This window comes from Astyanax mexicanus, chromosome 4 (assembly GCF_023375975.1).
Source record: "Astyanax mexicanus isolate ESR-SI-001 chromosome 4, AstMex3_surface, whole genome shotgun sequence".
NCBI classification, from domain to species: domain Eukaryota; kingdom Metazoa; phylum Chordata; class Actinopteri; order Characiformes; family Acestrorhamphidae; genus Astyanax; species Astyanax mexicanus.
In genome coordinates, this window is record NC_064411.1 from 24,187,045 (window position 1) to 24,331,223 (window position 144,179).

At 39.4% G+C, this 144,179-nt stretch overlaps 2 protein-coding genes across 5 annotated transcripts; one reads left to right on the forward strand and one right to left on the reverse strand.

Moving 5' to 3' along the window:
- Positions 1-33,358: 33,358 nt before the first annotated feature.
- camsap2b (calmodulin regulated spectrin-associated protein family, member 2b) lies at positions 33,359-114,364 on the reverse strand. 4 transcript variants are annotated; one of them, XM_022664020.2, is made up of 20 exons: positions 113,725-114,364; positions 96,234-96,493; positions 79,578-79,739; positions 69,200-69,280; positions 61,343-61,378; positions 60,542-60,683; positions 55,995-56,134; positions 48,752-48,842; positions 47,759-47,843; positions 47,645-47,670; positions 46,676-46,745; positions 44,929-45,183; positions 42,910-44,764; positions 40,864-41,000; positions 39,245-39,465; positions 38,906-39,002; positions 38,060-38,125; positions 36,755-36,867; positions 36,439-36,557; positions 33,359-34,724 (listed from the first exon to the last, which is right to left on the reverse strand). In XM_022664020.2, exons 1-20 carry the CDS (start codon positions 113,861-113,863, stop codon positions 34,428-34,430), a joined length of 4,392 nt encoding a protein of 1,463 aa, XP_022519741.2. In that variant the 5' UTR covers positions 113,864-114,364; the 3' UTR covers positions 33,359-34,427. The 4 variants fall into 4 exon arrangements, with proteins under 4 accessions (XP_022519741.2, XP_022519742.2, XP_022519743.2 ...); XM_022664021.2 differs by lacking the exon at positions 61,343-61,378; XM_022664022.2 differs by lacking the exon at positions 38,060-38,125.
- LOC103039378 (sterile alpha motif domain-containing protein 9) lies at positions 72,366-78,191 on the forward strand. Its single transcript, XM_049476774.1, has one exon. It carries the CDS (start codon positions 72,413-72,415, stop codon positions 77,384-77,386), a length of 4,974 nt encoding a protein of 1,657 aa, XP_049332731.1. The 5' UTR covers positions 72,366-72,412; the 3' UTR covers positions 77,387-78,191.
- Positions 114,365-144,179: the final 29,815 nt, after the last annotated feature.

The following is a 144,179-nucleotide window of genomic DNA, read 5'->3' on the forward strand; positions in this document are numbered from 1 at the left end:
GCGGCCCTGCGACCATCCCTTCCGTCGTGTATGTCCCCATTCAAACGCCCATACGAGGAAATGTCGGGGCCGTCCCTCGGCGACCTTTGGACCTCCAGGGCCCAAATTTCGATATGTCGTTCTTACCACGGCCCTTTGCCGCATATGCGAGTTTGGCGCACCTCCGGCACATAAGTCTAAGAGCCTCCCGTTTTTGGAAATTGGCTATTTTGCCACTATTTTCAGAAGTGTGGTACCGCCTCAAAAGGTAGAGGGGTGCGTGCTCGACCCGTGCAGCTACTCATGTCGAAGCCCCGCCCCTCCAGGTAGAGTTCCGGACACCTAACGGAAGCGGGAGTTGGACGTGAGCGCGAGTCATGCCCCCCTGGCGAAGAATCTGGGCTGTAAATTTTTAGAGGTTAGGGCTTAATATTACCAATATTACCTAAGCGTCCTCAAGCTCACAACCACATGACTTGCACTCATCTGGTACAAAACCTAAAGAATACCCCTCCTGTCTCAGAGTAAAAAATAAAAGTCTTGACCATACGTCTGACTTAGGCAAACATATCAGACTTCGCCAAACGTTTAGAGAGCCTTCGCTGAGTGAGCCGGCAAAGAAGTAAGGGGTACCCCTTGCGTCTCTGGTCCGGAAATCGGAGTCGAAAGCGCTCGGACCCCCTCGCCGACTCTGGGAGTGATCCTGAGCAGTTTGATGCAAAGTTGGTCCGAGGCCCACGGGGACCCCTGGGGGGATGTGGCCCCGCCCCTCCGGCCCCACCCACCGACTCTGGTCGCGATCCGAAGTGGTTTGACACAAAGTTGTTCCGGGGCCCCTGAGACCTGTTGGGGGGATGTGGCCCCACCCCAGACCCAGCCCATCGATCAGGGACGTGGCCCTGAGTGATTTGGCACTTAGTCGTTTTGAGAACCCATTTGGGTGTAGTTAACGGTCATATGGCGTCACTCATGACATTTTGGTAATGTGGGTGGACCCCCTATGGTTAGGACTTATATGACCTATTAGTCACCATGACACCTTGGTAAGGTGGCCACACACCCCCAGGACCCACCCCAAACCTGGGGGCAGACCCAGAACCTCAATAAGAAATTTTGTTACCAAGTTGGCATATTGCCAAAGCGTCAAAGCATACCCCTAGCTTGCAGTTCCAGGACCTCTTCGCACGCCACCTCGCTCATGATTTTGAATAGAATAGTTAGGATAGCTTGGTGCGCAGGAGTCATATACCAACTTAGTGCTACAGTCTATGTAATTTCGGCCACTTTCGTTCTAAAGCCTAACCCTAACCCTAACCCTAGCTTCAGCTTTAAATTGAACCCTATTACAATTGTTGGCTTAACCCTGGCTGCTTCGGTGGTCATAACCATAAACCTAACCCTACCCCTAATCTTCAGCTGTAACCCTAACCCTATTCCAACTGTAAACTTAACCCTAGCTGCTTTGGTTATCATAACCCTAACCCTAACCCTAACCCTAGCTTCAGCTTTAAATTGGACCCTATTACAAGTGTTGGCTTAACCCTAGCTGCTTCGGTTATCATAACCCTAAAACTAACCCTACCCCTAATGTTCAGCTGTAACCCTAACCCTATTCCAACTGTAAACTTAACCCTAGCTGCTTTGGTTATCATAACCCTAACCCTAACCCTAACCCTAGCTTCAGCTTTAAATTGAACCCTATTACAATTGTTGGCTTAACCCTGGCTGCTTCAGTTATCATAACCATAAACGTAACCCTACCCCTAATCATCAGCTGTAACCCTAACCCTATTCCAACTGTAAACTTAACCCTAGCTGCTTTGGTTATCATAACCCTAACCCTAACCCTAACCCTAACCCTAGCTTCAGCTTTAATTGGACCCTATTACAATTGTTGGCTTAACCCTAGCTGCTTCAGTTATCATAACCATAAACGTAACCCTACCCCTAATCTTCAGCTGTAACCCTAACCCTATTCCAACTGTAAACTTAACCCTAGCTGCTTTGGTTATCATAATCCTAACCCTAACCCTAACCCTAGTTCAGCTTTAAATTGAACCCTATTACAAGTGTTGGCTTAACCCTGGCTGCTTCAGTTATCATAACCATAAACGTAACCCTACCCCTAATCTTCAGCTGTAACCCTAACCCTATTCCAACTGTAAACTTAACCCTAGCTGCTTTGGTTATCATAACCCTAACCCTAACCCTAGCTTCAGCTTTAAATTGAACCGTATTACAATTGTTGGCTTAACCCTGGCTGCTTCAGTTATCATAACCATAAACGTAACCCTACCCCTAATCTTCAGCTGTAACCCTAACCCTATTCCAACTGTAAACTTAACCCTAGCTGCTTTGGTTATCATAACCCTAACCCTAACCCTAACCCTAGTTCAGCTTTAAATTGAACCCTATTACAAGTGTTGGCTTAACCCTGGCTGCTTCAGTTATCATAACCATAACCATAAACCTAACCCTACCCCTAATCTTCAGCTGTAACCCTAACCCTATTCCAACTGTAAACTTAACCCTAGCTGCTTTGGTTATCATAACCCTAACCCTAACCCTAGCTTCAGCTTTAAATTGAACCCTATTACAATTGTTGGCTTAACCCTAGCTGCTTCGGTTATCATAACCCTAAACCTAACCCTACCCCTAATGTTCAGCTGTAACCATAACCCTATTCCAACTGTAAACTTAACCCTAGCTGCTTTGGTTATCATAATCCTAACCCTAACCCTAGCTTCAGCTTTAAATTGAACCCTATTACAATTGTTGGCTTAACCCTGGCTGCTTCAGTTATCATAACCATAACCATAAACGTAACCCTACCCCTAATCTTCAGCTGTAACCCTAACCCTATTCCAACTGTAAACTTAACCCTAGCTGCTTTGGTTATCATAACCCTAACCCTAACCCTAACCCTGGTTCAGCTTTAAATTGAACCCTATTACAAGTGTTGGCTTAACCCTGGCTGCTTCAGTTATCATAACCATAAACGTAACCCTACCCCTCATCTTCAGCTGTAACCCTAACCCTATTCCAACTGTAAACTTAACCCTAGCTGCTTTGGTTATCATAACCCTAACCCTAACCCTAACCATAGCTTCAGCTTTAAATTGAACCCTATTACAATTGTTGGCTTAACCCTGGCTGCTTCAGTTATCATAACCATAACCATAAACCTAACCCTACCCCTAATCTTCAGCTGTAACCCTAACCCTATTCCAACTGTAAACTTAACCCTAGCTGCTTTGGTTATCATAACCCTAACCCTAACCCTAGCTTCAGCTTTAAATTGGACCCTATTACAATTGTTGGCTTAACCCTAGCTGCTTCGGTTATCATAACCCTAAACCTAACCCTACCACTAATGTTCATCTGTAACCATAACCCTATTCCAACTGTAAACTTAACCCTAGCTGCTTTGGTTATCATAACCCTAACCCTAACCCTAACCCTAGCTTCAGCTTTAAATTGAACCCTATTACAATTGTTGGCTTAACCCTCGCTGCTTCGGTTATCATAACCCTAAACCTAACCCTACCTCTAATGTTCAAATGTAACCATAACCCTATTCCAACTGTAAACTTAACCCTAGCTGCTTTGGTTATCATAACCCTAACCCTAACCCTAACCCTGGTTCAGCTTTAAATTGAACCCTATTACAAGTGTTGGCTTAACCCTGGCTGCTTCAGTTATCATAACCATAAACGTAACCCTACCCCTAATCTTCAGCTGTAACCCTAACCCTATTCCAACTGTAAACTTAACCCTAGCTGCTTTGGTTATCATAACCCTAACCCTAACCCTAGCTTCAGCTTTAAATTGGACCCTATTACAATTGTTGGCTTAACCCTAGCTGCTTCGGTTATCATAACCCTAAACCTAACCCTACCACTAATGTTCAGCTGTAACCATAATCCTATTCCAACTGTAAACTTAACCCTAGCTGCTTTGGTTATCATAACCCTAACCCTAACCCTAACCCTAGCTTCAGCTTTAAATTGAACCCTATTACAATTGTTGGCTTAACCCTGGCTGCTTCAGTTATCATAACCATAACCATAAACGTAACCCTACCCCTAATCTTCAGCTGTAACCCTAACCCTATTCCAACTGTAAACTTAACCCTAGCTGCTTTGGTTATCATAACCCTAACCCTAACCCTAACCCTGGTTCAGCTTTAAATTGAACCCTATTACAAGTGTTGGCTTAACCCTGGCTGCTTCAGTTATCATAACCATAAACGTAACCCTACCCCTAATCTTCAGCTGTAACCCTAACCCTATTCCAACTGTAAACTTAACCCTAGCTGCTTTGGTTATCATAACCCTAACCCTAACCCTAACCATAGCTTCAGCTTTAAATTGAACCCTATTACAATTGTTGGCTTAACCCTGGCTGCTTCAGTTATCATAACCATAACCATAAACCTAACCCTACCCCTAATCTTCAGCTGTAACCCTAACCCTATTCCAACTGTAAACTTAACCCTAGCTGCTTTGGTTATCATAACCCTAACCCTAACCCTAGCTTCAGCTTTAAATTGGACCCTATTACAATTGTTGGCTTAACCCTAGCTGCTTCGGTTATCATAACCCTAAACCTAACCCTACCACTAATGTTCATCTGTAACCATAACCCTATTCCAACTGTAAACTTAACCCTAGCTGCTTTGGTTATCATAACCCTAACCCTAACCCTAACCCTAGCTTCAGCTTTAAATTGAACCCTATTACAATTGTTGGCTTAACCCTAGCTGCTTCGGTTATCATAACCCTAAACCTAACCCTACCACTAATGTTCATCTGTAACCATAACCCTATTCCAACTGTAAACTTAACCCTAGCTGCTTTGGTTATCATAACCCTAACCCTAACCCTAACCCTAGCTTCAGCTTTAAATTGGACCCTATTACAAGTGTTGGCTTAACCCTAGCTGCTTCGGTTATCATAACCCTAAAACTAACCCTACCCCTAATGTTCAGCTGTAACCCTAACCCTATTCCAACTGTAAACTTAACCCTAGCTGCTTTGGTTATCATAACCCTAACCCTAACCCTAACCCTGGTTCACCTTTAAATTGAACCCTATTACAAGTGTTGGCTTAACCCTGGCTGCTTCAGTTATCATAACCATAAACGTAACCCTACCCCTAATCTTCAGCTGTAACCCTAACCCTATTCCAACTGTAAACTTAACCCTAGCTGCTTTGGTTATCATAACCCTAACCCTAACCCTAACCATAGCTTCAGCTTTAAATTGAACCCTATTACAATTGTTGGCTTAACCCTGGCTGCTTCAGTTATCATAACCATAACCATAAACCTAACCCTACCCCTAATCTTCAGCTGTAACCCTAACCCTATTCCAACTGTAAACTTAACCCTAGCTGCTTTGGTTATCATAACCCTAACCCTAACCCTAGCTTCAGCTTTAAATTGGACCCTATTACAATTGTTGGCTTAACCCTAGCTGCTTCGGTTATCATAACCCTAAACCTAACCCTACCACTAATGTTCATCTGTAACCATAACCCTATTCCAACTGTAAACTTAACCCTAGCTGCTTTGGTTATCATAACCCTAACCCTAACCCTAACCCTAGCTTCAGCTTTAAATTGAACCCTATTACAATTGTTGGCTTAACCCTGGCTGCTTCAGTTATCATAACCATAAACGTAACCCTACCCCTAATCTTCAGCTGTAACCCTAACCCTATTCCAACTGTAAACTTAACCCTAGCTGCTTTGGTTATCATAACCCTAACCCTAACCCTAACCCTTGTTCAGCTTTAAATTGAACCCTATTACAAGTGTTGGCTTAACCCTGGCTGCTTCAGTTATCATAACCATAAACGTAACCCTACCCCTAATCTTCAGCTGTAACCCTAACCCTATTCCAACTGTAAACTTAACCCTAGCTGCTTTGGTTATCATAACCCTAACCCTAACCCTAGCTTCAGCTTTAAATTGGACCCTATTACAATTGTTGGCTTAACCCTAGCTGCTTCGGTTATCATAACCCTAAACCTAACCCTACCACTAATGTTCATCTGTAACCATAACCCTATTCCAACTGTAAACTTAACCCTAGCTGCTTTGGTTATCATAACCCTAACCCTAACCCTAACCCTAGCTTCAGCTTTAAATTGAACCCTATTACAATTGTTGGCTTAACCCTCGCTGCTTCGGTTATCATAACCCTAAACCTAACCCTACCCCTAATGTTCAGCTGTAACCCTAACCCTATTCCAACTGTAAACTTAACCCTAGCTGCTTTGGTTATCATAACCCTAACCCTAACCCTAACCCTTGCTTCAGCTTTAAATTGAACCCTATTACAATTGTTGGCTTAACCCTGGCTGCTTCAGTTATCATAACCATAACCATAAACGTAACCCTACCCCTAATCTTCAGCTGTAACCCTAACCCTATTCCAACTATAAACTTAACCCTAGCTGCTTTGGTTATCATAACCCTAACCCTAACCCTAACCCTGGTTCAGCTTTAAATTGAACCCTATTACAAGTGTTGGCTTAACCCTGGCTGCTTCAGTTATCATAACCATAAACGTAACCCTACCCCTAATCTTCAGCTGTAACCCTAACCCTATTCCAACTGTAAACTTAACCCTAGCTGCTTTGGTTATCATAACCCTAACCCTAACCCTAACCCTAGCTTCAGCTTTAAATTGAACCCTATTACAAGTGTTGGCTTAACCCTGGCTGCTTCAGTTATCATAACCATAAACGTAACCCTACCCCTAATCTTCAGCTGTAACCCTAACCCTATTCCAACTGTAAACTTAACCCTAGCTGCTTTGGTTATCATAACCCTAACCCTAACCCTAGCTTCAGCTTTAAATTGGACCCTATTACAATTGTTGGCTTAACCCTAGCTGCTTCGGTTATCATAACCCTAAACCTAACCCTACCCCTAATGTTCAGCTGTAACCCTAACCCTATTCCAACTGTAAACTTAACCCTAGCTGCTTTGGTTATCATAACCCTAACCCTAACCCTAACCCTTGCTTCAGCTTTAAATTGAACCCTATTACAATTGTTGGCTTAACCCTGGCTGCTTCAGTTATCATAACCATAACCATAAACGTAACCCTACCCCTAATCTTCAGCTGTAACCCTAACCCTATTCCAACTATAAACTTAACCCTAGCTGCTTTGGTTATCATAACCCTAACCCTAACCCTAACCCTGGTTCAGCTTTAAATTGAACCCTATTACAAGTGTTGGCTTAACCCTGGCTGCTTCAGTTATCATAACCATAAACGTAACCCTACCCCTAATCTTCAGCTGTAACCCTAACCCTATTCCAACTGTAAACTTAACCCTAGCTGCTTTGGTTATCATAACCCTAACCCTAACCCTAACCCTAGCTTCAGCTTTAAATTGAACCCTATTACAAGTGTTGGCTTAACCCTGGCTGCTTCAGTTATCATAACCATAAACGTAACCCTACCCCTAATCTTCAGCTGTAACCCTAACCCTATTCCAACTGTAAACTTAACCCTAGCTGCTTTGGTTATCATAACCCTAACCCTAACCCTAACCCTTGTTCAGCTTTAAATTGAACCCTATTACAAGTGTTGGCTTAACCCTGGCTGCTTCAGTTATCATAACCATAAACGTAACCCTACCCCTAATCTTCAGCTGTAACCCTAACCCTATTCCAACTGTAAACTTAACCCTAGCTGCTTTGGTTATCATAACCCTAACCCTAACCCTAGCTTCAGCTTTAAATTGGACCCTATTACAATTGTTGGCTTAACCCTAGCTGCTTCGGTTATCATAACCCTAAACCTAACCCTACCACTAATGTTCATCTGTAACCATAACCCTATTCCAACTGTAAACTTAACCCTAGCTGCTTTGGTTATCATAACCCTAACCCTAACCCTAACCCTAGCTTCAGCTTTAAATTGAACCCTATTACAATTGTTGGCTTAACCCTCGCTGCTTCGGTTATCATAACCCTAAACCTAACCCTACCCCTAATGTTCAGCTGTAACCCTAACCCTATTCCAACTGTAAACTTAACCCTAGCTGCTTTGGTTATCATAACCCTAACCCTAACCCTAACCCTAGCTTCAGCTTTAAATTGAACCCTATTACAATTGTTGGCTTAACCCTGGCTGCTTCAGTTATCATAACCATAACCATAAACGTAACCCTACCCCTAATCTTCAGCTGTAACCCTAACCCTATTCCAACTATAAACTTAACCCTAGCTGCTTTGGTTATCATAACCCTAACCCTAACCCTAACCCTGGTTCAGCTTTAAATTGAACCCTATTACAAGTGTTGGCTTAACCCTGGCTGCTTCAGTTATCATAACCATAAACGTAACCCTACCCCTAATCTTCAGCTGTAACCCTAACCCTATTCCAACTGTAAACTTAACCCTAGCTGCTTTGGTTATCATAACCCTAACCCTAACCCTAACCCTAGCTTCAGCTTTAAATTGAACCCTATTACAATTGTTGGCTTAACCCTGGCTGCTTCAGTTATCATAACCATAAACGTAACCCTACCCCTAATCTTCAGCTGTAACCCTAACCCTATTCCAACTGTAAACTTAACCCTAGCTGCTTTGGTTATCATAACCCTAACCCTAACCCTAACCCTTGTTCAGCTTTAAATTGAACCCTATTACAAGTGTTGGCTTAACCCTGGCTGCTTCAGTTATCATAACCATAAACGTAACCCTACCCCTAATCTTCAGCTGTAACCCTAACCCTATTCCAACTGTAAACTTAACCCTAGCTGCTTTGATTATCATAACCCTAACCCTAACCCTAACCCTAGCTTCAGCTTTAAATTGAACCCTATTACAATTGTTGGCTTAACCCTGGCTGCTTCAGTTATCATAACCATAACCATAAACGTAACCCTACCCCTAATCTTCAGCTGTAACCCTAACCCTATTCCAACTATAAACTTAACCCTAGCTGCTTTGGTTATCATAACCCTAACCCTAACCCTAACCCTGGTTCAGCTTTAAATTGAACCCTATTACAAGTGTTGGCTTAACCCTGGCTGCTTCAGTTATCATAACCATAAACGTAACCCTACCCCTAATCTTCAGCTGTAACCCTAACCCTATTCCAACTGTAAACTTAACCCTAGCTGCTTTGGTTATCATAACCCTAACCCTAACCCTAACCCTAGCTTCAGCTTTAAATTGAACCCTATTACAATTGTTGGCTTAACCCTGGCTGCTTCAGTTATCATAACCATAAACGTAACCCTACCCCTAATCTTCAGCTGTAACCCTAACCCTATTCCAACTGTAAACTTAACCCTAGCTGCTTTGGTTATCATAACCCTAACCCTAACCCTAACCCTTGTTCAGCTTTAAATTGAACCCTATTACAAGTGTTGGCTTAACCCTGGCTGCTTCAGTTATCATAACCATAAACGTAACCCTACCCCTAATCTTCAGCTGTAACCCTAACCCTATTCCAACTGTAAACTTAACCCTAGCTGCTTTGGTTATCATAACCCTAACCCTAACCCTAGCTTCAGCTTTAAATTGGACCCTATTACAATTGTTGGCTTAACCCTAGCTGCTTCGGTTATCATAACCCTAAACCTAACCCTACCACTAATGTTCATCTGTAACCATAACCCTATTCCAACTGTAAACTTAACCCTAGCTGCTTTGGTTATCATAACCCTAACCCTAACCCTAACCCTAGCTTCAGCTTTAAATTGAACCCTATTACAATTGTTGGCTTAACCCTCGCTGCTTCGGTTATCATAACCCTAAACCTAACCCTACCCCTAATGTTCAGCTGTAACCCTAACCCTATTCCAACTGTAAACTTAACCCTAGCTGCTTTGGTTATCATAACCCTAACCCTAACCCTAACCCTTGCTTCAGCTTTAAATTGAACCCTATTACAATTGTTGGCTTAACCCTGGCTGCTTCAGTTATCATAACCATAACCATAAACGTAACCCTACCCCTAATCTTCAGCTGTAACCCTAACCCTATTCCAACTATAAACTTAACCCTAGCTGCTTTGGTTATCATAACCCTAACCCTAACCCTAACCCTGGTTCAGCTTTAAATTGAACCCTATTACAAGTGTTGGCTTAACCCTGGCTGCTTCAGTTATCATAACCATAAACGTAACCCTACCCCTAATCTTCAGCTGTAACCCTAACCCTATTCCAACTGTAAACTTAACCCTAGCTGCTTTGGTTATCATAACCCTAACCCTAACCCTAACCCTAGCTTCAGCTTTAAATTGAACCCTATTACAAGTGTTGGCTTAACCCTGGCTGCTTCAGTTATCATAACCATAAACGTAACCCTACCCCTAATCTTCAGCTGTAACCCTAACCCTATTCCAACTGTAAACTTAACCCTAGCTGCTTTGGTTATCATAACCCTAACCCTAACCCTAGCTTCAGCTTTAAATTGGACCCTATTACAATTGTTGGCTTAACCCTAGCTGCTTCGGTTATCATAACCCTAAACCTAACCCTACCCCTAATGTTCAGCTGTAACCCTAACCCTATTCCAACTGTAAACTTAACCCTAGCTGCTTTGGTTATCATAACCCTAACCCTAACCCTAACCCTTGCTTCAGCTTTAAATTGAACCCTATTACAATTGTTGGCTTAACCCTGGCTGCTTCAGTTATCATAACCATAACCATAAACGTAACCCTACCCCTAATCTTCAGCTGTAACCCTAACCCTATTCCAACTATAAACTTAACCCTAGCTGCTTTGGTTATCATAACCCTAACCCTAACCCTAACCCTGGTTCAGCTTTAAATTGAACCCTATTACAAGTGTTGGCTTAACCCTGGCTGCTTCAGTTATCATAACCATAAACGTAACCCTACCCCTAATCTTCAGCTGTAACCCTAACCCTATTCCAACTGTAAACTTAACCCTAGCTGCTTTGGTTATCATAACCCTAACCCTAACCCTAACCCTAGCTTCAGCTTTAAATTGAACCCTATTACAAGTGTTGGCTTAACCCTGGCTGCTTCAGTTATCATAACCATAAACGTAACCCTACCCCTAATCTTCAGCTGTAACCCTAACCCTATTCCAACTGTAAACTTAACCCTAGCTGCTTTGGTTATCATAACCCTAACCCTAACCCTAACCCTTGTTCAGCTTTAAATTGAACCCTATTACAAGTGTTGGCTTAACCCTGGCTGCTTCAGTTATCATAACCATAAACGTAACCCTACCCCTAATCTTCAGCTGTAACCCTAACCCTATTCCAACTGTAAACTTAACCCTAGCTGCTTTGGTTATCATAACCCTAACCCTAACCCTAGCTTCAGCTTTAAATTGGACCCTATTACAATTGTTGGCTTAACCCTAGCTGCTTCGGTTATCATAACCCTAAACCTAACCCTACCACTAATGTTCATCTGTAACCATAACCCTATTCCAACTGTAAACTTAACCCTAGCTGCTTTGGTTATCATAACCCTAACCCTAACCCTAACCCTAGCTTCAGCTTTAAATTGAACCCTATTACAATTGTTGGCTTAACCCTCGCTGCTTCGGTTATCATAACCCTAAACCTAACCCTACCCCTAATGTTCAGCTGTAACCCTAACCCTATTCCAACTGTAAACTTAACCCTAGCTGCTTTGGTTATCATAACCCTAACCCTAACCCTAACCCTAGCTTCAGCTTTAAATTGAACCCTATTACAATTGTTGGCTTAACCCTGGCTGCTTCAGTTATCATAACCATAACCATAAACGTAACCCTACCCCTAATCTTCAGCTGTAACCCTAACCCTATTCCAACTATAAACTTAACCCTAGCTGCTTTGGTTATCATAACCCTAACCCTAACCCTAACCCTGGTTCAGCTTTAAATTGAACCCTATTACAAGTGTTGGCTTAACCCTGGCTGCTTCAGTTATCATAACCATAAACGTAACCCTACCCCTAATCTTCAGCTGTAACCCTAACCCTATTCCAACTGTAAACTTAACCCTAGCTGCTTTGGTTATCATAACCCTAACCCTAACCCTAACCCTAGCTTCAGCTTTAAATTGAACCCTATTACAATTGTTGGCTTAACCCTGGCTGCTTCAGTTATCATAACCATAAACGTAACCCTACCCCTAATCTTCAGCTGTAACCCTAACCCTATTCCAACTGTAAACTTAACCCTAGCTGCTTTGATTATCATAACCCTAACCCTAACCCTAACCCTAGCTTCAGCTTTAAATTGAACCCTATTACAATTGTTGGCTTAACCCTGGCTGCTTCAGTTATCATAACCATAACCATAAACGTAACCCTACCCCTAATCTTCAGCTGTAACCCTAACCCTATTCCAACTATAAACTTAACCCTAGCTGCTTTGGTTATCATAACCCTAACCCTAACCCTAACCCTGGTTCAGCTTTAAATTGAACCCTATTACAAGTGTTGGCTTAACCCTGGCTGCTTCAGTTATCATAACCATAAACGTAACCCTACCCCTAATCTTCAGCTGTAACCCTAACCCTATTCCAACTGTAAACTTAACCCTAGCTGCTTTGGTTATCATAACCCTAACCCTAACCCTAACCCTAGCTTCAGCTTTAAATTGAACCCTATTACAATTGTTGGCTTAACCCTGGCTGCTTCAGTTATCATAACCATAAACGTAACCCTACCCCTAATCTTCAGCTGTAACCCTAACCCTATTCCAACTGTAAACTTAACCCTAGCTGCTTTGGTTATCATAACCCTAACCCTAACCCTAACCCTTGTTCAGCTTTAAATTGAACCCTATTACAAGTGTTGGCTTAACCCTGGCTGCTTCAGTTATCATAACCATAAACGTAACCCTACCCCTAATCTTCAGCTGTAACCCTAACCCTATTCCAACTGTAAACTTAACCCTAGCTGCTTTGGTTATCATAACCCTAACCCTAACCCTAGCTTCAGCTTTAAATTGGACCCTATTACAATTGTTGGCTTAACCCTAGCTGCTTCGGTTATCATAACCCTAAACCTAACCCTACCACTAATGTTCATCTGTAACCATAACCCTATTCCAACTGTAAACTTAACCCTAGCTGCTTTGGTTATCATAACCCTAACCCTAACCCTAACCCTAGCTTCAGCTTTAAATTGAACCCTATTACAATTGTTGGCTTAACCCTCGCTGCTTCGGTTATCATAACCCTAAACCTAACCCTACCCCTAATGTTCAGCTGTAACCCTAACCCTATTCCAACTGTAAACTTAACCCTAGCTGCTTTGGTTATCATAACCCTAACCCTAACCCTAACCCTTGCTTCAGCTTTAAATTGAACCCTATTACAATTGTTGGCTTAACCCTGGCTGCTTCAGTTATCATAACCATAACCATAAACGTAACCCTACCCCTAATCTTCAGCTGTAACCCTAACCCTATTCCAACTATAAACTTAACCCTAGCTGCTTTGGTTATCATAACCCTAACCCTAACCCTAACCCTGGTTCAGCTTTAAATTGAACCCTATTACAAGTGTTGGCTTAACCCTGGCTGCTTCAGTTATCATAACCATAAACGTAACCCTACCCCTAATCTTCAGCTGTAACCCTAACCCTATTCCAACTGTAAACTTAACCCTAGCTGCTTTGGTTATCATAACCCTAACCCTAACCCTAACCCTAGCTTCAGCTTTAAATTGAACCCTATTACAAGTGTTGGCTTAACCCTGGCTGCTTCAGTTATCATAACCATAAACGTAACCCTACCCCTAATCTTCAGCTGTAACCCTAACCCTATTCCAACTGTAAACTTAACCCTAGCTGCTTTGGTTATCATAACCCTAACCCTAACCCTAGCTTCAGCTTTAAATTGGACCCTATTACAATTGTTGGCTTAACCCTAGCTGCTTCGGTTATCATAACCCTAAACCTAACCCTACCCCTAATGTTCAGCTGTAACCCTAACCCTATTCCAACTGTAAACTTAACCCTAGCTGCTTTGGTTATCATAACCCTAACCCTAACCCTAACCCTTGCTTCAGCTTTAAATTGAACCCTATTACAATTGTTGGCTTAACCCTGGCTGCTTCAGTTATCATAACCATAACCATAAACGTAACCCTACCCCTAATCTTCAGCTGTAACCCTAACCCTATTCCAACTATAAACTTAACCCTAGCTGCTTTGGTTATCATAACCCTAACCCTAACCCTAACCCTGGTTCAGCTTTAAATTGAACCCTATTACAAGTGTTGGCTTAACCCTGGCTGCTTCAGTTATCATAACCATAAACGTAACCCTACCCCTAATCTTCAGCTGTAACCCTAACCCTATTCCAACTGTAAACTTAACCCTAGCTGCTTTGGTTATCATAACCCTAACCCTAACCCTAACCCTAGCTTCAGCTTTAAATTGAACCCTATTACAAGTGTTGGCTTAACCCTGGCTGCTTCAGTTATCATAACCATAAACGTAACCCTACCCCTAATCTTCAGCTGTAACCCTAACCCTATTCCAACTGTAAACTTAACCCTAGCTGCTTTGGTTATCATAACCCTAACCCTAACCCTAACCCTTGTTCAGCTTTAAATTGAACCCTATTACAAGTGTTGGCTTAACCCTGGCTGCTTCAGTTATCATAACCATAAACGTAACCCTACCCCTAATCTTCAGCTGTAACCCTAACCCTATTCCAACTGTAAACTTAACCCTAGCTGCTTTGGTTATCATAACCCTAACCCTAACCCTAGCTTCAGCTTTAAATTGGACCCTATTACAATTGTTGGCTTAACCCTAGCTGCTTCGGTTATCATAACCCTAAACCTAACCCTACCACTAATGTTCATCTGTAACCATAACCCTATTCCAACTGTAAACTTAACCCTAGCTGCTTTGGTTATCATAACCCTAACCCTAACCCTAACCCTAGCTTCAGCTTTAAATTGAACCCTATTACAATTGTTGGCTTAACCCTCGCTGCTTCGGTTATCATAACCCTAAACCTAACCCTACCCCTAATGTTCAGCTGTAACCCTAACCCTATTCCAACTGTAAACTTAACCCTAGCTGCTTTGGTTATCATAACCCTAACCCTAACCCTAACCCTAGCTTCAGCTTTAAATTGAACCCTATTACAATTGTTGGCTTAACCCTGGCTGCTTCAGTTATCATAACCATAACCATAAACGTAACCCTACCCCTAATCTTCAGCTGTAACCCTAACCCTATTCCAACTATAAACTTAACCCTAGCTGCTTTGGTTATCATAACCCTAACCCTAACCCTAACCCTGGTTCAGCTTTAAATTGAACCCTATTACAAGTGTTGGCTTAACCCTGGCTGCTTCAGTTATCATAACCATAAACGTAACCCTACCCCTAATCTTCAGCTGTAACCCTAACCCTATTCCAACTGTAAACTTAACCCTAGCTGCTTTGGTTATCATAACCCTAACCCTAACCCTAACCCTAGCTTCAGCTTTAAATTGAACCCTATTACAATTGTTGGCTTAACCCTGGCTGCTTCAGTTATCATAACCATAAACGTAACCCTACCCCTAATCTTCAGCTGTAACCCTAACCCTATTCCAACTGTAAACTTAACCCTAGCTGCTTTGATTATCATAACCCTAACCCTAACCCTAACCCTAGCTTCAGCTTTAAATTGAACCCTATTACAATTGTTGGCTTAACCCTGGCTGCTTCAGTTATCATAACCATAACCATAAACGTAACCCTACCCCTAATCTTCAGCTGTAACCCTAACCCTATTCCAACTATAAACTTAACCCTAGCTGCTTTGGTTATCATAACCCTAACCCTAACCCTAACCCTGGTTCAGCTTTAAATTGAACCCTATTACAAGTGTTGGCTTAACCCTGGCTGCTTCAGTTATCATAACCATAAACGTAACCCTACCCCTAATCTTCAGCTGTAACCCTAACCCTATTCCAACTGTAAACTTAACCCTAGCTGCTTTGGTTATCATAACCCTAACCCTAACCCTAACCCTAGCTTCAGCTTTAAATTGAACCCTATTACAATTGTTGGCTTAACCCTGGCTGCTTCAGTTATCATAACCATAACCATAAACGTAACCCTACCCCTAATCTTCAGCTGTAACCCTAACCCTATTCCAACTATAAACTTAACCCTAGCTGCTTTGGTTATCATAACCCTAACCCTAACCCTAACCCTGGTTCAGCTTTAAATTGAACCCTATTACAAGTGTTGGCTTAACCCTGGCTGCTTCAGTTATCATAACCATAAACGTAACCCTACCCCTAATCTTCAGCTGTAACCCTAACCCTATTCCAACTGTAAACTTAACCCTAGCTGCTTTGGTTATCATAACCCTAACCCTAACCCTAACCCTAGCTTCAGCTTTAAATTGAACCCTATTACAATTGTTGGCTTAACCCTGGCTGCTTCAGTTATCATAACCATAAACGTAACCCTACCCCTAATCTTCAGCTGTAACCCTAACCCTATTCCAACTGTAAACTTAACCCTAGCTGCTTTGGTTATCATAACCCTAACCCTAACCCTAACCCTTGTTCAGCTTTAAATTGAACCCTATTACAAGTGTTGGCTTAACCCTGGCTGCTTCAGTTATCATAACCATAAACGTAACCCTACCCCTAATCTTCAGCTGTAACCCTAACCCTATTCCAACTGTAAACTTAACCCTAGCTGCTTTGGTTATCATAACCCTAACCCTAACCCTAGCTTCAGCTTTAAATTGGACCCTATTACAATTGTTGGCTTAACCCTAGCTGCTTCGGTTATCATAACCCTAAACCTAACCCTACCACTAATGTTCATCTGTAACCATAACCCTATTCCAACTGTAAACTTAACCCTAGCTGCTTTGGTTATCATAACCCTAACCCTAACCCTAACCCTAGCTTCAGCTTTAAATTGAACCCTATTACAATTGTTGGCTTAACCCTCGCTGCTTCGGTTATCATAACCCTAAACGTAACCCTACCCCTAATGTTCAGCTGTAACCCTAACCCTATTCCAACTGTAAACTTAACCCTAGCTGCTTTGGTTATCATAACCCTAACCCTAACCCTAACCCTAGCTTCAGCTTTAAATTGAACCCTATTACAATTGTTGGCTTAACCCTGGCTGCTTCAGTTATCATAACCATAACCATAAACGTAACCCTACCCCTAATCTTCAGCTGTAACCCTAACCCTATTCCAACTATAAACTTAACCCTAGCTGCTTTGGTTATCATAACCCTAACCCTAACCCTAACCCTGGTTCAGCTTTAAATTGAACCCTATTACAAGTGTTGGCTTATCCCTGGCTGCTTCAGTTATCATAACCATAAACGTAACCCTACCCCTAATCTTCAGCTGTAACCCTAACCCTATTCCAACTGTAAACTTAACCCTAGCTGCTTTGGTTATCATAACCCTAACCCTAACCCTAACCCTAGCTTCAGCTTTAAATTGAACCCTATTACAATTGTTGGCTTAACCCTGGCTGCTTCAGTTATCATAACCATAAACGTAACCCTACCCCTAATCTTCAGCTGTAACCCTAACCCTATTCCAACTGTAAACTTAACCCTAGCTGCTTTGGTTATCATAACCCTAACCCTAACCCTAACCCTTGTTCAGCTTTAAATTGAACCCTATTACAAGTGTTGGCTTAACCCTGGCTGCTTCAGTTATCATAACCATAAACGTAACCCTACCCCTAATCTTCAGCTGTAACCCTAACCCTATTCCAACTGTAAACTTAACCCTAGCTGCTTTGGTTATCATAACCCTAACCCTAACCCTAGCTTCAGCTTTAAATTGGACCCTATTACAATTGTTGGCTTAACCCTAGCTGCTTCGGTTATCATAACCCTAAACCTAACCCTACCACTAATGTTCAGCTGTAACCATAATCCTATTCCAACTGTAAACTTAACCCTAGCTGCTTTGGTTATCATAACCCTAACCCTAACCCTAACCCTAGCTTCAGCTTTAAATTGAACCCTATTACAATTGTTGGCTTAACCCTGGCTGCTTCAGTTATCATAACCATAACCATAAACGTAACCCTACCCCTAATCTTCAGCTGTAACCCTAACCCTATTCCAACTATAAACTTAACCCTAGCTGCTTTGGTTATCATAACCCTAACCCTAACCCTAACCCTGGTTCAGCTTTAAATTGAACCCTATTACAAGTGTTGGCTTAACCCTGGCTGCTTCAGTTATCATAACCATAAACGTAACCCTACCCCTAATCTTCAGCTGTAACCCTAACCCTATTCCAACTGTAAACTTAACCCTAGCTGCTTTGGTTATCATAACCCTAACCCTAACCCTAACCCTAGCTTCAGCTTTAAATTGAACCCTATTACAAGTGTTGGCTTAACCCTGGCTGCTTCAGTTATCATAACCATAAACGTAACCCTACCCCTAATCTTCAGCTGTAACCCTAACCCTATTCCAACTGTAAACTTAACCCTAGCTGCTTTGGTTATCATAACCCTAACCCTAACCCTAACCCTTGTTCAGCTTTAAATTGAACCCTATTACAAGTGTTGGCTTAACCCTGGCTGCTTCAGTTATCATAACCATAAACGTAACCCTACCCCTAATCTTCAGCTGTAACCCTAACCCTATTCCAACTGTAAACTTAACCCTAGCTGCTTTGGTTATCATAACCCTAACCCTAACCCTAGCTTCAGCTTTAAATTGGACCCTATTACAATTGTTGGCTTAACCCTAGCTGCTTCGGTTATCATAACCCTAAACCTAACCCTACCACTAATGTTCATCTGTAACCATAACCCTATTCCAACTGTAAACTTAACCCTAGCTGCTTTGGTTATCATAACCCTAACCCTAACCCTAACCCTAGCTTCAGCTTTAAATTGAACCCTATTACAATTGTTGGCTTAACCCTCGCTGCTTCGGTTATCATAACCCTAAACCTAACCCTACCCCTAATGTTCAGCTGTAACCCTAACCCTATTCCAACTGTAAACTTAACCCTAGCTGCTTTGGTTATCATAACCCTAACCCTAACCCTAACCCTAGCTTCAGCTTTAAATTGAACCCTATTACAATTGTTGGCTTAACCCTGGCTGCTTCAGTTATCATAACCATAACCATAAACGTAACCCTACCCCTAATCTTCAGCTGTAACCCTAACCCTATTCCAACTATAAACTTAACCCTAGCTGCTTTGGTTATCATAACCCTAACCCTAACCCTAACCCTGGTTCACCTTTAAATTGAACCCTATTACAAGTGTTGGCTTAACCCTGGCTGCTTCAGTTATCATAACCATAAACGTAACCCTACCCCTAATCTTCAGCTGTAACCCTAACCCTATTCCAACTGTAAACTTAACCCTAGCTGCTTTGGTTATCATAACCCTAACCCTAACCCTAACCCTAGCTTCAGCTTTAAATTGAACCCTATTACAATTGTTGGCTTAACCCTGGCTGCTTCAGTTATCATAACCATAAACGTAACCCTACCCCTAATCTTCAGCTGTAACCCTAACCCTATTCCAACTGTAAACTTAACCCTAGCTGCTTTGGTTATCATAACCCTAACCCTAACCCTAACCCTTGTTCAGCTTTAAATTGAACCCTATTACAAGTGTTGGCTTAACCCTGGCTGCTTCAGTTATCATAACCATAAACGTAACCCTACCCCTAATCTTCAGCTGTAACCCTAACCCTATTCCAACTGTAAACTTAACCCTAGCTGCTTTGATTATCATAACCCTAACCCTAACCCTAACCCTAGCTTCAGCTTTAAATTGAACCCTATTACAATTGTTGGCTTAACCCTGGCTGCTTCAGTTATCATAACCATAACCATAAACGTAACCCTACCCCTAATCTTCAGCTGTAACCCTAACCCTATTCCAACTATAAACTTAACCCTAGCTGCTTTGGTTATCATAACCCTAACCCTAACCCTAACCCTGGTTCAGCTTTAAATTGAACCCTATTACAAGTGTTGGCTTAACCCTGGCTGCTTCAGTTATCATAACCATAAACGTAACCCTACCCCTAATCTTCAGCTGTAACCCTAACCCTATTCCAACTGTAAACTTAACCCTAGCTGCTTTGGTTATCATAACCCTAACCCTAACCCTAACCCTAGCTTCAGCTTTAAATTGAACCCTATTACAATTGTTGGCTTAACCCTGGCTGCTTCAGTTATCATAACCATAACCATAAACGTAACCCTACCCCTAATCTTCAGCTGTAACCCTAACCCTATTCCAACTATAAACTTAACCCTAGCTGCTTTGGTTATCATAACCCTAACCCTAACCCTAACCCTGGTTCAGCTTTAAATTGAACCCTATTACAAGTGTTGGCTTAACCCTGGCTGCTTCAGTTATCATAACCATAAACGTAACCCTACCCCTAATCTTCAGCTGTAACCCTAACCCTATTCCAACTGTAAACTTAACCCTAGCTGCTTTGGTTATCATAACCCTAACCCTAACCCTAACCCTAGCTTCAGCTTTAAATTGAACCCTATTACAATTGTTGGCTTAACCCTGGCTGCTTCAGTTATCATAACCATAAACGTAACCCTACCCCTAATCTTCAGCTGTAACCCTAACCCTATTCCAACTGTAAACTTAACCCTAGCTGCTTTGGTTATCATAACCCTAACCCTAACCCTAACCCTTGTTCAGCTTTAAATTGAACCCTATTACAAGTGTTGGCTTAACCCTGGCTGCTTCAGTTATCATAACCATAAACGTAACCCTACCCCTAATCTTCAGCTGTAACCCTAACCCTATTCCAACTGTAAACTTAACCCTATCTGCTTTGGTTATCATAACCCTAACCCTAACCCTAGCTTCAGCTTTAAATTGGACCCTATTACAATTGTTGGCTTAACCCTAGCTGCTTCGGTTATCATAACCCTAAACCTAACCCTACCACTAATGTTCATCTGTAACCATAACCCTATTCCAACTGTAAACTTAACCCTAGCTGCTTTGGTTATCATAACCCTAACCCTAACCCTAACCCTAGCTTCAGCTTTAAATTGAACCCTATTACAATTGTTGGCTTAACCCTCGCTGCTTCGGTTATCATAACCCTAAACCTAACCCTACCCCTAATGTTCAGCTGTAACCCTAACCCTATTCCAACTGTAAACTTAACCCTAGCTGCTTTGGTTATCATAACCCTAACCCTAACCCTAACCCTAGCTTCAGCTTTAAATTGAACCCTATTACAATTGTTGGCTTAACCCTGGCTGCTTCAGTTATCATAACCATAACCATAAACGTAACCCTACCCCTAATCTTCAGCTGTAACCCTAACCCTATTCCAACTATAAACTTAACCCTAGCTGCTTTGGTTATCATAACCCTAACCCTAACCCTAACCCTGGTTCAGCTTTAAATTGAACCCTATTACAAGTGTTGGCTTAACCCTGGCTGCTTCAGTTATCATAACCATAAACGTAACCCTACCCCTAATCTTCAGCTGTAACCCTAACCCTATTCCAACTGTAAACTTAACCCTAGCTGCTTTGGTTATCATAACCCTAACCCTAACCCTAACCCTAGCTTCAGCTTTAAATTGAACCCTATTACAAGTGTTGGCTTAACCCTGGCTGCTTCAGTTATCATAACCATAAACGTAACCCTACCCCTAATCTTCAGCTGTAACCCTAACCCTATTCCAACTGTAAACTTAACCCTAGCTGCTTTGGTTATCATAACCCTAACCCTAACCCTAACCCTTGTTCAGCTTTAAATTGAACCCTATTACAAGTGTTGGCTTAACCCTGGCTGCTTCAGTTATCATAACCATAAACGTAACCCTACCCCTAATCTTCAGCTGTAACCCTAACCCTATTCCAACTGTAAACTTAACCCTAGCTGCTTTGGTTATCATAACCCTAACCCTAACCCTAGCTTCAGCTTTAAATTGGACCCTATTACAATTGTTGGCTTAACCCTAGCTGCTTCGGTTATCATAACCCTAAACCTAACCCTACCACTAATGTTCATCTGTAACCATAACCCTATTCCAACTGTAAACTTAACCCTAGCTGCTTTGGTTATCATAACCCTAACCCTAACCCTAACCCTAGCTTCAGCTTTAAATTGAACCCTATTACAATTGTTGGCTTAACCCTCGCTGCTTCGGTTATCATAACCCTAAACCTAACCCTACCCCTAATGTTCAGCTGTAACCCTAACCCTATTCCAACTGTAAACTTAACCCTAGCTGCTTTGGTTATCATAACCCTAACCCTAACCCTAACCCTAGCTTCAGCTTTAAATTGAACCCTATTACAATTGTTGGCTTAACCCTGGCTGCTTCAGTTATCATAACCATAACCATAAACGTAACCCTACCCCTAATCTTCAGCTGTAACCCTAACCCTATTCCAACTATAAACTTAACCCTAGCTGCTTTGGTTATCATAACCCTAACCCTAACCCTAACCCTGGTTCACCTTTAAATTGAACCCTATTACAAGTGTTGGCTTAACCCTGGCTGCTTCAGTTATCATAACCATAAACGTAACCCTACCCCTAATCTTCAGCTGTAACCCTAACCCTATTCCAACTGTAAACTTAACCCTAGCTGCTTTGGTTATCATAACCCTAACCCTAACCCTAACCCTAGCTTCAGCTTTAAATTGAACCCTATTACAATTGTTGGCTTAACCCTGGCTGCTTCAGTTATCATAACCATAAACGTAACCCTACCCCTAATCTTCAGCTGTAACCCTAACCCTATTCCAACTGTAAACTTAACCCTAGCTGCTTTGGTTATCATAACCCTAACCCTAACCCTAACCCTTGTTCAGCTTTAAATTGAACCCTATTACAAGTGTTGGCTTAACCCTGGCTGCTTCAGTTATCATAACCATAAACGTAACCCTACCCCTAATCTTCAGCTGTAACCCTAACCCTATTCCAACTGTAAACTTAACCCTAGCTGCTTTGATTATCATAACCCTAACCCTAACCCTAACCCTAGCTTCAGCTTTAAATTGAACCCTATTACAATTGTTGGCTTAACCCTGGCTGCTTCAGTTATCATAACCATAACCATAAACGTAACCCTACCCCTAATCTTCAGCTGTAACCCTAACCCTATTCCAACTATAAACTTAACCCTAGCTGCTTTGGTTATCATAACCCTAACCCTAACCCTAACCCTGGTTCAGCTTTAAATTGAACCCTATTACAAGTGTTGGCTTAACCCTGGCTGCTTCAGTTATCATAACCATAAACGTAACCCTACCCCTAATCTTCAGCTGTAACCCTAACCCTATTCCAACTGTAAACTTAACCCTAGCTGCTTTGGTTATCATAACCCTAACCCTAACCCTAACCCTAGCTTCAGCTTTAAATTGAACCCTATTACAATTGTTGGCTTAACCCTGGCTGCTTCAGTTATCATAACCATAACCATAAACGTAACCCTACCCCTAATCTTCAGCTGTAACCCTAACCCTATTCCAACTATAAACTTAACCCTAGCTGCTTTGGTTATCATAACCCTAACCCTAACCCTAACCCTGGTTCAGCTTTAAATTGAACCCTATTACAAGTGTTGGCTTAACCCTGGCTGCTTCAGTTATCATAACCATAAACGTAACCCTACCCCTAATCTTCAGCTGTAACCCTAACCCTATTCCAACTGTAAACTTAACCCTAGCTGCTTTGGTTATCATAACCCTAACCCTAACCCTAACCCTAGCTTCAGCTTTAAATTGAACCCTATTACAATTGTTGGCTTAACCCTGGCTGCTTCAGTTATCATAACCATAAACGTAACCCTACCCCTAATCTTCAGCTGTAACCCTAACCCTATTCCAACTGTAAACTTAACCCTAGCTGCTTTGGTTATCATAACCCTAACCCTAACCCTAACCCTTGTTCAGCTTTAAATTGAACCCTATTACAAGTGTTGGCTTAACCCTGGCTGCTTCAGTTATCATAACCATAAACGTAACCCTACCCCTAATCTTCAGCTGTAACCCTAACCCTATTCCAACTGTAAACTTAACCCTAGCTGCTTTGGTTATCATAACCCTAACCCTAACCCTAGCTTCAGCTTTAAATTGGACCCTATTACAATTGTTGGCTTAACCCTAGCTGCTTCGGTTATCATAACCCTAAACCTAACCCTACCACTAATGTTCATCTGTAACCATAACCCTATTCCAACTGTAAACTTAACCCTAGCTGCTTTGGTTATCATAACCCTAACCCTAACCCTAACCCTAGCTTCAGCTTTAAATTGAACCCTATTACAATTGTTGGCTTAACCCTCGCTGCTTCGGTTATCATAACCCTAAACCTAACCCTACCCCTAATGTTCAGCTGTAACCCTAACCCTATTCCAACTGTAAACTTAACCCTAGCTGCTTTGGTTATCATAACCCTAACCCTAACCCTAACCCTAGCTTCAGCTTTAAATTGAACCCTATTACAATTGTTGGCTTAACCCTGGCTGCTTCAGTTATCATAACCATAACCATAAACGTAACCCTACCCCTAATCTTCAGCTGTAACCCTAACCCTATTCCAACTATAAACTTAACCCTAGCTGCTTTGGTTATCATAACCCTAACCCTAACCCTAACCCTGGTTCAGCTTTAAATTGAACCCTATTACAAGTGTTGGCTTAACCCTGGCTGCTTCAGTTATCATAACCATAAACGTAACCCTACCCCTAATCTTCAGCTGTAACCCTAACCCTATTCCAACTGTAAACTTAACCCTAGCTGCTTTGGTTATCATAACCCTAACCCTAACCCTAACCCTAGCTTCAGCTTTAAATTGAACCCTATTACAATTGTTGGCTTAACCCTGGCTGCTTCAGTTATCATAACCATAAACGTAACCCTACCCCTAATCTTCAGCTGTAACCCTAACCCTATTCCAACTGTAAACTTAACCCTAGCTGCTTTGGTTATCATAACCCTAACCCTAACCCTAACCCTTGTTCAGCTTTAAATTGAACCCTATTACAAGTGTTGGCTTAACCCTGGCTGCTTCAGTTATCATAACCATAAACGTAACCCTACCCCTAATCTTCAGCTGTAACCCTAACCCTATTCCAACTGTAAACTTAACCCTAGCTGCTTTGGTTATCATAACCCTAACCCTAACCCTAACCCTAGCTTCAGCTTTAAATTGAACCCTATTACAATTGTTGGCTTAACCCTGGCTGCTTCAGTTATCATAACCATAAACGTAACCCTACCCCTAATCTTCAGCTGTAACCCTAACCCTATTCCAACTGTAAACTTAACCCTAGCTGCTTTGGTTATCATAACCCTAACCCTAACCCTAACCCTGGTTCAGCTTTAAATTGAACCCTATTACAAGTGTTGGCTTAACCCTGGCTGCTTCAGTTATCATAACCATAAACGTAACCCTACCCCTAATCTTCAGCTGTAACCCTAACCCTATTCCAACTGTAAACTTAACCCTAGCTGCTTTGGTTATCATAACCCTAACCCTAACCCTAACCCTAGCTTCAGCTTTAAATTGGACCCTATTACAATTGTTGGCTTAACCCTAGCTGCTTCGGTTATCATAACCCTAAACCTAACCCTACCCCTAATGTTCAGCTGTAACCATAACCCTATTCCAACTGTAAACTTAACCCTAGCTGCTTTGGTTATCATAACCCTAACCCTAACCCTAACCCTAGCTTCAGCTTTAAATTGAACCCTATTACAATTGTTGGCTTAACCCTGGCTGCTTCAGTTATCATAACCATAACCATAAACCTAACCCTACCCCTAATCTTCAGCTGTAACCCTAACCCTATTCCAACTGTAAACTTAACCCTAGCTGCTTTGGTTATCATAACCCTAACCCTAACCCTAACCCTAGCTTCAGCTTTAAATTGAACCCTATTACAATTGTTGGCTTAACCCTAGCTGCTTCGGTTATCATAACCCTAAACCTAACCCTACCCCTAATGTTCAGCTGTAACCATAACCCTATTCCAACTGTAAACTTAACCCTAGCTGCTTTGGTTATCATAACCCTAACCCTAACCCTAACCCTAGCTTCAGCTTTAAATTGAACCCTATTACAATTGTTGGCTTAACCCTAGCTGCTTCGGTTATCATAACCCTAAACCTAACCCTACCCCTAATGTTCAGCTGTAACCATAACCCTATTCCAACTGTAAACTTAACCCTAGCTGCTTTGGTTATCATAACCCTAACCCTAACCCTAACCCTGGTTCAGCTTTAAATTGAACCCTATTACAAGTGTTGGCTTAACCCTGGCTGCTTCAGTTATCATAACCATAAACGTAACCCTACCCCTAATCTTCAGCTGTAACCCTAACCCTATTCCAACTGTAAACTTAACCCTAGCTGCTTTGGTTATCATAACCCTAACCCTAACCCTAGCTTCAGCTTTAAATTGAACCCTATTACAATTGTTGGCTTAACCCTGGCTGCTTCAGTTATCATAACCATAAACGTAACCCTACCCCTAATCTTCAGCTGTAACCCTAACCCTATTCCAACTGTAAACTTAACCCTAGCTGCTTTGGTTATCATAACCCTAACCCTAACCCTAACCCTGGTTCAGCTTTAAATTGAACCCTATTACAAGTGTTGGCTTAACCCTGGCTGCTTCAGTTATCATAACCATAAACGTAACCCTACCCCTAATCTTCAGCTGTAACCCTAACCCTATTCCAACTGTAAACTTAACCCTAGCTGCTTTGGTTATCATAACCCTAACCCTAACCCTAGCTTCAGCTTTAAATTGAACCCTATTACAATTGTTGGCTTAACCCTGGCTGCTTCAGTTATCATAACCATAAACGTAACCCTACCCCTAATCTTCAGCTGTAACCCTAACCCTATTCCAACTGTAAACTTAACCCTAGCTGCTTTGGTTATCATAACCCTAACCCTAACCCTAACCCTAGCTTCAGCTTTAAATTGGACCCTATTACAATTGTTGGCTTAACCCTAGCTGCTTCGGTTATCATAACCCTAAACCTAACCCTACCCCTAATGTTCAGCTGTAACCATAACCCTATTCCAACTGTAAACTTAACCCTAGCTGCTTTGGTTATCATAACCCTAACCCTAACCCTAGCTTCAGCTTTAAATTGAACCCTATTACAATTGTTGGCTTAACCCTAGCTGCTTCGGTTATCATAACCCTAAACCTAACCCTACCCCTAATGTTCAGCTGTAACCCTAACCCTATTCCAACTGTAAACTTAACCCTAGCTGCTTTGGTTGTCATAACCCTAACCCTAACCTTAACCCTAGCTTCAGCTTTAAATTGAACCGTATTACAATTGTTGGCTTAACCCTGGCTGCTTCAGTTATCATAACCATAACCATAAACGTAACCCTACCCCTAATCTTCAGCTGTAACCCTAACCCTATTCCAACTGTAAACTTAACCCTAGCTGCTTTGGTTATCATAACCCTAACCCTAACCCTAACCCTAGCTTCAGCTTTAAATTGAACCCTATTACAATTGTTGGCTTAACCCTAGCTGCTTCGGTTATCATAACCCTAAACCTAACCCTACCCCTAATGTTCAGCTGTAACCATAACCCTATTCCAACTGTAAACTTAACCCTAGCTGCTTTGGTTATCATAACCCTAACCCTAACCCTAATTATAGCTGTAACCCAAACCCTCTTTCAACTGTAGGTTTAACCCTAGCTGCTTCGGTGTCATAACCCTAACCCTAATTACAGCTGTAATCCTTACCCTATTCCAACTGTAGGCTCAACCCTATCTGCTTCGGTTATCATTTGAAACCCAACAATGATGATTGCGCATAAATAGTCTTTATGAGACTGATGCAATTGCTTACGGTTACACTACCCTGAGAACGCCCAATCTCGTCTGATCTCGCAAGTAAAGCAGGGTTTGGCCTGGTCAGTATTTGGATGGGAGATCACCTGGGAATGGCTGATGACCCCCCCAAGTCCCTATTGCTCATGGGAGTAGGTAAATCCATCTAGAAATCTGATGGTTTTTCCATGATAAATTTGGCTGTACACAAGCAAAATTTCCATGGTAAATCTAAGTAGAGACGAGAACAATCTCCGCACAGATGCTATAGTACAGTTAGGTTTTTTCAGTTTTAAAATTAGGTGTCACATCATTGTTATGTGTTACTTTTCGTAAAGTTTAACTTTTAAGGTTTCATGCAGATATGTTATACTAGGCTTTCTCAATCAAAAATTGCCTGCATTATTATATCTATAGTCCTATGTTATTAGGCACATGTAAATAGCATTGTAATGTACTATACCTTACAATGCAACGGTGCAGTATTATATGTTCATAAGGAAAGTTAATGTGTTGCATAAATTAATTGGATATTTTCTAATTTTGTTTTTTTTATTTTATCTTCCATATACTGTGATATTCCTGTACTCATGTGATGTGACAATAAATATGACTTGATGATAATTGATGGTCCCTTAAACTCTGTGATGATGGACTCAATTACTGAAGCCATCTCCTGTAACATATGTTAAACATAGAACTATGGCTCACCTTGTAGTGTGGTGCTTCTAATTCATGAAATTAATATGTGGATTAACACATTTACACTTGCGTCAACACCACGGGTAATCGACTCACATAAGACCTGATCTGGTAAGCTTGAGGAAAGCTATGATATTCTCATCTGAATATTTTGTGTACAGTTCTTAGTTGCCACTCCTGACAGCCTGGACTAAGAGCATCACAACATTCTTGTTGTAGGCCAGTGTGAAACCTGCAAAGGCACTCATGAACACCCCATACTTGGCATGGCTTTGTTTGATCACAACAGTATCCCAGCAGTGCAGCCAGTGTCGGATTAATTACATTTCTTGATAACATTTTCCACACATATTCTTACAGCAATAAGATGCCAAACTACTGACAGGTTGTCAATATCATATGTTGTCAGTACAAATTAACAACATGCTAATTCACAAATAAAAAAAAGTATTTTTTGTAAACAATAATTTTTACACAATCAAAAATCGTAGTTTGTCCTGTATTAGATACGTAGTTAGCTCATGGTTTAATAGTAAGACATTATTTACTGGTGAAAATACATAAAATAGCTTCATAATCATGAATTTCAAATTAACTGTAGATTGTAGATGTAGTAAAATGCTATAAATGATGAATGTGTGTAAGATCTCAAACTACTGACAGCTTCTCAATAACATAGCACTGAACTACAACTCTACACATTACTGCTGGTGGCAAATAAACCTGCTTGCTCTTTTGGCGACATGGCCCAAAGTGGCGAGCAAATGGCGGAGAAAGCGATTGACTGCGATACCACATCGCTGCACTTTGAAGGCTCGAGCCCGCAGTTAACATTGCTCAATGATTGGTGGGTTGAGCGTGGCTCCGTGCTTAACCGGGCTCAACGATTGGTGAGCTCAACAGCGCTTTCTGGCTGATGTTTTAGTCACTTTTGCGTTTTGTCAGTTCTCTCGCCATAGATGTAGCATGAGACGGAGTCTACAAACCTTCAGAAGTGGCTCAGGTAGTGCAGCTCATCCAGGATGGCACATCAATGTGAGCTGTAGTAAGAAGGTTTGCTGTGTTTTTCAGCACAGTGTCCAGAGCATGGAGCAGATACCAGGAGACAGGCCAGCACACCAGGACATATAAGGCCATAAGAGGCCAACAACCCAGAAGCAGGACCACTACCCACTTCTTTGTGCAAGTAGAAACAGGAGCAGTGCGAGAGATCGCAAAATGACCTCCAGCAGACTCCATGAGGGTGAAATGAGGGCCCGACGTCCACAAGTGGGGCTTGTGCCTACAGCCTAACACCATACAGGGCGATTGGCAGATTCGCCATTGGCGCCCTGTGTTCTTCACAGATGAGAGTAGGTTCACACTGAGCACATTACAGACGTGACAGAGGCTGGAGATACACCCAGCATGACCGGTTTGGCACTGGGTCAGTAATGGTGTCGGGAGGCATTTCTTTGGAGGGCTGCACAGACCACCATGATCTCGCCAGAGGTACCTGACTGCCATTAGGTACCGGTATGAGATCCTCAGACCCATTGTGAGAACATATGCTGTTGCAGTGGGCCCTGGGTTCCTCCTAATGCCTCCCAACGCCACACTGCACCACAGATTGTCCAGGAGTTGCCTGATGCTTTAATCCAGGTCTGGGAGGAGATTCCTCAAAAGAACATCAGGCTACACACACTACTGAGCCTCATTTTAACTTATTTTGAGGAATTTCCACTGAAGTTGGATCAGCCTGTTATTCAATTCTCCACAGTATGATTCCAAATCCAGACCTCCATGCGATAATCATTTTAATTTACATTGATTATCTTTTTATTATTATCTTTTTATTACACTGTGTAATGAATAAAGATTTTCAACTGGAATATTTTATTCATTGAGATCTAGGATGTGTAATTTTAGTGTTCCCTTTATTTTTTTGAGCAGTGAATGTTATTTTAATCATTTTTAATTCATGTTTTATTCATGCTTCATTCTCATTTTTTTCATTTCCATTTTATTGTTATTCTTTACGTCTTTTTTTATTTGACTTCTCTTTGTATTTTCTAATTTGTAAAGCACTTTGAATGACTGTTGTGTAGGTGCTATATAAATAAACTTGCCTAGCCTTTTTAGATTAACTCAGGGAATATTGGTCTGATATTAAAAGTAGTATGATCATTTTAAAAATATCAATATAACAAAAAAGCAATAACAAAAGAAGTCTGTAGGGGGCAAATACTTTTTCACGCCACTGAAAAAAGTATGCAATCACCACTGGATTTGGATAGAGACCTGTGTTGTAGAGACAGTGGAACGCTGTTTCCTTTCATCACCACTGACAAAAATAAATAAATAAAAACTTTTCCAAAAGAAAAAATTCAGTGAAAACCGCTCTGAACCAATAAACACAACACAAGAACAGTGTTTTGGATGAAAATCTGTATTTGTGTAGGTCTAAAGGTTAACAGATATTCAGATAAGACCACACATACAGCATATAGGCAATGATCAACACACACATGGACGACAGGAGAGACGTAATGACCTGAACTGAAAAAGCAAACGTTCAGACGTTCAATACAATACACTCTCATTGCACTGCAGCTTCTTCCTCAGCCAGGACTGCCCCAGCAACACTTACCCACAACACCTCAGCAAGTTTAAAGCATTTACTTGTTTATATGAAAAATATCATTAATTATTCAATGGCTTTAAAAATAGGCTTAACATGTAAAACTAAATATGTACAGCTTTTAATAAATCCTATGGATGATTTTCTTCAGCTAATAAAAAATAAAAACATCTCTCAGCTCTTTTGAACCTGAAGAAACAAAAATAATAGTGTTTATCAGACAAAAGCCTGTAAAAATGTAACAGCTCCTGGAAAATGTCATTTTTATGTTTTCTTAATGAAGAAGCAGGTTACTGAGCAACAACATAGGCAGCGTCTAGACGGAAGCATCGGAATATTATATCAGGATTTATGCTCTCTGTGTTTCTTAAAGACGTTTATCAGTATGTTTCAAACATACTCTTTACACGCTAACGTTACACTTCAGAGATTGTTACACAATCACGGCAAGGTGTGTGTCTGTGTGTGCACAATGTAGTGTGTTACAGTCCTGCAGCAATAACGGTTAGGTCCATGCTGAGTTCCTTAAAATGACGAAAGGCCACACGACAACATGAAGAAGCCTGATGAAGGATTTCTGCATTCAGTTCATGGCTGCGATGGCCGCCGTTACGTACTGTGTGTTCCTCATATGCACCACTTTCAGGGAAGTCGTATCAAAATATAAATAAATTCAGACAGAGACAAAATGACACTTCATAAACACGTGACCTTAAACCTATAGTAAAGCTACGTTTACATAAACAATGCTGCTCAGTTCTAAACCCTGTTCCATCTGATTTGCCTCAACAGTTCAAAAGGCTAAAGTTATTGTACTTTTTATTGTAAGTTTATGTATATACTATTTTTATACTGAGTGTCTTGCTATGTGAAATTTTCCCAGTGTGAACTATTAAAGATTATCTTATCTTAAACTTTCACCCTGAAATACACTGCATATACATACTAATTAATATGCCACTAATCACAGGACAGGAACTTATGGTTTGTATGGTGTCCAATGACTTTTGTCATGTCCCATGGAAACTACAGAACACTGCATTGAGCTGTGGGGTGTGTGGGCAGGGTCTACTGTTCTGCATATAGATGTAATTGTGTCGCTTGTCTGTTTACATGGACAACTCTAGCCAGACACCACCGTTTACAATCATTACCACTCACTGCACAGTGCTGTCTACTGTGGGTGGTAATATAAGCCTTCTACAGTGTATTCCTGGTACAGATGTCAGACTGCAAATTAAGAAATGTTAAATACCTCGACAACTTCAGAAATGGAACGCCCCATCCATCTGTACCCACTATCACTCCCTACAACTCCCATAATTCACCTCATCTAGCAATGAGCATTCTGGCTATTGTTGAACTTCATGCGCAATATAACATCACACACCTGGATTTGAGTAAGTAAATGATGTGGGGTTGGTGCTGCAGTTGGTCTGCAGGTTTAGGTTCAGCAACAGTATGTGCTGAAAGAATGAGGTCAGCTGGCTACCTGAATATACTGAATATAGACCAGGTTATTCCATCAGTGGATTTTATATAGTACTGGGTCATAATGTAGTTCTATATAGCAGTGGTTCTGATACAGGTCCTTCAGAACGGCCTTTTTTCTTTTTTTTCTTACCCAATCTGTTTCCAGTTGGGATAATAATAGACAGTCTATATTAGTATTAAAGCACTATTATATAGGTGTAAAAAACAAGATGACAGAGTGAGAGTAGTTAACCCTTATGAGACAAACCGGAGGCCTTCTCTATAATGTTAACGCAGCTTTGGAAACTGTAAACTTCATGATGAGATGTCTCTGACCCAGATTAGGCCTAACCCACGACTGCATATTGACCGTGCCCTGTTTAACAGTGCGTTCACACTAGCAAGCAACGAGACTTCTACTCTCTGAACTTTTGGTTCTGACCAGCGTTTTGTTTCTATAATTAAAGGTGTGGTTCTGAACATGGTGAGAAGGCTCCCGCTTGTTTTAGTCCCATTACCGCCCGCTTCCACCAAAAATTGCTTGTTTTAATCCCGCGCCCGCCCGCCACATTTTTGACACTTTCACAGTACTAATATGAATTGGATTAATTAAATTTAGTACTTGAAATTTACTTTAGTTATTAAAACAGTAATAATTGTATTTATTAAAACACCAATATGTCCCATTGGTGTGTGTGTGGGTGTGTGTGAGTATGTGTGTGTCGGCTTTGATATTTATCTGTAACATCTTGAGCTTTTTTTGTTGCTTGCATTGCTTGCATTGAAACTGCTTCTTTATTTCTTTTGCGGCTTTTTTGAGTGCCAGTCATGCGTCTGTTAAACTCAAAGTTTGTTTTAGAATTACATTTCTTTGAGTTATTCTCAGTGCTGAATGCATTGACGAAGATTTACGCATTTATTCAAAAATCTTTTAGTAGAGGTGGATTTAGGTCTGTCAACTGTACACAAAATTAATTTTTACATGTATATGTGAGCTGCGTCTTTGGTTAAAAAAAGCTAAATTTAAAACCCAATGCCACCAAACATGCATACTTCTGCTGTTCTGTAGAGGCAAACACACACCAGAATATCCTAACCAAGAGAAATGGCTCGGTTCTGAAGCTCTAGGAAAGTGTAGAATAAAGCAGTGTGGTATTTGTGGTGTCTCTGGTGGGCTGGCTAATCGATAGGTAGCTTACTAGATACAGACCCACGCACAACACCATGTGCACCTTCGAACACAGACACTGGACACAGACATGGGTTGACGTGAGAGACTTGTCACCTGCCAGTGTGAAGGCAAATATTCTTTAGTCTCTTTCACACGCTAGCACGCACACACACACAGCTATACATACCTTATTTAGCCCTAAACAAGTAAATGGCTTGTTCACGAAACCCAATAGTGTACTGTTGAGCAGAAAAAGCAGGCAAGAATGCTGAAACAAGGCAAGCGTAAGGCCACGAAAGTTTAACGTGTTCAAAATAAGAACAACACAGCTGAGCAACATACGCTGCTTTCTCAGGAATAAATGCTACAACCCTTAAATTTGGCACGCTCGCACATGCACGCTTACACACACGCACCCTCACACACCACATGCAGATAGCCTACACCATGAGTGCTACCAGCTAATATTGATGTTATGCTCGCTGCATGACACAGACTTTAATCCGTCCTTGGATCTTGACATACAAGCTGTGCGTAAAATCAGAAGTTCTACCGCAATGCCAAAACTTCCCATCACTCTTTGAGGAACACGCTAAACGGTGATGATGCAAAAGTGTCTGAAATCATGGTTGGAACTCCAGTGAGGTGTGTAGTTAGTGTTTGGTTGCTCTCCGCTGGGCTCATTTGAGCAGTTTTTTGGGCGTGCTCTGTTTCTTGGTCTGCCAGAGGTGGCCGTAAATAGTGATGGCGTCGATGCTGGCGGACATGGTCTTGGCAGGGATGTGGCAGAACTGCTTTTTATCTGAGCTGTATTTGTACAGGTTCTCGATCATCTTGGGCGTGATGGATTTTGGGCCGATGCCCGCCAACTTGCTGATCTCCTGTGTCTCTGGGTAGTATGTGTAAATTGCGCGGAACTGGCAACCCGCATCCCGGAACAGGATCAGGAAGTTGTTGGATTCAGTCTTCTCCATTTCCTAGAAAAAAAAAGCGAGGGGGAAAGTCATATTTAATTTTCAGTCAGTTCAATTAGTCTGTCTCATGTGAACGTGATGCACTCAATGCAAAGAAATAACGGCTGCCAAAGTTTTCTTACCTCAAACTACAGGGTATTTTGGTATACCATGGTATTTAAATATGGTGACGGTATTGTAAAATAGTGACGGTATATTAACTACGTGACGTGCCAAACCTTCAGTTATTTTTTTTTTTTTTTTTAACTACTGTTTTTATTAGTCTCAGTTAAGGAGAACTTACACTTTCAGTTTTCGTTATTTCGTTCGTTTTCGTTAACAGTAATACTTTGTTACTTAGCTATATGGTGATTATCAGGCCATAGCTTTATATAAAATAAAAATAGTATTAAAAATTAGATGACATCACAGACTATTTCCTGGAGCCTGGACTCGACCCGATATTTTCTATTACTTTCCTCGGGCCGGGTCGGTCTGGGCAGAGAAATAAAAATCTAAGTATCCTGCTGAAAATTAATAACAATAATAATATAGTTCTGTATGCTAGAGTTTAGATTGTCTGCCTGAACACGAGCTCATCCGCGCGTTTAAAGCTCTGCAGGCGGATTAATGGGTGCTCGGTTTGCCAGAATTTGGCGCTTCTTCTCTCAGCTTGCCAGTCAGGCTACAGTGTCAGCATATAAATCATGTGCATTTTCCTACAGGACAAACTATTCAAACATGCAGATGAGCTCTCTGCACCCGATTAAAAAAATCACACAGTTCCTGTCTGGCTTAAAAAAGTTAGATACAACTATTAAATTAATAAATCAACATTCATTGAAAATACTAGTGAGTATTTCTGTATGCTAAAAAAGATAGAAGGCAGCAACAAGCTAGAAGCTAAGAAGCTAATAACAGCATTTAGTAAAAACAGAAAAATAGATATGAAATAGGAAAATAACTAACTAAACTAAGCTCAAAATGCTAAGGAAATATAATTTAACGAATTCTAAAATATAAAAACGAAATAGTGCACACACAGGTACAAAAATAAAATAATATACATTAAAAAATACACCCCCCTCCCCACCGGTAATACCGTATACCACCATATAATCTGACGATGGTATGACGGTATGAACAACTTCAATACCGCCCAACCCTAAACTACATACTGTCCAATAGTGCACTACCCCCCCCCCCCCCCCCTCCCTAAAACACATTTTACTAAAAGCCATAATATGACCATAATGTTCTATTAAAATGTTAATGTTGATTAATTTGGGAGGCACTGGGCTCCCTGTTTAGCTGCATATGTGATCATTGAAAATAAATGTATTTCAGTAGAATGTAAATATATTAAATACATCTCAGTTGAGATTTATCTGGATAGGGAATTAATTGAACGATGAGAAGCCGGACTGAAAACGAGCTGAAATAAAATGGGCAATGAGGCTATTTTTAAAATGTAAGGAGTAAAAAGTTCAGATAATCTACTTCTACTTAAGTAAAGAAACAAAGTATTTGTACTTTATTATAACACTTCTGGATATTACGCTACTACAAGGACCATGAGCTCCAGTGGTGGAGGTTCTGCACGGATTAATAATGAAATGTGATCTGTTTATTTTGAGTTTTAGACTGTGGAACAAGCAAATCATGACTATGAGCATCTTTATACTCAGTGTGATCATTTATTTAACTGAAGAGCAGGGCTCAGGGGTTAGTTCCTCACCTCCAGTATCTTTTTCTTTTGTCCCTCGTTGACCTTGCCTGCCAGACAGCAATGGGCCAGAGCGTTTTGGATGATGTACTTGTTGGACTTGGCACTGGGCTCCTTATAAAGTTTTGGCCCTATGTAAGAGGAGGTTTATTAAACCATCAGTGAACTATAAAACAATGTATTACATTTTAATTTAAACAATCATTTATTTAGAATGAATATAAAATTCATCAACACTTACATTTTAAAAAGATGTGTTAATTCATCAAAATTAAAATCCTCTACATGTGTGAATAGCAGCCTGTAATGGATGGCAAGTTTGGTGTACCTGTGTATTCTGTGTTGGACGCTGCTGATGAGGTCGTGGATTCGTTCTCCCAGTTTTCCCCATTCCTACTTACTGATGGACACGGTGACAACTGACCTTCTGCTGACTCTGGTCTGTGGACACACACACACACACACACACACACACACAGTTAAAAGGTAAATACAGCACTGATTATTTTGTACACAGATGTATGGAGTGTGCGCTGTGGAAGCAAATCATAAAACGAAAGGCAATTTAAGATCAACTACAGCCAGAAACACAACCACACATTCACCAGCTCAGCTAAAGTTAGCATGGAAGAGAAGCCGCTGACTGAAAAGCATGAAAAACAAGCATGGTATTAGCATATTACAGCTCTACAAAACAATTCAACAAAGCATGAATGACCCGATATGAACACAGATTATATATATTTGGAAGCAGATTGTTTCTCCAATTATGAACTGATTATGATTCACCGGGTGTTTATGCATGTACATATATATTAAAATATTTATTGTAGTATTCCTTACGTACTGCATTATCTTTAGCTTTTAACAGGCTGCAGCAGAGAGCACCCCTCTGTGTAACTAGATGCCGCCTGCTCAGTATAATTTATTAGAGACAATCATATTTTTTTTGCTGTACACCAATTTTCCATTAAGAGCATCAGTGTTTTTTTCTTTACCGTATTATTTGTTTTCCATCATTTAGTCTCAGTGTTACAGTTAGTGTAATACGGTATTAACACAATATAAAGAGTGGATCTGGTTCAGAACCAAGGTTGAGGTGCGTGTTACACTGTGTACTGAACATTTAGTCTGGCGAATCAGCCCTGGAATCATACTACAGAATACACTGTACAGTTCTTAGAAGAAAAAAAAAAACCTAATATCGTGATCTCATATTTATTTATTCAGTACAGGCTATTTTAGGCTTGTTTGGGTGGTATTTCACCCCTAAAGCTATATCCTGATCATATGTATTTTAAGGTGGTGTATTTAAATGACCTGGTTTTATGCACAGCATTTTTCTGTTATTCCTACACCCCTGAGATTGTAGCAGTAGCCGTGCTGGTAGGACAACTAATACTGCATTATTATGATTTATTTCGATTATAAACGTACAATTAGAAGCAGTAATGAGGAACTTTAACTGCATTTTAAACAGAGAAAATGTGTGATTTATGTGAGCAGTTTTTATGATGGATGAAGGACTTTATTGCATTTATTCTAAAACTAAAAACTAAATATTCAGTTACTAGCAGTATCCAGCTAAACCGGCAGTGATGGGGTGATCTGGTCCGACCTGGCGGAAACTAACCTGACCTTCCCGCCTTTAGGAGAAGTTAAAAAGAAACACAGACTGCCTGGCGACAGTTTACTGCGTCTGCCGCAGCATGCAGGAGAGCGGAGGAGACACCAGGCAGGAGCATCAGACAAGGAGTGACAGAGGAGAAATATGTCAGACAAGAAATGAGAGAGGACAGTTATAGCAGTCAGGAAGTTAAAGGAGTGACAAAATCCGTCCATCCTCTCTCTGAGGTGTGAAGTATTAATGGGATATTTGTATTGGGCAGCTATCAGCACAAAATGATGATTCAAAAATCACAGAGCAGAAAAAGAATAAACCGGATCTGATCCTGTAACAAATATAGACTGAAACAGAACAGACTTATACCATGTCAAAACATGTTGTACAAAATAGTACAATAAAATATAATTTGGAGCAGACAAATAGGAGCATATACAAAACAGCTAATTTTAAAAAAAGCATGTCCATATTTGTACATGTTTATAATTTTATTATACATATAACTTAACCCTAAACTGTATTTTTTTATTAATACCTGGAATGAATTCCTGGTGTGAACAATGTTTTTGGGTACTTTGGTACGCAGACACATCACAACATGCAAATCTGTCAATCAATAATACCCCCCCCCCGCTGACATCCAACCATCTGCATCTCACCACTATCAGAGGCACACTGCTGCAGATGCAGCTCAGCCAATCAGCTCTCCCTCCTGCCCCGCCCTAAACCCATACATCACCCAGTGCACCTCCCAAAACACCCCTTCCTTTTTTTACGATTGAGTTGAGGGTGGAGTCAGCAAAAATCAGGGGGTTTAGTGCATCTTTAAGTCAACAGCAGGACAGGCACACTCACCTGGAAGTCCTCTTGTCTGATTGGACACTCTCGTTATCTGCCAGGTTAAGTGAGGCAAGTGATATGCTAGAGACAGAGAATCCACGAGGTCGAGACCCTGGAGAGGAAACAGGGCAGCGTAAACATGAATACAAACAAAAAACATTTAAAACTTGTTTACACAGACTACAAATAAAAGAATTGGAAGATAAGCCTAAGTTTGCACAGGCTTTTAAAGTTTAAATACATGCAGGAGTCGAGTGATTGAGTGGATATTTTAGTTTGACTCCTCTTTTTAGTTCTGTGCTGGGTGTTCGTGTTGGTTTTTTGAGTGTAGAGTTCACTGAGTAACTGTGGTACCTGTGCTTGACCGTGCAGGTGGTTTGGGAGACTCCATGATGTCTCTATGCATAGACTTGGGCCGGGGCTTTTTCTGCTTGATGCTTGGAGTGCGGGGCCTGATGACACTGTCCATGTCCTCCATTAGTTTCAGCTGCTTTTTCCTCAAGTACTCGTTTTTGATAAACTCTCGTCTCGCCTTCTCATCCTCTTTCTTTTGACATTCCTCCTCTGCTTTCAACCTTAAACAGATTGCCCAGCAAGAAACTAATTTTGTGTGTGTTTATGTGACATTCATTAACAATAAAGACTAACGCACCATTAATATATCTACCAGCTGCAACATCTGTGGGTAAACATGCTGCAGGACACCAGGACACCACCTGTACACCTTCATACCCAACTGTCTCAATCTCATCCTAAATTCAGACGTATGTAGAGAAGCCTGACAGGCTACTAAAACATCTTTCTACCCCAGTTTATTATAACTTATTATTAGATAAAGATTCATTACAACTATCAAGTTCTTGTAGCATGTTTTTGTGTATTACTCAGTAAACCCAAATTTGAGAGTAGTGCTGGGCGGTATACCGGAGTAATGGGAGACAAACGCTTGTCTTGCCTGGAAAAAAAATAAGAAAAGCACTTTCTTCAATGTATGAGTGTTTTTATTGGAGTAAAATAAAAAATCACAGCAATTTACCAAAGCTTTTGCAATTATTCACTCAGAAAAGAGACGAATGGAATTACGAAATCGCTCCACACCTCTGAAAATTTTGCACTCATTCCCCAGACGAGCCCAGAATCAGTCCTGAGCACAAAATCATTTTTTAAGCACAAGTGATAAAACTCCCTAAATTTCTGGATAAAAGGTGGAAAAAACCTTAAGAGCAGTAACCATCACCCTTTTAAATATATTAAAACTGTAGCATAAAGGATCATTTTAATGGCACACTGAACTGAAATTATTTGTTTACTGGAGAAAAAAGAGAATTGTGGCTGATTTAAATACTGTAATGCCTTTAATGACTTTTATAATAACATATTGTAAATTCATTTTAAACATTTGAAAAATGTCTTAATTGTGCAATAGATCTTTTAAGTAAGATCTCTTTGAATAATAACACATTGGGTATTTTAGATTTGTTTATAGTGTTTATGGGACTATTTAATAAAATACATTTTAAAAAGGAAGCCATGTTAAAGTTGTTAGTGTAACTCTTTTTAAGGTCTATTGTTTGCATTCTTTAGCTGTTTTTCTGCTAATGAAGTGTAATTTTGTGGGCCAAAGTAAAACCTATACCATTCAAAGCTGTGACTTAAAGCCTTAGTGTTTTATATTATATGTACTCCTAACAATACAGTAACTCGCAAACCTATATAAAAGCCTAGTCATGCAAAAACTATAAATAAACAAAAATAAAAATACTGTGATATACAGTGAAAGCATCAGAATCTAGAAAAATACCAAGGTTTTTTGCATTTTCAGTGCCAGTAATTCAGTAAGCATGGTTGATCCAAATTCTTGTCTACTGTTAAAACTTTTTTTTTCACTGCACCTCTTTAAAAGAATTACAGTTATAAAAGAAAAGTGTGTTAAAACCTCTAGATCAATTGGTTTTTAACTGTATAGAACTAACCTTGCCACTTCCTTCTTCTGCTCTGTCTCTTGCTCATGCTGTTGTTTTTTCATCTGTGACTCTTTCTCTCTTCTTAACCGCTTCTCCAGCAGAGCCGCCCTCTTCTGCGCGATGTCTTCCTCACCTTTCTGATCATCCTGAACATAAATAAAGAGCACACAAGATCAAAACTGCACATAAACCCAATACACCAGCTTTAATTAACTCAAAGATCTAAAGACAGTCTTCAAAAAGAAGTGCCAACACACACACACACACACACAATAAATAAATACATGCATGAGTCAAAACACACACAGGGGACACACACACACAAATACTCAACCCTTAATCAAAGAACAGAAAGTTTTAAACTTTAATTAAACTAACTGAGGTACAAACACATTTCCCCAAATGGGTCAAAACACTCATTTAAACAATCGCAAATACATCAGTTAAAAACACAAACACAGAAAGACAAAGCACAGACACACACACACAGGTTCTAACATGTTCTTATTCAAGTATCAGTGAAAAAGAGATGAATACACTGCACTGATTGCATTAATTAAGCAGTACACTCTAATACACTCACTCATTCATATCTCATTCATAAGTTGCTTTTTTGAACCTTTGTGTTCGTCTACTTTCAAATCCAAGCCCACAAAGGTCTGGAAACTCTTTCAGAATTATCCACAAAAGGGTCAGTGCGGCTGCAGGTTTTATTCCATACAGACCAGAGCAACTGGATCTACACTACATCAACATTTACTCATCCACAGGCATGTGAAGATATGCATCTGTGTTTAGGATCCTGCACTTCTGATCTGTAGAGTTTCTTAACTGTTAGCACCATCTACTGCCCTTTCAGGAAAGTACTGCTATAAACTACAGGTTAAAAGCAGGGAGAGTAAAAACATCACTTTAATAAACTCCTAAAGAACCATAATAAAGCTCAGTCCAAACTCAAACAGCGGGTTTTAACCAGCAACTACTGCTAAGTGTTAGCTTGATGTCTGCTCCAATTAAGCCACACCCTACTGTCTTGTTTAAAGTGTACACTTCAAAAACGTTGCCAAATAGTGAGTAAATAAATAAGTGTTTAAGGTGTTGAGATGGAAATTGGGACACTTCCCATCACGTATTTTAATTTAAAATTAAAACACATTGTTTCACATAACGCACATTATTTCTCAGTCTTTATCCTGCACCCATGATCTGAACACCTTATCAACTAATCAGCTCATTAATAAGTCCTGTTAAAGGGGCGAGTTAAAGTAGAGAAGTACAGGAGCTGTAGAGGGGAAGTAGAGGGCAACATTAGCAGGATTGAGTAACATTGATATAAATGTTTTTTAACTCTTTGTTTGCTGTTGACTCTAAAAAGTGAAAAGTATGTAAGTACTTTATATTTTATGTTTAATTAACAATTTGCACACAGTTCCTCAATAAAACAAGACATTTAGTAAAATTGGAAAACATACTTCAGTTTTTAATAATAAACAGGTATTTTGTGTGGTTAGTTTATAAAAAATGCTTAGTTAATAGAGAACTGCGATATGCAGTATATTGTTATCAAGGTATGAAGAACTGTATATTGGGATATATTTTGATCACATGGCACAGCCCTACCCATTGTAATAATATCTATTCATCTTCTGAGTGTATTTATCTTTCAAGATACTGGATATCTAAATTTGCTTACCACAAATCAAAATTGGCAGGAATAATTGTAAAACTTCTTTCCTAGCTTAAATCATATTTTAACCCCTTAAATATACAGATGTGACTGGTGGATACAGGTTTCCAATCATGACTTCTGTAACTTTAAATGTATATCTGCTTATTTTATGTTTCATGTTTTTCCATGTGATTTCTAATTTATAACAATCAGACTGTAAAAATCTGGACAATTAAGAACATATTTATTATTTCCCAATAATCTAAATCTAAAATTAACAGATAAAAATAATCCACACTCAGATCTAACTATGTGGAAACTGCTCTGGTCCATCATGCACATTCTTGAGCAATAAAATGGGCTGAAAAGTGAGATCAGAATCTTACCCTGTAGAAGAACCCACAACACATGTTCTGATCTGGGTCCACCAGGTCCATCCCACTCTCAGGCACTTTCCCGACGTCTGACGGCTTTAGCACAGAAAGAGGCACCTCGATCAGATCCTTCTTACCCGGGACCTCAGCCACCTCTGAGTCCGTCACAGCTGGGACTACCAAACTCTCTGCTGCTGGCTGAGACTGAACCTGCGACAGCGCTGTCACTTTAACAGGTCTGGCTTTTTCAGCTGACCCTGCCTCTGTCATCTCCTTCACCTCCCCCTCTTTCTCTAGAGCACCATTAGCAGTCTTGTCTGTGTCTGGGTTTGCTTCAGGGTCTTTAGTCTCCAGAGTAGCTTTCTTTTCTTTATTTGTGCGGTCCTCCTTTGCAGGACCCTCGTCGTGTCCGAGGTAAGCGAATGATCTGGTTTGTGTTTGGCTCGGGGAGAAGCGCCGCAGCCTGGGAAGACTGTCTACCGACTGCGGCGTGTTCAGCATCCGACTAAACGGCGTGACCTTCAGCTCATTGGGCCGGGGGGTACGGGGCGTCCGGGCGTGGAACGAGGCAGACTTTCGTTTAATGGGAGCAGGGGAGCGCTGGGCGGCCCGGGGTGACCCGGTGGAGGACAGGTTTGGGGAAAGGGACCCCACAGATCCACGTCCCACGACACTGCTGCTCCGTAAGGGGTGTTTTCGTGGGGATGGCTGCATTTGTGTTTGTGGGTGCGTGTGCGGAGGCGAGATCACCCAGCTCTGCTGCTCACGGAGGTGCATGATTCGCTCCTGCTGCTGTGCCAGTCTCTGCATCTCCGTCTGCAAGAAACTTAGAGACGTATTGAGCCGTTCAATGGAACGCGTGTATTCCGATAAATCCGCCACTTCTGCAGCTCCTCCTTCATCTGGGGTCGACCTCAGAGGCGCCCCGTCCGGCTTGCACCTCTCTAGTCTTGAGCTGCTCGGGTCCTCTTTTAAAACGTGTGATTCAGTGTTTTTCCTCCCACCTTGGTCAGGACTTCCACCACTTCCACCATCGCCCCCTGAAGGCGACGTGGCGCCTTTGCGGCGGACAACATTGAGGAAGGCTGTACGGCCCATCCGTTGGCGGTGGCGAGTAAAGGCTGCTTCCACTTTCTTCTTCTGGGCCTCAATGGCTCGGCGCTTCTCCTCTAGCTTCATCTTCAGTTGCACCATTTCTGACACCAGTATGCTGGATGGGTCACGGGGTGAGGTGACACGACCAGGACTTCTTGCATCAGGAGTAATGGACCTTAGCAATGCCGTACTGGGTGTGGTGCCTACTTCGCTGTCAGGAGTGTTCCCGCCGCTTCTGCCATCCCCATAGTTGAGCTTGCGGAACTTCTGCTCAGCAAAGCTAGTCATGCGCACAGCAGAGGCAGAACCAATAGAGGAGGCGGAGCTTGTGGCCAGAGATCGTGCACCCAGAAGGCTCGGTACAGGGCTAAAACCGCCACCCGTGTCTGGTAACGGACACGACCGGGCCTCGTAATCTTGGTCCATGTCAGAGTAGTCCTTCAAGGATGAGTCTTCATCCTGTCCATCCTGAATGTCCTCTGTGCGCACATGAATTCCTGTGTCTATTTCTGTGGATGTGGAGTTCTGCTCTGCATCGTCAGCCCGAGCTTTAGACAGGCTGTCAGGCTCAGGGTCGTGCTGGTTGGAGTTCGAGTCAGCAGCACCCTGATCACAAGGGTCTTGGCTATGCAGGAAGAAGGCATTGTCCCCACCAGGGGGGTGTAGGCTGCTGTGGGGACGCTCAGAGTCATGAATGATCTTCAGAGCCTCCTCCATAGTGGGAGTTAGAGGCTGGGGACTGTGGTCCTCTGGAAGTACACCATTAGAGTACCTACAGAAGAAGCAGAAAATTATTTTAGACCACATCAGATTTAATGATAGCATGTAACAGCTTTAAACCTACCCATAATTTAGCTCTTTCAAAAGAGCCAAATCCAGCCAACTTCATTGCAGTCAGATACCAACTATGCTAAAAATATAGTAATATAGAAATACCTAGAGTCAGTTTTAACACGAGATCTACTGGACCCAGGGTTTAACACTGCTCTGTTGTCCTCTTCCTCTCGTAATGGAGTGTGAGTGCTCCCATTAACAGGCTGGAAGGAAAGGTTCCTGCGCATCCCTTTTGCAGAATGGTGAACTTTAAACCCTAAGCCTTCTGTGCTTGCAGACCGACTCAACCCACGACCTGATGGGCAAGCCACAGGATCATCAAATGGAATTTCAAAAGAGATACCATGTGCTGAAGACCTGTGGTGGAGAGAGGAGTGAATTCATTATTTAATCTGATGTTAAAGCTATGCAGATAATTTCTAGTAAAGTATTTTTAGGCAAGTTCTTTTATATGATTTTTTCTACATATATCAATACTTTGAACATATTATGTATATATTGAATATAATAATATAAAATAATAACAGGTACATATACTTATGCATCTCAAAAAATTTGAATATCAATGCAAAGGTACTATTTTCAGTAATTTAGTTCAGAATGTGAAACTCGTATTATATAGAGGTTTTACACACAGAGTGATCTATTTAAGCATTTATTTATTTTTATAAATCAGTATTTCAGAAAATTTTTATATTATATAAGACCAATTGGTACCTTTGGCCTGCTGGAAAATGAAATCCGCATCTCTATAAAAGAAGTGAAGAAGTGATAATCATATCTCTATGCACTAGATTTGGTAGTATATAGTATAGTATATATTTTTTAATGTATACAATCATAGGAAATATATAAAGATATATAATTTTAAGTATCTTTATATATTTCCTATGATTGTATACATAGTTTTATTATTATTTGTTTATATTTTTCCTGACCTGTTTTTTATTTGTAATTTCCTCTGTACTGCTGTAACATTGTAAATTTCCCTATTGAGGAATTAATAAAGGATCGTCTTATCTGATCTTATCTTTTCTTATTTTTAAGGAAAACACTAAACTGACTTTGGACTTGATAAAATAACACTGTGGATCAGTGTACAGAGTCTGGAGGAAGAGTGGGGGAGACACAGTTCAAACTGCTTGAGGTCTAGTGTGAAGTTTCCACCAATCAGTGATGGTTTGGAGAGACATGCTGATCATCTGCTGGTGTTGATCCACTGTGTTTTATTATCAAGTCTAAAGTCAGTGCAGTTTTGTTTTCCCACAAAATCTTACAGCACTTCATGCTTCCCTCTGCTGACAGCTTTTATTTATGGAGATGCAGATTTCATTTTCCAGCAGGACTTGGTATACTGCTCACACTGCCAAAAATACCAATTGGTCTTACTGTATATAATATTGTAATTTTCGGAGGCACTGATTTTTTTATTTTTATTTTCACTGGTTGTAAGCCAAAATAATCAATAATACAAAATAAATGCTTTAAATAGATCACTCTGTGTGTACTGCATCTATATAATATATGAATTAATATTTTGAACTGAATTACTAAAATTTAAAGTAGCTTTTTAATTATATAATTTTTTTTGAGATGCACTAGCAGATACATATGTATAATTTATGATGATTTTAAGAAACAGATAAATTTAAGTTTGCATTTTGAAACAAATTTCATAATGACACTCAAATCTGGGACCCCAATAAAAAGAAGTCAGTGAACCAGGTAACATCACTACACTATCTTCAGCTCTACTAAACCCAGTTAATCCTAACTTAGATCATGAACACATACCAGCAATACTACTGTACTGTACTGACATACAGAAGGAGAATTCTGGGGCACTGACCGTTTCTCTTTGGGCCAGGTTCCCACACATCCGTCCACATAAGACAAGGAGTTGCATCTCTTTATCACGGCTGCAATACAAACAAAATACACTGTGTTAATTCCTATACAATCACACAGTAATCCCTCATAGCATAACGTCCATGTGACTCCCCCACTGCACAACATTTCCCTGCTTTAACAGACCTACTAAATCTGGCAATTAACAGGTCAACTGCCTACATCTAGTCAAAAGACCATTTCTTTAGCACAGCAATGCACAGTTCATGTGCTGGTTATGTGATTGGTTACTTAGCAAATTATGAATTTCTTATTGATTTTCAACTCATTCATTTAGCATGGTAATTACTGCATTATTAGCTTTTTATATAGACTATTTATTTTAATAAGCAAACATTTTCTACATGTGTATATACTGTCCCTTCCCCACAGTCACTGGTTAACTGGTTAAACGCTGTTAACACAAGAATTTAGTCCCACACTGCAAGAATCTGTGACGGGACCTACAGTGGTTCTCAACCCTTGTCCAGGAGAACCTGGAACCCTGGTAATGGTTTTGCTGTCTAGGTCTTCAAATGTCAAAAGAATATTCTAAAAAAAGTAGGCCAACTTTTAGGGAAACTCTTAAGTCAAATTAGTTCTGTCTATCACCTTAAATATTGTGGTTGGTGTGGATAACACCACTACCTGCTAGTGAACTATCACATCACGTGGGAGACTGGGGTTCAATTCCCAGTCTGGGTGACTATACTGCGCTACAGCAAGTGTCAGCTAAATTCTGTAAATGTAATGTAAAAATGAGAATGGCCCACATATTCTAGTGTTTGCTCCCCAAATTTAAAACAAATAGCTAACTAAACCACTTTTTAGAAACCACTAAAACACATTTATTGTGATACTATTAAATGTTTTATTTCATTTTGGGTTACTTTTACAGCATGGTGAGTAAGACTCCACTGGCATTACTTACTTGAGCTGGTGGCGTTTGGCTGAGACCTAGAACAAAATAAATAAAACACAGAATTAAAAAAAAAATCTAAATGATTAAATCTGTAAAAATACATTAATAAAATAGAAGACGAACCTCTGTTGGTCAGGGCTGGCTGGTCTGTGGATCAGGTTTTGTTTGGTAATGGGAGCCATTTTTGTTGACTGGATTGGATCAGAAACTGCAAACACAAGAATACAGAGAGGCTCAATATAAAAAAAACATAGGCTGATAAAGGGGTGTACAGAATGCTGGACAGTCCATACATTGTTCCTGTTCTGAGTGTAGAATGACTGACGTTTGTGCCATCCTTTGTGTTGACCCAGAATGACCGAAACGGGAAACATTGAATTTTTACTGTATTTTACAGACTACAAGGCACACTATCAATGAACGACAATTTTCTGGTCTATTTTAATACATAAGGAGCACTGGATTATAAGGCGCATTATAAATGACAATAGTAAGGAACAGGGGTGTTGCAAAAATAAATCTGCACAGATTTCTCTCCTGAAAACTCTTTATTTGGGTGAGTAAATCGCTTTAGTTTAGTTTACAGTAAGCTTAAATTTCCAATATTTTCAACCACGCAGTTAGCAGCAGTTAGTGCTAGTAAACACCGTCCTACAGCGCTACACTGAGGAACCCTGAGTGTTTCAGTAACCCAGGGGCTATCAGGTAGTGGTTCATGCCACGTAGCTTGTATTAACATGGTAAACACACAGACTACAGTCCGATATACTCTCCTCTGAATGAGTAGTACTGCTTAGTGCTGGAAAAAGTTCACTGAAACTCTTGTATAACTCTGTACTTCAGCGGAGTGGCTTTACTGCTCCTGAATACCTGACTGTGGTAGAATTCATACATAAGGAGCACTGGATTATAAGGAGCACTGGCGTACTAGCACCAGAACGTAGCTGCTGCATCATTTAAGGTGGCGCTTAAAATTAATGTAAGAAGCTGCCATATATAGTCTGGTAACTGACCAGTCCACACTACCAGATTACGCTCCAAAAGATCCACACCCACAGACCAAAAGCGTAGAGAAAACTGAATTTGACATTTTGTAAACTGGTGCTCTAAACTTACCTTTGGTTTCAAGCGTTCGAGGCTGAACAAAAGAGGGTTTGACCACTTCACACCACCAGAACAGCTCTGCCATAAACACAAGGTAGTTACTCTAAAACACACAAACAACAAGACACAAAGACATCAAAGGATAGCAGTGGCAGAGGAGAAAACAGTAACAGCTTCTAACAAGACTGTGACCAACACTGTGGAGAACTACCACACTGCTGAGTCCAGCTTCAGCTGTCCCTGCAGGTCCAAGCCCCCCTCAGAGAGATTTAACACTGCAGTGTTACAGACAACTGGAAAAGACGCAGTACCCAAGCTTCCAAGGGAGAACTACTAAATGGTGAAGACTCCTTTTCAATATGGAATATTACACAGACATTTTTTTTCCTATGACCTACATCCCACAGAAGCTGTGGAAAACCACAGTGACCTGTGTATGGGGTCTCCTGCATTGAATGTGGGTGTGGGTTTGCTTAAGTGTTTGTATTGACAATTCTAGCCTGATGCTGCCAGTCACCATCATTACCACTAGGGGTTAGATTGGGCCCAAAAAATCTGATCCGACCCAGCCCGAACCATAAACTGCCTTCATGAGCCCGAGCCCGAACCGACCTGCCCCATAGACTGTCTGTTTTCGGGCTGTTTGAATGAGCGAAATATAATCAGAATTATGTTAATTAACACTGTAACACAGAAGCATAGAACTATTATTTAATTTAAATGATTTTTAAGAACAGCTAAACACAGTGCTGCAAGTCAAACGCGGAGGAATTCACGTGCGAGAGAGAGAGAGAGAGAGAGACACAGAGAGAGAGAGACACAGAGAGAGAGAGAGCGAGAGATTTGCGTGTTCTGGTGTATGAGCTACTCACAGGTAAAGGTTCTCACACACTGTATCTCCTGTTTCTCTTTTATCTCCTCGTGCTCATATTCTAATCCCATACATAATTCTGCAGTTTCTCAGTGTTTTCTGTCGTATTTTGCGGCTGGCGTGAGCGCTTACAACTAACACCGCGGACCGCCGCGTTGCCGTTGTTGTGCCGAATCCGACTCCCTGCTGAATCTGACTCCCGCTTCGCGGACAGAATCGGCACAAATAAACAGCGATTATAAATAAATTAGTTTTTTCACTTTCAGTTTTCGATATTTGGTTTGTTTTTGTTAACAATAATAATTGGTAACTTAGCAACATTGTGAATATCTCACCAGAGAAAAATAAAAATATAATTAAAAAACAGACGCCTACATCTCGACTATTTTGTAAGGCCGGCCCAACCCGGCCCGAGGAATGTGGTGGGAAATCTCGGCCTGAACCGACCTGATTTCAGGTCGGGCCTCGGGTCAGGTCGGGTTCGGGCAGACAAACTAAGCTCTAATTACCACCCACCGACCTGTCCACTATTGGTGGAAATGCCTTTAAATGCATACATTAAAAACATATAATCAAAAACAGAGTGCTCCATCTACCTCACACCCACTATCAGACCAACCACACTGACAAGATACCACCTCACAGCATAGCTGAGGTGTTGGCGTTCCCATGCCATCCTGAGGTAACACTTCATGATTCAGTTCCAGTTATAAGGAGGCAGTTGCAGTGTTGTGGTTAGAGCACTGGGTTATTAATGACAGTGTTGGTTTAGAATTTAATTCTAAACTTTTACCACAAGGGGTCAGTGTTCTTCCAAACTGCAGAAAACTCTTACATAATGATCCACAACTGAGAACCATGGTACAAGCTGCCACTGTCTCAGGAAGGCATGCTTTATCTATTTCCTACACACACACACACGCGCACACACACTTAACACACACACACACACTTAACACAAGAAATTAAAAAAGAAAGCACTATGCATAATGCACTATGAGCAGCACATGACTCCTGGGGCTCTATTCACTCTCCTCTCCTTCAGTTCTGCAGGCCTCAGACACAAAGACCGGCTGGTTAACATTCAGTAGACGTAGTTTTACTGGCCTACACTAAAGTATTCAGTGCCAGCAGATCCAACACTCACTAACTCTCTCCATTTATACCCTCCTCCCTCTCTCTCCTTGCTATCTTCCTCACCCCTCCCTCCCTCTCTCTTTATCTCCTTCACACACACACACACACACCACTACATTTCAGATAGAAATGTGTTCTTTCTCTAAACACAGAAACAATTAACATATTTCACACAAGGCAAGAACGATCACTTCTTCCTAATGTAGCCCTTTAAAATATATATACATATATCATAGTTGAACATATTGCAATTAGATTGCCATTTTAACAATGTTGACACAGAGCTAATATAACTAAATACATACTGCTAAAGAATCATTTGTACAATGGGGAACCATTTTTAAGGAACACAAATTCGAGATTTAGTTTTTGCGTAAAATCACACGACATTATTGTGTAACTGGCACCACTTGGAATAATGTGGGTTCTACATACAGCCAGATTTACTGTTTACTGTTGAGGTAATAAGATGCTAAAAAATAAATACTACCTAAAGTATACCATATGTATTTTATGTTTTATTAATCTAGTATTTATTAAACTAGTATTTAGACACATAAAAGCTAAGGTATGATAACCCTTAATTAGTCCTACAGTGATTAAATCTGTTGCCAAACAGAGTTTAACTAATATCTGACCAGCTTGCAACTTTGTTAACGAATATTTTAGTTATTTTAGGTTCTACTAATTCAGTAATTCCAGACTGAAAATCACTGAATAATCTATGTAACAGGGTGGTAGTGTAAAATTACAAATCTTAATGCATAGTCATGTTTAATTCAGACTTTACTGAATAAAGATCTTAATAAAGCTTTCATTTAAAATAAAGTGTTACAGTAAAATGTAATAAACAGGAAGAGAACATCTGTTAACTGTTTCTCTATGTTTCTACAAAAAACTAACAAAAAAAGCTCAGTATTTCTGCCCAACCTTTCCTCCTCCTTCATCTCCCTCTAACAGACTCCCAGTCCACAGCCTCTTCCAGACCAGCTGATCACAGAACACCAGAGCTCTCAGCACGTCCTGACACCATTACACTGTGGGTGTGTACACACACACCCCTCCACAGCTTCGATCAGCTTCTATCTATTCTTTTCTATTGATTATGTTTTTAACATAAATTGCGTTAAAATCAAATTAGAGACGTGTGAGCAGCAGCAGCAGCAGCAGTCCGAAAGCTGAACTGAAAATAATTCAATTATATACAAAACATATCTTTAAAACGTGTCGTACATAATGATCTGTTATACTGATAGTTTAGGAATACTTATGCATACATGTTAGAACTATTTTGAAATCATTTTGGAATTGCAACAGTGAGCCTTTATTGGTGCCAAGTCCCTGCTAGTGAGTGCTCCTGCACCGGCTGCTTTAAACTTAGGGGAACCTTTTAGACTTGCCATTAATTGTGGAACAGCTGCTGTTCTTATCCAGGTAGGTCTAAAACAGTGTTTTATTTTACGGTTTGGTGCTACACTCCTAAAATCTGCTGCCCTCTTTACAACTCCCTATCTTTGGGCATGAAATTAAGTTTGGTTAGCGTGGTGTTTGTCCTATTGAAGGAAATGGACTTTGAGTGTCGTAAAACATGATAAAAAGTACTTAACTTTTTTGAACATCTCATCTCTATTCTCCTGCAGCTTTCTGAGATTCAGAAATGTTGTGCATTTTGCCCAAACAGGTTTTTAGAATGAGGGAGACGGGGCATAGTTTTCCCCTGCAGATAAATCGCTTATTACACTGTTATTCAGGCTCAAAGTAGCTCCACGCTTCATTGGTAGAATCCAGAGAGCCCTGACATTTAAACGAAGCACAAGAAGTTTATTCATCTTAATTAAAGTCACAATAAGTCAACCGTCATGCACAAACGAATAGGTAGGACAGTTGAGCTGATTGCTAAATTGAATTCATGAAAATGCATGAATTCCAGCTGTTGCTAAAAATATCTGGTTACTGTCAATATTTGAATGTAAAGAACCAACAACAAATGACAATATTGCTCAAAAAGTTTTACTTTTGGTGCTCAACAGTTGAATTAAATTTAAGATGGCTTGCCCCAGAGATTTACCTACACTTTGGGATGTAAACATTGGCCATTAATAAACTTCTTGTGCAGTTTTAAAGTTTAAAATGCCTTTTTTAAATGTCAGGGCTCTCTGGATTCTACCACTGAGGTGTGGAGCTACTTTGAGCCTGGATAATGGTGTAAAAAGCGATTTATCTGCAGGTGCAAGACATGCCCCATCATATTCATTCTTAAAGTTTGGGCAAAGTGCACGAAATACTGGATCTCAGAAAGCTGCTGGAGAGCGTAGGAGGGCAAGTCCATTTCAAAGTCCAATTACTAGGAGCATTTGAGTTTGCTGGACTTGAGTTTTGACTCTCACTAACCAAAAGGTCTTTTTTTTCAGTTTATCTCTCTCTCCTAAAAATCCTGGATTCTCCTTTTGAACAGCTGACCAGTTCTTTACCTTTACCAGAGCTTTACCTTTTCTATTTCTGCTAAAAAATGATGGAGTGGTTTTATGATCATTAATAGTTGATTGTTTTCCATTTCTGGGCCTCGACCTGGGCCGTAACCATAGCAATTTCCCAATAATCATCTGAAACTCATCTCTGCAACTTTTACTTTGCCTGTGGAGATTGTGGACATCCTGGTTGTCTGGCCGGACAGCCGTTTTCACTGTCTGTTTTACACTGGTTACATTCCTTCTTAGATACACTTTAGAATTATTACAGCTAGAGTTAATAGAGTAAATCCAACTATATACTATATATACTAGATATAGCTGAATGAAATTAAAGGTGTGAAGATCGTTCTTTTAGGGGCTGGCAGGGTGATGTGGGGTGGGATGGATGTGGGTGAAAGGGACAGTAAAACAATGTCTAATAACTAATTCTGTAAATGTTTCTATAAAAACTCATACAATAAAAAAATGTGCTCACAAAAAAAGTGATAAAAATATGAATTCTGTGTAGCCTGAAGTCTACACAGGTGATACATGCTTGTCTCCTGTAGAGTAAAATGCTGAGCATCACAAAAGCACTGCTTCTCACTTCTGGAGTGTTTGTATCCAACAATGAATGAAGAAAACGAATAAAGATTACGCCCAACATTTTTTTTGCAAACCTTCACATCACGATTGGAACAGAAATCTGAGTTAAGGTAAACCAGTGATAATGACTGGGTCCTGGTGTGCACAATACACACAATAAAATGTGATGTGTAATGTTGGATATCCCAATATCAAGCCGAAATGTTATACATTAAGATCCTAAATTAGTCTTAGCTCCTCAAAGGTTTTTCTGCATGCTTGGTTTGATTGCACACATTTCTCACAGGATAAGAATTAGCTTGGTTTGAGTGTTTTTTGTGGACCTCTACCTCACTCTACCCATCTCACCTTCAGCCTCGGAATACCATGTGAGCACAGTTTGCAGTGTGAAGACCTCCCTGTGCTGCTGCACATGGGTAATGCAGTTTGAGTGTGCGGCTGTTTCACGTAAAAACTCTAAACAGGATAATTATCAAAATACTGTTATTCGCACAGCTCTATTGTGGACAGATGTACTTGGGATATGTTTGATACACCCCAAGATACTTCATATGCATTGTATTGTACAATATGTACTATATTGTACCTGACCTCAAATAAGCTCTTAGTGATATATGTACCGCCAAACTACCGCCTGACAATGTTACCCTGAGAAATACTGAGTGCTCCGGTAAACCAGGGTGATATTAACTAGCGGTTCGTTCCATGTAGCTGGTTTTAACACTGTAAACACGCAGGCTACAGTCCAATAATTCTCAGCTCTGAAAGGCCAAATGGCTATCGTGGTTAGCAGGTAATGCTTGTACTGCTGCAGCAGTGCTAGCTGTTGTTAGCAGCAGACTACAGTCCAATAATACTCACATTTAAGTGGCCGAATGGCTAGCGCTTAGCAGATAATGCTAATACTGCTGGAGAACTAAACTGAAACTTCTGTACAACACTTTACTTCAGAAGAGTGGCTTTACTGCTCCTTAATACCTGACTGATAGAATTCATCCATAAGGTGCACCAGATTAAAAAGAGCGCTGAAAATATTTTAAGTGCACCCTATAGTGCGAAAAATACAGTAACTAATCAAAACCGGCCCAAACATGAACATACTTAATATTAGTACTGTATGAATCACTTTCACTGTACTCGCCAACATAATACATCATCTCTCTCTCTCTCTCACACACACACACACACACACAAACAGACATGATTCAGATCTTCCCTACAGTCATATTTAAACAACGCACTGCTCAGTTCTCCCTCCCACATCAGCCTGTCCTCCATACGCAGCTGTTCATTTCCTACACCTCTACCAGACGCAGTAAGATCTGCTCTGATGATATCAGAGATATCACATATAACAAAAACACTGAACTTTATCATCACACCACAAAACACCTAATTAACACAATTCCTGCTATACTTTAACTTCCAATATCAGCACTAAAGCATCAATTACCGGTTGATACTTGTGAACACCCGTATTAATAGTAAGGTGTTATCTTGTGGGTAAAGTTGAACACTGGACAGCATGCTAATAGTAAGTGCAGGTAAATGATGTGAGGTCTGATAGTGGGTAGCAGATGAATGAGACATTACATTTCTGAAGTTGTGCAGATATTTAACATTACTCCATCCACAGTGTGATGTGTGCACTGGAAATACAACATAGAGGGCAAATATTACCACCCACAGTGGACAGTGCAGAAATTCACATCCACATTCAACACAGGAAACCACACACAAAGAGCAAGACCCAAAAACCAACCACTTGTTCAGAATCTCAAAGAATGTGTATTTTTTAATATCTGTGAGTGTAAAGAACCTTTAAACTGATGAAAAATCTTCACAATCTTCTCATTTTACAAAAAAATGGCTAATGGTATTGACATCACTTGAAGCTATTAGGTTAATATTTAAACATTATATAACATACAGATATATCAGATATATCTGAGATTCTTCTAGTATCATGAATTAAAAAATGACAAATAAAAAAATGTAAAAACCTCTCAGCAAACCAACACACTACAACAACTCCAAGATAAGCAAGTGTCTTTTAATATTAATAATTGTGTCTTCAGCAAAAGTACGAAGAAGCTGTTATCAGAAATCAACAAAACAGTTTATTTAAAGAAACTGAATCTCTCCAGCTCTATAAAGTCTCTGTAAAGTCTCTGTGGTCTTGGGGTCTTACCTTGATGGAGCTGGAGGCGTACAGCATGTCCTCCAGGGTGAAGTGGCAGCAGTTGTTCAGGTTCTCTCTGCAGAAGTCCTGGATCAGCTGGAGGTTGTAGAGGCTGTCAGCCAATGACATCGTCTCCTTCACACAGATATCTGCATGGGGCGGGAACAGAGCGTGTGACTGGCCAATGAAATCTCAGAGACTGGAGTGTGGGGGCGTGCCGGGAGGGAACTCGTGATGTGAAGAGAGGAATGCTGAGAGGGTGGGAAGTGTTTATGTTCGAATAACAGCTCTACTGGTCACTCGCCCACCCTCTCCTCCTTCTCTCCTTTCCTTCAATTCTTTCTCCTCCTCCTTCTTCTCTACATTTCCTTCCTCTTCTAACATGCCTCAATCCTCATCTACTCCCAGTCTCTATTTATAAAAGGACAGATTAGTACGATCTCCAGTTACTCTAAGAACTTTTAAACTAGCCTGATCTGATCTGAAAAAATAATTCAGATCTGATTAAGCTCTCAATAGAACTTCTTGTCCCCAGAGGCTCTGCTGCTGTGACTTCTATAAAGAGCTTTTTGTCTCTGACGAATAATATATGACTGTTTGTCTTGTTGTTCCACCCGGTTCACTCATATCCTTCTTGCTAGCTGCAAATGTTAACTGTGTTAGTGTTACTCTTTATCCATTAACTATAGATTCCCAACTAACAAATATTAGTAGATATTTAATTCTAGTCCTGAAATGCAGTCCAATCAATAGATTTACTCACATAAGGTGTGTTTAAAAACTACATTCACTTCCTATGCCCAAAACTAATCACCCATGTTGGCCCATTTGCCATTACCTACTGTATATAAAATCCTACCCTTATTGTGCTCAATTCCATTTTACAAACTGGCTCCAACACAAGGTCTTAAAACCTTCTCAAACTTTTACCCATGAGCAGAAACATTAAAAATATTACTTTTACTATAAGTTACTGGTAAGAGCAGCACAATTCTGCAAATCATATTTTAATTAGAAAATGTATTTTCACACATTGGGATTATACCTATATTTGGATACGTGTTTATGTGAGAAGTCCCACTCCACAGCTTTGACTACTTACCCACACACATCTATTCCACATCATTGCAGAATATTAGAACTTCTTGCTATGGCTACTTCCCAGATATTATCAAAAAATATAAACAAATTATACAACTGAATATATCAAGTTTAATATAGGTAATAACATTTTAGTAAATTCTGCAATAAAGCACTGTCAATTTAAGTATGTTTTAAGTATGTTATTTTTAATAGTTTGTAGAATATCCTTTGCACTGCCTGAAGTCTGAAACCCATGGACATCACCAAACACTGGGTTTCCTGCTTTATGATGCTTTACTGCAGCATCTACAGTAGGGCTGGGGCGACGCATCGACATAATCGACGTCATCGATTACAAAAATACATCGATTTGCATAACGTGCGTCGGCGCGTCGTAAACATGGCGGCGCCTGTGGAGAGCATTAGAGGTTAGATCGGGCCCAAAAATTCCAACTGGCTGTTTTCGGGCTGTTTTAATGAGCGAAATATGATCAGAATTATGTTAATTAACACGGTAACATAGAAGCATAGAACTATTATTTAATTAAAATGATTTTTAAGAACAGCTAAACACAGTTCTGCAAGTCAAACGCGGAGGAGTTCACGTGCGAGAGAGAGAGAGAGAGAGAGAGAGATTTGCTTGTTCTACTCACAGGTGAAGGTTCTCTTTGATCTCCTCGTGCTCATATTCTAGTCCCATTCATAATTCTGCAGCTCCCTCAGTGTTTTCTGCCGTATTTTGCGGCTAGCGCGAGCGCTTACAACTGACACCGCGGACCGCGAGGTGCCGCCGCGTTTGTGCCGAATCCGACTCTCTGCTGAATCTGACTCCCGCTTCGCGGACAGAATCGGCACAACACCCCCGCTGTAGAACTGCGGTAGTGAAAACAGCGCTTATAAATAAATTAGTTTAGTTTCACTTTCAGTTTTCGTTATTTTCTTTTTAAATAAAAATATAATTAAAAAACAGACGCCTACATCTCGGACTATTTTCTGGAGCCCGGGTCGGATTTACGGGCGGGCCTCGGGTCATGTCGGGTTCGGGCAGAGAATCTAAGCTCTAGAGAGCTTGGACTCCGGAGAGCAATCTCCAGCTACAAAAAAACGCCAGCGGGCATCTAAAGTTTGGGAGCATTTCACGCAAAAGGGCAACAATGTGGTCCTCTGCCATACGTGCAAAAGGAGCACTTGAAGCGCAAACATCCAGGAGCACTATGTCAACAGGGTCACACAGTAAGTTACCGTTTACATCAGGGTCTCCGCGGGTGTCCTTAAAAAGACTTAAGGCTGTCTACCAAAGGTTTTAAACCTGCCACAGGCAGAAATTATACATTTTTGGTTTATATTTGTGCATGGCATTTCGCAGTTTCCAGAAACAGTAGCATTATTCATAAGTTCAGGTGTTTAGCTAAGCTAGCTGCCTTAAGTTATTTTAGCTAGCGCCGTCGGCGCTGCGGTGTCACACCGTTTTCTGTCACCGTCGGAATTTTGTGACCAGTGCTCACGGTTATGAGCGTTCATTGGCAAAACGGAAGCTTTCTATACCTACACCTTACCCTCAGCCCTAAACTGAACCGTTTTGGCCAGTCAGGGTAAACATTAGAAACGAACACGTTTCGAATCGGCCAGTGCACCGGTCTGCTGAGAACTACTTGCCAGTGGTCACAAAATCTAGCGGTCACAGAAAACAGTGCAACACACGGTTGTGGTGTATGGGAGCTTATCCATTTTTAGCGTTATAGATCTAAACAACGTGCTGTACATGTAAGTGATTATAAGTGTGGGGTTTGGTTTAGTAGGCTTGTGTTGTTGTTGTTGTTGTTATTATATATAAATATAGTAATTTATCGTTTGCTTTAAAACGTAAAATAATTATTTAAATATGTTTCTCAATGAATAGATTAGTCGACTAATCGAAAAAAATAATCGTTAGAATAATCGTTTAAAAAATAATCGTTAGGGACAGCCCTAATCTACAGTTATTGGTGGTTTGTGGGTCTTTTTGTCTTTAGTTTTGTCTTAAGCGAGTGAAATGCTGCTCAATCGGATTTAGATCTGCTAGTTGACTCGACCACTGCAGAATATTCCATTTCTGTACCATAAAAAACTCCTAGGTTTCTTTCTCGGTATGTTTTGGGTCACTGTCAATCAGTACTATTAAGTGCTGTCCAATCAGTCTCGCTGCATTTGGTTGAATCTGAGCAGAAAGTAAATCCTGTCTTCTGTTATACATTCAATAAACACCAGTGACCCAGCAGGACTGGAAGCCATGCACACCCATCCGCCACCATGTTTCACAGAGGCTGTGGTGTCATACTTTCCTCTTCCCATCATTCTGGTCGAGGCTGATCTTAATTACATCTGTGCAGAGAACGCTGTTGCAGAACTGGGCTGGCTTCTACTTCTGTTTTTTGCTAAAGTCTAATTTGGACTTTCTGTTATTGATTTGCACCTTGGTGGTGAACCCAGTGTATTCGCTCTCATTAAGTTTTTACAAAAGATTGATATACCAATACACCCCCTTCCTCCTTTTTTCTTCTCATGCAGCCAATAACATAACTTTAGAGATCATTTGTCCAATTACTTTATAGAAAAGTGGTCGTAATTCCTAAATGCTTTATATGATATTTCTGTTATGTTGCTTCAATTAAACCTAAAAGTTTTCACTTTAGTTACATTATGTTTCATTTTAAATCCAGTGTGGGGGCATGCAGAGCACAACATATGTAACTGTCCAAATACTTATGGGCCTCACTGTAGCTGCTCCTTTCTCCTGGTTTTGAATGTTGCGAGTTAGCATATACTCACACTTACTAACAGCTGCTCTAAATGTGTGAAAATTAAAAGAGTCACAGACTGGTGTGATTATCCACTTATATTAGTTACTATCTACCATCTGAACTGCTAATTAGTTTGTGTTCTGAATAAAATGATAGAAATTATATCAATTATGTAATTCTTACTAAAGCCAATGTAGTATATAGTATTTCAGAAAAATCATTTTGTAAACAAAATATATAATTTTGGGAAAATCTTATATTTGTTAAATTCGCTGTAGTTAAAAATGATATTACATTAACTTTTTTATATTATATGAAATTTCTTAGGTAATCAGTTAAAACTAAAGTTTTGAGTTTAGTAAACTTATTGGGTTTTACAGTGTAAATATGCCCATTAGGCATTTTCTATCTGAGCTCTTTTTCTTCAACACCACTCTGTGAAGTGAAATAAATCTGATTGTGAGTTTTACACACTTTAATAAATTAATTTAAAGGTATGGTTGAATATCAATTAAACATGTAATGCTCATATAGTCCCAGATGCATCTCTAAAAAGAAGGATTACACAGCCAGTTTATGTGATTTAATAGAGGTTATGGTTTTGACACTGTGAAGGGAGACAGGTAAGGGGAAGACTGGTCAGTGTTCATTTTACTCATTTAAACCTGTAGAAAAGTGTTAGTGCTGCAGTACCTTCCAGTGGTACCGCACTGGGGCAGTAGAAATGCAGCAGTGCAGCCAGAGCACAGCCATCTGTGTTATCCTTCAGCAGGTTGTCCACCAGTGGGAGACAGAGTGCAGTCTGAGCTTTAGAGTCCTCCCTCTTGTACCGCGTCTGTGTGTCACAAACAAGCACCAATATTACTATGGTATAAGTAGTCACGCAAGAAATACATAAAATAAATATATTTTGTTCCAAGCTATTCAGATTCTATTGGTCCAATTTTTGGTGACAGGGAAAATCATTCACACACACACACACACACACACACACACACACACCGTGAGTTGCATGCAACAGGGATGACAGACACCCAATAATGCTGTACTGTAGTGGTTCCCAGTCCTGCTGTAACCCTGCCCTGTACACTGCAGGGTTTTCCCCACTTAAACACACCTGATCCAACCAGTCTCTAATAAAACCTGTAATGGGTGCAGTTGTGCATGAAAACACAATGTGACATACTTCAGAAGATCAAAGACACTAGAACCCTGATGTTTAAACATGTAGTAAATAATACATGTACACCCAGAAAAAGTGAAGGTAAGGCCCCACAGTTAAGTTTCCATAACATGATCCATCAATCACACTGATCAAGCATTGGGATTTTGGGTTGGGGTAAATTAAAATTGGTGATGGCTGGGGGGGGGGGTTAGGACTGCAGACATTAGTTGTTAAGACAGGGGAATAAAATAAGTACCTTTTAATCAACACCAGGGTGTAATAAAGGTTATAAGCGGTGAAGAACAGGAAAAGCTAATCAGTGAACTTACAGGTACCAGTCTCCGATACCATTTGGTGGAAGACCTCTGCCCAAAAACACACAATGAGACCAAACAAATGACGTGGAACACAGACACATGAGGAAAAGCTTTTAATTTGGTAGAACAGAAATTAGATAAAACTTGTACACATCTTTTTTAAAAGCCAATATAACACATGGGTATATCTTTATCTTGTGAAACAGAAACAGTTTTCAGAAACAAACTAAAGTTATCCTAGAACTTGTGAAAACAGCTCAAGGAGGCTGGAATGCATAAAATGCTAAAAATTGTACATATTTGTGATACAAAGACACCATTTTGTGCAACAGAGTATGCATATTTTTTAATAACCTACTTAAAATTAAGTAATCAGGTTTGTGTATTATGTAATAGTGTAGTTGTTAGTGTAAAGTATTGCAATTCAACAGTTAATTTGTTAATTTTGTTGTGAGAATCACATTAAATAAACATTTTAAACAGTAGTAAATATGTAGCCAATCTTTAAAAATACAACTAAAAAATAAATTTACCAGCTTGCCTCTCTGTCTGAATAGCTGCTATTTGCCCCTTTGACTGAAATAACCATAACTATTTATTTTATTTATTTCTATTTTTAATTAATTTTCTAAACTACTTCTCTATGCAGATATTTTTTTTTTTTTTACAGAAAATCACTCCAAGCATCTCCATAGGATTAAAACTAATCAAATCAAATCTTTCTTGTTTTGAGCCATGATTGTGTTTTTCATAGTTGTTTATATTGGATGAGTTGAGAAGGATGTGAACAAAGGGTGTGTATGCATTCAGTCTTCAGTGACATAGCAAAGATTTCTATCAAAGAGTGGAATCCAGGAGGGCGGGTTGGGTTACCATTTTTTATATTTTTCTCATGCAGGTGCAACAGAAACAATGGTGGGAGTTTCCAGGAAGTATTATGGTATTTGTTTGACTTTCCACTGTCTATAAATAAGTAGTGCAGTTTTAACTTGCAGCATACTGCACTGTACAGCCCTGCTGACCGGATTTTCGGTGAAGTTCATCATCACTTTTAGTCTTCTAAACCTTATTCAGACCTTTACAATTGATACAGACTATTGGAAGGGCTCATACTTGTTAAAGCAGACACAGGTAAGATATTTCTTTCTTTAGGGCGTGCTTTTAGGATCTTAATTGATCATTGCCTGTAGGGAAAAAAACATCTTAATTTGTACCAAAAAGGTACATCACTGTATTTTTCAAGATTATGATGGGTTTAAAGGCATTTCACAGTATTTTTATTTATTTATTTATTTAATTGATTGATTTTGCATAACTGAGCTTTATATAGGTTTGTGACTTACTATATTGCCAGGAGTACATATAATATCAAACATTAAGGCTTTAAAAGGTGTTTTTTTCATTCATTTTAAAATGTCTAGTTGTGGTCTCTAGTATGAATGAATGCCATGTGAGCTGTTTTTTTGTAAAGAAAAGTGCTCCAGGTATCCGGAATAGCGCTGCTTTATGCTGGTGGAGGAGTGGTCGAGGAAGAACAACAGGTTTTCAGCTCTTGCTCATGAATTTTCATACATGCAAACTTAATAGCACTGCGACACAAGGAAGCTGCAAGACGAACAACAGTTAGAAACTTTTTATAAAAGACATATTTACACTAATAACAGTCTTTGTAATGTCATGTGTAATGCCCTGATAAGTGGAGTTCAGCCACTGACCTAGTCTTAGAGTCTCTGAAAAACACAAAATTCACCAGAAATCCTATGTAAACCTATAGTTACATATAGAGGTGGGTAGTCCAGTCTCATATGTGTTATTTGCACAAATAACACAGGAATAAACTGCCATGTTGTTCCTAAAGCTAATAGCTCCTATCCGACAAGACGTGTCTCTGTCCGGCTTCAGCTCTGCCTGTGGGTTGTAAGCCAAGGTGGGTGAATACTAATTCATAGGTTGATGTAGACACTGTGCTTTTCCTGAATATTTCTGAATATTTTCTTTTACTAGCTGCTGCAGACAATGGAGGCTGAGAAACAGTTTCATGTGCAGCATCATAAACAACTCAGAGAGACCTACTGTACTTCACAAAGAACAAGAACAAGTGGATTTTAGCAGAAGGACACCTTTAATTAAGGCTTTGATTACTATTGGGTTTACTTTGTCCCAGAAAATTACAATATATGTAAAGAAATCAGACTTCACAAGAATGTACCACAGACCTTTAAAAAAGTAAACAACTTTACAAAACTAAATATTTCAAATAGTTCCATTAACACTATAAACAGACCTAAAATATGTTTAATTATTCTCTATTGAATTATTATTGAATTATTCATTTTCTCAAAAGCTCTATTGCACAAGTAGGATAAGTTTAATATTAAGTAATATTATATATAAAAATGCATACTGGAGGGGAAATTAAAACTGATATACCTGATGAACCGATATATCACCCAGCACTAATCTAAATCCTAAATCATGCCTGTTACATATCTTAAAGGCACATCAATCAAAATATTAGAAAAGACACTTGACCTTTAAACAGTTAAGAAATACAGAACGAGCACCATGACAATGACAAACAATGATCTGGATTATTGTAGAATCTGATTTGTAGAATAAAATAAACTGAAAGCTGACACAAGAACAAGAACCATTAGTGTTACTGCTCATTACACACAATACTCTCAGAAATATAATAGCATTATAAAAAGTATGTATTTTTAATTTGCTGTACAAACTTAGTTGTGTACTGTGCATTAGTTAGGCTGAAATTGTTTAGTCTCTTTTCCACACTGCTAGACTGTTCCACTGATTAACTAAAGCCAGGAGTGTATTTACACAGATCTGTTCACTAAAAGAAGGGCTATTATATATGTTTACTGTACCTGCCCATGCTGTTATTGTCTACAAAGTCTTATGAATATTCATACATGCAAACATATCACCTCTGACCACTCAGCAGCAAGACCTGCTAAATTAGAAGGAAAACATGGTGACACCCCTGTTCCTTACTAGTGTTGCATAATTTGCCTTATAATCCAGTGCACCTTATGTACTAAAATCGACCAGAAAACATGTTCATTGAAAATATGCAATAGCAAAAAACAAACCTAAATCTTGTCACTTAAGTAGACAAGAATTAGACAGAAAAAAAAAAGAAAAAAAAAAAAAAAAAAAATATATATATATATATATATATATATATATATATATATATATATATATATATATATATATATATTTCCCATTACACCAAGATCTGGTTTTCCACTTATGGCAGTGGTTCTCAAACTGTAGTACACTACCAAAATTGGAGATTATCCGTTTCATTCAGGCTATGTGTTTTACATATTTTACAAGTCAATACCATGAGAAATCTAAATATCAAAAACAGAACATTTTATAATTTCAGTTTAATACACTGGACTAGTGTGCATAAATATAGATACAATTATAGCTTGAAAAAATGTTTGTTTTGCTTGTTATAAAAAAAATGACAATGGCTTACAAATAATAATCACTGTACAAAAAATTAAACTTTGATTTCATAAGTGTTTTGTCTGTTTTTGTGCATGTTATTTAAGGCTTCTTCTATTTACGGTTCTCAACCTCACTGCTGGAGTTCACGAGACTGGTGTAGTGGCGTCTCCCTGCACTAGACAGTTTAAATATTAAAAAAGCATTCCCCGATCCCAGCACTCACCTCATCCAGCTCATCAGGTAATTATCAAGCCCTGCTAACACCCTTATACATGACATACACACATTTATACAACGTTTAATTATACAGTTTATTTATTTGAGACGCATATAATGAAACACTGTAATGCACTGTAATTTTAACAGAAACAAGCATCAACTGTGTGTTTGTGTAGTTATGTTTTTTGTGTAAGACTAATAATAATACCTTATTTTTTGCACTATAAGGCGCACTTAAAATCCACAAAATCCTCAGTGTACATTATAATCAAGTTACAAGATGCAGTAAAGCCACTCTGCTGAAGTACAGTGTTATACAGGATTTTCAGTTTACTGTTGGGTCAGTATTAGAATTAGCCACTAACTGCACTAAGCGCAAGCTTTTTCGCCATTCAGAGGTGAATATTATCGACCTGTAGCCTGCTGCTAACCTTGGCTACCACTGCTGGAGCAGCATTAGCATTAGCCGCTACCACAGCGCTAGCTCTTTCACCGTTCAATAGGGGTGTAACGGTACAGACAATTCACAGTTTGGTTCACATCTCGGTACAAACCTCGGTACGGTTGGTGTAAAAATAAAGAGGTTGTGCATTCTGTATAGCCTCACCTTTATTACCTTCATAATAACAATAAACCTTAATTATAATCATGTTTAGTTTTTTGGGTTGGAATGTTGTAATGGGGCTTGAGCTCTTTCATTAAATACTGAAACCAGGGTTTTCTCCTATTGCCATCATTAGAGGCTCCATCTTTTGGATCTTATTGGAACAAACTAGCAATAAGCCTGATTGTGGCGCTTTATTAAGAACAAAAACAACAGCATTACTTTAACTGCTTAAGCTACAAATATTTTTTTCCTAAGAATATTACTGAAAGTATTTCAGTGCATTTTTTAAAGAAATATCAGCATTAGATTAAATTATATTAGTGGTGTCAATTACTTAAAGGTCTCATCCATGTTTTGTTTCATTTATTTTAAAATGTCTAGTTGTGGTTTTTAGAATGAATGAATGCCATGTGAGCAGTTTGTTGTGGAAAAAAAGTGCTCAGGTGTTTCTATTTAGCCCTGCTTTAGATCACTGTATTAGAGGTCTCTGAAGAAAGACAGGTTTTGGGCTCTTGCTCATGAATATTCATATATGCAAACATATCGCCTCTGATTGGCTAACAGCACTGCAGCAGAGAACGTTTTACAGGTCTTGCCACTCAGCAGCAAGACCTGCTAAATTAGAAGGAAATCATGGCGACACACCTGTTCCTTACTAGTGTTGCATAATGCACCTTATAATCCAGTGCACCTTATGTATTAAAATAGACCAGAAAATACACGTTCATTGATAGTGATAATCCAGTGCGCCTTATAGTGTGAAAAATATACAATAGCAAATAGCATACCTACATCTTTTCACTTAAGTACAACAAAAACAATTTGCTACTCAAGAATTAGACAAAAAAAAAAATCCAAAATAAATATTTCTAATTACACCAAGATCTGGTTTCCCACTTATGGCAGTGGTTCTCAAACTGTAGTACACTATCAAATTAATGTTTTTAATGATTTAAAAACAAAAGATTATACAAGAAAATCCGTGGGGTAACAAAGGATGTCCAAATAATGAAGTCATAACTAGAGATAGGATAATCGATTGGCTATGTATTGGTATAGGCTGGTTTAGGGTAAAGCAGTTAAGCAATGCAGTTTTTGATCTGTACAACAGTGACTCCAAAAGTGATGCAAACTTGTATTAACACAAAATACATGTAACTTCATGTATTAGTGATGAGCCATCATAAATTTGTGAATAATTTTAGTGAATGAACAATAATTACATGAGACAATAATGGAGAGGCCAGAGGCCAATTCTTTCAGATCCACTGCACAATAATTGTACACAAAAAGTGTAACAATTCTGAGAAGCAAAAAAATCAAATCTGCTAGATTACTTGTGTGGCCTCACAGTTCTCTAAATCAGAGTGGAATTGTTTGTGAATGCATCCTTCAGTCTTCATATCATTTATCCTAATAAAGAGATCTGCCCCAACATGCCTGTGGTCTGGCAAGTGAGTCTCACAGAGCCAGCTGGAACACATTCTGCCCCAAAGATGTTTTCACACCAGCTTACCTTTAGATAACTTCCACCAGACAGCTTCTGTTTTTACCACCTTTCTCAACAGTACCACACTGAGAGTTGTGAAAGCTCTAGCCGCTGTCACTGCAAAAGCATTGTAGCATTGTAGGCATTTTTGTCATACTAACATTTTTAATCAAACAAACTTTAATGTCAGACAAATATAAACTGAATAGAACACTTTTAAAATGGTGATTTTATTTATTAAGGGGGGAAACTAACTTAATTAACCTGTGTGAAAAAGTGTTTGTGAAGCAGCTACAATATCTCAAAAAGCAACACAATCTGTCCCAATCTGAAGAAATTCATCTATCCAGTGGACTACAGTGAGAGCTATTATTCACAAATGGAGAAAAATAAAACATAGGTATACATTCCCAGCAGTGACAAGCCTGCCAAACCTACTCTAAATGGGCATGAACAACTAATCCAGGAGGTCACAAAAGAACCCAGAAAAACATTTAAAGAACTGCAGGGCTCACTTGCAGGTCTCACTCAGTTAAGGTCAGTGTTAATGATTCAATAATAAGAAAGACTGGGTGGAAATGGTCTCCATGGGAGAATTCCAAGATAAAAAACACTGCTGACCAAAAACAACACAAACACCCGTCTCACATTTACCAACTAACATCCTGATGATCCCCAGAACTTTTGACGCCAGTTCAAAGAAAATATTCTTTGGACTGACGTGACAAAAATGGAACTTTTTGGAAGGTGTGTGTCCTATTACATCTAGTGTAAAACTAACACATAATTTCAAGAACAGAACATCATACTGAACATAAAACATGGTGGTGGTAGTGTGATGATCTGGGGCTGCTTTGCTGTAATAGATGGAAGCAGGAATTCTGCTGTTTATCAGACAATCCTAAAGGAGAATATTCGGCCATCTGACCGTGACCTCAAGCTCAGGCATACTTGGGTTCTGCAGCAGGACAATGATCCAAGCACATAGACAAGTTCACCTCTGAATGGATAAAAAAAACTAAATGAATGTTTTGGAAGGTCTAGTTAAGTCTGATTGAGAATAATCTTAAACAGGAGGTTCATGCTGGAAAACAAAAAAGAAGAGTGGAACAAAAATTCCTCCACAGAGATGCGAAAGACTCATTGCCAGTTATCAGTAAAGCTTGAATGCAGTTGTTGCCAGGTGGCACAACCAAGTTTTTAGATTTAGGGGACAAACACTTTTTTTTTTTTTTTTTTACACAGGGCTAGATAGTTGTTTCCATTAATAAATCAAATTATCATTTAAAAGGTGCTTTTTATATTTACTCAGGTTATCTTTGTCTGATATTAAAATTTGTTTAATAATCTGACAAATATTATAATGACAAAAAACTAAAGAAATCTGTAGAGGTCAAATACTTTTTTACGCCACTGTAAATCTGACAGAAGCAGAGAATCACTGTATTACCTGTGAGAGAGGGGTTGAATGAGATGGCAATGAAAAAATATCTTAAAACTGTGAGGTAATTTACGCTGAAAATATTTGGCAGAAAAAATAAGAATATAAAAAAAAGCAAAACAGGAAAAAACAATGAATGGGAGCAAATGGAAGCAAAGTATAAAAAACTGATATAGCATATGCAGTTTGGTGGCTGTCAGACAAATTGAAAAAGTCAAACATCAAATTTGTTATAGGGGGCCTGCCTTTACATAGTATATTCAAAATGTTGTGTAAAAGTAAAAAAATAGCAAAAGAAGAAGAAAATGATTAATATAAATTAGATAACAGTACAACTGTGTTTAGGAAGATATCGAAAAAACAATAAAAGGGAACTATGTGTTACCAGATTTGAGATTCGTTCTTTTTCTGCCAACACCAAAGTCCTCTCTAATTCTTTAAATTATTTAGCTACAAAACTGTAGGAAAAGCGACTCTGCTTTTTTTCCTAAGATCAATGTTTTTGTTAATGATATTAGTGTGCTTGGTTAGATATAGCTGTGCTAGAACAACCTTCTTATCTAGCCTCTTTTTTTGGCCTCTGTTCAGTAAACGCTTACAACAGGTCTTATAAGTGCATGAAAAAATACTCACCTTTTGACCAGCAGATTTGGCCTCAATCATATTTCTTGCTGTTTGATCTTGAGCCACGATCTCCCTTAAGTATTCATTTACCTAAATTAAAACACATCACAAACATTCATCAGGGCAGAATTGCCAAACAATTAATGAACAGCCAATGCTTTATATATATATATATATATATATATATATATATATATATATATATATATATATATATATATATATATATATATATATATATAATAAGGTATATATAAGGTTACTTTAGATTTCTAAAGTAACCTTTAACATGCTGTTTAACAAGGTCACTTTGAATATGTAACAAACACAATATATATATATATATAAAAATATATATACGTATATATGTATATATATATATATATATATATATATATATATATATATATTAGAGGTGTGCCAAAAAATCGATTCACATAAGAATCTTGATTCTCATTTACTACGATTCAGAATCGATTTAAAATGTCCCAAAATCGATTCTAAGGTCCAATCCCATTTCTTCCCTTGGCCCTACCCCTACCGAAGCGTTTTTCGCTCCGCCTCCCACTGCCCAAAGCGGCAAGTGGGAGGCGGAGAAAGCGATTGGCTGCGCCGCCGTAGTGTGTAAACGTACCGTCACCCCTAAGGCGGGTAAAGGATAGGGCTTGTTCAAACAGAGATCTTCCAGACCCACACAGAGCGTAGGTGTATGAGAATTACCGGTAAGATGGCAGAACAAGCACTATATTACCTTAGATTAACGTGTAGTTTTAATGTTTTATGGCAGAATGCTTCATAACAAGCATAAAAAAGATCGCTAGTAGTTCGTTTCAGTAACTGTTAGCTAGCTAACTAGCTAACTTTCCAGTTCCACCTTAAATAATGCAACAGGTGGCAGCGGGCTGCAGCATTTAAGGCGGAACAGAAAAATAAAATAAGCTAATCAGAGCTAATTTCAGCTCCCCATCACAGAGGAATTAAGGAATGGACAATATGAATTAATTTCTCCACCTCCTGCCCCCTTTCTGAAGAAATACAACGGCCTAAAATTAACTAGTTAATCAGCAGCTGCTCCTGAACTTTAGCGCTCCACTGCTATCATCACATCAGCCCAGCAGCGTCACCTACACACCACTGCTAGTAGCCTGGTAATAAAGCAGTGTTATTTATTATTTATTTATTGTTCATTGACAAACGTCATTGTGATATCCCAGTAATTCCTCTGTCACTGAGGACCCACATTCTTGCACATTTTATTGTTTTTGTAACACATTACCTGCTCCAGGACCAGTGTATATTATGGAGGCTTTTTTTCAATAAGATTCATAAGCCAGAAGCAGAAATTTGTATAATTCAAATCGTTTTGAATCAAAAATCGATTTTGAATCGAATCGTGGCCCCCAAAATCGGAATCGAATCGAATCGTGAGATAGTAAAAGATTCCCACCCCTAATATATATATATATATATATATATATATATATATTGTGTTTGTCACATATTCAAAGTGACCTTGTTAAACAGCATGTTAAAGGTTACTTTAGAAATCTTTTAGGGTGACTTTCAGAATCAAATAAACCAAAACAGGAACCAAATGTAAATCCTGTAATTTTATTTAAACAAAGTCTGTCTGCTTTAAGGCTGAGAGACATATAACTTGTATTCAGCTTTTATTTTCTTTATTTTTTACGTTTCACCTTAAATGTTGAAACCTCTGCCATCTGTTGCACCATTTAGGGTGGAACAGGAAAAACTCAGAAGTCTACAGAAAACTTTTGTCTGTTTTAAAGAAAGTGAAAAGAAAATGAAAATGAAAAGCTTCTAAACTGATTGGCAGATCCTTCACAACTCAGCAAGATAATGACCCAAAACACACTGCCAAAACTACAAAGGTGTTCAAGGGGCAAGAAGTGGAAGGGTTGACAGACCTAGTCAATATAAAGACTTAAAAACTAGAAAAAGCATCACAAAAGAAGAATGCAAAAGTTGAGTGACATCAGTGGTTACAGGCTTGCAGTTTTTGTAAGTGTATCTGTTCCAATACTTTATATACATGTACCTGCAAGTGGCAATGCACCTTATTCACTTCGTGCCCATGTTGAAAAGAAAGCGAGGCTTGGGGGTACCCCAGAAATTCAAAGGCAGCGAGGGAGCCGGCAGAATATCCACCAGTTTAAATGGCAGCACCTGTGTGGACAACTAACCTCACACACCTCCCTGAATTAATGGTGAAAGCTGTTGAAAAACAGGCAGAACATAAGTGCAGGATTCCCTGAGCTGTTTCACTGAAAGACTAAAATAAATGGATTGAGGGTTATGTGCAGGACAAAGAAGGTAGCTAGGTCATCACCTTTGTTTACTGTATTGAAAACTCATGTGTTAGCTAGCCTGCTATCTAGTTAGCTACTAACTAACTTAGTGACTGTAGAAAAATACCCTGTAGTTCTTCTAACTTGAGTCCTACTTACAGGCTTCACTGAACTGAGTCTGTTCAGGTAAATAACGTGGGCACAACATCCTTCTTCAGCTTTCACAATCCAACCAGTGTCTTAAAGAAACACTCTTTTATAAAGTGCTCTGAACGAACTTTTGTCAATAATTGTTGTAATATCAAATCAGATAAAAAATGAATGTTACATGACCATTAAATACCAAATACAGTTCAGCAAACACGCATGTGTACACTCTGGTAAGACCAGGCTACCCACAATAGATTATTAAACAGCTAGCTAAGCAGGCTACTCTAAAGAGCTATGGCTTGATTAATGTTACCCCACTTCTACTTATTCTGACGTTAGACTGAGAAAATAACCAGTTCAGGGTTAATTGAGTCATAGCTGGAGAACCAGATTTAGCTAGCTTGCTGTCTCACTGCTAATGTTCATCTGGCTAGATTGTCTGGCTGGGTAATATTAATATGGCTAGCTAGCTAGTACTGCAACATACATCTAAAACTGAAATGCAGTGAAGTACGGGATCTTTGAGGGTCGCTATAGAGGATTGGACCTTTATAAGATTTCTTATCTTTTTGAAGAAGTATATTTGGGAACGCAGCAGTGAGATGGCATTGCTAGCAAAAAAAAAAAAAAAGTATTTGCATTTAAGTTATATTATAGAAAGATTTGTGCAATGCAATCTTTGCCCATTTTTTTCATTAGAAATATAACTTTTTTTGCAGTCAAGCCTGAATTGGGAAGAGCATGAAACACGATACTACACTGAATGCTGTTCTTTGATACTGCAATGAGTCACAAAAAGGAATTTCCACATAGAGTTGAGGAATGGACAAAGGAGCAGGTTCACCAGTGGTTGTCTGTAGAACTGAAGGTGGACCAACCATGGGCTGACAAATTATATGAGGAAGACGTATCAGGAAAGGAACTTATTTGCTACAAAGCAAAAGACTTACAGGAATTAGGTATTAAGCATGGTCCTGCAGTCAGAATCATAAACACATTAGAGACTCTGGTACAGACTCACAAAAATGAGCCAGTGCTGGATATACAGAAAGACACCCCTCAAACACAGTCAGAGCCTTCTGAAAGTTCAACAACACAGTGTACTGAATCAAGACATGATACATCAGTGAATACTGCTCTGCCAAAAACTGAACAACCACAACAGAAAAGAAAAAAGAAAAAGCAAAAGTCACACAAAAAAGGTTTAGGCAACCCTGACACTTCCACAAATTCAGAACACATAGGCAGCACAAATGAAGAACCTTCTACAAATACAACAACTCAAACAATAGAATCACAAGCTCCCAAACCCCTCAGCAATGTGGATGAAGGTCAACCAAAAGAAAGGCCCACAGTAATGCCCTCACAAACACACAAGAAAAGAAAAAATAAGACAGGCGTATCCTCCCAAAACGTGCCTCCTGATATAACAGAGACAGAACCTGCAGAAACAACAGACCTTCCTAAAATGCAGGTCTCAAACGCAGAGGAACCAGAAATAAAGTCAGAGAGCAAGCAACCTCAATCGAAACATCTCTGCAGTTTCTATCCTTTTGACCAGCAGTCAGCCCCTCACAGATATATTGAGAACTATATTTTACCACCCGAGTCAGGACCAAGTAATCTTATTGATCCAGTACACGAATACAAGTTTTTGGGAAGGGCAGAAGACATTCACGTCATGAAGAAAAAAATCAACAAAGAGGTTTTTCGATTTGCAGCAGGATGCATGAACGCAAGGACAAACGGAACTATTCATTTTGGTGTAGCAGATTCAAAGAATACTGAATTTTCCCATGGGGAGATTGTTGGGGTCAGTGTTGAAAAAACAGATACAATCATTGATCACTTTAATCAAGGCATTAAACAGTACTTCGAAGACAGTGCTGATGATGCAAAGAAGTGCATTAGACAACCCCGATTTGTGGAAGTGTTGTGCTGTGACAACACCTCATCCAGCAAATACGTCATAGAGGTGGATGTTGTTCCAGGTCACATTGTTGTTCATGAGAAGATATTTTACACCCAGACTTTGGATGAAGAGAACCAATGGAAGAAATGCAAAGGAAAATCACTTTTCATTAGAGAGGGAGCTGCAACCAAAGACATGCAAAACATCCCACCCAAAGAATTAGCTAAAGTTATCGCAGACTTGAAGATTCTAGACACAAAAAGAAAGGAAGCAGAAATTAAGCCCAACAGAAAAAGAAAATTAAATCAGGGAGAAAAACTCAAGAGTCTGTTGACAGATTCTGATTACTACATAATTGTAACAAACAAAAGTCACCCTGAACAACTGGAACATCTGAAGTTCCTGACAACATTACGACTATTCTGCGTACTTGACTTTGATCCAGATTCTGTGGGAAATGGGACTTGCCACAACTACAGAAAAAACAGAGTTGCAAACATTCACACCCCGATACAGTTTCATGGAGATCCAGGAATGTTAACGCAAAATCTGAACTTGTACAAACAAACCAGTTGGGTGATGTGCAATGGAAGATTGGACATTAACACAGAATCTGACAAACCACTGCCCCCTAACAAGTGGTTAATAAACAGAGCTGGAGAAGTGCAGGACATGATTTCCTTCCTTTGCAATCCAGACACTCTTCCAAGACGGAGTTTAGTTATCTTTCTCCTTCTCTCAGTCGTTGAATCCATGAATGACCCAATTTTTGATACTTTCATGTCATTTTACAAGAATCTTGGAGGAATACAGAACATTATAAGCATATGCACAACAGACAATGCTTTTCAGAAATGGAAAGACTTTATTCAAATCAGAACAGAGGAAGACCTCAGTGAACAAAGAATATTTGAATTGGAACTCAGCGAAATCAATGGATCAATTCTGGAAAAGCACAAACAAACGACAGAAAGACTACTGCCTTCTTTTGGTGGAAGCTCAGTGGTTGTAAAACAAATCGATGAGGATTCAATGCCAGCTCTTGATATTCTCTACCAGAACCAGTGTGAAAATGTGTATGCTGAGGACAGTGAAGAATTCAAAGACTTCAGAAAAATCACAGAGGCTGAGTTCTACAGGGGTGACAAGGTAAAATGGTGGAACTTCTACTTTTCAGACAAAACACCAACAAAGCCTTTTATAAAACGGGACAAGTATAAGCAAGTTCTGAAAATGGTCAGGGATCAGACCAATAACCCTACAAGTACATGCTTCATGGTCAATCTTTTTCATCATCCTGGATGCGGTGGAACAACGTTAGCCATGCACGTGATGTGGGATCTGAGAAAAGAATTCAGATGCGCCGTGTTAACAGATAACACAATCACAAAAACAGAAGTGGCACAGCAAGTTGCTTATCTCATCAAGTGTGGAAAATCTGAGAAGTCTCATAAAACGCCAGTCTTGCTACTGGTGGAAGACTCAGAAGACACAGAAAACACACAAGAGCTGCAGCACTGCTTAAGGAAAATCATTGGAGAAATGGACGCTTTTGTTGTCCTCCTGAACTGCATACGTTCAAAAAATCCTAAAGAAAAATGGAAAAACAGTGTCATTGAAAGCCAGTATATCACAGCAAGTTTATCAAAGGAGGAGCAAAATGCTTTTGAAGTGAAGCTTCAAGAACTTCACACAATTCATGACAAACCTGAGAACTTCTACAGCTTCATGATCGTGAAAACTAACTTTAATCAAGCGTATGTGACAAATGTCGCAAGTAACATCTTAAGAGATGTGGATGTTGGAAGTAGAGAAGCGCAGCTTTTCTCGATCCTAGCACTGCTTAACACGTACGTGGCTGAATCTAACATTTCTGTGTCTCTCTGTGAAGATTTCCTGGGCATTAAAAGGAGACTGTGGGGAACAGAATCTGTGTTGGAAAAAATGGAGTCTTATTCATGCCTGCTAATCGAGTTCCAAGCTGAAGAATGTGGTGTGTACAAGGCTATTCGATTTGTTCATCAACGTATTGCAGCAGAATGTGTCATCGTATTGGAGGAGAGGCACAGAAGCCCAAGAGCTGACATAATCCTCAACATGCTACACAAAAACTTGTTTTTTGAAAGAGGAATGGGCAGGGATAGCCTACTACAGTCAGTGAAAAGCATGCTAATCACACGCCAACGTAAGACAGAAGGTGATGAGAAAGACACGCTGTTTTCACCCTTGATCGAAGACATAAAATCTGGAAGTGAGGGACCTAAAAAAATTGAAAACATTTTGACCGAAGCATCAAAAAGATTCGATAAGGACTTCACCATTCCTCAGGCTTTAGCACGCCACTACTACCTCAATGACAAAAACTTTGCCCTAGCAAAGGACTGGGCAAACAATGCCAAAACCATCAAAGAAAATTCATACACTGCTGACACAGTTGGGCAGGTCTCACGAAGAGAACTAAAATACAAGATTGAGGGCAAAAAGCAAGAGGAAAGCACTTACACAGCTGAAGACCTCAACGAATGTCTTGACCTGGCTAAAGCTGCGATAAATGCTTTCCGAACAGCTCAGACCTTAGCAAAGAAAGATGATGTGGCTGACACAGAAGAGAAACGCCACTGGAAGCAAAATATCTACAACATATCTGGATATATGAATGAGATTGACATTGCGATGACAGTCTTTGACATTGTGAAAGGGCTTCCACTGTTTGAGGAGAATGATCCAATGAAACATGAGTATATTAGGCAATTTTTCAAAGGAAAGATGAAATTGTCTTCAATTCGCACTGCTCAAACTGATCTCAATGACAAATTAATTGCCATTCTTAAGGACAACGAGTCATTTCTTATCTCCTTGAAGTCAAATGTAGACAGAGCTTTTGAATTTCTCGAAGAATTCTTCACCTACACAAGAGGCAAAGGTGTTGTTGACAATGAAAAGCAGAACAAAAACAGAAATTGGATCTCTGACCACTTTAAAACCTACATCTCTTTGTTCTGCTCCTCAACAGAGGAAAAACAAAGACAGAGAGTATGTAAACCTAAACTCAGCTTACACATGGAAATTGATGAATGCAGAATGTTTCTAGAAGAAAACAGAGCAAACAACTTTCCAAGAATTCTCCAATTTTTGGAAGTCCGGAAAAGAATGATCGAGCAAATTGCACAAAAATACTCATTCATCTACAAGAATTGTAGTACCAAATCTCTTCAAGACAAAACCAATCACTTGCTCACACACATAATCCTCAAACTGAACCATCCAACATCAAAACTGGCAAAATCCCAAAAAGATCTGACCGATCTTTTGATGGAAATTTTGCAAGAAGCAGGACTGACACATCAGTATCCAGAACCGTACTATCTCGCACTGCTGTTACTCTGGCCTGGAAAGAAACATGTTGACAAGCGTATAACCACATACGTGGAAAATATAAAACGTTCATCACGAAAGCAACATTCCCACCTGTTTAGAGCAAGAAACCCCATCGCTCACTTGTATCTGGGAAAGGCAGATGGATTAGACAGATTGGCCTCCAAAACATTTCTTGACAGAAGTTTCAGTGATGTTTCAGAGCGAAATATTCTCTGGCAGAATGCAGAGATCTTCAAAGAAGCAGCGATTAAAGAGAAGCTTCTTAGAGTAAAGGGCATCATAACGCAAGGAGAGCTCTACGCGGAGTACGGCAAGCTGCAGATTCCTGTCCGACCGACCTACCTTGGAGGAATACGCAGTGGGCACAGTACAGAAAAAGTGTCCTTCTATGTAGGCTTCGCCATTGATGGACCACTCGCCTATGGCATCCAATATGAAGAGACTTAGACTATGAATGCTTTGGAACACCTGCTCATTTATTGCTTTTCCCAAAATAACTGTCTCTTCTACTAGATTTTGAGTACTGTTGGGAGTAAATGATTACATGTATAAAGAGCATTAGTGAGATCAGGATGTTATTTGATTACCAACAGGCCTCGTCCCAAAAGTACTGGATGGGCATAACAGATACGACTATGTTCCATGGTTGGCACTGCTCCGGATAAAAGGGAGTTGCTGGTTGCAGGGTTTTAAACAAACTCCAGCTTTTTATGGTGCTTTTATTACGCTTCACATTGGATGATTGAACATTGCAAGCATTTTAAGATACAATCTTAAGGCCTAAATGAAATGATACTTCTTGGTGCACTGGAAAATAGATTTTCTAGACTGTAGACATTGCTTAAAATATTTCATCTTTGTGCATTTATCTCTGTATCTATGCTTCTGTGAAGGTTACAGAAAAAATCAGTCTGGGGCCCTGGCCCACTGAGCCACCATGGACTTTGTCTGTTGTGCTACTTTACCTCACCTCTACTATATGTCCAGATATATTACCAGAATGTGTGTTGATTATGAAAAGATACAAGAAAGGCAATCAACTGTAAATAACAAACCTATTTTGATGTATAATTCATGTTAACACTCTGTGAAGATGTGAATGTAACTCTTACTAATGCACCTGAATGAATCCCCTCTTAAAATTCATACAGTTGTTAATGTTTAACATGCTTTTGACCATGCTGCTGTGTTTGAACACTTGTTTCATTTGTTGTTGAACATACAATAAATACCACCCATCCTGCAATCTGTACTAATTGCCAAAAGTCTTTTATTTAACAATGACATGGTATTTCATATAGGCATGTCGGACATTTCTGACCCATCCAGCCTGCTTTTTCTTTATAAAGACTTTGGAAGCAAGTTTGATAAAGAAATAGTTCTTTGAAAGTGCATTTTATTTTAAGCTCTGTAAATCGTTTTTTGCTGTTTTATCAAACACAAGGCACTTCACAGAGACCAAGGGAGTTTATTTCAAAGGGTATAGTAATAGAAATTTGTTGCCCATCAAAAATAATAATTAAACTTTGCCACCTGTCGCCACTGATGAGGTAATTATCACAAATTAATGTTTGTGGTCGTAACTGTATTAATTTCAATCGTAGTCTAATGTCCTGGTAATGCTGCTGTATAGTTATACATTCGTGCAGGACTTCATACTAGGAACCCGGTCTGGACTTGTTTGCCATGCTGGGAACACTGTTGCCATGCTATGTTCCCATACCACAGTACCACAGGTTTTATACCACAGAACTACTAAATACTTGAAAACTACAATCCACTGTTTTTGCAACAATAATATTTTGCCTTATTTATCACACCTTGGTTAGTATTGTTTATTACTCAAAAAATTGATTCAGTCATTTTATTAACCAAAGGTTGATTTATGTTTTGTAACATTTATGTAAAAAAAAAACATGTTGAAGTTTAAATTCATTTGTTTTTCATAGTATTGAAAGTGATATTGAGGATAGTAGAATTGCAGGTTTTATTGGTACTGACTGACAGATATCTGATACTTTGATATACCTAATTTCATACATCCCCAACAAATCCATGAATGATTAAAATATGCATGTAATATTAAAGAGGTATGGAGCAGATTTGGACAGCCGCATAAATTAAATGAAAGTGGTTTTTAATAGATTTTTGGTTACTAAATCTGACCTGACAGGTTCTACGTAAGTTGGAATATTTGACAAATCGTTGTGTATTACATAATATTATAAAAACAATGACGTGTAAGCAGAAATCAGGTCATAATTAGATGTGTTTAATTAAAAGTTGGAAGTGACATTTTATAAAGAAAATTAATATATTTCTAATATATTTCAGCCTACAAGGTATACAGGTGTGCTACTTTATATAGCGGTATTATTAACACTGACATGTTTGATAAAAAAATTACGAACCTGAATAATGTATCTCTTTATATGCTGACCATTAAAATGCGGATTAAGAGATTACCTCAATTTAACAGGCCAAATATAACTTACACATAACTAGAATAGACCATGCAACAGTAGACACTTTTGTTATGCTTTTTATCTGAATTAATCTTCTAAAACTAAAATCTGCAAAAATCTAATTTTAGCGATTGTTTTATGCCAGCTATGAGTAGTTGGGTCAGTGATCTTACCTTGTTAATCCAGGTGGTCACAGCCTCTTCAGCATCATAAGGAAAGTCTTCCTCAGGGAAGAAAGGTGAGTATTTCTGTACACAAGAGAGCACTCTCTCCACACTGATCATCTCCACTGTATACGCCATCATCAAGGTGTCTATCATTGCAAGATGGGAACTCTGCAAAAGTGGAAAGAAAACAAAAAAGGAATATATATATATATTAGTCTCTGGGCGTCACAGTAGCACCGTGGTTAGCACTTCCGTCTCACAACAAGACGGCCTGGGTTTGATTCCTGGCTGGGGTGACCCGGGTCTTTCTATGTGGAGTTTGCACATGCTCCCAGTGTTTGCGTGGGTTTCCTCCGGGTGCTCCGGTTTTCTGCCACAGTCCAAAGACAGGCTAATTAGATGCCGGATAAAATTGCCCCCTAGGTGTGAGTGTGTGAGTGAATGTGTCTTTGTGTGTCTGTCCGCCCTGCGATGGATTGGCGGCCTGTGCAGGGGGTATAATGCTTTCTGCCCGATGCCGGCTGGGATAGGCTCCAGCCCCCCCGCGACCCTTAACGGATAAAGCGGTTGATGATGAGTGATATTTGTCTCTTGTTTGTGGCTATGAAAATGGCTGAGGATGAGTATAGGCTCTAAGTAAGTTTACTCCATTACAAATCTTACATTAGCTAGTAAAGTAAGCTAGTTACCTAATAAGTAAGTTATCTGGTTACCTTGTCAGTAAATTGGCTTAGCTAGTTACCTAGTCAGTGTGCTGCAATCATGTTTTTTACACTTTCTCTCTGGGGAGCCAAAATCACACCACCTTAAGTAACTATGAATGTTGAACATTGAGTATATGAACTGTTAGCAATATTAATAAAATAGCTAATCAAATAAAACTAGCTCATTAAATAGCTAGCGCACCTGCACACTGACCAGCTAACTCACTAGCTAACCGACTAGCTAACTCATTACCTCATTGACTAGCTAACTCACTAGCTTAATCACTACATCACCTACTAGGTAACTAACTAACTCACTAGCTCAGTGACTAGCTAACTCACTAGCTAAATCACAAGTTCACCTACTAGGTTACTAGCTAACCCACTAGCTCCCTGTCTATCTAACTCACTAGCGTATTCACAAGCAACTCTCTAGCTCACCAACTAGTTAACTCACTAGCTCACTGACCAGCTAACTCATTACCTCATTAACTAGCCAACTCACTAGCTTAATCAGTACATCACCTATAGGTAACTAACTCACTGGCTCAGTGACTAGCTAACTTACTGGCTCACTGACTAGCTAACTTACTGGCTTACTGACTAGCTAACTGACTAGCTAAATCACAAGTTCACCTACTAGGTTACTAGCTAACTCACTAGCTCCCTGACTAGGTAACTAGCTAGCTCACAAACTGTCTAGCTAACTCACTAAGTTACCTCATTAACTAGCTAACTCACTAGCTCACTGTCACTCAAACTCTCTAGCTTACTGACTAGCAAACTCTCTAACTCACCAACTAGCTAACTCACTAGCTCACTGTCTAGCTTATTCACTAGCTTACTGACAAGCAAACTCTCTAGCCCACCAACTAACTAACTCACTAGCTCACTGTCTAGCTAACTCACGAACTCACTGTCTAGCTAACTCATTAGCTCACTGTCTAGCTAACTCACTAGCTCACTGACTAGCTAACTCATTAGCTCACTGACTAGCTAACTTACTGACTTACTGACTAGATAACTCACTAGCTAAATCACAAGTTCACCTACTAGGTTACTAGCTAACTCACTAGCTCCCTGAATAGGTAACTAGCTAGCTCACAAACTAACTGTATAGCTAACTCACTAGCTCATTAACTAGCTAACTCACTAGCTCACTGTCTAGCTAACTCACTAGCTTACTGACTAGCAAACTCTCTAGCTCACCAACTAGCTAACTCACTAGCTCACTGTCTTGCTAACTCACTAGCTTACTGTCTTGCTAACTCACTAGCTCACTGTCTTGCTAACTCGTTACCTCATTAACTAGCTAACTCACTAGCTCACTGTCTTGCTAACTCACTAGCTCACTGTCTTGCTAACTCACTAGCTCACTGTCTTGCTAACTCATTACCTCATTAACTAGCTAACTCACTAGCTTACTGTCTTGCTAACTCACTAGCTCACTGTCTTGCTAACTCACTAGCTCACTGTCTTGCTAACTCATTACCTCATTAACTAGCTAACTCACTAGCTTACTGTCTTGCTAACTCACTAGCTCACTGTCTTGCTAACTCACTAGCTCACTGTCTTGCTAACTCATTACCTCATTAACTAGCTAACTCACTAGCTTACTGTCTTGCTAACTCAATAGCTCACTGTCTTGCTAACTCATTACCTCATTAACTAGCTAACTCACTAGCTTACTGTCTTGCTAACTCACTAGCTCACTGTCTTGCTAACTCACTAGCTTACTGACTAGCAAACTCATTACCTCATTAACTAGCAAACTCACTAGCTAATTAACTAGCTACCTTACAAACTCACTGACTAGGTAACTAGCAAGCTCACAAACTAACTGTCTAGCTAACTCACTAGCTCATTAACTAGCTAACCCACTAGCTTACTGACTAGCAAACTCTTACGGTGAGACTGCACCGGAAGGGTGGGAGGGAGGGCGCCACGCTGACAAGTCACACTGTCTACTGCTCTCTGGTCCAATGATGGTAATTTAAAAACCAGGACATTTCCTCACTTTCTGAAAAAAAAAAACCCAGGACGCCCGGGTCAGGACGTGAAATACGGACATGTCCCGGGAAATACCGACGTTTGGTCACCCTACACTACCTCATTAACTAGCCAACTCACTAGCTTAATCAGTACATCACCTACTAGGTAACTAACTCACTGGCTCAGTGACTAGCTAACTTACTGGCTTACTGACTAGCTAACTCACTAGCTAAATCACAAGTTCACCTACTAGGTTACTAGCTAACTCACTAGCTCCCTGACTAGGTAACTAGCTAGCTCACAAACCAACTGTCTAGCTAACTCACTAAGTTACCTCATTAACTAGCTAACTCACTAGCTCACAGACTAGCAAACTCTCTAGCTCACCAACTAGCTAACTCTCTAGCTCACTGACTAGCTAACTCATTACCTCATTAAATAGCTACCTCACTAGCTCCCTGACTAGGTAACTAGCTAGCTCACAAACTAACTGTCTAGCTAACTCACTAGCTCATTAACTAGTGACGCCTTTTTGTAAGCCCCGCCCCCCTGTGAAAACTGTGCCAAATCTTAGAAGCAAAAAACTGAGAGGCAAAAAAGAGATTCCTGAAACAAAAGTCTTTAGCAGCTAAATCCACAGAAAATCCACAAAAACAAAAAAATGAAAGTTAAGACCAACAAAATCCAAACTGAAACTGCAAAGAATAAAAAAGAAACTAAGTAAGTTGCTATATTAGTTTCTCCTTTTAGCTTGCAACATAAACTTTTCCTTTTGATTTTTAACATTTTTATTGCAGATATTATTTTTTGCGTAACTTTTTTTTATTCTGCAGCTGTCTGAGCACCAAACTTTTTTATCCTGAGACCACAGGGTCATTTTTACGTGATGTTAAAGTCACCCTTACAGTCAGTTAGGCTGTTGGTTTGTGTTTGGATAGTTGGTTGTGTTCATTTACAAATATTAAATGCAGCATGTGTGCAATTCGAGGTACACACAAAACTGCTAAAGGCATGTTGCCGCTCTTCAGAGAAGATGCAATGAGTAGAAAAAGTTGCAGTTGGCTCCTTAACCCTTTCTCACAATTTGAATCACCTGTGTATGTACTGTAGGTCAAGGGTCAATGAGCTTACCAAACTAATTTTGTGATTAAATAATTAGTGCTGAAGAAATTTAAACCAATAAAATGACAAGGGTGACCACATTTTTGCACCTGCCTAAATTAGTATAAAGAATTATTGCACACTTTCTGTGAATCCCATAAACTTCATTTCACTTTCTACCCCAAATATCAGTTATTGGTATCCTTGATTACTAAGGAGTTATTATGAGTTTGTATCCTTTGCTGAAACTAATATCATAAACACCAAGACACTTGGTGACACTACTGTCTCCAGAAGGATCTGATCTCATGAACATCACAATCTCTCTGCTGTGTTTCACAGAAAATATTATTGCAGAGCTAAGAGCTCCCTCGTGTGGATAACTCCAGACACTGGATTTTGTGGATTTTATTCTATCATAAGGGATTTAACACACTACTCTCTAACCTGCTTAAATGACCCCTTCTCTACACCATATTCCAATAATACAAGGTTCATTCAATACAATACTAATTAGAATTCAACAAAATGCTGTATTGAAGGAGCTTAAATCCTGGTACTTGTGTTCACAGTAACAGTAAAATTTGTTTCTGTACCTAAAGCAGCATTTCCATTATTTTTATTCCACTTTACTACTGTTTGCAAACACTGTCACCTTAAACTGCACTGAGACAGTTTATTTTGCACTGCTCCTAACTCACATTATCATGCTGCTATAAAGAAGAATCATCCAAAATACCTTCAACCAGAATCCAGACTCTCATTAAAAGCTATAGGACGAGTTTAGAGGCTGTTATTCCTGCCATTTTTCTGTTGGGGCCCGAATTATTGCACAATTTCTGTAAATCCTATAAACTTAAATTCACTTCTTAAATATCACTGTGTTCATCTGCTATATGATATTAACTGAAATTGCTAATATGAACAACCAATTATTTATAAAGGAAAATCATGACAATTATCAGGGGTGCCCAAACTTTTTCCATACCACTGTACACTGAATAATCACAAATTATTAAGGTCCTGTTCATATACTGTATGACAGGCTGATAATGTAAATATTGTGACACACTTTATATCATTTGGTAATATAGTCAAGTTTGCTTGAAAACAAGGGCAAGATTTTTTTCTGCTGCTTTTACAATAATAAGTTCAGTAGAGATGATTCAGGAAGCTGGAATTCAAATCTAGAATCTCTTACAGTGGGAGTTCCCCTCTCGCTCTCATTCTCTCATTCATCAGTCCTGGATTTCTGATTAAAGGTTGGGGTGTTTAAAAATAGAGCTTATTCTGAAGCAGTTCCAGTTTTACTGTTTGATTATTAAACTGCATTTCCAGACATATCTAACTTTTTTTCACCAATCACGCTTTTCAGAAAAATTCCATTCTCAAAATTACCATAACCCAGCTCTGCTAATTCTGGCCCTTAAAATGAGAAACAACCAATTAATATAATTCAGTAACAAACAAAAAATGGGATGTGGTGAACAGTAATAACAAAAAAATCATACTTCATAATCACAGAACCAGCTCTTTCCCACTCCAGAGGACACATGATCATTTTTACAGAGCAAAACTTGGACTAGGTAGCTCTGTGGAATCACAGCAGACATGCTAGCCTCTCTACAGTATCAGCGAGCCCGGAGAGCTCCTGAATCCTTCCTTTGAGCACTTTTGTTAGGTAGGTACTGACCACTGCATATCCAAAACACCCCACATGACCTAATGGAAAATCAGCTATGTATCAGAATCGTCCAATTTTCTCTCAAAATACTGTATGCAGAAATGAACTATTACAGTGTCTCTGAATGAGGCTCCTTGGCCACAGGGTGCTGCAGATCCTTGTTTGACTGATATATGGAGCTATAGTGTTCATGCACCACTGCAAACCAGATTTAAATGTGATGTAGTTCCCCTTACAATGGGATTACAACTGCATTTAATAATACAAATCAAAGTAAATCGTCATTAATGATGCCCAAAGGATTCCATTCTTAGACTTGCATCTATTCCATTGATTTATGTTTCCACTTTTAGCCACACCCCCTCTACAACTTACACGCCCCATGCCATGCAGCTGGTGCCCTTTTCATTTTTCACCCCTGCCTTTAGACAGCCTGAGTCTACTACTGGTGGTACAAGGAGATTGGGGTCATACGCAGAATGTGAACATGTTTCCTATGGTCATTTACAATCAATATAATATAATCAATATAATAGATATAATCAATATAATAATAAGATATACTGTGAATAGGGGTGGGACAAGATATCAATATTGTGAAATATCGTAATGTTTTTGTTTAAATACACTATGGATACATGGAATGAAAAAGTATTTTCCCCCTACAGATTTATTTTGTTCTTTCTTTTTTGTCATACTGATATTTTTCCGATTATTATAACATGAATATTCATACATGCAACATGAATGCCTAGCTGTCTTTTTCCCTAATTGCAAAATTTACAGGTCTAAAATACAAAGGACAAAATGTTTTCAGATATACAGCCTTAGTTATAAAGATACAGCACTAGGTAAAGTGCTAGGTAAAGTTAACCCTTCATTTAACCTCAGACTCTCAGCGAGGCGAGCGGCCCCGCGGCCAAGAAATGTTAGCAATGTTGCGATGCGGATAGAGACGATGCCGGTGCCCCGCCACGGATAACCCCTGGCGGCCGAGCTGCACTGTTCTCCCTTGTCTGAACATCTAGTCTTTTATTTTTGACGCTGAAAAAGCAGTAACCTTTGTGTAGTTCTCATTCCTGTTGAATTAAATTGCACCAGCAATATTAGAAAACATACCATATGTCTGCCAGAACAACTAAAGAACAAACAGACATGAGGAAACAAGCAGAGAATGGCATGTGTCATTTCCCATTTTTAACATAGCAAGCTTTATTTATTTCCCTGAAGAAAAAGATCTGAACCCTGCAGGATGGTGTTGTCTTTTTTTAAGGCCAAGCAATGTCTGTCCTGATACTTAAAAGTGCTCCAAAACAACAAGCATCATCCCCTCTGGAAACACAGAACTAGAAAAAAAGATGTTAGTAATGTGTGATGATTTTAACAGAAATGTTTGAGGCAGGATCAGGCCAGGACCATTATCCTTATTAAAAACTATTATCCAAAAACTTACTCATTAGTTCTCAACAGTTCTCAGCAGCACTAAAACTAAAGCTAAACTGATCATCATTACTGCAAAACTAACTCAAATAAAACAGAATCAAAGAAAAAAGACTAATGGAAGGAAATTTTACTTTTATATATTTTCTTCTGTATTCGTCTTTGGTATGTGGAACGTCAACTACCCAACAACCTAAAGTACAATCACTAAAACTAAAAACAATTAATCTCAGACCTGACAGTAGTTTTCTTCTGATGAGCTTTTCTGACAGAAACAGATGGGCACCTGTTGGTCGTGATGGGAAAAGGGAATGGAGCACAGCTTAAACTAATTCTACAAAGTAAAATGAGAAATGTGCTGCGATTCTCTGCACACAGTAACGCAATTGAACTTTCAGTAACTTGACAGAGTATTAAAAGAATATCAGTGTCAGAATTAGAGCTGCAAAACTCCTGTTGCTTTCTCTATCACTTAGAAATGCTAGAAACAGCTGAACGTGGGATTTAAACACTTTTTAACAGTTTAGAAGAATGTGGAATGTTCTGATATTTAGTGAGTAAATGTGGAATATGTTGAAAGGTGACTGTGAACTGAGTCTAATTACCAAGCCCATGCATAAGGCGCACCAGATTATAAGGAGCATTAAGCGATACTAGTAAGGAATAGGGGTGTCACCATGTTTTCCTTCTAATTCAGCTGGTCTTCTGCTAACTAAGCTAAGTATACAAAACTGTAATTCTTAAAAATATTTATTTTAAAGTCAAACAAGCACAGATTTCTCTCCAGATAGTTTTCAGATTTGGGTGCAGTAGCATTAACACTGCTCCAGACTCAGTGCTGGAGAAACTTCACCGAAATTCCTGTATAACGCTGTAGTTCAGCAGCATGGCTTTACTGCTTCTTAATACCCAAGTGGTAAAATTCATACATAACTGGCACTGGATTATAAGGTGCACAGATGATTTTTGGGGAAATTAAAGGATTTTAAGTGCACCTTATAGTCCCAAAAAATACAGTACCATTAGAAAAGGCTGAAATTTGAAGTCAACAAATTTTCATCAATCAATTGAAATTGTTTATTACGTTGATGTTAATTGTTAAAGCCCTATTATGGACACTGCAAAAACAAGCATAAAGAAAGAAAACAAAAATGTTCCCTTTTTTCCAAGTACAGTAAATGGAACCTTTTCCTTATTATGTGATCCAAGCATGTCTACTGCATGTTGGTTCTTTTTTACTCGTCCAGAAATACCATCATTTATAAAAAAAATACAACAGCTCCCACGACCATCTGCTGCTCACTTATGTAAGACAGTTACACACCTTTAACACACAAAGAAGTATTATCTGAAGTGAAAGAATTAATGTACCAAACTTTAAATATCCTCCGAACCCGAAAATGAGAAATATCACAGACAACACTGTCACACGCTTTCAAATCAGTGCAACATCTAATAATGGATGCTTTATTTGCCCCCTCAAACAAGTTAGGAACATAAACTAACTAAAAAACATGCAGTTCTACTATTACCTGTACTGTTGTGACCTATAACATCCCAAAACACCACACATCCTGAAGCTTAACTCCACCACTCAAACATCTAAATCTAAAACCCTGAGACCATTAGCTAAAGTATAACCTCTACAGTAGTACTTCTATCAGACCAGGTCCCGTTCCTCCACCCCCACCCCCATCAGGCTGAATGGAACATCTGTTTACAGGTAATAAGGGATTTAAAAGCCTTTGTCAGATCTAATCCTGCTGAACAGCTCGGACCATACACGGCAGTGATGTATATAGAAAACCTCACAGCTCACACAGGACTGAAGCACTAACTACAGACAGGAATGCCTTATAAGGCTTTACTTGTCATTATGAGGGACAGTGGCTCGGACCACATCAGACCACATGTGTAAGTTACACAATAAATAAACAAAATAGGGAAGGAAGTCAAAAAGAAGAGAGTAAAATGACTCATCAATTAAATTAATATAATAAGTGTTTATATACATCTGTATGTATAAAGTACATATACATATCCTCTTGAGGAAGCATTGCTGTGAGAACTTGATTGCATTCAGCAACAAGAGCATTAGTAGGGTCAGTGTGTTGGATGATTAACCACTCCACATCATCCCCAACTCCACAACTTATCCCAGAAGTACTGAATGGAACACAGTTCCACTTCTCCACAGCTCAACGCTATGGGTTTATACCCCTCTAGCTCACACCTGGCATTAGGGATGGGGTCAACAGGTTAATGATCATACTAAAAGAGAACTGACTATCAGGAACTCCCACTAAAACATTGGGCCGTCTTTTTTATGTAGATGTAAATGTTTTCTTTTCTTATTGGGATAAAATAAAAAGGAGCTTTCTAAAGTTGATGTAGGTTGATGGGTTGATGAATTTGAATCAGTGTTCATTTTTATAACAAAAAGGGACATAATATTGATTTAACATTTTTTCAAGACTCCTGCAAATACTTCTGAAAAACGTAACCAATAATTTCAATGAAATGAAACCACTATCATCACATTAACTTCATAGAGCTTAAGCAATGGACAATAAAATCAACAGAAAAAAAACACAAACTGCAAGAGATGTATTATTAGCCCTCACACAGGAATTAATAAAAAGGTAAGCTAATATATCTTTAGATTTATGGGAGCAGAAAATATAGAAACTAAGGAGCAACAAGAGGCTACACATAAACAGAGTTTAAAGCTCACCTTCCGCGAAAATCCGATTTTTCTTGTTTTTTGTGGAATACAGTAGGTCTCTCCGAGTTGAATGTGTACACCTGCACATTAAACTGTTTTGCAGCCCCCATTGTCTGCAGGAGCTAAGCAAAGAAATCCCCCCTCCCCCCCTCCGAAAAACGGGTGAATTTTGAATTATCTTTCTGCCTACGTAGGCAGAAACTCACAGACCAGCCCACCTTGGCTCGAGAAACTCCCAGAGGCGGAGCTGAAGCGACGCAACATCACCGCTCATCAGTTAGGAGGTGGGAGGCAGTGAGCGGCAGAGCGGCGGAGGGGCGTCGCAGTGCTCCTAGCCAATCAGAGGAGAGATATTTGCATGCTGTTTGCATGTATGAATATTCATGAGCAAAGCTGGAATCCGGTCATTTTGGACACACCCCTAAAACAGTCCATTAAAAAAGAGCTATACAGAGACACCTGAGCACTTTTTTTTACAAAAACGGCTCACATGTCATTCATTCATACTAGAGACCACAACTAGACATTTTAAAATGAAAGAAAAAACGACGGAAGGTGAGCTTTAACTTTGTAAGTTTCCCCTTGGTAACAGTGAAAACATAGTGTTAGCAGCCAGAACAGACTGTCCAGGGTTTCCTACACTTCTGAAAGTGAGACAACACAACACCACTACACAGATCTAAACAAGCTCTCAGGTTCTGCTGTGTTCTGCAGTCAGCCGCTCTTTATGTGTTCAGAGTAACGGCGCTGTGTAAACATCCTTTGCTTTGAAGGGTGAAGGGTGGAGCACTGCTGGGTGGGGGGGATTTGGGAGATAGTTTGAGATAGACAAAGTGTACAGGAGTAAGTATTAAGCTAGACAGACAGCAGTAAGGCATTATTATCATTTTGGTTTAAAATTCCCTTCAGTAGACTGTTTATTACACTTCAATCTGGAAAACACTAAATAACTGTGGCATATTTAAAGCTTGTGCTGCTCAGCCTCGAAGAGAAAGATAATTAAATAAACCATTTTTTAAAAAATCACGCAGTGCCCTCTGGTGGACACAGTCATTTAACTGTTGCACAATTCCCGTCCTACTCTACTCCCTTCATAAAAAATGTTCTGAAAGGGAGAAAAAGCCCAAAACAAAAGTACATGAGAAAGAGAGAACAATGGTAAAGTGAGGGCTGAGGATTGGAAGAGTAAAAGAGAGAGAGAGAGAGAGAGAGAGAGAGAGAGAGATTATAATAATAATAATAATAATAATAATTATTATTATTATAATCTTTCTAGAATTATAGTAGATTATAGTAAAAGAAAGAGAGAGAGAGAGAGAGAGAGAGAGAGATAATAATAATAATAATAATAAAAATAATAATTATTATTATTATTATTATTACCACTACTACTACTAATGTTACTATTATTATTGTTACCCCAATTGTTATTATTGTTAATATTTTTTATTGATATTTCTGTTAATATTTTAATTTGTCTTACTATATGTTTGGTTTTGACATTTATTTGCTTTGGCAACATTGTTGCCATGTCATGCTAATAAAGCCAAGTTAAATTAAAATTGAACTGTATTGAGAGAGAGAGAGAGAGAGAGAGAGAGAGAGGGAGGTGCCCTCTGTTATGTCTGCTGCTCCTTTCAAACCCCACCCACATACTGCAGCAATAAAACACACACACACACTTATAAATGAAGAACTCTTGCTGGCATTCTTTGCCGTCCACACACACACACACACACACACACACACACACACACACACACACACACACACACACACACACACACACACACACACACACACACACAATCATTTTTTTCTCATCCTCCTGGCTGTGGGCCAAACAGCAGCACAGCAAAATTTTATGTCATCACCTCCCCACCACCACACACTCTTACTCTCTCTCTGGGTCTCACATTCACATTCACACACACACACACACACACACACACACACACACGATCAAGCCGTAACAAAAAACTGCTTACTAGTGAATTCTACAGTGGCCTGTGTTTAGCACACGCATACATGCAGGTAACTCTCTACTGCCGCAGTGCTAATCACACTACAGACACAACACACACACACACATATATACACCTGAGTGAGTGTGTGTGTGAGTGTGAGAGCATGAAAGAGTGAGTGAGTGAGTGAGTGAGTTAGAGAGTGAGAGAGTGACAGAAGGGCAGAATTTAGCAGTCTCTGATGTAAGTGCATTAAAAATGTAACAGAAAGCACAGTGGTCTTATTCTATCTGCACAGGCAGAGAGAGAGAGAGAGAGAGAGAGAATTAGAGGGGTTTTACTGTGTTGATTTTTGGGTTTCCAGACTAAAATTTAGCTAGCTAGCTTACATATTACAGCCGTCCGTCCTGCTCTTCTGTGTTTAAAATATCAACTTTTTAGTCAAAGATGCAGCTGGTCATTCCCACTGATATTCAGGGATCACATAAATGCCTTTTAGACCAGCCAAGTCAGCTGTTACATTTTCAAAAAAATAAAAGCAGAGGAAATACACCAAACCAGACAATTCCTCAATTACCTACAGCAGCTCACACAGCAGCAGAGAACTACAGATAAATAGAAATGGAAAACAAAAACAGAAAAGCATTAATGAATCTCCAGGGAGAATCAAGTCTGTTTAGGAGCATCTACACTACAGAGCAAATGATCATAATCCTTTTTTTCTCTATGAATATAAAAAATGCTTTTCTTCTTTCTGTGCTCTTAAGGAAGCTTACATGATGTAATCTCTGAACAGAGCTGCATGGTATTAAGAAATAATCTGACACTGCATTTTTTTACTGCAATATATATATATATATATATATATATCTTACAAAAGTAAGTACACCCCTCTCATTACAGCAAATATGTTATATATTTTTAGGGGACAAACGCACACAGTACAATTAACTGTCTTCTAAAAATAACCCAACACATAGATATTAACATGTATATAGGTGGTAAAACAAATGAGTGCAGCTCACAGTGAACATGCCCAAATTGTGCCCAATTATGTTGTTATCTCCACTGTCATTTCACCATGTGACCCTGGTGTCATGTGACTCGTTAATGTTACACGGTTCCAGGTGTGAATGGGGAGCAGGGCTGTTACATTTGCTGTTCTGAGTACAATTCTGCAGGAAACATGAATTCCAGCAGGTACTGTAACTAAACCTGTACCAACCTTTGCAGCTCTGGTGGTTTTCATGTCCAAGAGGGTTAAAGCAATGCTACTTAAGTTAAGAACTGCCCAACACATTATTAAAGAGTGGAAGGCAGTGCTCCCAAATATTAGTGTGTGGGAGCGTTTTTGGCCAGGCAGTGTATATTTATATTAAAGAAAATACAGATTTTACAAGAGTTTACCTGAAATCAGTGACAGTATTAATGCAGTTAATGCAATTTTATTATAAATTATATAGGGCAGATGTTATCTGACTGCTAGATATGATATGGTAAATGATCATTTTAAATATTTAGTAGAATTATTTAATCTAAGTGAACTGAAGCTATAATGGGCTACATTAGCAGAAATGCTAAATGCACTGACAACTTTTAATAACAGTTATAGAATCAACCTTCTACCGCACCACACTAGAGTATCTGGGCGGCAGAAAAGCCCATATGCCGCACCATATGTCACTGCTGTATCAACACTCAGTAACCTAAATAACATTTCTACACTTTCACAAGGGTGCAATTAACACACTTCCTCCAACACTGCAGTTCCACTAGTGTGTGTGTGTGTGTGTGTGTGTGTGACTCCCTGGCTGGCTGTACAGTGGGTAAATACAGTACTGTAGTGAGTAACTGATGTGTGAGAGCGTGTTATTATCTCGGTTACGTCACTTGATGACAGTGGTCAGACTGAACAGTGATGTGTCCTCGTTACAGAACAGTGGTCTTCACACAAAAACAGAACCAGAGGAGCAGAAAGAACATTTTCCACGTTGTCTAGAACACATCGTCAAATTTATTACATAACACCACCAGACTTTCCATCAGGCAGGAACAGCCAAGCAGCAAGGCTGGAAACACAAGCAAACCACACCTGGACCAAACCTGGACCAAACCTTTACCTTACATCATTCCAGAAAGCCAACAGTGTAATGACTTAAAGCAGCAGAAACACAGCAGAGCAGTGTTTAGTGTTTACCCTGCTCTAAAACACCTTCAGCCAGCTGAACAGTGATGCAAAAAACAAAAACATCAGAACTGTATGGAATAACAGAAGAACAAACATTGAATTATATCGAGTTTTTACAATAAATAAAAAACTGAAAAGAATAACAATGTGATGTTCATTCTTCATATCAAGTAAAAACATACGTTTATGAAAATAAGGCATTTAAACTGCACAATTTTCTGATATGTTGTGAATTATCATGTGATCTGTGTGTTGTTTAGACACTTTAAGGAACTCTACGCTCAATGGGTGAATGAGTAAATCGGTTCAGAAATCAAATGCAAATTGGAATCAGTGATTCATAACATGGTTTATGAGCCCATGTGTTCATATAAGGCTCTGATCACATGTAAAAACAGCCATGAGGAAACTTAGAGATGACACATTTATTATTGTGTGTTTTCCACAATGGATTAATCACAGATACTCACTAGAGAGCAATGACACGGCAGTTTTTAGAAACAGTAGGATTTCTTTCTAGCTCTTTCTAGACACACATATATGCTTTATGCTGATGTGCTGAGGCATTCATAAATTATTTAATTGAGAAGAGACCAGGTCAGATTACTGGTACTAAATAAATGGGGTAGTGTGCATATTTAATGATGAAGTATCGAGATACTTCTTAAGTATCAGTATACTGTGCAACACTACAGGGTATTTTAACTGTTTTACCTGAGGAGGAGAAAAGTTATTTTTTTTGCAGGACATCAGGAAAATTCATGACTTTTTTGTACGGGATATGAAATCTTAGAGATATGACTGATTACTGGACTGACTGCCATCACCTCCAAAACAAGGTGAGTAACCTGTAGCTTGTGAATGTGGGCTGCGAAGACATCAACAGGCATCTAAGTTTCACTGTTATCCATCTCCATCTCTCTAGCTTCCTCAGAGTTAATGACAGCCCATCTGTCCTGAGAGACTGATGGAAGTCCCTGAAAGTCAGTCTCCAGTCAAACACCACAAATCAGCTGCGTCAAATTTACATTAAACACACTGTGAAACTCCAGAGCGTTTTTAAATTAGCCTGTGACTCTCTTACAGCTACAACACTGCAGAAACACATCAGAAAAGAGCTGCTTATCCAGTGCTAAACGTTTGCTGTTTGGTATGGTTAGTGGTGTTTGTTAGCTCTGCAACTCTCAGTATGTGCTGAACGAGAGCGGTATTATCCAGTTAGTGGGGTTTAAAGCCTTTATTCTCTTTTCTTAATATGAACTGCAGAAAATGCACAAAAACAACAACTCTGGACTGGCCAAGCAAAGCTGAGCTGATCTGAGCCGTCACAATGTTTTTAGTCAGAAAGTGTAAGCTATTCAATTTGCGTCATGGATGGAATGGACAGGATACAACTTCTTGAATAACTGTAACTCTATACAACCCAGTCAGCCTAGGTCCACATGTTTCTGTCCATCTAAAAAACACTAGGGGTGTGACGAGACAGTATACTGGGTTCACAAGAAAGAGACGAGACACGATTTAAAAATACAATTTTAAAGAAAACGTCAAAAATGAAAAATGGCCTGAAAACTTGAGTTTTATTTGACAAAATCATATAACTCAAACTTAACAGACTGGTTTCTTCCACACATTGATTTTATAAGAAATAGAAATAAGAATAAAAATAAAACTTTTCTAGGTCTTATATAGTGCAAACCACAAGCAGTCATATTAAGCCTATGGTTTGTGTTTTTTTCTCCTAAATTTATTGTAATTTAACTATTCATAATCATAACCAGTCATAATAAGACTATGCTTGAAGTGAAAACAGAGACAGAACATGTTTTTAAATACAGTAGAGAGCTAAGGGATTAGTACAACTGCCTATGAAACAGTCACATGTACCATTTACTTACTGTATTTACTAGGGCTGTGAATCTTTGGGAACTGTTGCGCGGAGCTTTTAAACTGGACTGCGGAGCTCATCTACTGTCGCGCAGAGCTTTTTAACTGTACTCTTGTGCCACGAGATATCGTCACACCCCTTAAAAACACCAGACATACTTTTTTTTTTTTTATTTATTAACAAATCAACAGATTAATACACTACATAAAACTATAAATATTAGTTGTAACAACAATGAAACACTTTTTGGTGCTATATTGAACAATTCTATTTTAAATATTAAAGATCTGGTTTATGCCAGGAGGAACAAGTTTTAGCTGTCTAGTGTCTCTGATGCTTTGCTCACACAATATCTTGGTTTTTAACATACAGTCTTCCACAGCCTTAACATTAGTTTGGGTGGTTTTATTTAAATATTACGTTATATAAGAGTTACATAGTTAAGAGTTACTGACGCCTACCTCATTTTCACACAACCCATGCATATAGGTGTGTACAATCTATTCACAAACTACAGCAACAGTGATGTGTAGTGTCACAATTTGCGTTACTTAAACAATACTTTAACAATAAGTTACTCACAATAATTTACAGTAGAACATGCTTAATTAGATCAGCTTATTCAGTTGTGAAAAAGCATTGAACTTTTAAGGCTTCGAGTAACTCTACTGGGAACTATACATATATTAAATCTCATTTTTTATTTTTATTTTTTCTTACAGTTAGCATTCTCCACCTTTTATTGTCCACTGTTCCACTCAGACTCAGTGGATCATCAGAGCAGTGGCTGTAGACTGCAAGTTAAAGCCACATGTCTGAAACAAATGTAAGACACGCTGTAACGCTCACGTAGGGTACTTTAAATAAATTGGTAGTAAGTCTGCAGATGATAATCTTTTGTCAATATTTACATTACAGCCTGAGAGAAACACTGGGAGTAAATAAGGGCAGTGCAATGCAGATAGAAGCTTCTTACCATCTGGATGGGAGTTTTGCAGAGGTCTCTCTCTGTGACTAGCCGCTCCTGGTCAGTGACGTACAGGCCTTTCTGAGCGAGGGCCTGGATAACTCCATTGTGGCCCAGCAGAGGTTTGGCTGCATCGCTGCGCAGGATCAGACTCCCAGCCCTGCAGTAGAGTTCAGCAGAGAGCAGCAGAGACACAACAGGGGGCTTCAGATGCTCCTGTTCATACTGGTCCTTATAGAACGGGTCCTCCAGCTCTGCTGGGATACTGTCTACAGAGAGAGAAACAAATACACAAAGAGTCAGGAATAAAGAATGCCAGACAGACGCAGATGCTAGCTTTGAAGAAGAAGGTTATTGTTCAGTGCAGTTCAGCCTGGACTGTTCTTATTTATGCTGCCATCTCAAGTAGGATTGGGTGATATGGCAATTAAAGAGTATAACAATATTTTGCGATAACAATATTCTTAGTGATATGAAAAAACATTAAACATAAAAAATTAATTTCAACAATACACTACCACAATAAAATACTCTATTTTATTTATCAATATCATTGCATGTGATATGACACACCCCAAATTTTGTATCAGATTGTAACACAAGTCAATGATACAATACATCTTGATACTAATAAGGCACAATGATGCTGGACAGTTATAATCTGTCTCTAGTAGCTATTTAATGGGGAATAAGGACAGGATACATTTTCATTTTGCTACAAACAGATCTTACTAGTGCTCTAGTCACAGAATGCAATCAAATCCTCAAAGCAATCCTCCAAAATCTAGAAGAAAGCCTTCTCTCAGACAGGTACACTATCAAAAAAGAGATACCTGCTGACTTAGAAGAGACATGGAGACACCCTTGTTCCTTACTAATGTTGCATAATGCACCTCATAATCCAGTGCACCTTATATGTAAAAATATACCAGAAAATAGACATTTACTGATAGCTCGCCTTATAATCAGGTGTGCTTTATAGTGTGAAAAATACGGTAAACCTTAATAAAACCACTTGAAAAAAGGCCCACTACCTGAAAGCCGTGTTAACTAACAATATGGACACAATCTCCACAGCACCATTTATCTCACATGTATTAAGCACAACAGACTCCTGTTTGATTAACCTCTTCCACAAAAAGCACAATCTCTCAGACTTTACAGAATGTGGACTTTACTTTAAAAACTGTGGATTCGATTTGTTATTATTAATTGGATTTTTTATGTTGCATTTCAACTTGAATGTCTAAACATTCACAAGGGCTGTAAAGAAGTTCAATACTCTTTACTATCTTTATTATTTATTATCCATCTCTAAAATTAGCATTATTTCAGTGGAATAATTTTTTTCTGGGACAATATATATATATATATATATATATATATATATATATATATATATATATATATATATATATATATACATACACACAGTAGCTATAGTAAAAATGGTATAAAAATCCTCAATTTCAGTGCTAATGTAAACTAGATAACTTGCCTAAAATAAACAGCTAATAATTACATTTAACACTCAGTGCCACACATCTAAACCTAACTCTAAATTCACTTCTAAACATCTGTAAAGTCTACACTGCTGTAGTTGGAGCTTTTTGTGAAGCAGCATTTAGCTTTAAGCTAACTCTAAACAGGGCTCGTAACGCAGCTACAGCTCAACAGTAAATCACTAATATAAACTTTTATATATACACTATTACTTACCACAGTACAGAGCTATATACTTGATTTAAGTATGAACTAACAGTCAGGGTTGGCAGCAGTGGGGTGGTTTAAGTTAGCTGTTACCTTTTGTGTTTAGCTTCACACAGCCAAAGAACTAACATAGAGATTAGCATGCTAACTAGCTAACTCTGTCTCCACAAACAGAAAACCACAAAATTGAGCATAATTCTGCAAGATAACTGCAGATTTGGTGCTGCGTTGAGTTTTGTTAGATATAAAAGTGGTATTAAACTGTATAACTAGAGTAAGAGGGTGAATTGTGGTAAGGCAGTGATTAGCATGCAAGCTAACTTCCCCTCAGTGCAGAGTAAAATCACAGAAATAAGATAAATACTGTGTCCTGGCTGACTGTGTTTAGTTTAGTGGTTTAACTTGCCTTTTTTGCGGAGAATCATCGTGTTTGACATATCTAAATTGTTTGTTAGAAAATATTACTCACAGACACAAATGTAAGTCTTAGCAAATTCCACTGAAATGAATGTAATACTTCAAACTATCCCTGACAGAAGCCCGGTGAGAGCGGTACAGCGGTGCTTCTTTGCCCTGATAGTGGAATTGAACCCAGTCCTTCTATTTGTAAGCCATGTCCTTATCATTATAACTACATTAATCACTGATGCCACCATTGTTCTCACCACAAAGACGCATCGATTTGTCTGACACTGTGTTTAACAGAAGTGTGATAAGACACCTTCACCATAAACCCAACAATTTATTTCCTGTATGATCTCACATCAGTCTCTTCAGACCTTAAAACTACTGTCAGAATCCCCCAGTGATGGTTCTGTATTCAACTGGCAATCCCCTATAAGGGTTCTTTAAAGACCTGGCAACCTATGACTAAATCTCTATTGCTAATAGCTCTGTGTTTCTTTCCTTATACTTTTTTACAGATGCAGACAGCAGCAGCTGTGATTGGTCTGCTGAGATGCCCATACATTCCCTGTAGTAATTAAATACAAAAAATATAAGTTCTTGGTGTCAATAATAATTGTAATAATAATAATAATAGTTTCCAAAAATATTACTATATACAGTGTCCACCTAGCTCCCTCATGAAAACTGATTTTTTTTTTTTTTTATAATAAAACCAATTATTATTGCAATAGAAATTCTCATTTAAAGCTATAGGTACAATAGCATTTACAAATTACTTTCATAGAGTAACAATTTGATTTTGTTTACAACATTTAGATATTGGAATTCAAATATTGAAAAAAAAAATCAACTACCCTAATAAATAATATAAAATAAATAAATAAAATAAATAAATAAAACATAAATAAAATAAAATGAAAATATGTTTTTCAAGTCAACATACTGGCTTAATCAGGTAAACAAAAATGATTGAGGTTATGTCCACATTTGTTATATATATCGATAATGTTATTATTGTGACAGACCTACTGCACCTCTACCTGTAAACTGCTTTAGCTTCACAACAACAACAATGCAATCAAAAGCCAATCTTTAGTCACTAAATGTGTCTTGGCTGATCAACTATGTTTAAATAAGGCAGAATTGGATAAATCTGATTTTTAGCAAAACCTTCTCTTTTACCACAAGCAAAACATCATAGTGCTAAACCCAACATTGTGCTAATCCATACCTGTAATCATAACCAATCCCATAAACCTAAATTAAAATCACTGAGTTGAGTTCCAGCGCATAAATTAAATTACCAAACTGAAATGAACTATACTGAATTAATAGAATTGACCTCTTACTTTGTGAGATAAACAGCAGGCACTTCTATTTCTGCCATTTAGCACTGATTTCTGACCATGCGTGATCTGACCTCAGATCAGTTAGACACAGACCTGAGGCTCTTATCAGCTCAGCATGACAGAGAGACACCCTGTTTACCGTCTAATCTCATTACCATGCACCAAATCTGATTTAGGGAATCTCTTCAGAATAGCCACACAAACACACACACACACACACACACACACACACACACACACACACTCAAACTTAAGCTAAATATACTAAGAGGTTATTATAAATAAAAAATGGAAATTCTCAGTTTATCAATACTTACCAATTTTGAGTCTGTTATTGATAAATGGAATTTTAACCTATTCCTCCATACAGAACAGCTTCATTGTCGTAATGCTGCTGCTTCAGCTCTGCCCAGAACACAATTTCTATTAGATTAATTTCAGGACTTTGACCTTGCCTCATTGCAAAACACTTTATTTTATTTTTTCTACTTTATTCTTCTTTAAATCTTTTTTGGTAGAATCACTTGTGTGCGTAGGGTAATTGTCTTGCTGAATGACCACATTTCCTTGATATTTATGTCAGATAGATACACATTTTGCCTCTTCTGAAAAGTTGCTGGTATAATGCAGAAATCACTGTTTCATCAATGATAAACCTTCAAGCCCAGATGCAGGAAAACGAGCCCAATGACTAGTGCTACATCTTATGCTACCACTACCATGTTTCACAGATGGGACAGGGAAGATTGTCATGATAGAATACCATTCTGGCTTTCTCCTTGTAAGCCTGCCATGCTCACCACTGTTGTTCAGCCTTTTCTGATATTGGACAGGAAGGACACTTTTGGGTCCTGCAATAGTACACTTTATGACACAGTGAATTAAAGATTAAAGGGGATTATTTTCAGCATTCAGGAAAGGGTGTGCATCCTCACAACAGTCAGGAGAAGCATGTCAAGGTTGCCTGGCTGCAAAAAGGCTAAACAAGTTTTATAAAAATTCCTTCTATCTTACACTACCCTGGATGAGTCAGACTCTGGGCTGAGGAATCCAGTGTTTCCCGGCTTATTTCCTGTGTGTGAGAGAGAAGGCATGTTCCAGTTCTCCAGCAGCAGGAAATGCATGTCTTAAAGGAGCAGCGTTTAGTCTTTGTGCCCACCCTTCTGCATGTCTGAGCACAGCCAGCGCGTGTTTAAGTAGTGTTTACAGTGGAGGTCTATTGTTAAATGTTACGGTCATGCCTGCACTGAACACAACACAGACTCCAGTACTGTTCAGAAAGGTGGAGTTTTCCAGACACGTGTGTGAGGTAATGTTATCACAGGACATCTGGAATGTTTGTTGTGACTGATTTATAAGGAATGTATTCAATCTATTTCTCCATTTTTGCTTGGTGACAATAAATAAAGATATTGTTAGCTAAAGAGTTTTTAACCTACCAATTTTAAAGGAGAACTCCGGTGTAACATTCACTTTAGGTGTAGTAATACAAGATGAAGAGTACCAAACCATTGTTGAATAGCCCACCTCCATTCTCCCACAGCTTTCCAGGATCCAGTCAATTTATTCCGTTTGTCCAAACATGCTTTAGAAAAGGCATTAAAACAAGGCATTAGTTACTTTAAAAGTGCACAATAATCTTATTAAAAAAAACGCTGTTTACAATCTGTAGCGTAACCTAATCTCCGGGCCCCGGAAATGTAGGTTACACTACAGGTTGTACTCACTCTATCGTGTTTTACTACACCAAAGGTACATTTTACACCGGAGTTCTCTTTTAAATCGTCACGGTTTTAAAAGTCGGGAATGTGTGGGTGGGAACATGAGGCTCGGTGAACTATACGATTAACAGAACAATGCGTTAAACTCAGCAGATACAGATACAGGTGTAGGTGTATGTATTTTTGTTCACAGCAGCTCACTACAGCAGACCAGCATTCCTGTTTGCCGACCTAAATTGTTAAACATTTGTTTTGGTTACCTGTGTAAACCAATGTGTCGTAAGAAACAACTAACACCTGATAAAATATTGTGTTGTTTTAATATTGAGATCTCAAGGCATAAGATCACGAATACGAGAGCATAAATCACCAAAATCATCATAAGACACTTTAAATTTAAACTAGAAATATCGTAAGCAGTGATAAGTGACAGCGTAAGTGACTTTTTGTCTATACCAAGTCAATGACATACTACTACCAAATAGAACCCCTACATCAGGGGTCAGGTCTGTAAAACTGTAGCAAACCAAAAACTCCATAAAAAATGTTCCTAAACATTCAACAAAACTGCTGGGTCAGGGGAAACTTCTGACAAATGGCTGCCAGCAACACACACACACACCCATTAAGAGAAACACCACACACACACACACACACACCAACACACATCTTCCTGAAGAGTATTTTCCCCTTTGTGTTGGTCAGCCATGGGAGAACAGAGACAGGAAATGGCCCAGTCAGGAAGACCAAACATGCAGCGCAAGAGAGCATTCTGCCTGCAGCAGCAAACTGACCCCGAGCTACACACTACCCATCCCAACTGACCCCGAGCTACACACTACCCATCCGAACTGACCCCGAGCTACACACTACCCACCCCAACTGACCCCGAGCTACACACTACCCATCCGAACTGACCCCGAGCTACACACTACCCACCCCAACTGACCCCGAGCTACACACTACCCATCCCAACTGACCCCGAGCTACACACTACCCATCCCAACTGACCCCGAGCTACACACTACCCATCCCAACTGACCCCGAGCTACACACTACCCATCCCAACTGACCCCGAGCTACACACTACCCATCCCAACTGACCCCGAGCTACACACTACCCATCCCAACTGACCCCGAGCTACACACTACCCATCCCAACTGACCCCGAGCTACACACTACCCATCCCAACTGACCCCGAGCTACACACTACCCATCCCAACTGACCCCGAGCTACACACTACCCATCCCAACTGACCCCGAGCTACACACTACCCATCCCAACTGACCCCGAGCTACACACTATCCATCCCAACTGACCCCGAGCTACACACTACCCATCCCAACTGACCCCGAGCTACACACTACCCATCCCAAATGACCCCGAGCTACACACTACCCATCCCAACTGACCCCGAGCCACACACTACCCATACCAACTGACCCCGAGCCACACATTACCCATCCCAACTGACCCCGAGCCACACACTACCCATCCCAACTGACCCCGAGCCACACATTACCCATCCCAACTGACCCCGAGCTACACACTACCCATCCCAACTGACCCCGAGCTACACACTACCCATCCCAACTGACCCCGAGCTACACACTACCCATCCCAACTGACCCCGAGCTACACACTACCCATCCCAACTGACCCCGAGCCACACACTACCCATCCCAACTGACCCCGAGCCACACACTACCCATCCCAACTGACCCCGAGCTACACACTACCCATCCCAACTGACCCCGAGCCACACACTACCCATCCCAACTGACCCCGAGCCACACACTATCCATTGTAAACTCCAATCTCCGGCTATTTGTAATGTCAATATTGCATATTTCACTCAGTAGAGATCTGGACCCCCAGATTTACTGTATTTTGCACTTTATAAACAACTGCTGCTCAGTCTGGAGTCACATGGGCCTGATCTCGCACACACTCCTGAGGCCACTGTGATGTAACACAAACAAAAGCAGTCATCCCTGTTATGAAGCCATGTCACAGATGTTCTGCAGTGGCTAGAAGTCTAACTCCATAGCCATAGACTGTTTAACAGCTGCTTCCAACATGTCACCTCAGTAATGAAGAACAGCACAGTGCAGATTCCAGTTTAAAGATGCCTAAAGCCAGCTAAAAGGTTGTGTACTGGAGGGAAATAAAACAACTGAATCTATATCTGCAACATTTCTGATCTTAAATATGCCAGATTTAAATATGCCAGAAATGATTTTGGCACGTCAATTTAAATGTGTCAAGTCATGTGATCCGTTAAGCAAAGTTGGAGATATAATTAATATAAAGGTGTAATTTTGTATTGTAAAGTCTAATTCATGCCCAGGATCGAAATCTGTTCAGAATGATTTTATTATTTATTATTTATTATTAAGAAAAGTCTCACACACAGCATGCTGTGCATTCCTCACAACAAAAATGTGTTCATGCTCATTTGCTGGGTGTTTTTAAGATGCCTGTACATCCTGATTTCTATCCTGAAAGGTTTCCATCGTCTTGTCTGTGTTCATGACACGTGAAGTATAAACCAATATATATATTGTATATATAAAAATGCACTGGATTTTAATCTACACAGATTTCTCTCCTGAGTAAAGTGCTTACATTTATTTACAGTAAGCTTAGATTTCCAGTATTTTAGCACTGTTAGAAGCAGCGCTAGCCACAGTTAGCTGCTAATAGTGTCATTAGCTGATGGCTTTGTTGACGTCGATTAACACTACCAAACCATGTCCAGCACTCATTAGCATCTTGCAGCTCAGCAGCCTGCTAATGGGACTGACACTAGTGCTAACCTACTGCTAATCAATCAAACACTGAATGGAAGCTAAGAGTCATTTAAGCAACAAACAAATAGCAACATGCTAAGCAGTGTGGATACTGACTGTTGGTCAGTTTGGAATTGTGTTTAAAGTTAGAAGACGTATGGTGGAGCGCACTCTTCCTGCCTTTGTGTGTGGTGTTGGTCAGCAGTGTTATTGTGCTGAGCTGGAGGTTCAGTCTGGGCAGACAGGATACCTATTCAGAGCAGAGGGAGGAGAGCAGGACATGTCAGTGCTCTCCAACTGACGCTTCAAGCTGAATATAGACTACTGAGGAAGTATGATTAAATAACTTTACAAGGAAAATGTTCCTTTTTTACAAATTTTTACAAATTTACTAGTTGAGTGCAGCCAACGCAATGCTGAGAAACCTTTGAGAATCTTAAACTAAATTTATGACTTTGTTTATTGTTTTGCATCAGAATAGATAGCTAGACCGATAAATAATTTATTGATCCCAGTGGGGAATTCAGGACATCCAGTAGCAGGTATACGTGTGTCCATTGCGTGACTAGAGAATGAAAAAGTGTCACAGAGTCTTTAGTTTGCTGTGCTGAGAGGAGTTGGATAGTCTTAAGGCCTGAGGGACAAAAGACCTCCTCAGTCTGTCCATGGAGCAGGACTGGGACAGTAGTCTACCACTGAATGAGCTCCTCTGCCTGGTGATGGTGCTTTGCAGAGGGGTGAACATTGTCCATGATGTTCAGCAGCTTGCTGAGGGCTCTCAATATCGGGATATCCATCAGTAATCACACAATCTTTACACGTTTTTCATCCATATCATACACGCCTAATTTAAATGTTTCTTAAATCGTTCACATATATTCACCAATGTGAATGCGTTAAATCAGCCTAACCAGAAGCCCTCTCTAAGACACACACCACTGATCAGAGGCTTACGACACACAGTCAGCATATATTAGTAGCCATACGCCCACTGTTTAAGCTTCACTGGCTTAAATAATTGGCTCACATCTTGCAGAGCTATCAAGCAGCAGTAAGACCCAGAGTGGGCGTACGAGTTCTAAGCGCAGAGTTGAAAAGTCGCTCTGTGCAATGAAATTTTAAGCAAGCCCATTCTGTATGACCCAAATACAGAAAGTCTGATAGGAAAAACAGGCAGTCCCTTTAATGACCTCACACACACACACACACACACACACACACAGCCGCAAGAGGCCCTACAGTTATAGCACACACCATAGGGACTCTGTGTTGTGGTGAACTGGGCTGCTTTAACCACGAGAAACCACATCAGTGTGCGTTTCAAATCCAACATCTACCACTAAGGCCTGCTCTGGAAAAATCCATCCTATTTCTCACTACAAACTTTATACAGCACTGACAAAGAAGGATGTGGGAACTAGAGATAAAAAAGACCAATCAGTTATGTATCAGTATTAGAAGTGGACAATATCTAAAATATCACAATATTTCTTTTTTTTTTTGCTAGAACAATATTTTTGGCAATATGACAAAGTACTAAAAAATATTTTACTACTGTATTTTTTTAACTATAAGGAGCACCTAAAATCCTTTAATTTTCCCAAAAATCATCAGTGCGCCTTATTATCCGATGCACCTTATGCATGGATTTTACCAGTCAGGTTCTAAGCAGCAGTAAAGCCACTTTGCTGAAGTACAGAGTTATACAGGAGTTTCAGTTTAGTTCTCCAGCACTGAAACTGTAGCAGTATTAGCATTAGCCGCTAACCGCAGCGCTAGCTCTTTCGCTGTTTAGAGGTGAGTATATTGGACTGTAGTCTGCGTGTTTACCATGTTAAAACAGCTACGGGGGACATACCACTAGCTGATAACACCCAACCGGAACATTTAAGTTCCTCAGTGTAACGCTGTTGGGTGGCATTTACGAGTGCTGCTAACCACACTGCTGCTGAACGCGGTGCTGCTAACCGCGCCGCTGCTAACTGCTAAAATATGGGAAATCTAAGCTTAGTGTAAATAAAGTAAGATGCATTACTCACCCAATGAGAGAAATCTATGTAGATTCACATCTAGGGTTAGTTTAACTTCATTCGAATTTTTTTTTTTACAGTTTTGTTTACCCAACAGCAAGACCTGCTGAATTAAGAGGGGAACATGGCAACACCCCTTTTTTTTTTTTTTTTTTTACTATTATCTCTTAAATGTGTCTTATAATCCAGTGTGCCTTATGTATGTAAATAGAGAGTAATGATAGTGCGCCTTATAATATGATGTGTATTATAGTCTGTAAAATAGAATATTCTATTGCAACAAAATAAATTTTAAAGTTTTCCTTTGTAAAAAATATATCAATTTCAAACATTCAGTAAAAACAAATAAAACAAATTTTATAAACAAAAATAACGTAACACACTGGTTTTGTTTAAAATAATAATAATGTACCCAAGCAAAAATATATGTTTTGAATGTCTAACGCTAATACATCTCATTAAGGAAACAGAATAAAAACTTAACTCCACTGACCGTGTACCTTTCATCAGAGTGCATCTTTCAGCACATACAGTGGGTAATTATTAGCACAGCAACACAGCAGTGCTTGATGATGCACTAGCTGGTTGTTTGCCTGAAAAAAATAATGTGACATGTGGTTCTTCACCAAAACTGCTTCTCCTATGGCACTGCTCAAAGAACCTTCTGCAGCACCTTCACTGTTAAATGTAAACTGCGTATGTATCTGTATTCAGCATTCAGCGAGAAGACCGGGCATTAAGGACTCTACCCTGGGTTCCATTAATGCTGCTTACAGCCTGTAGACAAATGAAAGAGGTAAATCAGACTGTACTGCAAAGGTCACTGCTACCAAGAAGGCATCTATGATAATGTTCACCATATTAATAATGCAGTGGTTCCCAACCCTGGCTCTGGAGAATCCCCTGCACATTTTAGTGGTTACCTGCTGTAACCCACCATCTTCAGCTAAGGAGGGGCTTGTTTTGTCTGCTCAACCTCCTTTCTTTTATTAATATAGCCTACATCCTTTCCTACTTTTCTCAGGCCTGCAACACATTTAGAGAAATTTAGGGCTATTTGCAAGTTTCTCCCTCTGCAGCTCATTAATATCATTAAACTGTTCAAAAAGAACTCTCCAGACTGTTATCTCCAACAAGTCTAAAAGACAGGGTCTGCCAGGGTATCGTAAGTGTCAGAACAAGGCAGGCTGCCTTTAAGACATTATCTAGGAATGTTTATGCATTTCTCAACAAGACAGTGCTGACCCACACACTGCACTCAGTACAAAGCCGTGGTTGTGGAGAATGTGTGAAGTACATTGAAAAAAACTGTTTTAAACATTAAAAACATAAAAAAAAAACATTTTAAGACGTGTTTGCAGGAAAAATAACACCTGAACACTGAAGATCTTGTAGGTGGTGTGAGCAGGAATGGCAACATTATTCATTCAATTTTAACTGGACCATGTTGCAAACCTGAAATGCAGGAACAGCTGCTTATTATTAAATGAAATAAAGTTAAGCAGATTAAGCATGAAATATTTTGGTTATACTGTCTGCAATCAAATAAAAGTCAAAGTAAATTAGGAAACACTGCAGTTTTTTGCATTTTCCCTGTTGCTCCAGCTCTCATTTGAGGTTGCCCATAAGTGCTACTGTGACAAAAACGTGCTCCAATATAAGCTTTAGCCTTTACCACACTGAAGAGACACTTGAGTTCCAGAGAGATCTTCATTTTTAGACCTTAAATTCAGTTTCAGCTCTAATGACCTGGGTACAAGAGATTACTCTACTGATACAAAGAACAAAACCAGATGGGAGGACAGACTTAAATTTACAACATCCACAACAAACACAGCATTGACACCAACAGGCAGGGAGAGGTCAATGAGGGAGGAAAGATGAGTTAATGCTTTTCTACAAGTGACTCATCGTGAGCTACTCTACAGCAGTATTTAGAGGGGTGGAGTTACAGTTTTGTTGCAGTAGTTACAGAACAGCAACAGCAACAGCATGCCTAAATACAGGTACAGTATGTTGGTTCATGTTGGTAACCCATTCATAAACTGATTTCTACAGTTATTTGATTATTCATGTAATCACGTAAACAGCATACTTGGATTTCTCAGATTCAAATGGGGTCTATACATTTGATTAAGAAATGGTTGTTATCAGTGAATTTAAATGTCAGATTAAGCACACAGAATTACTGATGAATTACTGATACTGTGGGTCTGTTTACACTGTAGTGATCAAGTCTTCTCCAGCACATCCCAAAGATTCTCAATGGGGTTCAGCTAACAGCTCACAATCTAACTTCTAACAGGCTAACCGCTAATTACCCACCTGTATGACTTAGTTTCAACTAAATGAGGCTGAAATCCCACACGTCTAGAAGATAAAGCTTGAATCCTGCGCACACAGTCGAGTCAAGACTTTTAAAGGGATAGTTCGGTATTTTTGACATGAGTCTGTATGGCATCATCATAACCAGTGTCGTGCATCCACACTGACTTACCCCCCACAGCGTCCTGTGAGCCGAGTTCTTGTCCAGTTTAGGTCAAAGCGAAAGTAGTCCGGCATGTTTGCTGGGGTCAGGAAAATAACTCCTTTTTCTTCCCAAAGCAGTACGTGTTCAAAAGAGTCATTTATTTACATCACAAAAAACTAACCCTGCAAAAGTCACGCCTCGTAAATCACTTGGGTCCTACTTTCTCTCATTTCGTATCAGTGTGCGTCATTCTGACAGCGAGCTGCGCACGCGTCAACTTGTTCTGTGTTTTGGCAGTGCTTAGCAGCTGTGTTCAGACTAGCAACGCAAACGAGCTAACTTTAGGGAGAAGTCTATTGGCTTTTATAAGCTTTGTAAACACATATATATATATATATATATATATATATATATATATAGCTAGGTGTGTGTGTGTGTGTGTTAAAATGGTGCGGACTTGTGACTATCCAGGCTGTAGCAACAAAGATGTGGCTGATTCTCCGCAGAGTTTTCATCGTTTTCCTGTGACTGATGTTGCTCTGAGGAAACTTTGGGTACTAGCGCTGGGCATCCATGTGGACACAAAAGTGGAAAAAATAAAAAAGCTTCGTGTTTGCAGTGCGCACTTCAGCGATGATGACTTTTTATCCACATGTTCTGGACAACGACAGATGAAGAAACGGATTCTGAAGAAATCTGCAGTCCCTGCACCCCAGGTAAATAAAACTGTAGCCTACCAATGTTCTCTACAGCATTCGCTCTTAGCGTAAAAGTTTCATCTTCCACCACTTCTCTGTCCACCCTCTCTCTTTCTGCCCGATCTAATTCCATTTGGCGAAGTTCAACATCTGTATACTCGGGTTCATAAAGATATCCCCGTGGCTCTGAGCGGTGATCAATGTTTTCCTCGTCACTCTCGTAGTCAGACATGTTCTCGAGGCGAGAAGTAAACAAAGCGACCCAAACACGTAGGCTAGCTGTCAGGTTGCAGCGCTGCGCGCATTGATATGGAACGAGAGAAAGTAGGACCCAAGTGATTTACGAGGCGTGACTTTTGCAGGGTTAGTTTTTTGTGATGTAAATAAATGACTCTTTTGAACACGTACTGCTTTGGGAAGAAAAAGGAGTTATTTTCCTGACCCCAGCAAACATGCCGGACTACTTTCGCTTTGACCTAAACTGGACAAGAACTCGGCTCACAGGACGCTGTGGGGGGTAAGTCAGTGTGGATGCACGACACTGGTTATGATGATGCCATACAGACTCATGTCAAAAATACCGAACTATCCCTTTAAGGCAAACCCTGCAGACTCATGTATGTATGCAGGTTCAATGGCTTTGCCTTTAACATAAACAGAGAACATTACAGTTATCAGACAGTCTTGAAACGTGCATCTAGGTGGTGCTGTGTTTTTTTTCCCCCACCCGTTTTCAGAGAGTGACTCAAATTCAGAGAGCACCCCACCCTGTCCTAGATGTACCTGAATGAATTAGATATTTTGTCTGCATAGCAAATATACAGAGCTTAATATCGTGCTTTGTGAAACTTATATGGTGTATCGTGATACACAATTTTACCAGCTCTACCTATACAGGTCAATGAGTCTAGACCAGAGTCCAGTGTGTAGACAAACATAAACCTCTGGTCAAAAAGTCACAGCTTCCAATGACTGTTTAAAACTCTTAAATGTTCTCTCTGTACTCACTTTAGTTCATTTAGCATTTTTTCGACTTATTTTCTGAACATCCTGAAGACAATGGAGGCATTATGATGTTTGTCTGTCCAGCTTTATGAGTAATGAACAGTGTGTGTCTGTGCTGAAATGAGCGAGTGTGTGGAGGTTTCCTCTCACCCTGCTGGAATCCTCCCTTTCACAAATTTTAAAGGAAAAGCGCAACAGCTTGTGGACTAGTGTGCAGCTCTGCTGCACTGGGACTGTCAGGAAGTTGGGGGCTGTCATTTTTCCTCCTGTGATTCATTTAGATTAGCAGGGAAGCACTGAAGCTCAACTATTTGTGATTACTGTTTATTAGCTAGCATTTACTAGCATTAGCTGGGTTACCTAGCTCTATCTAGGTTAACTAGCGTTATCTACGATAGCTAGGTTAGCTAGGTTTAAGTAGGTTAACTAGTGTTAGGAAGGTTATTAGGTTAGATAGCATTAAGTAGGTTAGCTAGCGTTAAGTCGGTTAACTAACATTAAGTAGGTTAACTAGCATTAGGGCTAACTAGGTTGGCTAGGTTACCTAGTTTTAAGAAGGCTAACTAATGTAAACTAGTTTAACTAGCATCAAGGAGGTTAACTAGATTTACCTAGGCTAACTAGGTTAGCTATCATTTACTACGTTAACTAGTAATGTGCAGCCTTGCAGGATTAACAGAATATTGTAGTTAAGTTAGCCTGTCAGCTTTTCTAATTAAAAAAAATTAATAAATAAATATAATTATTTTTAGGTACTAAGACATTACATTAAGATAGATAGTAATTAATAGATACTAACCCACTATTTAAATATACTAAGTCTTTATATTAAGTTAATATGTCATTCATATATGAGATAGTAACCTAAGTTATAATTTTGAGACTAAGTAATTCAGATACATTTGATCATTATTCATTATTTTCAGATAAGTCATTATTATGAGACACTAAGTCATTATTATGAGATACTAAGTGTTATTTTGAGACAAACTCTTATTCTGTGACACCAAGTCATTATATTGAGTCATTATTCATTTAGTGATGATATAATCATGCTAAATACATTTTACCTGACTAAAATATGTTGCCATAGCATGAGATTCTCCCATTTTCCTCTATTTTGTGCCAGAAAGTGTATGTGTAGTGTATGTGTGTATGTGTAATGTATTTGTGTAGTGTAGTGTATTTGTGTAGTGTAGTATAGTGTTGTGTATGTGTAGTGTATTTGTGTATGTGTAGTGTATTTGTGTAGTGTAGTGTAGTGCATGTGTGTATGTGTAGTGTATTTGTGTATGTGTAATGTATTTGTGTAGTGTAGTATAGTGTTGTGTATGTCTAGTGTTATTGTGTATGTGTAGTGTATTTGTGTAGTGTAGTGTATTTGTGTATGTGTAGCCTAGTGTATTTGTGTAGTGTAGTGTGTTTGTGTAGTGTAGTATAGTGTTGTGTATGTGTAGTGTAATGTGTTTCTGTAGTGTAGTATAGTGTCGAGTATGTGTAGTGTATTTGTGTAATGTAGTGTAGTATAGTGTCGTGTATTTGTAGTGTAGTGTGTTTCTGTAGTGTAGTATAGTGTCGTGTATGTGTAGTGTATTTGTGTATGTGTAGTGTATTTGTGTAGTGTAGTGTATTTGTGTAGTGTAGTATAGTGTCATGTATGTGTAGTGTATTTGTGTATGTGTAGTGTATTTGTGTAGTGTAGTGTATTTGTGTATGTGTAGCCTAGTGTAGTTCTGTAGTGTATTTGTGTATCTGTAGCGTAGTCTATTTGTGTAGTGTAGTGTATTTGTGTAGTGTAGTATAGTGTCGTGTATGTGTAGTGTATTTGTGTAGTGTATTTGTGTAATGTACTTGTGTAGTGTACTATAGTGTATTTGTGTAGAGTAGTATAGTGTTGTGTATGTGTAGTGTAGTATATTTGTGTAATGTAGTATAGTATTGTGTATGTGTAGTGTAGTGTGTTTGTGTAGTGTAGTATAGTGTCGTGTATTTGTAGTGTAGTGTGTTTCTGTAGTGTAGTATAGTGTCGTGTATATGTAGTTTATTTGTGTAGTGTAGTGTAGTATAGTAGTGTCATGTATTTGTAGTGTAGTGTGTTTCTGTAGTGTAGTATAGTGTTGTGTATGTGTAGTGTATTTGTGTAGTGTAGTATAGTATAGTGTCGTGTATTTGTAGTGTAGTGTGTTTCTGTAGTGTAGTATAGTGTCGTTTATGTGTAGTGTATTTGTGTAGTGTAGTATAGTATAGTGTCGTGTATTTGTAGTGTAGTGTGTTTCTGTAGTGTAGTATAGTGAGTGTCGTTTATGTGTAGTGTATTTGTGTAGTGTAGTATAGTGTCGTGTATGTGTAGTGTATTTGTGTAGTATAGTGTAGTGTAGTATAGTGTATGTGTAGTGTAGTATAGTGCAGTGTATGTGTAGTGTAGTATAGTGTAGTATAGTGCAGTGTATGTGTAGTATAGTGTCGTGTATGTGTAGTGTAGTATAGTGTTGTGTATGTGTAGTGTAGTATAGTGTAGTATAGTGTATGTGTAGTGTAGTATAGTGTATGTGTAGTGTAGTAGTGTAGTGTATGTGTAGTATAGTGTATGTGTAGTGTAGTATAGTGTATGTGTAGTGTAGTATAGTGTAGTGTATGTGTAGTGTAGTATAGTGTATGTGTAGTGTAGTAGTGTAGTATAGTGTAGTGTATGTGTAGTATAGTGTAGTGTATGTGTAGTGTCATGTATGTGTAGTGTAGTATAGTGTTGTGTATGTGTAGTGTAGTATAGTGTAGTATAGTGTATGTGTAGTGTAGTATAGTGTATGTGTAGTGTAGTATAGTGTATGTGTAGTGTAGTATAGTGTATGTGTAGTATAGTGTAGTGTATGTGTAGTGTAGTATAGTGTATGTGTAGTGTATGTGTAGTATAGTGTAGTGTAGTATAGTGTAGTGTATGTGTAGTGTAGTATAGTGTATGTGTAGTGTAGTATAGTGTAGTGTATGTGTAGTGTAGTGTCATGTATGTGTAGTGTAGCATAGTGTAGTGTATGTGTAGTATAGTGTAGTGTATGTGTAGTGTAGTATAGTGTATGTGTAGTATAGTGTAGTATAGTGTAGTGTATGTGTAGTGTAATGTAGTGTGTGTAAGAGCGTAGTATAGTGTAGTGTATGTGTAGTGTAGTATAGTGTATGTGTAGTATAGTGTATGTGTAGTGTAGTATAGTGTAGTGTAGTATAGTATAGTGTAGTGTATGTGTAGTGTATGTGTAGTATAGTGTAGTGTATGTGTAGTGTAGTGTAGTGTAATGTAGTGTGTGTAAGAGCGCCCCCTACCGGACCCGAAGGCTTTGGCTACGAGCCATGTCAGACTGCTGGATATTTTAGCTCTGGAGAAGTCATAGTGGTCGAAGGATTTGATGGCCGGGACGATGAAGGTCCTCCGCGGCTCTCTGGCCTCCGCCGCCTCCCCCATGTCCGCAGTCCGCTACGGAGCGGGAGACATTCCGGCAGCAGCAGCGGGAATATCAGTGTCTCCAAAGCGCCCCAACACCAACAGCGTTACTCCCGGATAACGGACACCGCTCCGCGGGCTCTTACAGCTCAGTATCCGGCACACGCTGCTCCGGTCTGACGCTGAAAACCATTCCGCCGGTTCTCCCCGTGCCGCCGCCGCTGCTGCTGCTGCTCAGCCCCAGGAGCGCAGTCGCGGGCGGCTGCAGTTGTGTACCCGCTCCCCGGCGCTATCCTCAGGTTGCCGCCGCTTCATCCGTCCTCTGTTGCGCGGCACGCAGCGTCCTCACGGCGGCCTGGCCGGTCCTCGAGCTGCCCGGGCGCGGGGCCGGGAGTTATATATACTGTATAAACACGCCGTTACAGCGGGGTTTCCTCCGCTGTAAGTTTGAGAGCCGCCGCTGTGACCCCCCCTCTCCCGAAATCACGCCGCGCTCTGCGGTCCGCCTGCAGCACTGCCCTGAAAAAGCAGGGGAGCTGCAGTGCGCCTGCGCGATACGCCCAAACACAGTCTGGCCAGCTGAGTTTTTCCCCCACCCGTATTCCGACAGTGTCCGCCCCCTGGAATCTGATTGGCTGTAAAAGTCCCTCTCCTGCGCCTGGATTTGCTCTTATTAGAGCCATGTCATTCCCTCTGGAGCCACTGTTCAGCGCGCTGTGTCAGAGGGCCAGATTAACCAATCCCGGCGCAGGAGGCGGGGCTTCAGGAATACGGGTGGGGAAAAATAACGCAGTCTGGCTGTGTTGCCTACGCAACGCCGCCACGTGCGTTTCCGCCGCGCTGTAGCACACGCAGCAGCGCGCGCGGGCAGCGGCAGGAAAAAAACACGCTTTATTTTGGAGAGCTGGAATCAGAACAGCCGGGTTTAGGTTGTTTCTGGGCTGCGTGGTGAAAAGTCCACCCAGTTCAGCACGTCTAGATCCTCCAGCCAGTAACTAAGAACCTGAATACTGAATATAAACCAGGCCAGGGTTTGTGTCAGTTATGTGGCTTAATTCAGGGGCTAAACACTTTCTACAGTACTGCTTACAATATGGTTACACTGAATGTTAAATTCAGTATAATTGAACTTTGTTAAATTTACGCAAAACGAGTAAAAACAATAGTTTGTGGGGGTGGGGAGATATTAAGATATATAATATAATATTGTAGTCTAGCAGCCTCACTCTTTTGTAAGGTTTAGATATTTAGTGCATTATAAAATGTTGTCTCTTTAACATTGCTCAATCATAGCGCTTTTCCACCAGTGTAGAACCGGCAGCATTCTGGTTCTCTAATTTTGAACTGGTTTGACCAACAAAAGTAGGTTCCTGAACCAGAAACTTTGTTCGCAGTGGGAAGCAAAAATACTAAGTTCTTCAGCCCAAACTGTTTGTACAAAAGCAAAACCGTCTGTTGATGACGTGTGATGTAACCTATTGACAGTTACACTAAAACTTGAGGAAACGCGATTTGCTGAGAACCTCCACAGCTCTTATAAGCCCAAATGGAACTGATTTTGTTAATTTGGCGGAAAAGCATTACCAGGGGACATGTTTACAGGCCCCTCCCAAATCACTTCCTGCGCCCTGCACTGCTCCTAAAGAGTCTACTCTCTGGTGACATCAACAACTGTTTAGAAATATTATTAAACAAATATGAGATATTACATTACAGTTCCACAAAGATTTAGAGAATTCTTTTTTTGAGATATTAAGTTTTGAAACAAAAAATTAGCATGCTGCTACCCAGTGCATGCCAGTGATGCTGCATCAGTGACAGATGTTCAGTGTATTCCCAGGTCAGACTCAGCTCTGAGTGAAGAGTACAGACTTTAACACAGACAGAGGTGTGTCCTCAGCGGCGGCTCTCCACAGCCTGGAGTACAGCTGTAATTACTGCCCTCTACCCTCTACACTACCCTCTCATCACTACCACACACACGCACCATACACACACACACATTCACCATACACACACATTCACTATACACGCATTCACTATACACACATTTACCATATACACACATACACACACATTCACTATACACACAATAAATATTCACACACATTCACCATACACACACACACATTCACTATACACACACAATAAACAATCACACACATTCACCATACACACACACATTCACTATACAAACGCATGTTCACCATACACACACATTCACTATACACACACAATAAATATTCACACACATTCACCATACACACACACATTCACTATACACACGCACGTTCACCATACACACGCATTCACTATACACACATTCATCATACACACACATTCACCATACACACACACATTCACTATACACACACAATAAATATTCTCACACATCCACCATACACACACACATTCACTATACACACACAATAAATATTCTCACACATCCACCATACACACACACATTCACTATACACACGCATACACTATACACACATTTACCATATACATACATACACACACATTCACTATACACACACAATAAACATTCACACACATTCACCATACACACACACATTCACTATACACATGCATACACTAAACACACATTTACCATATACACACATACACACATATTCACTATACACACACACACATTCACTATACACACACATTCACTATACACACATTTACCATATACACACATACACACACATTCACTATACACACACAATAAACATTCACACACATTCACCAAACACACACACACATTCACTATACACACGCATTCACTATACACACATTTACCATATACACACATACACACACATTCACTATACACACACAATAAACATTCACACACATTCACCATACACACACACATTCACTATACACACGCATTCACTATACACACATTTACCATATACATACATACACACACATTCACTATACACACACAATAAACATTCACACACATTCACCAAACACACACACACATTCACTATACACACGCACGTTCACCATACACACACATTCACTATACACACACAATAAACATTCACACACATTCACCAAACACACACACACATTCACTATACACACGCATGTTCACCATACACACGCATTCACTATAAACACATTTATCATACACACACACAAATGAGGATGGGTTTCTTTTTCGAGTCTTGGTTCCTCTCGACTGTTTTTCCTCTCAGTCTCTCTCAGTTTTTCTTTTGCTAACTTTAAAGAGACGTGGACCCGGATCTCTGTACATATTAATACCTTTAAACTGAATTAAACTGAATAAGAAACACAAACTCTCTCTCTCTGTCTATATCTCTCTTACACACAATCTTAAAAGGAAAATAAAGCAAAAAAATAAATGCAGATACTCTGTATTGTCAGTAACACATACATATAATCTTGGCCAGTAAGCTTCAGTAGGAGTCATTAGAGGTCAGTAGGAGTAAGAATGAGTCAGTAGTGATCAATATGGATCAGTAGGAGTCATTATAGGTTAGGAGGTGTCAGTAGGGTCAGTAGGGGTCAGTAGGGGTCAGTAGGAGTCAGTAGTTCTCAGTAGGGATTAACTAGGTTCAGTAGAAGAATGTTAGTAGCAGTAAGCAGGGGTCAGGAAGGGTCAGGAGATGTGAGTCCGGGGACACAAGATTTAGTAGGGCTCAGTTGAAGCAATATGAGTCAGCAGAGATCAGAAGGGATAAGCAGAGCAAGTTGCTGCCAGCAGGGGTCAGTAGGGGTCATTAGGAATGAGTAAAGGTCAATCGAAGACAGCAGGGGTCAGTAGAGGCCAAAAGGGGTCAGCAGGAGTCATCAGAGAACAGATGAAGTTAGCAGAGATCAAGATCGGCCAAGTAGAGCCAGTGGTGGTCAATAGGGGTCAACAGTGAAAGGTATGCATCAGAAAAGGTAGGAGTCAGTATGGGAAGATAGGAGTCAGTGTGGGTACATAGAAGTCAGTACGGGTCAATAGGGGGTCAATTGGATTCAGCATTAACAGGAGACAGTAATAGAACAGTTGCAAGAAAAAGTATGTGAGCCCTGTTCTTAAGAAGCACTGCTTGATGTGAATCATGGCTCACATAAAAGAGCTCTCAGAAGACCTACATTCAGGAATTGTTGACTTGCATGAAGCTGGAAAGGGTTACAAAAGTTTCTCTAAAAGTTCATGTGTCCACGGTAAAAGAGACGCTCTACAAAAGGAGAAAGTTCAGCACTGTTGCTACTCTCTCTAGGTGTGGTCGTCCTGTAAAGATGACTGCAGAAGCACAGAATGATCAATGAGGTGAGGAAGAATCCTAGAGTGTCAGCTAAATACTTTTTTTTGACAAATCTACAATAAGAAAAACATTAAACAAGAATTGAGTTCATGGGACGACACCACGGAGGAAGCCACTGCTGTCCAAAAAAAAACATTGCTGCACGGTTGAATTTGCAAAAGAGCACCTGGATGTTCCACAGCAGTACTGACAAAATATACTGTGGACAGATGAAACCAAAATTAAGTTTTTTGGAAGGAACACACAACACTATGTATTGAGAAAAAAAGGCACAGTACACCATAATTAAAACATCATCCCAACTGTAAAATATGGTGGACAGGGCATCATGGTTTGGGGCTGGTTTGGGAATCAACGTAAAAATTCATTCCCAAATTTACCAAGACATTTTGCAGGAAAACTTAAGACCATCTGTTCACCAACTGAAGCTCAACAGAGGATGGATGGTGCAACAGGACAACGACCCAAAACATAGAAGTATATCAACAACTGAATGGCTTTAACTGAAGAAAAAAGAGAGAGTCCTGACCTCAACCCAATTGAGATGCTGTGGCATGACCTCAAGAAAGAGATTTACACCTGACATCCCAAGAATATTGCTAAACAGAAACATTTTAGGGAAGAGGAATGGTCCAAAATTCCTCCTGACTGTTGTGCAGGTCTGTGGTGGTCAATAGGGGACAGTAGGATTAAACAGAGGCATATGTTGGGGTCTGTAGGTGTCGGCAGAAGTCAGTAGTGGTGAGTACATCTTAGTAGGGATCAGTAAGAATCAGGGTAGGTAGGAGTCAGTGAGAGTCATAAGGGGTCAGTGGGTGTCAACGGGAGTCGGTAGGAATCTGTTGGGTTCTGTAGACTTCCGGAGTGGCCAGTCAGTGGGGGTCAGTAGGCAACTGTATGGAGTCTGTGTGTGTTATCCAGAGTCAGTAGTAGAAAGTACATATCAGTCAGGGTCAGTAGGAGTCAATTTGGGGACATAGGTATGAGTATGTAGGAGTCAGTAAGGGTCAATAGGGGTCATTGGTGGTCCACAGGGGACAGTACGATTCAGCCGGTGTCAGTAAGCATCTGTTGGGGTCTGTAGGTGTAAACAGGAGTCAGTAGTGGTGAGTACACCTCAATAAGGGATCAGTAGGAATCAGTATGAAAATGAGCTGGAGGAGGAAGAAACCATTGCGCGGAACGAAGGCTCACGTACTGTATAGTGGGGACCATCCTACCACTGGTCAGACAGCTTTTAAATGAATGTTAAAAAGTCTTCTTCACCACATAAACCACAAGCTGAACTGAAGCCAAATGGATGTTTTTTATTTTTTTGGTTTACATTCGTTTTGGGCTACCTTCAAATGTGCTGCAAAAACAAGACTAATACAAAAAGCGTCTGCCAAATGTAATGACTTTATGTATAGTACTTTAAATATAGTTACTTTAAATACAGTTTATTGATATATGCTAGAAATCCATCTGTATACCATAATGCATTGCGGTGGGGTTGACTCAGACATCCTCAGAGCGGTACACACAAAGACTGTTTAATGTTTGGTCTTTCCCTCTTCAGTTCACTGTATAATAAATGTCATCTTTGTTGCTTTGCAGAGCAAGAGATACAGATATCAGGTCACATGTTTGATGACATACAGTATCTATGTTCTAAATGTGGTAGTGTCTACATGCTTCGTGTCAGTACACAAGACAAATAAATACATTTCCTACCCTGGAGAATTTCTTAATTCTTAATGTATTTCAGAATGTATTTCAGAATATATTTCTGAATGTAATTTTGAATGTATATGTTAATGTATTTCTAAATGTATTTCTGAATGTATTTCAAATTGTATGTCTTAATGTATTTCTTAATGTATTTCTGAATGTATTTCTAAAAGTATTTCAGAATGTATTTCAAATTGTATGTCTTACTGTATCTCTTAATCTATTTCTGAATGTATTTCTAAAAGTATTTCAGAATGTATTTCTTAATGTATTTCTTAATTCTTCTTGTGTTTCAGAATGTATTTCTAAAAGTATTTCAGAATGTATTTCATATTGTGTTTCTTATTGTTTTCTTAATGTATTTCAGAATGTATTTCTTAATGTATTTCTAAATATATGTCTTAATGTATTTCAGAATGTATTTCTGAATATGTTTCTTAATTATTATTGTATTTCAAAATGTATTTCAGAATGTATTTCAAATTGTACTTCCTATTGTATTTCAAAATGTATTTCAGAACCTGTCTTAATGTATTTCAGAATGTAATTTCTGAATATATTTCTTAATTCTTATTGTATTTCTGAATGTATTTCAGAATGTATTTCTGAATGTATTTCATATGGTTTTCTATTGTATTTTGGAATGTATTTCAAATTGTATTTCTGAATGTATATCTATGTATGTATATACTAAGTATTTCTCAACTTATTTACGCATATATTGCACCTTATATGTTACTTTAGGCCACTAGATGTGTTTTGAGGGTAAATCTGATGAAGACCTTGAATAATGGGTCAAAATGTTATGAGCTTAAATTGATAAAAGTAGTTGTATTTTTAAATGTTGCAGCATTTTTAGTGAAGACCCACTTTGGAAAAGCCTGCTCTAAAAGGGCATTACAGGGGCACTGCTTCATGTTTACTCACTTACGTATAATGCAGCTAAGGGGACAGACACTGAGATTAAAATACCAAGAGTGTGCAGATCTGTCCTCAAAGATAAATGTGCTACTTAGAAGAATTCAAAGTATAAAACATATTCTCCTTTGTAAAAAATAATAAAAATAAAGAAAACACACATCAATAACATTTTCATCTTACTCTTTTTCCCTGTTTATTATTTATTAGTTGTTAGCACCCTCTACTGCACTGTTATAGAATATATATTTTATTACCTGTTGTATATCTATTTTTTGTTCTGTGTGTTCTCTGAGTGCATATTTTGTTGTTACTACTGGATACCTAATTTCCCTCTGTGAACAATAAAACATGTCTCTCTGTTCATCCATACATATAGTCTGATAATTTAAACTGTGTTCTTAAATACATAATCAATTTCAAACCCAAATACATGATATCAATACTGTCTTTCACCCCTGATAAATAGATAGGTACGTAAAATCATGAGAAGATGGCATGAAAAAGTATTTGCCCCCTACTGATTTATTTTGCTTATTTTGTCATACTGATATGTTTCTAATGATCAAAAAGCATTAATTTTAGACAAAAAAAATAAAAATAAATATAAAATATAAAAACTAAAATTTAAATAATGGTTTTATTAAGCAAAGGAAAAAATCTATCCAAACCAGTTGAGCCCTGTGTGAAAAAGTATTTGCCTCCTAAATCTAATAACTTTGTTGTCTCACTTTTGGCAGCAATAACTGCACTTTTACATCTCTGTGGAGGAATTTTGTTTCGCTCTTCTTTACAGAATAGTTTTAATTCAGACACATTGGAGGATTTTCCAGCATAAACCTCCTGTTTAAGATCATCCACAGCATCTCTATCAGACTGTAACTAGGCCCTTCCAAAACCTTCATTTAGTTTATTTAAGCCATTCAGAGGTGAACTTGTTTGTGTGCTTTGGGTCATTGTCCTGCTGCAGAACCCAAGTACATCTAAGTTTAAGGTCACAAACCGAAGGTCAGACATTTAGGATTGTCTGATAAACAGCAGAATTCCTGTTTCCATCTATTACAGCAAAGCAGCCCCAGATCATCACACTACCACCACCATGTTTTACATGTGAGTTTGGCCAAGCCTGGTTTTGGTCAGTAGTGAAATTGAACACATCTTTCACAAAAGTGTGAATAATTACAGTTAATTTAACACTTTTTCACAAAGCGCTAGATTGGTTTGGATCGTTTTTTCCTTTAATAAATGAAAACATCATTTAAAAGGTGTTTTGTATATTTACTCAGTTTATATTTGTCTGATATTAAAATTAGTTTGATAATCTTAAAAATATAAGGATGACAAAAATGCAAAAACAAAGGAAATCTGTTAGAAGAGCAAATACTTTTCACACCACTGTAAACTGCAGTAGCCCAATATACAAATTTAGCAAATACAGTAGTAAATACATCTAATAATAATATACAGTGTGTTTATATGTAAACAACTATAGAATATAATACAAGTACAAGAAAATAATAAGAATGACAGAAATATATATATATATTTATTGTTTACAAGTGATAAAAGTGTCAGTCCACTGGGAGTATTTATTTATTTATTATTCAGAATGCTTGTTAACAACAGTAGTCTCTCATAGGTTCAGTGCAGAAAGTGTAAATTTGATTTGCTGTACTTCCATTGGTTTAACAGTTTCCTCTATCTTTAAAAGGTTGAACCATAGACTGTATATAGCTGGACAGAGCATCGTCTCTTAAAAGTGAAGCCAGCACAGGTCGGGCGCCCCCTGCTGTTCGGCTGCAGAAAGCTGTGTAACTCCACCCATCCCCATAGGTTTCAATGGCAAAAGAGACAACTTTCAATCACGTTTTTTTCTAATATACTGTAATTCTACCTCCATTATTTAAATGTAACAGCTAGTGTAACCTCTGCTTATATTGTCAAATTTTTATATCCCCACAGAATTCGGTTTTTAAAACTTTATTCGGCTCTATTCAAAAAAGGTGTGGTTATGGTAAAAGGGCTGCTTATGGGCGGGACCAATAACAGACCGTCAGCTCCGCTCCGCCCCGCTCTGCAGTCTGTGACCGCGAGGCAGCCCTCAGGGGCGGGGTTATTTAAATGAGTAGGCGGTCTCTCCACAGCCTTTCTCCCTCCTCTGGTCTCTACTGCGCAGACTCTGGTCTCTGAATCGCCATAATGGCGGAAGATTTTGGCTTCATTTTTATTGAATGAATGGGAACGGCGACACGGCGTCCATCTTTATATACAGTCTATGGGTTGAACCAATAAACCATAGACTTGTGCTGGAGGAAAACCGCCACTAGGGGGCAGCAATATTCTACATATACTATCTAATATATCCTTCTGTTTTGTAGAGTATTTGTTGGTCAGTTACTGGACATGGGTTTGACTAAACTTCTGATTGCTGAGAAATCTGACCTGTAAAGATATGTAAATGTCTTTTTGTCATTATGTGGCTTTTTTATTATTTAATGTAATATTATGGCACTTCTTGTTCCTGTAGAAGTTCTATATTCTCCCACCACTAAAGGACATATATTTTACATACACATGCATATATGAACAAGCTGAGTGACCAGCAGGTTGTGAAGCCTTAACTAATGAACTAATAAACCCTAAACTTGTGCTGGAGGCAATCCGCCACTAGAGGGAAGCAATATTCTAAATTTCAAATTCTAATTTCTATCTCTCTTAAACACCAGCAGATGATCAGCATGACTCTCCAAACCATCACTGATCATCAGTAAATTTTACATTTCATTTATAAATTAAGGGAGCAGAGTCTGGAGGAAGAGTGGAGAGACACACAGTCCAAACTGCTTGAGGTCTAGTGTGAAGTTTCCACCAATCAGTGATGGATTGGGTTTGGAGAGACATGCTGATCATCTGCTGGTGTTGATCCACTGTGTTTTATTATCAAGTCTAAAGTCAGTGCAGTTTTATTTTCCAACAAAATCTTACAGCACTTCATGCTTCCCTCTGCTGCTGACAACTTTTATGAAGATGCTATTTTTTTTTTCAGCAGGACACTGCCATCACTGCCAAAAGTCTTTTTTAATATTTTCTCAGACATATTGACATATTTGCTGTAGTGACTCATCGTGGATGAGTTTTCTTCACCTAAAAACTCAAATCCAGCAGGACTGACCTTCTGTTCATCCCAGGAACTACAGTCTTCACCACAATCTCTCAGTCTTTTTCGAGAACTCACTGGTCACTCCATTGGCAGAAGTCTTGGCGTAGTAATGGATCCTTCTCAAGCCATGTCACAAATCTGACTCGGTCATGCAGATTTCTGCTGTATAACATCAGGGGAACTCGACCGTTTCTCTCTCAGGAAGCCACTCAGGTGCTTGTGCAGTCTCTTAACATCTCAAGACTTGACTTTACTGCAACTCTCTACTGGCTGGTCTTCCACTGCGAGCCACCAAAACCCTGCAACTGTGACAGAATCAGCCGCAGCATGACTCGTCTTTAATCTTCCGAAGTTCAGTCATGTGACTCATTTGCTGCGTTCCCTCCATTAGCTTCCTGTTGCCGCCCACATCAAATTCAAACCCCTGACGCGGACCTACAAAGCCCAAAAACTGATCAGATACTTCATACTTGATGGCAATGGTCAAAGCCAGATCAGTACCAAGAGCTCTTAGAGCTTCCAGTACGGCTCGGCTCAACCACCATCCCTCAAAACACACAGAAAACAACTTTGGAACGAACTTCCACTGGGTGTCAGAACAGCAGACTGAAGACTCATCTTTTCAAAGAGTTTCTAAACTAAAAAAAAAATCTCCTAGGGTTCTAAACATGATCAAGCGTTGTGTATCTCTTGATCCCAGTCTCTACAAACTAGCTCTGGATACATTGAAGTAAACAGTGAAGCACTGTTGTAATTTGCTCTGGAAAAAGGCGTCTGCTAAATCTTAAACCTTAAACATAAATTTAAATGTAGTATAGACATGGGACTAGTACACTCTCCCATGACTTTTGCCCTGTTCTGTGAATAGAAAAAATGCTCCACTGACCTGTATGTTTGTTTCTATGGACAGGTTTAGCCAGACACCACCGGTCACAATAATTACCACCCACTGCACTGCGCTGTCTAATGTGAGGTAAAATATTATTTACAATATAACATTGTCTCCTGGGACAAATTCTTGGTACACATTACACTGCAGACACAGGAACCCATCTGCACCCTTTATTAGACCTCACTTCAACTCACATAATCCACATCACATTGCCATGAACACACTGGCCAAGGTTCATTCTCTCTCACAAGATAGCACCTTACAACTTAAACAAGCCATCCCCCCGAGGTAGGACTTCACGATCAGTTTACATTCTTCTGTGCCATGTCTTTTGGCGTGCCCGTGTATATAAGGTTTATATTGTTTAATTATTGCAGTGTGTGTGTGTGTGTGTGTGTGTGTGTGTGTGTGTTGCAGTTGATGTGGTTTTGTGTGGTGTAGTATTGCGCTGTGTTGCAGCATGGTCCTGCAGGATGGCAGTTCCCTCCACTGTGTGTTTATACTGAGATGAAACGACAATAAAAAACCTTTTAACTCTTCACTCTCTCCTTGGGCAGAACTCCCCACCCGTAACTGTGGATAAAAGCGTCAGCCAACCAATCATAAACGAAAAAGTGAAACCACCTTTTTTCCCTACAACAGCTTTAACTTTCCAAAGGCTTTCCACAGTTTAACAACAGTTTTTACACATTCTTCCTGCCAGATCTGCTCCAGATTGTCCAGGTTGGTTGGCTGACAGGTTTCACATTATATGAACTGGATTGAGATCAACCACTGGTTAAAATGCACTATATTGTCAAACGTATTCGCTTGTCTACCATAATGATTCCACTTTTGGGAAGGATTTCCACAAGGTTTGGGAGTGTATTTATGGGATTATTTAATTATTTTTCCAGAAACGCATTTGTGAGGTCAGACACTGAAGTTGGACCAGAAGACCTTATCTCACAATCTCTACTCTACTTTATATTAAGATTAAGATTAAGGTTAAGATTAAGATTTAGGTTGGGGGCAGATTTATAGAGACCATCGTTACTGAATCAGGCAATAAATGTCCACTTACAGGTTTTATTTTAACAACCCTTCTTAAATCAGAACAATTTTTTAACCTATGTAAAAGTTTGGCTTGTGGAGTTATCATTATTAACTGCTGCAAACACATGTTGGCTAAAACCACCAAACAACACACTCGACCTCCGAAACAAGGACTTCTATTTCACAGTCTTCTTTGTGGTGCGTTCCTCCGTTATCCCACATTTAAATATTCATGGTGATTTGCATGGACCTTGTATGGGTAAATGTGGGTGGTACAGAGGTGGAATAAGAAGCTGGTTCACCTGTGCACATTTATAAGCAGGAATATTTGTGAATAAGGAGGAAACAGCGTTCAGGTGTGTGTACGCATGCTTTTTTAAAACCGTTTTTTTTTTGCCGTAAGCCATTTTCTGTGTTTTGTGCATGCGCACACTTTTACTCCAGAAGCTAAGCAGAGTTTTATAAATCAGACCCCAGGACTCTGAACAGGCCAGTCAAGTTCTTCCACACAAAACTCGCTTTATGTCTTTATGGATCTTGCTTGGTGCATCAGTGTGCATTCATGGTGTATACTGTACATAAAATTGGGAGCAGGAAATTGTCCTGAATCTCTTGGTACTCTGAATCATTAAGAGTTCTTTTCACTGGAACCAACTGTCCAAGCCCAACTCCTTAAAAACAGCCGACGCCATAATCCTTTTGCCAATATAGTGTCAACCACAGTGTCTATTCAACAATAAAGTCCTGCCCTTCAACAAAAAAAGCCAATTAGCCTGCTTATGCTGTGAGTAAAGCTGGAGTCTTTGAGTGGCTCTCCATTTCCTTTGACCCATTTCCTGCTCCTAATCTTGTTCCGGTCATGTTTTCAGTTCCAGGTGGTCATATGCTTTGTTTTAGTGGAGTTATGTATATGTATGTTTTGGGAGGAAGATCCACGCCCTCACTCCTCCCACTCTCCTCCCTATAAAAACCATCACTTCCTCTCTACCTGTGTGTTGAACAACCTCACATCCACCTCCTCCCCATCTTCCTCCTTTTTTTATTGTCTACCTTTCTCTACCTGTTTCTCTTTGCGTGGGGGGGGGGGGGGGGGGGGGGCTTCAGCTTCATGCTTTTCCAGTGAAGCTGCCCCGAACTCCACCCCAAATACTCTTTTGGCTACAAAAGAGCACTAAAGACAAGGGACATGTGGAGAAACACACAGGGCTGATGAAGGAAATGTATAATGTGATATATAAATTGAAATAATAAAATAATCCTGCTAAAAAGGTTATATTGAGGCCTGTAACATATTATTACTCTAAAGGTTCTTCTGACTGGTTTTATGTTTGCAGTCTAATAGGAAGTTGATGAAAGAGAGACACTGTAACTCTGAGACTCCAGATGTTTTTAAGCAGCAAAGAGAAACAGAGGAATAAAGGGACTTGGTGACTGGTGTACTCTGTTTTTTCTTGGGTGTTTCTGGGCTATTTTAATCCTCTGCAGCCCTCAGGATCGTGCTGGTAGGGTGGGGTCCCACCAGCCTGAGGTTGGAGTGAATACGGGTGACTGAACTGCTCAGACTAACCGAGCTGTGGTTATAATGTGATCCGGGGAAAGGGAGAGAGTTTCAGAAGCAAACTGTTCATTTTTATTGAAATAATGAAATAACCTAAGAGTGACAAAACTGAAGCTGCTATGGGTCTGTTTATGTAATGACCAGAGGATTTTCATTTAGAATCAGAAAACAGAAACAGAAAAAACAGGCATTTCTTTGCTTTTGCTCTTTGCAGGTTAGAATGAAAAATGAGTAATTAAACCATTTTTGCCAAAGAGGGACCTGTTGTCATTTGTCTAAAAGCAAAAGTTTGATGCTTTTATGGCCTCAGCAGAGGGTACTGACCTGCTTGTTCACATTGTGAAGATACGCAAACAGCTTATTTAAGAGAACAACAAAGTTATTTTATTCTTTATTCTGTTTATTGTTAATGGAAAAGCTGGATAAGCACTCTGCAGTGCGTCAGTGTGTGTGTGTGTGTGTGTGTGTGTGTGTAACGAGGGGGTGTATGCACACAGAGGGCGTGGTCCATGGTGCTTCTGCATGGCTAAGACAGAATTGGGCAGCTGACTGTTGACTGTTGTCAGGGTTTTAATCAGAGAGTAGAGCTCCTGTTTTTTTTTCGCCACCAAGATAGAAACACACCAGAAATTTATCTGGACACTCCTCACTTCCAGAGCACCACACCCATCAGTGCAGATTTATTCCTAAACTCTGACACTATTTTAATAGCGCTGGCACAAGGGGTGAAAATAGACTGTTGATGAGGTGTAAGATAGCAACGAGCATCACAACACACCTTGCTCTAGGGCCCTTAGAGTATTTAACAGAAACAGAAAAAGGGATTTATTAACACAACATACCCCATCATCCTCCTCGCCCTTCACAATGAATAGAAATTCAATACATCCAAAAAAGAATAAAGTGTGTTGATTGGTGTGACTCTCATTATTATTTTAAAATCTTTCTAAGGAAGACAAGTTGTTTGAAAAAAGAAGAAAACTGTTTAGTCTCCAGAGAAGTGCAGAGACAGTGATGCTGTTCTGACACCTTCTGTTAAATTACGGTGTTGATTAACTGTCACAGTCACAGTCTTTTTAAAGTTGTAAAATAGGCAGAAATTCCAGAATGTAATAATAACAAAGTATTTTAAATGTTTTTGAGAGAAATCATGAACTGGAGAATTTACAAGCCAACTTTTCGTATACTTGCAAGAAAGAAGTGAGGTGTTTGGAGTTGGAAGTGGAGGTCCTCCTTGGTCTAGCAGTCCCTCAGGTTGGTAAAATGAGAATAAAGCAGACTAAAGAGGAGAGGCAGGATCTGAAGTGGGCGACACTCTTCTCCCGGCAGCAGCAGAAAACTGTGTCAGACTGAGGTCAGGTCTGTCAGGTCTGTCAGGAGTGTGTAGCTTTGCTTAGGTTGACTTTGTTGAACAGCAGGAAACTGAAGAGCTGAACAGTGATGTAGTTCACAGCCGAGCCGAGAGGATGAAGCTCTGCAGAAGTGCTGCCGTGTTCCTTTAATGACTGACACAGATTTACAGAACAAAGCCTTTCCCTGAGAGGGAGAGAGAGAGAGAGAGAGAGAGAAATAGAGAAGGAGAGAGGGAGAGAGGGAGAGGGAGTACTGAGATTCAGGAATTCTGGTTTCTCTTTATGGCTCTGTTTCTTTCTGTGCACATTCTGCACTTTTCACTCGCCAATTAAAAGTTCAGGCTTTGTGTGTGTGTGTGTGTAGTGTGTGTGTGTGTAGTGTGTGTTTGTGCCTACATGTTTGTGCTGATCCAGTTGATATGCATGTTTCAATATGCCCTACATTTGTATATTTCTCAGAACGCTCTTTCTCTCTGGATTATGGATGATTTTACTCTCTCTTTGAGAACATTTGGCAGTGGAGATGAGTGTGTTCTGCTTTCTGATATTATACAGTTAATTAACAGATCTTCAGATAACAGATTATTGTTATTCCTTATTGGCCTTTAATTCACTTTTTATGTTCTGTTAAAGGGTAAGCTAGTAAAATATTTATTCATCTATAAAATAGTATATACTATACTATAAATAATTATGACAAATGTGATTTTTTTAGAAGATCCTCAGCTACTCTACTCCGCTGTACTCTTAGCAGACAATAGGGGCTCGGTGGTTAGAGCACCGGAGCACAGAGTTATTGGGAATTGTACCCAGTTTGTTCAGCCGCCACTGTTGGCCACTATTGAGCCAGGTCCTTAACCCCTCAACACTCCCTAAACATCTAAACAGCAAAAGGTGTAAAAGTGTAAAAAAAAGTGTAAAGGGTGTCCATAACCATGGACCAATTACAGGAACTGAGACTTTAAACTATAGAAAAATAAAAATAAAAATAAAAGTGCTGTGCCAAAATCTGATTCCTCTTGGTGTGCAGGTGCGTCAGATAATATATAGGCAATATGGGTAGATCAGATTACGCTGGTGATTCCTGAATCTACTGTAACTGTAGATTAACCCTCATTTATAAACATGTTCATGGATTTTGGCACAACACCTAGGAAGGTTACTTGCAGAAGTGTCAACAATTTATAAACCAATCGAGTAAAGTATAGAGAGACTCTACCCACATTGGTGATGATAAAACTAAATTAAGTAAGGTTCTCAGTCACTAAACTGCATAAAGAAACCATCTACAGTGTATGATCTAACACACACATCAACCTTGGGTTGCGTCCTGATCCAGACTTTCAGATGTGAAAATGCCAGAGTCTGAGAGAGCACAGTTGGTCATGCTCTTTCTGGGAGGGTAGATGGAGCTTTCTCTCTCTCTCCTCATCACTTCTAGTGTGATGTTGGTCAGCACAGGTGTCTTTTAGCGAATGAATCAGAGCTGGAGATCCTGCGCTTTCCTCAGAGTGCGCTGCTGCCCAGTGACGCTGCATCAGTGGCAGTTTAAAAAGAGGTGGAGACTGACTTCACAAGTATTGGAGGAGGCATGCTAGGGTCTTCACCCTCCTGGCATTGGGAGCATTATTAGGGATATCGGAAAACTAAGGAATGGGCAGCATTGACCTTTCAAACTAGGAAAATGGAATGAAATTAGATAAAATAGATTATTAAAATAACTACTGCAATCAAAAGATAAAAAACTAAGCACATCAGACAGAAAGTCAGCTATTATACAGCGCAGTGCACACAAAATCTGTTACTGAGAATAGCTAAGCAAGTAAAAGGTGACCTGGTTTCCAAAAGGCATCAATATAAAACACTTTAATATTTTAAGCTAGAGCTTTTTTAAATCCATCTTTAACACAACAAATGAAAGCTAGGGTTTGGGCACTCTGCATGGACAGTGAAGAGAAACAGCACATTTTGCGAGTATTACAGGTTCTGAACACTTGTAGAAGTTAGGATTCTCTTTATTCTTGTCTGGAAGATTTTTCACCCATTTTCACCCAGTTTTATGAGATTTTTTGGAATGTTCCCTGTATGGTCCTGCTGCTAACGCACTGCTCTTTTGAATTTCTGAAGGTTTTTTAATGATGTTTAGGTTGGTGGACTATGAGGATCATGGTAAAACTTCAGTATGTACTGCTTGAGATTGTCAATCTTGGGTTAGAAGTGTGTTTAGGATCATCATCATCGTGCTGTAGATGCCGTTTTCTCTGCAGAAACAAGTCAGGTTTGATAAGCTGCCACTGTTGGGGCCTTTAACCCCAGCATTTGGGGCAGTGTGTTGCTCCACAGCAAAAGCAGGATTGAGGTACTCACCACTAGGTTTATATACTCAAACCCTGCCATTGTCAGATCACAAACAGAACCTGAATCTGCCCTAAAGAAGGTACGATTCCAGTCCAAGTTTCCTGTGTGTGATGATGGCTGGCTTACACACTGAAAATTACCAACCTGCTTCTATCAGTCCAATGATGTGCTTCAGTTTGTCAAAATGAAATACATTTAGTAGAATGTAAATATATAAAGTAGCTTAGTTGGACTGGAGTTTGTCTTGAGTTTTCTTGAGTCTCTGCACAAATCATCTTCATACTAGACTACATACGTCTGCTGTGTTCTTGCTGGGGTGTGTGTGTGTGTGTGGGGTGGGTGGGGGGGGGGCGTGTGCAGGTGTGATAGATCCCAGTATAAACCAATAGGGTGTCAGAATGGTGTATGTTTATACTTCTTTACATCCAATCACAATCAGATCTGCATAGAGAGACTTATCTGGATAGGGGTTTTATTTAACGATGAGGACCCGGAATGAAAACTTTTTTTTAAATGTATTTATTTTTAAAAATGTAAGGAGTAGAAAGCTCAGATAATTGTGTGAAAAAGTAAAAATAATTACTACAGTAAAGTATAGATAGATAACCTACTTTTTTGTAACTGCTTTTTGTGTCCTGTGTAAAAATGTAATCCACAGATCCTCAGTCCCTGTTTTACACGCTCAGTCTCAGCGCTGTGTATCCTGTGTGAATCACAGTGAACGGACTGCAGGTCATTCAGGACATTTTAGCTCATTTTTACTCAAAACAGCCTCACTGTGCACAGATTCAGAGCTGCTGCAGGCATCCTCACACACGCACCAACACATACTGTTAACATGCACACACACACACACACTCACACACACACACACACTTAAATCTAAAGAGCACAGTAACATGCTCACACATTTGCACTCATTAAACACACTCACACTCATTTGCTCAGATACACACACACACTTATACACTTACACACACACACACTCACACACACACACACACACACACACACACTCACACAGTGGCCTACGTAGCTGCAGGATGTTCTCTCCAGTCTGATGGCCTTTCTGAGATGCTTATGTAAGTGGAAACTGTCCTTTATCATTAGGGTCAGCGCTAAAACACACACACACACACACACACACACACACACACAGACAGACAGACACACACACACACAGCGACAATGTGTCACTTCCTGTTTGCTCCTGCTCACTCCCCCAGTGCTCCTGGCAAAGGGTCATATTTGTAATATTCAGATCAGTTCACTAATGCAGTTTCTCTATAACATCAAGCTCCTTCCTGTCCTTCTAATACATTTAAACAAAACTCCAACTTATCTTTACCATCACTTACTCCAGAAACAGTTTATCGAATTCATTTATGTTTAGTATTCTCGGTTTATCATCTAAAATGGTTTGCTAATTTAGTAAAAGGGAAGAGATCCCGAGTGGCATTACTGTCTAAGTGCTGGTCGTGACCAAAACAAACACAAGATCTAGCATGAATCTGTTATTTATCAGTACAGGAGCAGCTGTTTCAGAGGTGAGCATACACCAAATAACTAATCAAATATCTAACTAAAGTACAAAAGACTAAATCTGAAATAATCTGCTGTCTATGTTAGCGCATTATAGTTTTTCCACATTATTTAAACACAAAATGTGGAACTATGCACACAAATCCAAAAACAAGTATCAACATTGTGACTCCAAACTGCTAAACTCTGAGCACATTTCCACATGTTCTCAAATCGCAAAACGCTAAACACCAATTGCATCATTTAGTACAGCTTGGTCACCTAAGAATCACTGACCTTCAAATACATAAATTATAAATACATTTTTTGTTATCTCTTTGTATGTGAACTGATTTTCCTCGTCATGTACTTACATAAATGAAAATTACAGTTTTGCAATAAACGACATACAGTAAAAACAGCTTATATTTTTGTGTAACATATACATGTATTACTGTAATGCTATATGGGGGGGGGGGGTAAATATGAAAATAGTTGTGTGTGGTGTTTTGGTGGAAGGAATCAGTTTTGCTAGAGATTTGTGGAGTTTCAACAAAGGAGTTAATCATTTTCAGTTTGTGTTCAAGTTTTAAGAAACTGAGCCAAGTTTCTAGAAATGCGTTTAAACATTTGGGAAAAACTGTAAAGGATAGTAACTGGTTGATAAAAAAGTGTATTGCAGGAATAATAGTGTATTATTATTATATGTTTAGTTCTGACTAGATCCTTTTTTTACTGTATTATAGTATCTCAGGGTAGATGCTTTTTAAACTAGAATAGTGATTCTGAGTCTAATTAGGAGCTTTAATAGACACAATATAAATAAACACTTGTGTACCTCCATAATCGATCCTACCTTGGAGGAAGCGTGCCATCAGCTGTGTGTGTGCGTGTGCACGTGAGGGTGTGAGAGACAAAGCGAGTGGGAGAGAGCCTGAGCACAGTGACGGTGTGTCTGCAGTCTGGAGGAAAAAGAAATGCGGATGAAAGTAGCAGAAAGCTTGATAGGCAGCTTGCTGGATTAGATTTCATGTTAATCAGCTATAAATCAGCATCAATAAACGATAGCGTGACAGCACGAGCCGATGCAAACACACTCAGGTTGCCAGATTGAGGAACCTTCAGGTACAAGCACAAGACATGTTTATGACATTTATAGCTAAACTGAATCAATATATAGTCATAATTTTAGCTTCTGTTATATAGTTCTGTCATGCTGGTAGAAAACATGTAGCATCTGAGAAGGATGGTTTAAATGCCATTGTGTTCCATACCTGGCAACCTGGGCTGTGGAAATATGATTTAATGAGTTAGTACACAAACTATTTTACATTTTCTCCCTTTAAGTCCAACAGTTGTTAGCATCATTAGCCTCGCGCCTCCTGTTATCCATATAAGATTATCTGAATCTGCGATTAGTGATGAATCCTGTTTTTTAGATTTTTGGCCAAATTATTCCATTAAGACACATCTGATTCCAACACTGTGTAAAATATTAAAGATGTTTGTGTAATACTGAAATGGAGTGTATGTAATATTAAACATCGGCATGTGCTGATTAGTTCTGTCTGAGAACCTTCTGGGTGTGGTCCTGATTGATATTCAAATGAGCACACATGACTGACATCCCTGACTGCCAGCCGCTCATTAATTATTAAACACTCCAGTGAGAGAAATCAGGGAGAAAAGAGTGAACTGAGCTGCATGAACAGTAGAAGAGTTCAAAGCTATAAACATTACATAGTTTTTATTATTCTGTAGATCTCGTACAGAAGGTAAGTGTGTGTGCAATCCACCACCGATGAAAACAACAGAGCGTCTGGAAGTCCTTTATTTCCAATACCAGATGACTCCACTATTTAAGCAATGCTACCAAGAAGGACGCACTGAAGATCAGCAAACAAGCAGCACTGTGGAGATACACTTCAGAGTAGAGGTCTGAATATAATCCAACGCACATTCTACACTAACTTTTATTCCTATCACTAACTAGTACTGCTACATTTACACAAAACTGCAGGGAAAACGTGTCTGACTTTACAATGCTTTACAATCCAAGCTTCATACAATGCTGTATGAGGCCTAAGCCTAACGATAAGGGTAGTATAACAACACTGCCTTGCCAAAAAAAAAAGGTAAAAATGTCTGTGGTGTATCCCTGAGGTAGAGGTAACCCCCTCAAGAGAAGTATCCCACCCTGATAATGTACCTAATATCTAATAACCTACCAATAAATTTTTATTTTTTTTTGTCTGAAGCAGCTTTATTTGTACATACACATCACAGGTACACAGTAAGGTTCTGTAATTCCTGCTGCAGTTATTGATCACACTTAGCAGATAAAAGCTGTCAGAAGCTATAACGATAGTGGGTGGGCCCTGTGGATCAGACCACAGCACCACAGTGGAACGTCTCACTACAAGCTTAAACCATATACCTCAGAACATTCACTTCAACAAAGAGAAGAGTTTCTGATATGGCTAGTTGGGTAGGTTAAATTAGCACGTAGGGTTGTATTTATTTATTTTTTTTGTAACTTTGTTTGCATGTGTATATACAGCTCTGGATAAATAAATAGAGACAACTTCAAAATAATGAGTTTCTTTTATTTTACCAAATTAAAAACCTCTGAAATATAATCAAGAGGAAGATGGATGATCACAAGCTATCAAACCACCAAGCTGAACTGCCTTCATTTTTGCACCAGTAGTGGTATAAAGTTATCCAAAAGCAGTGTGCAAGAGTGGTGGAGGAGAACATGATGCCAAGATGCATGAAAACTGATTAAAAACCAAGATTATTTCTCCAAATATTGATTTCTGAATTCTTAAAACTTCATGAATATGAACTTGTTTTCTTTGTATTATTTGAAGTCTGAAAGCTCTGCATCTTTTTTGTTTTTTTAGCCATTTCTCATTTTCTGCAAATAAATTGCATCTGGCACCATACAGAACAGGAAAGGTGTGCACCTAGAGATTTTCATAATGAGGAAACCAGCAACTGGTTGAAATATGACTGGCAGTTTTAAAAATACTCCACCCAGCACTCAGCAGTCAGAGTCAGAGTCAATCAGATTGCTGCTTATGCTACAAGTTGAGGGGGGTCAGCGCGCTAGTGGATGAGGAGATCTGCGTAAGTGTAGCAGCCAGAACAAGCTGAAAAATCTAAATATTTCTATTTATCAGGGTTTTCTGATTTTTCAGAGATGTAAAATATGTTTATGGAATGATAATTAGACTTTCAGTTTAGATAATTTTGGCCTCTCCCCATTAAAAACATGGAAGCTGATTTTGTATGAGTGAATATAACTGTGAACATTTCAAATATGGCCGCCATGTGAACTGACACGTACATAAAGACTTTGGTACACCACACCAACCTCTATCTCGGATTTGTATCCACTGTGTGTCTATATGCCCAACAATCCTTGTTTTTATTGGTTGATATGTCTCAACTAATGCAGAAAAATGTTTTCAGCATTATCCTTTTCTGCATACAGGCATGTTTTCAGTCAGTCTGAGGTAATGCAGAGTTCCAAATGAGACACACAGTATTATTGAATGCCCTGTCAGCTCTGTCAGTGTTTATTTACCCTTATTGTTTTACTAAAAAGTACAAATTTGTTCACCTCAGGTTTTGTTTTCCAGCAGCAGTAAAACATATATAAAAAGAATAACGATGTGAAAAAGCATGTCAGCATGAACTAACGCATCATTTTCCCAGGTCATTTAGTAAAGCTGCACATTTCTCTCAGAATAGATAATGAACAATAATTAAAACTGGAAGAAGAGGAATGAGACTGGATGATGAAACTCTGTGAGTAAATAAAAACGATGTCTGGTTGGTTGTAAGTACGGCCAATTTTCTTTCTTGGAAATCTCTTCACTGTGGGGAAAATGATGAGAGGGAGAGACATATGGTGGAGGAGAGATAATGTGGAGGGACAGCGTTTGTGTGTTTGTGTAAGCCAGTGAAACACAGAGAAAGAGAGAGAGAGAGAGAGAGAGAGAGAGAGAAGAGGAGTATTGGAAGAATAAAATGCAGTGAGAAGAAAGTTTGTTATTTTCACATTCTAATATTAACCTATTATCTACACAGTTTGAAAGGCCAATTACCCAATCCCCATTCATATGAACCCTTATCACCAGTAATACTTTCTACAATTGGAGGGTGAAGACCAGCGCATGCCTCCTCTGATATACCATGGCTTGCAAAAGTATTCACGCCCCTTGAGCTTTTTCACATTTTGTCACCCTACACTTTAGACCTCACCTTTAATATATCTTGTTAAAATTGAAGTGATAGACCAACACAATGTAACACAACTGTGAATTGAAGTGGAGTTTAAATTATACATGGTTTTCAAATACAAATGTAATAAAATCTGAAAAGTGTGGCATGCAAAAGTATTCAGCCCCCTATATCAATACTTAGTAGAGCCACATGTCACTGTAATTACAGCTGCAGATATTTTGGGGTTTGTCTCTACCATCTTTGATCATCTAGAGACTGAGATTTTAGATTTTTGATCATTCTTCTTTATAAAACAGCTCAAGCTCAGCCAGGTTAGATGGAGAGCGTCTGTGAACAGAAGCAATTTTCATGTCTTGCCACAGAAGCTCAATAGGATTTAAGTTAAGACTTTGACTTAGTCATTCTAACATATAATTAGTCTTTGATCTAATGTAGGTGATAAAATGTGAAAAAGTTTATTAATACTTTTGCAAACCACTGTAGGAGAGAACAGACTTTAAATTTAAATTTAAAACTGCTACTTATGCAGCATAACAGGACAACCAACAGCGTTGAAGAACAGTCCTGTATCCCCAGCTCTAATACATCAGCTAACAGCTAACTGTGCTGAACAACATTATGTTAGGGGTGATAGGTGGATAATGCCATTTACCCAGTCAGGAAGAGCATGACCAATTCTGCTCTCTCAGTCTCAGACTGCTGATGGTGATGCAGCATGACCTGAGATTCAAACCAGCAAACCTTGGAAACCCTTCAATACTTTCTTACCCCAATGTGGCTAATGTGTAGCAGTAGTTAGATTATTGTAATATAATTTTATTAATCTAAAACCAATAGGACAGCTGTGTAAAGTCAGAGAAACAGAGTGAGTGAGAAAGCAAGAAAGAGGAGGGAGACCGTTGAAGGAGTCTGACCCAGTAAGATGGAGGGAAACAGAGAGAGAGAAAGAGGATGAAGAAGAAGAAAGAGGATGGAGAGAATTAGTGCCATGTCTAGACTCTGCCAGATCGATGGAGAGTGTGTATAAATGCATAATGGGGCGGCGGTTGGGGAGGGGTGGAGTGCAGCTAGAGCCTCTCTAAAGCCCCTCTATCTCTCTTACCGGTCCGCTCACATTAGTCACACACGCTAACAGCGTTAGCGCTCCAGCCTCCAGGCCTCGCCGGCCAAACACACAGCCAAGCAGCGCTTTAGCTTCCTCCACACACAGCGCCCTGCACCCAGCAGCATAAAACAGCAGCTTCAGAGCATCATCAAAGACCCCGCCCGCTGCCTCATACTCCAGGAGATGAACCGCGCTTGCATCAGTGTTGGTATCAGCGTGCGGCCGCACCATTAAACTCTGTCTGCAGGGAGAGTGGAAGAAAGTCGTGTGAGCAGAGCTTTCAATTTACTTCAGTCAGACGTCTTCCTCTATTACACAAAAATAAAACATTTAATATCAAAACATTTATTTCCAAAAGTTATAAAATGCAACCCTGCTTCAAACTCCTGCTTTAAAATCTCTGACCTGTCTGCTGAGTTCCTCTGCCTTCATGAAATTACACACAGCAGCGCTCTATTAACTAATAAAGTGAATTCCGAAGTGAACTGATTGATTGCACTGGATTTATGTGGAGGTTTCAAAGTAAAGGGGGCTGAGTACTTTTGCAGATCACACTTTTAAGATTTTTATTTGATTAAAAATGTTAAAACATTGCATCATTTTCATTCCACTTCACAGTTATGTGCTGCTTTGTGTTGATCTATCACTTAAAATCTCACTAAAAATAGTGAAAAGTTTGTGGTTGTGAGGTGACAAAAGTTCAAGGTGTATGAATACTTTTGCTACCAATGCAGCATAATGGGACAATCAACAGCGTGGTTGAAGGGCTGTGCTGGATCCCCAGCTCTGATACGTCCGCTAACAGAAGCCTGTGCTGAACAACATCACACTAGAAGTGATGTGCGGAGAGAGTGCCTTAAATTTACTTCAGTCAAACGTCTAATTAACTGCAAGATTATATACCCACGCAAATACGCGCTCTGTCTCAGCCATTTAACCCACACACCACTCAAGTATTTGAAGTTTGAGTCCAGGTTTAGTATCTAGCAGAGGCGAGAACAAATCAGTAAGTTGTAACAAGTAAATCTCAAATCTTCACATTCAAGTCACAAATAAAGTCGCACCAAAGTAAGAGCGCACCTGCCTCTTAAAGGGAACGATTACTGACACACTGATTGGTTTATTTCAAGTTACACCAAAAACACACTCATGATTAATTAAGACAAGTAGAGAATCCATGTTAAGGCTTGTGTCGCTGGGTGGAATCAAGTCTTAAGTATGTGGGTACAAATCAAATTTGACTCTTTGTCGGTTCAAGTCCTGGTTAAATCTTGTGTCTCTGGAGGAAAGTCCAAATCAAGAGTCTTGTCTCTGGCTGTGAGTCTAATTGTGGAATATACACTGCTTGGCCAAAAAAAAGGAAACGATGTGGGGTTGATGGTGCAGTTGGTTTGCAGGTTTAGGTTCAGCAACAGTATGTGCTGAAAGAATGAGGTCAGCTGACTCTACCTGAATATACTGAATATAGATCAGATTATTCCATAAATGGATCCATTTTATCTTCCCTGATGATCACGACCATATTCCAAGATGACAATGCCAGGATCCATGGGGCTGGAATTGTGAAAGAGTTCAGGGTTCAGGGATCATGAGATCATCATTTTCACACATGGATTGAGAGAGTTCACCACAGAGTCCAGATCTTAACCTCATTGAGAATCTTTGGGATGTGCTGGATGGAGAAGAGCTGCTTTGTGCAGTGGTCAGACTCTACCATCATCAATGCTGCTGCAAGATCTTGGTGAAAAATTAATGCAGCATTGGATTAAAATAAATCTTGTAACGTTGCAGAAGCTTACTGCTTACTGAAACAATGCCACAGTGAATGTGTGCTGCAATTAAAGATAAAGGCGGTCCAACCAGATTTTATATTGCGTGACTTTTTTTGGCCAGGCAGTGTAGCCAGAGTATTAAAACTGTGGGGTTGGGTTAATGTTATTTCTACAAACACTGGGTGCTGTGAGACCTGGTCAATGTTGACTTTGCTTTGTTGCAAGTCTGAGTCAAATTTGATTAAAATCTTGATCCTCTGGTGTGATTTTAAGGCACATCTCTGTGGGTTTGTGGGCATAAATAAGGATAGATAAGGATAAAATAACTTCAAACTAGATTTACACAAACAAGCAAACATTTTCACATTAGAGCTCAGTTCACACTCATCGTGCTCACAAACAGTGCCTAAACACAACAGATTACATATTTACTCACTAAAGATCAGAAAACTGCACATTTAAATGTCCTTTGGCCATTTAAAAACGCATTTTATTCCCATGATCAGCTGTTTCTATTATTTTTAAGTGAAAAACTAAAATCTAATCTAATCTAAAATCTAAAATCTACAGAAATAGATATAACTGTCTGTAGTGCGGAAACACCTTCATAATTATAAATCCTGCTGGCAGCCATCTTGACTCTCCTGACACTGAGGTGGGAGCGCAGTTAAAGAATTGAAGGGTGTGAGACGCTGATGCAGGATCACGCTTCACTGAGCATGTAGGACAGGAGGCTCGTACTCGCCCCCCGCAGGCAGCTCGTCTCACCGCTCCCCACAATGCACTGCTGCTTTCAGATCACCCAGATACCACACACTACTGAAACATCCTCCCGCAGGAGCAGGAACGCTGTTCTCAGAGAGGAACTCTATTCATCAATGCTACCTGTCTGAACTTCCTATTCAAATATTTGATTAAAGATAGACCCGCCTCCTTATAATTTAATTAAATATCCTGTGACATCAGCCTCGGGCAGGGCCTACACCGGCTGGCAAACCTCAACCCCAGAATAACACACACACACACACACACACACACACACACACACACACACACACACACACACACACACACACACACACACACACAGAAACCAGTGTGGGTGAAGGGCGGAGTCTTTATTCAAACACAATGTGCAAACAAAACCAAAATGAAATATAACGGCTCTCTCTCTGACCCACTGTAGATCTCTGAGTTTTAGTTTTTGTTTCTTCTGACTCGGTTTTGAAAGATGTTGTTTTATTCCTCTTACACCAAAAATGATCTCAAGCTTCTTTGGACAACTGAGACCAGAACAGATCTTTTTAGTGTAAATGTAAAACATTCTGTCTGGAGAACAGAAAACTGTACTTCAGTTCACCCTGCGTATTCTTGCAGATGCCGGTTGAGATAGCATTAGAGTTTAGGAATAAATCTACACTGATGGGTGTGGTGGTCTAGAAGTGAGGTGTGTTCAGATAAATATCTGGCGTGTTTCTATCTTGGCAGCGGGAAATACAGGAGCACCACTGACCGATTAAAACCCTGACAACAGTCAACAGTCAGCTGCCCAATCCTATCTTAACTATTCAGAAGCACCATTGCTGTTTCCTTAAATGAGCTGCTGGTGAATCTCCACAGTGTGAACTCACAGGTCCGTATTCTCTGCAGAGACGCACAAAAGCACCAGGCTGTTAAGATACAAACGCGCCAAACTCAGAGCACACCTTACTCTTAAGGAGAATGAAAACTGATAACTGGATTGGTTTAATTTACGTTATGCCCAAAACACACCCATGATTAATTAAGAGAATTAATTCATGCCTTTTTCATGTTTTGAGCCGTAAAAAGCATCATGATATGAAAGACACACCAGCGCCCTACATCCATCTTATTTGTGAGACAAAAAAGTATGTGACTGAAGAAATGTTTGCTGTAAGGATAACAGCTCATGGATAAAATTTTATGTTATGAAATAAGAATGAAACTAATAAAACTCTACATATTAACAGAAACCACAATTTGCCAAACAATTTGGTGGATAGAAAATCTATTAATGAGAAATGTGTGTTAAATGGCACTTATGTTAATGAAATAAAAAGTCTTACTGTATATTTGAAGTGACTTACTGTTGTTTTTCCTAAGAGCAATCAAATATGTTTTTGTTCACTCTGTTGTATGTGAGTAGGACTTCATTACTGTGCCACATATTGTTTCACATCTTTACTACTAATTGGTGTAATCAGATCACGTTATCTTCAGATCAATAAATAGGACTGTAGTAAAATATTTTGCCCCTATGGTTGAAAGAGCGCCACTAAAGTTCCTGCAACAGTCGCAAAAAAAGAGAAAGTGCCCTATTGGCTGCCCTTCCCGTGGGTGCCTGTTAGAGTGCTCCTTCTTGAAATACATTGTGATGGTGTGCCTTCTAGATCAAGACATGTCCAGGGGTTGGACAATGAAACTGAAACACCTGTCATCATTTTAGTGTGGGAGGTTTCATGGCTAAATTGGAGCAGCCTGGTGTTCAATCTTCATTAATTGCACATTGCACCAGTAAGAGCAGAGTGTGAAGGTTCAATTAGCAGGGTAAGAGCACAGTTCTGCTCAAAATATTGCAATTCACACAACATTATGGGTGACATAACAGAGTTCAAAAGAGGACAAATTGTTGGTGCACGTCTTGCTGGCACATCTGTGACCAAGACAGCGAGTCTTTGTGATGCATCAAGAGCCACGGTATCCAGGGTAATGTCAGCATACCACCAAGAAGAACCAACCACATCCAACAGGATTAACTGTGGACGCTGTACGAGGAAGCTGTCTGAAAGGGATGTTCGGGTGCTAACCCGGATTGTATCCAAAAAACATAAAACCACGGCTGATCAAATCACACAGAATTCAATGTGCACCTCAACTCTCCTGTTTCCACCAGAACTGTCCGTCACCACAATAACTTATTGTGGTCTAAAAGCAGAGAATGTAGTAAATACATCAGAACTGGTCGATTTATGAGTGTGGTTATGATGGACACTATGATCCCACAGAGCACTAAAGAGAAGAGCTACTCATATCTGGGTCAATATTAGAAAAAAAACTGAAGCAGTTAACTGGTAATTAAGTGGAGCAGGTGGCTGAAGAACTGCTGTTTAGTATTAGTAACATGTACAGAATTTAATACATTATTCTCATTATATAAATAAACTGTTGGAGAACATTTTGTGCTTTATCACATACAAATGGGTCAGTTCATTAATGTTTACTCTACTATCCTGCTGAACTCACACTATTTAGATTAGTATACTGTATATATATATATATATATATATTAACATTAGTGTGTAGTATACTATAAGGATGCAGCCAACATGTTTTAATTAATGCCTGTCAGTAGAAGCCTTCAGGCCCTAGCAATAAAACATGTTATTGTTATAAACAGTGCCTCTATTAGACAGTCCCTAAAGGTGCGCTTCCTATTAGAGTAAATGTGATGCAGTGCAGTATAGGGTTAATATTCTCCTACAGGTAAGAAAACACAATAAAGTGCTCCTCTAATAAAAGAAGTGCCACCAGTGGATTAAATGTGATGTAGTACCTTAAAGGTGCTTTCATAATGAGAGAAACTGCACTTAATGCTACAAGACAAAGTAAATTGTGGTTAATGATGGAGAAAGTTTAAAAACTAATTTCTATTCTATTTCTATTAACTTTCATCCGATTACGGTTTCAGATGTAGCAACAACACCTCGTAATTGTACAAACCCCATGTGGGGCAGTAGGAGCTCCTAGTAAAAGATCTGAGAACTATGATTTTTAAAAGCATGCCATGATGTGTTTTTAAAGCCTAATCAACTGACTAAAAATGAGCTCTTATTAACCCTTTCACACCAGAATTATGTTCCAGTGAAAAATATATAAAAAAGTAAAGTATAAGTAAAGAATTTTTGAATATGATTCTTATTGTATTGTGTTGTTTGTGCTGGATGCCGTATTTCCATCGGCATAAATTATCTATCTATCTATCTATCTATCTATCTATCTATCTATCTATCTATCTATCTATCTATCTATCTATCTATCTATCTATCTATCTATCTATCTATCTATCTAAAAAGTGTTGAGGAATATCTTTGGTGATATTTACACGATGGGTCTGTGAATTTCCTGCACTGCAAAAGCTAGTTAAGCTACACTGCTTAAAATAAACACTGTGAAAATTAAATAGTTCTCAGTGGTTCACCAGCTATTATAATTTACTAAGCAGCTCCTTTTCTGATCTTTCATACATTTATTTATTTATTTTTTCCATTTTATCCCAATTTAGCTAGGCCAATTGTCCCACCTATTCAGCTGCTACTCAGCTATATATCTCCCATTACTAGTGATGCCTTAACACCAGGAGGGTAAAGACTAGAACATGCCTCC

Excerpts from the sequence above, each read along its gene's own strand:
- LOC103039378 (XM_049476774.1), top strand. The coding sequence starts at position 72,413 with ATGCTGTTCTTTGATACTGCAATGAGTCACAAAAAGGAATTTCCACAT.
- camsap2b (XM_022664020.2), bottom strand. The coding sequence starts at position 113,863 with ATGGGGGAGGCGGCGGAGGCCAGAGAGCCGCGGAGGACCTTCATCGTC. Across the intron at positions 41,001-42,909 it reads GTTGTGGGTTCTTCTACAGG|GATGATCAGAAAGGTGAGGA; the intron begins GTAAGATTCTGA and ends ATTTATGTTCAG. Across the intron at positions 36,558-36,754 it reads GTCCAACACAGAATACACAG|GGCCAAAACTTTATAAGGAG; the intron begins GTACACCAAACT and ends CCTCTTACATAG.